Raw genomic sequence first — 126,200 nt, 5'->3', positions numbered from 1 at the left:
TTAGGGCACCCCAAATGTAGTTTTACACAAGGTTTCTATAGCTATCAAATGTTCAGGTGCAGTGCAACTTGGCTACTCGCTAGCATCCATGCTACTGTTTACTAGTCAGAATAAAACTTCATAAAGCATCTAGTTTTCCAACATTCTAGTTGCTTGTATGTCCATCCAGATGTTGATGGAGTCACTCTGGTATAGTTCCTTATCTCTGATTCCAGACAATGCTGAGAGAGTTTCCAAGACACTTCAGAGGGTGAGGATGATGGCACTATCTTGGTTGTCCAGGGTATCCTTTATCCTTCACTGGCAGCTCTAGGTTTCCAAGAAGCAAAGTCTTTTTATTTCTAGGGCCAGGCTGTCCCTTAGCTTGTTTTACTTAGGCATGAACAATACCAAAGTCTCCAGTAAAATTCTACTAGCTCATTACATTACATGATGTGAACTAATATACACTAACAAACTTAATTAACCTTCATGCTATAAAGACTGACTGGTAGTTAGGGAAGGGGATTTTCTTAACAGGACTCACAGGTTTCTTCCACTACAACAGAGAATTTTTAACTGATCACCTCTTACCAGAAAGGAATGGCCCAAACGTTCCCAGCAGCACAGCTGGGGCAGCAGGTACCCAGCTGAACCTTCTGCTTTCCAAGTGATTTCTTGCAAAGAATAGGTGCAGGATTAAAGACAGCTCTACCTCAGAGAGGCTGTAGGAATCCAGAAATGCCCACGTGGGTTTGGCTCTTGTTAAACTAACAGAGACCTTTGAAGCACAAGAAAGGCAGAGCTTAGCCCAGGATTCATGCCAAGCCCGATTTCCACAGCACTTCTGACCCCACTTTGGCTCCCCACAATATGGCTTGGGCTCACACTGGAAACACTCCTGTCTCTGACAGGAAAGCAAAAGGGGAGGCTAGGGAAAAGTACCTTGAAAAGAGACATAATGTAAAGTGGGGGTGACAGAGAAAAAAAGAGGGATTCCCCTGAAAGAAGGCAGGGAAAGACATTCCTTTGGCAGCAACTGAAGATAAATCAAAAAATGCAGCCAACATGAAAGCAGTAAGAACACCAAGCAGGCAGAGTCACTTTAAACCACAGTACCACAGTTTCTCCTTCCTCCCTCCCCTGATCAGGGAAGGAACCAGGCAGGATCTGGACCCCAGCAGCTGTCCTTTGACCTTGACCTGTGCCGTGGGGCCAGCTCCAGCAGCACAGAAACAGACATTTATTTCTTTATCTTGGCACATTTCAAACATAAAGCTTAGCTGATGTGAGGACACTGAGGACTGCTGACAGCCCCTTTGCAGTTGCGGGGTGACAAACAGCCATGCCCACAGCACTGGCATCACACAGCCCTGCTTCTCACATGGGGACAGTGTCGACCCTGAGCAGGGCTGATGCCAGATGGGTAAACTGTGGGTAAAGACACATCTGAGCTCTACAGCCATGGCCAGACTGTGCATGTGCAGCCTCTCCTCATGCGAGCTGGGGGAAAAAATGAGAGTGCAGAGTACAATCAAACCCAAGCCAAATATTTCACAGCCTCACATAAAGGCTCTTACACACGAGCCAGCCCCAGCTAGGTGACACTGTCAGCGTGCCGAAGGATAACAGGGCTGGTCTGAAGGGGGATATATGTTTTTCTCCCTGCACTGACTTGGCTCATTACATGACAGGACCATTGTTCCACTATAGGCAAACATGCCCAGGAGGATAAAAGCACCTTATTTTTCACCCTGGGAGCTATTTGGCACTTATCCATCTGATTAAATAAAGATGTATGACTACATTTGCACTCTCCCAAAGGCAAGGAGGCAGAGAAGAAAGCAGGGCTGCCACTGAAACCAGGAGACATTTTTTAATGTAAAACCTCTGTGAGGAGCAGCACTCTGCCTGGCACACTAGCAAATGCCCACTCAGCTCTTGCTTATGGCAAGAAGAGTAAAGCTGCAAAAACAGGTGGAGCATGAAAAGACCCCCTCACACTGAAGCTCCAAAACTGCAGCCTGTGTTTTATTTCAGCAAACAAGCATTTAGTCCCAGCCCTACGATTTCATTTCTGCTGTGTATTACGAACGCACCTTCTGCCAACAGATCAGAGTAAAATCTGCCCAGTGCTCAAAAGCAATAAATTAGACAAAGGCCCTAATTCCCCTCTTGATTTTTAATCCTGGGAAAGGGAAAAGTGGGAGGAGCAGTAAATCATCTGCTCAAATGACTCAGGATTCACACTGAAACAGGGGCTCCATTTGCATATTTCAAACCCAGTGCTTACCTTCCTAACTGGTCACTTGTCTGTGACAGGTTAGACAGGGGGGTTTCTGCCCCTTCCCCACCCTGTAGTGTGTCTAAATTGGAGCACACTTCAGAAAAGCCTCTTCCTCTCACTGGAGATGGGTCTGTGTGTCACCATTGCCCCCTGCTCAAGACAAGCCCTGAGGACAAAACCATCTTTCTTGCTCCTGACCCGGGAGCAGCACATGTGTTTCACTGCACAGTATTACGTCACGGCTGGTGCACAAAGGAGGCTGTACAACACTGGGATGGAGAAAACCCCTCCAGGACGGGCTGGCTCTGCTAAAAAGCTGAAATGCCTATTGCTGCCAGCACAGACAGGTGGCTGGGGACAGCACGTGCTAGAGACCCAAAGCAGATGGCTGGCACTCAGGGCATCTGTTGGCCCAGCAAAGTTGAGGACAGGGGTGCTTTTGTGCTGCTTCCAAACCCACTGCAAAGAGAGCAATGGGGAAACACTGCTCTCCCAGGCCTTTCCAACCTGTGCTGGGTCTACACAGCTGGGAACAGACAAGGTGGTACAGAGCAGCAGCTCAAGTGCTGATGGAGGGAGGGGAGAGGACATGCAGTGCTCAGGAGCTTATCAGCCACCCTACATGGAAGGCAAAGTGACATAGGTTCTGCCTGCAAACACAAATCGTGTAGAGTGACTGAGCTAAACACCATTTACAGCCCATTTATATGGGCTTAGTACCCAGTCATGCCTGTAGCTTAATCAGCCCAAGGAAAGAAGAGTGGCAGAGTTTCGTTCACACCTCCATTTCATCTCCTCTCTGGGTGGAAAGGAAAGCAGCAGCAGGCAAAGCATGAAGTGGGTCGGTCCTTCTTATTTTTTTTCTTTTCTTTGATTTCTCATCTTTCCTTAAAAAGAAGTGATCTGTTAGTGGCTGCCACATCCTGAAGAGGGGCAGGATGCCCCAGAAAACTCAGCAGGGAGGACAGAGTGGTGTAATTTCTCTCCCAAAATGCATAACATTCTTCAGGAACTTCATCTGGGTAATTGGGTAGGAACTGGTGCCCAGCGAGCAGGTGATGTCCCTCCCTAGCAGGCATCCGTAGCAACCTCTGTCTATTTTGTGCAGTAATAAGATTATTCCAGGACAAAATTTTCAAAATCATTAATTTTATGAAACATTAATGCATGCTGGTTCTCACCCTCCCACATATATGCTGGAGTTGAACTTCAAATATTTATTTTGAAGTAAGCTACACATACATTCAAAGTGCCAACCACAACTACATCATTCAGATTCCCAAACCACAGGGGATTTCACTTCCCCTCCCGACCTGCAAAAGGCAGCTTGTGTGCTGAAGGCTTCCTTGGCTGCTGGGGCATTCCATGCCATAAATTTTATATTCAGGTCATTAAAGATATAGGAGGGATCTTGTTAGGCTAAACCAATATGAGTCATATCACATTGCACAAACACAATTTTCTCGCTCCTTTTCTAACTTTCCAACAGCCTGACACCCAGAGACCAAGGAGCGGCAGAGACAGGCATGTAAGAATTGCTGCTGCTGCTCAAGGTTCCTGAGCTCTGAAAGGCAGAAGGAAGAGGGCGCTGCGCTTCTTCACATCGGGTCCTATGGCACTCCAGAAGGAACTGCACAGAAATAAGAGAGAGCCCGTCGTTGCTCCCTGAAAGGCAGGGGGCTGACCCCGAAGATTAGTAGAGGGCAGCCAGGGGACACAGGCTTCCAGATGAGTCCTACAACGAAAGAGATCACATTTACAACCAAGCAGTGTGGTTGGGATGTCCTGGCTCCTCTGAGAGTCAGTGGAAGACACGCAATATCTAGACTGCCACTATAAAAAAACACCCTGCTTCCTGTTAGACAAGGTGATTACCTCCAGGGTTCTCTTCCCTACAGCCCCCTGTCTTCATCAGCATGAAATGAACACTGGCTCCAGGATAAAAGTTGTGCCAGGGAAGTGACCGAGGCCAGAGTCTCGGTGCTCTGCCCTCACTATGCAATGACAGGACCCAAATCATTGCTGAAACTTGAACTGAGGATGAGTGTAAACAAAGAAGGCCTGAGCAGGAACAAGGTAAGAAAAGTATGACAGCTTATACAGCAGAACGGGTCTTTTAAACCTTGACTTGGGCAACAAGTTAGCCAGCACTAAAATGTCCAGGCACAGTGAAGCAGAGGTATTTGAAAGCTCCCTGCCACAGGGGGGAACTCTTGGTCCTTAAAGGAGTTTTCAAGTCCTTTAAAAACTTTCTCTGCTTTTTTCCTCACTTTCTAGGTAGAGAATGTTCCTCTGCCAAAGTATAAATCTGCTGCAAAGGCACTTCTCATTCCAGGTGCTTCAGAGTAGTGTGGTTGCTGAATAGCAGTACCTGGGGAGAGGGAGGGAGAAATTCCTCAGGAAAGCTCTGTGAAATTTACCTCCTGATGAACACAAATCTCAGAATATAAATTACAACCAAGCAATAAAATTATCACTTTGTTTCTGGACCAGGACTAGTACAGGTCTGCACTGAAACAGTATTGCCTTTTGAAAGGTTCCTGTGTGGCATGCTCAGTTTACCAGGTGATGGTGACAAAAATGACAGAGTATCTCCAGTGGCAAAGTAAGCAAGTTGAACAGAATTGGAATTTCCAAGCCCTGAGGTGCTTGCTTCAACTTGTGCCAGTGCAGGATTCACCAAGGGACAACACTCCTACTATAACAGATTGATTGTGAACCTCTTTTGCCTCTACCAGTTAGAGAAACATTCATAGAGAGATTTCATTTGACATATTTCTACCTTCTCATGGAGCTCAGATCCAAGACAGCTTTGTGCCCCTCCTGCAGATGAAAGGCAGAATGTGTATGTGTGGGGTGGTCCTGCAGAGGAAAGGTTTACAAATATACCAACAGTCAATGGACTCAGGATTTGAATGCTTTAGATTTTCTTATTTTTATTAATAACAATAATAAACCAACAACAAAACAAAAACCAGCTTCAAGGATTAAACCAAATGCATCTATACATTTTTATTTTGGAACTCTTAAGTAAATAAAAATTTGAGCCTAAGATATTTCACAGTATCCATTGAAGATAAAAATATGATTTACACCAGCATTAGAGAGGTCACCACAGTGGCAGTCAAACACAGGATCTCTCACCTCTGTGGAGCTCTCACATTTAGTTTATGAAGCCAAAACTCCAACACTCTCAAGAGCTGCAAGGGTAAGTGAGCCACCATTGTATGCCCCTCCACACAGCACATACGAAACTGCAGCAGCTCATAACAGCTGAGATTTAGTGAGACACATCACTGGATACTCAGTGCTAATATTTGCTAAGGCACAGAATCATCAACAGTACTTCAATGTAACTCTCCTAACACAGAGGTTGTGTGTGCCATGTTGTGGTTTAGTTAAATATCTCCACCTTCAAGTCTGGTCAACTGAAAGATACTTCAACTCACAGTATGTCTGAAAAGCAAGGCAACTGTCCCAGGAGAGCAAGAGCATGTGCACTGCAGGTATGAACCATGAGACACACAGTGCTATTGATTACCTGTGCACTTTGAGGTGTTTCTGCTCTGCCTTGGGTAGAATTCTCCACAAGATCATCGGTCCAGCCACTGATAGGGGTCCGAGGTGAGCAACTTCCTCTGAAACAATGGAGGGAATTGTAGCTGATTATACACACAGTTTTATTGAATCCATTACTGCCATCTATTAAGAACAGAGTCACAAGAGGAATAGGGTTAGGCAGAGTGCCAGATTAACTCACTGTTCTCAGAAGTGAAGAACAGCAACTGAAGATATTAATTCACAGCCCATTTCCCCCACCTTACTTTGGGGTTTATTCTGCCTAGAAAGGAAAAACTTGCAATGTGCACATTTCTTCAGTAGTAACATGGAAAAGTGGGTGGAAGAGTTTTGACTGATGGTCAGAATTCAGTTTAGAAGACGATCTCCTCCCACAGCAATCTGAAGAGCTAGTAGTACCTGGCCCAGCAGCACAGCTCTTCCTAGGCTCCACATTTGCATTTGCAAAAACAGAAGAATGCAAAATTTAAGGTCACTTACAAAACCATGTCCTCTTCACAGGAGGCTGATCAGAAGCAGGGGTTGAGAGCAAGAGCTGCTAAACAAAGAAAACCTGAATTGCGTATTTTGACTACTGGTGCTAATGCTCTCAGAAAAGCTGTTTGGAGCTTCTGTCACAGCTACCTCAAGAACATTTCACTCCTTGGTGTTTGTGCCCTTCAGAGTGTTGCCAGTGGACTGGAAGGACTCCTTCAGATTTCATGAAAGCTGATGAAGCCACCCAAAACAGCAAAAAGTTTTTCCTCATGTGCATTCACACATCTCTGCAGGAAGACAGAAACACACCATGAGCTGCTGTGCTAACCAATCCCCCAGATTTCAGGCCCCCTGCTACAGATCACCTAACCCAAACCCTCTCACCGTTTGGCAGCATGGGTTTTAACAGCTTTTTCTGATTTCTACGTGCTGCCCTCTCGTGGGGAGCCTCCTGATGATACCTGCTGCCTTGGCACAGCCCTGAGCCCTGTGGCAGAGCCAGCATAAACAGGGCAAGGGTACAGGGAGCTGTCGTCTGCCAATATCTTCAGGAAATGCCGTCTCACGTAGGCCACCACAACCTATTCCTCATTATCACACCTCTCCAAATCCTCAAAAACTGCCTTATTTAGGTCCCTCCACAAAATGCCAGGCAAGAATGGACCCTGAGAGATGTCTGAGGGAGGCTCTAGCATCTTATGTAAAGGTGTGTCAGAGCATGTGCTCTCAGCATCCCTAAAGCCAGACCTTCAGATTTGACTTCTCCATTACTGCATGTAGAAATACATCCTGCTGGGGCAGAGAGCTATGGGCCTTCCTTATCCACTCCAAGAGCAAATAAGGACAAGTTGGAGATGTGTTCTGTATGGAGCTGGGATAGTTATTTGCAGCATGCTTATTTCAGTACTGCTGTGCCGCCTCAGGCACTGGCTGAGGGGCTTTCTGGACTAGCCCAGGAAGACAGCAATGCCTGCAGTGTGAAGCATTCAGCTCCTGGAGCTAAGCTTCCTACTTCCAGTGAATGCAGCTGCTGTTCTCAGCATGGATGAGCCTTTTCAAGGTTTTATTTTTGTAAGTTTGCTGAGAGAATTAGCACCTACAGGAGCTGGGGCGCAGTAGTTAAGCTGTGTAAGCCAGACAAGCCCCCTGAGCGCTTTTTTGCTAGCACTGTTTTAATAACTGGTACCTCTCAGCTTTTCCACACAGCCCCTCACATCAGCACTGCACCAGTAAGAGCAAGCTGGGGGCCACCCAAATTAATGAGTAGGGTTGTGTCACAGACAAGCTTGATTGCTGGACACAGAGATGCTGAATCCTTGTGTTCTGGAGTGTTTTCTTAATTTCTACATTAAACTCCTGAGAAGTCATGATCCCCTCTTTTACCCTAAACTGCTGGGTATTTGTTTGCTGGTTTTATTCCAGCCAGCACCTCCAGAAGCCAGTTGAGCTGGTGTTTTGCAACAGGTCTTTCAACCACCAGTGGGCCATGCATAGTTACAGAGTCTGGTCACACAGAAGACGGTGCTAACACAGTGACAAACAACAACTCACCTCTGGCTTTAAATCCAGAGGCTGCCTTGCTGAGGTGAACCCCTTTATCACTGCCCTGCAGGTGGCTGCTCTCAAAAAGGGACAGGGGAGGCCTGGGCAGTCACAGAAGGAACCAGAGAGAGTGCCTCCATCAAACACTGCATGTCACCAGGTACTGACAGGTAGAGTCCAGTGTGCACACCCTGCTCAGCATCCCACTCCTCACCAGTTCACATCCTGGGCCAGCTTGCTGGGTTTTCTAAACTTCCAGTCATTTTTTCTGCTCAGGAACTGTACTTTTTGCATTCCCCTTTCATGACAGCCATTGCAAACATGGCTACCTTGCTGTCAAATGCATGCATAACATACACATACACATGTGTGCATTTAACGTGCCTCTACATTTCTCCATCTCCTGAACTTATTTCCAGATAGAGATTCAGAGCAACAGCTGCACAAACATACATAAACTGAGAAACAGCTATTTTTTAAAAGTCTTTTTAATAAAGTTATTTAAGAGAGCAACATGCAGAAAGTCATAGATAATTTGCATTGACTTGGAGAGAAACTAGCTGAACTTACTTTCTGAGAGTGGAATCTGTTTCCTGAATATTCTAACTCATTCTGGTTTCCCCACAGATGCTATATTTGCATCACTGCTCATGCATGGTCTACAGGAACAGCAGGACATAGGCTGTGGAAAGCAGAGCTCCACAACAGAGATTGAAAATCTGCCTATCAGCAAAAGGGTTGTTCAAAGGAAATGGGCAGTAGCAAGGTGTGTTGGAGGTTGGTACTCGGGATGCCTAGAAACAAACCTACTTGTAGCAACCCTAAATTTTGCTCAAATTCTTTAAGTACTTGTTTGTCTGCTCTAGCAGCCTTGCACACAGACAGTTGGGATGGAGCAGGATTCAAGGGAAGATAGGAAGCGTACACACATTTTAGTTGAGACAGGTTTTACATTCAGCATCCATTGCATTAACAGGATGTCATCTATGTGCCTGGTAGATAAAAAAGCATTTGCATTTAAGTTAATTTAATCCAGAAATGTTTGCAGACCACTATCCTTGCATTCTGTTCCCAAAGATTATCCTTTCTGCTTACCTGCATCAGACCTCTTCTGATTCCTTGGATTTAAATAAGCTTCATGTCTTGCTCTCTCTATTCTCCTATTACTTGTTTCCGTTATGTAAACACCCAAAGGCTCTGAGTCAGAATTTCAGCTCCCATTGTTCCATGAGTTCACAAGGTAGCCTCCAGGACGGGGAATGTCAATAGGAACTGTCCGAGTGCTCACGTGTCCATTACTGCAATCTAGCTGCTGGCAGCACGCACAACATCAGGAAGAATATTTGAATAACAGTTTTCTGCTGCGAGTAGGCTGCAGTCACCACACTTTTCCACAACCTCTACTCCTGTCATGTACTTCGCTGTCTTTTCCATACAGAACAATTGTCAGCTTTCTACAGATAATAGCTGAACTATACCTTCCAAAACTGCGCCAAATGAACCCCAATGGATGTGTCCACTTTAATGCAAATCAGTCCTTGCCACTTGAAAGGAAGATGGAAGGAAGTTGAGGGTCAAACAAAGAACTGAATAAATTAAAGAGAAGATATGGGGATTATCTTGTACAAGTTTGGTAGATTGATTACAACTAATAATTTCAACATAACATCACAAAACCAATACAGAAAACCAGAATGAACTAATTTATCATTTCCTATGGCCTAATTCCGTTTGCATTTTTAATTCCAAGAAATTAGTCAATGGATTTAATAAAAAGCTCTGATGAATCTGTGGTGTGGTCATAAAAATATTCTGGGAACTTGGTTTGTTTTAAACAAAGGGGTTTGGGATTTTATGAATGAAAAATTAAAATCAGATTAATCTACAAAGTAATAAAATACTTGGGAGTTACATTAAGTAGTTTATTCAGTCTTCATACAGCTGGTTAAAACAGGTCAGCTGAGCCCAGCTCATCATATAGGAGACATTTTTAGCATCATTATTAGACTTAATACCAGGGTAATTCTGGTATTATACTAGCCAGAAATATGTGCACCATTAAGTATACAGAGAATTGCATCTTTATGGGTACAAATTCAGGCTATTAATATATTGTATGAAACAGAATGCTATGGTCTACAGTAAGCAGATGTTCCCAGGACAGCCTATCTGATGTGCAACAACTTGCTACATAACCATCAGTTTTGTCCTAAAACTATTATTCAGCACAGCAAGGACAAGGAAAAAACATTACCCAAAGTTTTCATGCAACTAAAAGTTCACTGGTTTATTTCTCTTATCAAGAACAACAGGCTGAAACATTTTACACTAGTTTACAATCATGAAAAAGAACCTGGTGTTTATCTCATGTAGCTGGCAACAGTCATCCAGTCAATGCTAATTATTATTTCCAAAGTTAAATCCTGTTTTGTTAAGTTAAACGTTTTCTTGAATCATTTTTTGCCAAAAAAAAGCAACATCAGTCCACAACCACAAAGAAAGTAGAAATGTTAATTTCTACTGAGCCACTATTGCTGCAATGAAGATAACAGTGCTGAGTGTTACAACATTCTGCAACAGTTATCACTTCTCCCAACATTTAAGAATGTAAAAATTCCCTCTCCCCTTTCACTGCACACACAGGATCTACGGGAAAAGGGCAAACTTCGGTTCATATCATTAGATGGAGGCCAACAGAAGTGCTTTGGAGTCATTCACTTTTTACATAGAAAATGAGCAGGGCTGTGAAACAAAACCAATTCTTCAAGAAAGGGCAGCTTTTCTTCCTCATCCTCAGACCATACACAAAACTGGCACACTCCTCTCCTTCCAGAGACAGCAGTGAAAACAGCCTGTGCACACGAGGGCAACAGAAGAGCAGAGCTGAGATCCACTGAACAGACCAAAGGTGAGATGCTGGTCCCAGAACAGCTGTGCAGAGCTGGAACAGTGCCTGCAAGATGAGGTGCAGGGCAGCAATTGCAGAGTTCAAGTCAGTAATTCAAGCACAGAGCAAGAAAGGCCAATTTCACCAATTACAAATATTTGGATGTTCCACAACTTTTGTTCCTTGAACCTTTGTTAAAAGCAATCATTCTGATTTGTGTCACTCAGCAACACAAATGTGAAGATCTGTAGCCTTCCTGGGAGGGAATACAGCAAGAACTGGCTTACTTCCCTTGGAAGGGGAACATATAGACCACAGCAAAGCCACTCTGCTGGGCTCGGCCCAGAAACTGGCACACCATAGCCTTCTCCTCCCAGTGCCCCACCAGCAGGCCTCTAATCCACCCACACACTTAGAGAAGAATGGCAGCTTTTCAGCCATCTCCAAGCATTGCATTGACACATGGAGATGGTTGGTGGGTCATTACAACTCAATAACCCACCACATCTGGCATGGGAAGCCACCAACAGTAAAGAGGTAGGGGTTGTGCAGCCAGGGGGAAAATATCTTGAAATACCTTCCTGAGATCTCGCCACAACAGTACACTTGGCAAATTTAGCAAGCCTTTCTCACCACCCTTCCTCTTGCTTTGGCATCCCTTAGCCATTCTTCTCACCTATCACACTGCCTCATACTTTCTTCCACATAACCCCTGTTCTCCCTCCCCACTAAGGCAGCAGTGACCCTGTTTGGGCTGAAGCACATAGCCAGGATTGCACAAGGACCTGGGTTCTTTCCCCTTTGTTCTGCTAATTCACCACCTGCCTCCCTTTGCCCCTCTGAGACTGTTTGCTCCCCTTTGCTGCAGGCCTGGCAGCCCTGTTCCTGGAGTGGAACCACCCTGCCAGGAAAACCCACAAGCAGCTCTTCATCTGGAGTAGGAGCCCCAGTGCAGCCAGCTAGGGCACAGTTCTCCCTCTTGGCAGCAACACAAAGCCACTTCCTTCCTCCACCCAGACCATGGCAATTCTTTCAGGGCACCAGCAAGAGGAACACAGCACTGCATTGCCCCCATCCTGAGAGGCTCTTCTTCCCACCTGTGGTCTAAGGCCACTGTACCTTCCCATCATACCATGACCAAGATGTGTCCTTACCACATGACAGGCTGCACTGCCTCACATGCCACAGAACAGGGCTGCTATGGCACAACAGTTCAGCAAGGCTGCATTTGGTAGTATTTTTTTTGCTCCTAACTGAGATTCAGACTGAGGCTCTTGATGAGAGTTTCATCTCTCACACTGGACATGGTATTACTCACATACAACAGTTAAATACCACATCTCAGTACCACAAAACCCAAGGAGATTTGACTTCATACCCTAGGGAATAGAGCATTTGCCCTGGCTACACCATGAAATTTCAGTACCTTTCCTAAGTGGCACACAGAGGAAGTTTGGCACACGCTGCACCACTTCGCACTGCAGTGACCAAAAGATAGAGGTCCTAAGTCCATCTCCAAACAAGTAGGACTGTGGCCATCTCCTGTCAAGGCAGAAGGCCCAGAAGGAAACAGCTTGCACAGCAGAGGACAGTAATGTGGACAGAAAAGCTCTGAGAAAACATTTTGATCAATAAGTTCAGGCCCTTTCAGAGTAGCCTTCTCTCATAAAAAACACAGCCTCAGGAAAATGACACAGAGTTTGGGAATCTTGAGCAACATTTCACCATAGATGACTTTTGCAGCCACAGTCTCTTTGAGAGTCTTTATACATTTACTTTTCTCCAGCAAGACAAGGAAAGCAGCCCTTCCGTTAAACAAGGTCATTGCAAGGTGCTCAGACAAGATAAGCAATACAAGGATTGAGGCTCATCTAAGAATCTTATACAGGTTTAAACAGTGATGTACAGGAGCATAATCTATGTAAAGCCTGAATTTAAAACGGGGTTTATGTCTTCAACTACAGATGCTCAAAGGACAGAATGTGATACTGCTTGGCAGAGCCAGTATCTCATGCTGCCCCTGGCCTATGCAGAGCGAGAATGCTGGGATTCAACAAAGAATCTGCTCTGTTGTAACCTCTGCAGCCAGCCCCAAACACAAGTGCCCATCAGGTCAGGATCTGTTTTCCATTACTGTAGTGCTCTGGTTTTATTCTGGTATCACTCCATCTAAACCAATAGGTCATTATCATGAAGAGAGTGCCAACCAGACCCAGAGCATTCAAGATAACATTCAAGCCCTTACTTATTCCTCTGTATGCCTCACACAACGTATAGTTCAGAGCAAAATTACACCTTGTGCAATTCTGGGACTCAAACTATTTCAGTCCTAGCTCTGAATTTTCTGCATAGCAAAAGTTAAGCAAGACATCAATCTTGTCCTCACTTTCAGCAAGACCAAACACAAACCCAGCTTTGTTGAGGTAACAATGCATTAATGGCAGCCTGGAGCTCATACCAAGCCACACTACTTTGCCTGTCTGTCCACATTAGTTTTTAGAGTTACTGATGAAGCAACAGGGCAGAGTTCTGCAAAAGAGCTCTACAAACTTCTGCGTGGCACCATTTGGTTACAGAAATTATGGGTAGTCTCTAATTCAGAGACTCATTAAGTATCTTTGGTACCCAAAAGGCATTATCTGGAAAGGAATCAAAATTCTGTTCACCAAAATATTTATGTTAGCTGAGAAAGCCAAACTCTGCCAAGAATGGAGCTGGCGAGCTTCCCTGAAGTTTCTTTGCCAGTGTGTAAAACACAGAAAGCAGCCCCACCTACCACAACCCCTTTGTGCATGACCAGGGCTGGTTAGTTTTTTAAGTACAGTGCCAAACTATTTGTAAGGTCTCAAAAATCTGGAAACTTTAGAGCGCAGCAGCCGAATGAAGGATCTTGGGAACATCTCTCTTGACTCTTGGGCCGTGTACTTGAAGTAGTTCTGTGGATGTGCCAACACATCAAACAGTGCTTTTATCAGCTTCTTGTCCTAGAAAAAGGAAAGCAGATCTTGCATTCATTCTACAGAGGAGTTAAGGTCAGTATTACCAGAGCTTAATAACTGATTAACTCACAAAAGATTATGGGCACTTTCCTCTCAATTACTAAGGTTTCAGGGCCTCAAAGTAGCAGAGTAAGGCTGACATTCAGGCCCCAGGGAAGTCACTAGAGTTTCACATTTATCATCATTACCACCAGGATTTCCCCCTTCCTTGTACTTCCAAGAACAGCAAACAAACAAACAAAAAATCCAGACACCGAAACACAAAACAAATGAACACTGGATCTGATATCTGGCAACAGACAGGTTTACTTGGGGGGACATCCTCCCAGCTTGCCCATGTAGCTATCCCCTAGCCAAGTTCAGAGTAGTAAAATCCAGGGAGAAGAAGTCCTTGCTTATCCACAGGCTACAAGTAGCAGCATTAAGTGCTTTTCCAAGAGATTATATCCCATGTCCCTCAGTTTGCTCCACCAATTCCTTCCAGCACGGCTTATGTGAGGCACAAGGGACAATTTTCACCATACATTTCCCTATTAGATCTGCTCCACCTTTAATCCCCCTCAGCAAAGGGTCTTTCATCCATTGATCGGCACAATCAGGATGTGCTGATTCACCCCACTTCCCTAAAGTAGCACACATCTCACGCACCAAGGAACAAACAGATCTCATGCAGAGCAAGAGGCAACCTCACCAGCACCGAGAAGTGTCATTGTCAATCAAAACCAACATGTCTTGTGGAAGGGAAATACCTTAAGTATTTCTTGATGATTTTCAGATGCATAAAGTCTTCCATCTCGAACAATGTCTTCTATTAGTTCTTGGTAATCCTCTATGGGGAATGCACAAGACAGTAATTTGCAGGTTCACTTCTCTTACATGCTCTATACTTCCCTTGCTTGCGTATGAAAGCCCTACCACAAAAGAACCAGTAGTACTTGGCCCTCATATCAGCAGTCTGAAAATATTCCAAATGCTCTTCTCTAAAGAAACTACAAATACTGTTTACTATGGAACCAGTGTTCCCTGGTGAGCTGCTCAACATAAACCTGTCAAAACCAAAAAGGATCACAATGCACCTAGGATTGTAGTGCATAGTATAACCAAGCAGTCTGCTTCAAACCAACTGTCCTGCAGGAATTTACCTGTAAATAACCACAACATGTTATTGACATCTTTCTACAGTTAAAATGAGGGGGGGGGGAGGAAGAGGAAGCTTTCTAAAAAGGCAAAAAGGCAAACTCCCTTGTTAATCAAAACTTGAAATGCTTCAAAAAGAGTAGGCTTCCCTGAAAAATTATTTGCTGTTAATGAAACTGCAGATCACAGCAAGGACAACTCCTTCACAATCATTCCAGTGTGAACAGAAGTGTGCCATGTTATTTTCACACCACTTACACTGAAATGCAGAGCCTCAGCTTCAGTCTCACTCCTGGCGGCTGACAAGGACAGGATGAAACTCTTACTACTCAAGCTTTTTCTCAATATATTTTGCTGTCTGATACTAGATTACAAGTGGTAGCAGCAACATGGTAAATCAGAGGCCCTTAAGCTTTGTTCTGAACTGGGGGCACTCTGCTGCCATCTGAAGCAACTCTGAACTTGGAAGGCACAAAAATACATAAAATAGATTCTGGCTCTAAGCTCTGCATTTTGCAACTTGGAACCTAGTTCTGTGGAAGTCTGGCAATAAAATGGCACTTAAGACTGCAGTTCAATGCAAAAATTCCCTAAACTAGCTTTAAATGCAAACAGCTACCGGAAGTAGTCTCAAAGTGGCACTGCTGGGAGCACTGGGTTACCCAGGTGCTTCACAGGGTCAAGGAGCCCACAAGGAGCTCTGCACTGCCACAGCTGCACCTGTCCACACAGGCTGAGTTAACTCGCACCTGCTTACCGTCATATGTTACATAAGGAACTTGGAATCCTTTGGCACTGTTCCCTTCATTAGACTTGAATTGGATCCACAACTTCTTAGACCTAGAAGTGAAAGCTATAGGGCGCTCGTAGGTCTGGCAGGTTTCATATGTGGTCACTGAGTTGGAAGAAGCTTTTGAAGAAAACACACAATAGGCAGTTATCTGACAGTGCTTCATACTGATGAACAATTAGAAAACAGATCAAGCTCCCATGGCAAGAAATGCAGCAGGCTAACAATGAGTAACTTTTGTCAAGGAATATTTTCTCTTCCCAAAAAACAAGGTCTGCTTTCTGAAGGATGTGCCTATACTAGAAACTGAGGCTGTTTATTTACACATCAAGCTCCTGCAGGGACTAGCAATCACCTTCTCTTTACTAACCCAGGCTAGAATTGCTTAGCATAATTCATGCCTAGTTAGCTTGAACCATCTGCCTCTTCTTAACAATATTTCTCTCAGAGTTCACTGACACATCTTAGCCTTGCACCCTTGTTTCTCCTGAATCTATGAAGCAGCACTTCCAAACAGGATTTCTCAACTTGTCATTTTGAGAAATTTCTACTTTTAAGTAGAGGACAGGCAGGGTACATTTAATCTATGTAAACAACAATGCACATGAGAAACCTGTGCTGCACACTGAGGTAAATACCATATGCTGCAGTAGGTATTTCAGACTTACAGCTTTTTCTCATCACCAGGTAGTCTCCACACTCATCTTCTATTGGGAGAAATATTTCTGGAACCACAATCAGAATACGGCGCTTTGGTGGTGGATTAATATTCCAAGTGCACTCAGTGTTTGCAGGATAGTCCCCAGGATAGTTTGGTGATTCAATATACCCAGTGTAGTCACCCAGCTCACCTCCACAATGCCTATCTGAAAAAGCAACACAGTATGGAAGATTAGGCAAAGCCTGCAGAAATGGTCTCTCGTGGATCCCAGCAAGCCATGTGTGACGAGATGCAGGCTGGCAGCAGAAGAGGAGCAACACCACTGCCTTCCCTCCAAGCTCCCCAGAGCAAAGCTAAATTTTGCCCTTAGGGTCACTCTGAATATTAATGTCCCAGTCTTTTTATTTCAGGAGATCACCAAAACTATCTTGCTATACTTACTTTTGCACTGTGTTATATTTGTTGACCCATCAAAATCAGTAGTGGTGTTTCCAGGGCATGAAATGCAATAATTTTGTCCAAACTCAGGCTGGTATGTCCCAACTGCGCAGCGAATACACCGATGAGTTGTGGTGTTATAGAAATGGCCAGGTGAACACTGAACTGGAGAGTCAGTAAATATGCAGCATGGTTAAAAAGAAAAAAGGCAGCAGCACATCAGAATGTGATTTTAAGCATTTGTGTAGGATCTGGTAGCATTTCAATAACTGAAAATGCCACATTCATAAACTACGAGGATAATAAACCACATCGCTTTGTGCAAAAGACCCAAACACCACGCTACAGAGTAGTTCTGTGTGGAAGCAGGAATAAAAAGATATGCAGGAGTGAGTATAACCACCACAATTTTGCAAGCAGGACACCAATTAGAACAGTGTTACCAAATAGTCTATCCACTGATATTTGACTTGGAAGATAAACTGTATGTGGAAATACTAACTAATCCTTGCTTGTCAGCTTATGCCAAACAGCATGTGCACAGCTGCTGCATCCCAGCATACTCCTGTGATCAGCTCACCACAGGCAGAGGTGAAAGACTTTGGCCCTCTACAAGTGGCACTCCGCATCTAAACTAATATATTGCTGCCTTCTTTCCAGATCACACTGTCTTGATACAGCAGGCCACAACTCAGGGTACAGGGTACAGATCTGCTGCTACTTTATTTCATCACATCATGTGAATCATCATGTTAGCTACACACATAAGTTAAAGCCCTCAAGGGGCTTGCTGAAAGTACCTCCTGCATCACCACAAGAAGATCCCATTCTGACATACAAACTCTTTTGTAAGTGTAACAGATATTACAGAAGTTTTAAACCTGAGATAGACAAGCAGACATGCAACATTTTTCTAGTTCCCTGCATGCAGACAGGAGGATTTTCTTCTCTTGTTGCAATCTGAGAATAGAGGACCCCAAATACCTTATCTCTAATGCTGCATTTAATTTGATTTTTGCTTAGCAATCTGCATCCACACCCACGATCATTTGTAGTGAAACCTGACAAAAAGCACTGAAGAGCATCAGCCATATATATTATCTTTGCTTTTAACTCCATCACCACTTTATTTCTCTTTTCCTTGCCCTTTGTGGGATTTAAAAACAAAACATCTTTTCCTATTCCTGTTTACCTCTCTGCTGAACATCAAAATAATTTACTACCTTGCCTTTCAAATGCAGTTTTCTGTGCTGCACAGTCCCTTTTTCCTGTTCAAGCTCTGCTGGCTCCCAGATAACTCTAGTTTTCTTGACCTCTGTAAGCCAGCTCAGCCTGGAGTGCTTCCCTACATGTTCCACCCCCTAGTCCAAATGCTTCAGACAAGTTCCAAATAGTTCTTGCATCTGTAATTCCATGCCTCATGTGACCTCTTCCACATGCAAATCCTGGAGCTCTTCATTCTAGTTAATAAATACAAATCCTTTAATCTCCACTCTCATTTGAAAACTGAACTTCATTTATAGACCTGGCTTTGTTTATGTTAAACAAAATTGAAATCAGTTCTTCTTATCTTCATCCAAGGCTTTTAACACATTCTTTAGTGTTAACTTCTCGAAATCAAGTACAAAACAAGAGCATTTGGGGGTCCAGTGACTCTTCACTGAAAAAAAAGGTTAAAAAAATAAATCTATTAGCTACCATATTATTAGCAGTAATATTAATTCTTCAACCATACTGCAATTCTCAGTGGTAAACATATCTTAACTGACACTAGAGAGATCTCTTAATCCAAACCACTACTAAACGTTTGCATCAGGACCGTACTTCTATCCCTTATTTCTACTCTCCAGCAGTAGGCTTTCTACTAACACTTTTTTCTTCAGGTGACTTTGATATAAGTGATGGTTTTGCCCATGCTTTAAGACACTGAGTAAACCATTATACTGATGACATTTCTCTCCATGGATGCATATTTTTATCAACATTTTCAAAGACAACTTCATAGCTGTCTTTCAGCTTTTCATATTTCAGATAACCAAGATACTAACAAATTACTTCATTTTTAAAGATATGACCCTTAATTGTTTTTCACTCCTGTGAGCTCCTTGGGAGACCACTGCATGCCAGCTCCACTGTCATCAAATTTAGAGGGCTGTCTGAGGTACTGTAGGGGTAAGCTGAATGCTAGCTTTTCAGGTATATGCCAAGGTATCCAAGCCAGTTTCTTTTTACAGACATGAAGAAACAGGACTGCAGTTCTCTCCCCTTCACATTCTCATGTTGCTGCTGTGCTCAAACCCAAAATGTCAGTAAGACATCTTGTCTTGATATTTTTCTTGAGACTTCTTTTTCTCCCTGCTGGTTCTTTGTATGAGTCTTCACAAATCAATGACTTCATTGACCAACTTCCCAGTATCTCCCAAGCCCTTCTCAAGGCTTGTATAAAAATGAGTTACAAAAACAATTGAGGCTTTATTGAATTTCCTTGCAGCCAGGCCAGGTCAGCCAACTATGAGACCTCTGATCTCATAGGAGAGATCCTTGAAAACAGAATAATGCTTCTTTGAATGTTTCACCTTGTAGCACCAACAGTTCCTTTTGCCTCAGAGCAACACAGTGCGTCAAATAAATCTTCACCTTACCTTTGGTCTCACAGTCCTGAAACAAGGACACACCACTATGTCTCGTTGTTAGACCTCCTCCACAGGGAAAGCAGGACACTCTCCCAGCTTCAGGCTGATACGTTCCAAGGGGACATGGCAGACAAGGTTTGAAGCCATCAGGAGAATATTCACCTGGTGAGCACTGATCTAGAAGAGAAGGAACACACTTCAATCTGTACATTATAGGTGCAGATAAGTTAGTGAACCTGCACTGGACCTGAAACCCCACAGTGAAGCCCCTCTCCTTGTTTGGGAAACACAAGCCAGAGTTTCAGAACTCAGCGTTAGCAACAGACAGAACTTAATACACACAATACACCCTGTAAAACTATGACACTGGTAATCTCTGGTGCTGGGGAGTTCTTTTTCAAGCTGGAATGGATTTCATGCTTTGTTGCAAGGCTACACTGGACATTTGCTATTTAATCTGTCCAGTGCAATTATGTAGTAATCATCTCTTTTTTCTAGCTAAAAAAACTCTTGTATTCCTCCAAGATGACATAATTTAGTACTGCACCTGAGATGTCAAAAATGTACTTCCAGATTTCTGTATTTTAATCTTGATACTATTGTATGCTAACACTCTAGCCATTGATGTTACCAAATCGTGTGAAACTCTCAAGCACAACAAGCAATTGTGAAGATTTGCTAAACTAAACATGTGTGCCTCAGATTTTTAAAGCAGAAATATTCCTGCCATTCCTCTGATACTGGATCTTGGATAATGATTATCTGTGCTCTAGACTGTTATGTTTTGTATGCATAGATAGCACTCACACAACCAGACTGATTTTACTTAAATACACCTCTCAATATTAGCTACCAAGCCCTGCAATATTTATGAGTACCTTTGCAAAATTCGGGGTTTCAAACTTTTCACAAAAGAACTGGCTTCAGTGACAGAATTCAATAATTACCCTGCTGTGGAAAGGCACAAAACACTGTTGCAGTTGTTCAGCTGTGCTGAAAAATTCTGTCCTTTTAAAGACCTGTTACGATAATAAACTGTTAGTTTTAGTTTATAGCTCCAATAAATCACTCAGTGAATAGCTGTTTTGTTAGGAAGTTAAATTGGCCTTGGCTTCATTTCAGGATGTATGACTAACAACAAACAGGGCATTAACGACCGGTCATGACCAATGATGAAGAGTTTTGTTTATGGCTGATACATGGAGTGGAATAGTGAGTGTCCCTTCTGAACTTAAAAATAAAATACAGCAGGTTAAGAAATGCTCTGTAGCTTATCAGTGAAGGCTAGTGAGGAAGTCTCAGCTCTTCATTCTAACTTTCTTCACAGCACATCACTTCTGCTCTCATAAGGACATACATTCATTTGCCCCCACACTTTTCAAGCCTTTCTTCATTTTATAAACATTCCTCCAGAACACTCATCTCTGTGCTCTTTGTGCAACTCAACAAACATGAATGAATTAAGGCTTTCATTGCAGCACTCCTAATAGGGTAAGGAAAGAGCAATATTTACAATTCTGTGACAAGGAAAGACAACCAAGGTTAGTAAAGATGACTTTGAGAAGTGGCTACTGACTTCAGAAACCCAGAAGAAATAGAAAGACCAACACAAGTTTCCATCCCTCAAAAAACTCTATGTTTCTATGAGAAATCAATGCTTTGAGTGGCCTCACTAAAGACTATTTGCTCTTTGCTCTTTCCCCTCAACCTGTCTTTTTCCCTTCATTTTAACTATGTGTCAAGTTTGGGGTGGGTTTTTTTCTGTGTGGGCTTTTGTTTGTTGGTTTGTGGTTTTTTGCATTGGGATGTGTGTGTGGTTTTGTTTTGGGTTTGTTCTGAACAAAAGGCTACTTCACAGTGACACTTGTAAAACCATACAAATTCAACCTTCAAACTGGTCTTCAGGTTTCTTGAACTTGCTCAGGGTCCAGCCTAAGTCACCTAACAGAGCTCAAAGGAAGCCTGCCCCAGGCAAGAACCAAACCCTGCACTCACATGGAAATGTTACCTGTAAGAACTTATCCCATCAGGTCTCCCTTGTCAACTCTATCATCTGTATCTTACTTGCCTTTAAACAGCAGGTTGCAAATTGCAGAACTCCCTGTGAAATAAAGCTGAGTTTACTGAACAATCCTGGCAGATTTAGATAAAGCCTCCATTTTTTTTTTCTAAAATTTGCATTGAGGAAGTAAACCTAAAAAGATCTCCTTGGACATCACCAAGAGCCTCAACATGGGGAATGTTCTGAAAGTAAACAAAAAAAGATGGAGCAGAAGCATCAGGTGTTCTATTTCTGTACCAAGAAACGTTTCTAAGAGTTCACATTTTTCCTGTCATTTGTCTGAATGAAACAAAAACAAAGTTTATGAGATTCTTTTCACAAAACTAGAAACTGCACGGTCCCACCTGACATATGGGAAATACCCAGCTGAAACAAGCACAGAAGATTTGCAAATAATGACATTAAGTTAGAATTTCACTGGCTGGCTTTACCCTTTTTTCCCAGAAACCTGATTGTTTTTCTCCAAATGAACAAAAGAGGCAATCGCCTCTAGTAGACTTCATTTCTGCAGCCACTGTCTTTGTTTGGCTTCAATGCCCATTTAAAACCTGGTCTTGAGTCTCATGCAGCTGTTTTAAAGAAGGAAAAAAAAAAAAAAAGTGAAAGCTTTTCTGATGCAAAAAGGGGAGGGGGGAGAGGGGCCCACAGGGAACCGGGATTAACAGTTACAAAGACATTTAAAGGCTTTTCCCCTCTTTTCAACCCATTAGCTTTTGAGCATTTGCTCCAGTAGACAAATGCCAATATCTCACTGGCTGAGAAGGTGAACCTCATAAAGGAGGTCACGATCCACCAATTCACCATTTTCTTAAGAATGATGCCTTGACTTTATAAGGAAAATCACCAACAACTGATGCAAATTGATTCTGCAGCGGCATCCTTTTAGTTATTGTGTTTTAGCGGTTCACACACTTAGGTCACATGACATGGTTACACATTCCATTCTAAGGATTCACGTCTTAAATCTAGGACTGTCAGAGCAAGCAGTTAGCAGAAAACTAGTGGTCTTTCTACCATTTGATAATTTATTTCCTCTTGTCAGATTTTTATAAAGTGGTAGGAACAAACCTGAGAGTTGTGGCAAAGGCAAGCAGCGCCTCGCTTCTCTCTTGAAATATTTCTCATGCTTCTCCAATGCCAGCATCATACCACATCTAAATTCTGAGATGTGGTTCATGATGTATGAAACATTAATATTTTATATGCATCTTCTGAACAGAACTGATGAATGCTGAGCAGTGAAATGCATCAACAGCTCCCACAGAAGATAAAGGTGCTCAGCGTTTATGTCAGAGCAGTGCCTATACCAGTCAGTGCTGCTCACACTTGCCCTCCTCTGAAGCGACAGCTCTTTGGATGAATCCACTTATGACTGCAAGGGCATGCTCACCTGTCCTTTTACATAGCAATTTCAGGAAATGGTAGTTTTCATTGCCTCCTTTCTTCTTAAAGTATTCATGTATCCAGCACAAAAACACCAAATAGAACAGGCAATGTGTGCACTCAACTCTAAAGTATGAGAAAATCCCTGAAAAAACTGTATGTTAAACAAAATTGAAACAAAGGCCACTCTGGACCATCAGTGAATTCCCTTTTACCATCAACAGCTGTTTAAAGAACAGCAGCCACACATGTGCAACTATTCAGCATGTTAAGAGTGATTAAATACCTTGGAAATTACATCTATTCTATTCTTGGTGCCTTTCTGGAGCTTTCATTCTCTACCATGTCCCACTGCAAACAGTGGGAATTAAGACAGGGAAATGAGGAAAAGAATTTCATCAGAACTGCAGAACCAAATGAAGTTCAGCTTGCTGCTGCAACAGCAAGCCAGTTAGCTAAGACAAAAGCTGTCAGAGTAGGAGCTGGATTTTTCCCTCTTACATTGCTAAATGCAACTAATGTTTCAGAGTGCTGTGTTAGGAGAAGTCTACAACAGGAAGAGGACCAATACAAAACTATCTGAATCCATAACTCTGAATCTAACCTAGTCATACTCCAGGTACTTGGAAACAATTAACTGAAACCTACACTTCACTCACTTGTAACTATAATTTCTAAGTCCCTAGGCTTACTTTGTTCCCTCATTGCTTCCTGCTCCTCTGGTCAGATTGAGCAGTATCCCTCTGATATTAAGTACTCTGCCTGTCCAGAGTCCACATCCACCACCTGCACTGAATCTATCCTCTGATCTGGTTTCTCCTGCTATGGAGTCACTTTCTCCACAGAGTCATTAGCACATCTAGATAATCTGGGCCCCAAGCCTGTCCAGAAGGTCTCAGTAGCTCTGCAAAACAATGAGATCAAAACAAACCAAAAGCCCCAGACTCCTCCATGCGTATCCCTGAGTTAGCTTCTTCCTCTTCTTCCCACTCCATTCTCTTCTTCCCAGTCTACTTTTTAGCTCCTCCTGACTGGCAGTCAAAGCAGCAGCAGCAGCCGCCCAGGGCTCCCTTTACCTTACACAGCAGGACAATCAGCTTTTTCTGAGCAAATGAGGCGTGTGTAACAACACTGCCTCTCTGTGTACTTTTATGTCTCCTCAGCAACTAGTCGACTTTCTGTCAAACTTCCAGCAATCTGACAAAGGATGCAGAGAGGTTTCAAAGATACTAAGTTTCTGTATGCTTAATATAAATAAGTGGGGAGCATGCAAGTGAAAAGGGGATACCCTTCACAGCATCCATGCAAGTAAAAGGCTGTGGTGCCAGTTCCATCTCCTGTTCGGTCACTGCAAATGTACACAGAGATATGGTCTGAATATTTCAGCCGACGAAAGGTAGATTCATTTAGTGATTTCACAGGGCATCTTAATAGTTCCACTGATCAAATCAGATTACTTAAGATCAAGGTGTCCAGAGCAAACTGTGGCACCAATTCAGCAACATTTACATGTTGTTCTTCAAAATGCTTGTCTTTACAGGTACAGTGCTTCTGCATTAACCATAGACAAGTTATTTGTGCTCACCATACTAAAGATCCTCCTCAGCTTTCTCCAAAAGCTCCCTTTCTGTCTAAACTAGCACAGAAATGCCATGTAAGCTTCTCACTTGTAAGGAAAAATCAGACCAGTTCTGTAGCTACCTAAAAATTCCAATTTCTTTGTTGTTCCAATTCCTTACTGTAACTCATGTTGCCTCCTCCACCTGCAGTAGTTGTAGCTTGATTGCTACTTTTTCCAGACTGAGTCACAAATGGCTTGAAAGCTGTACTGTGCTCTGTACAAGGAACTGAAACAGTTTTTCAAAGCCTTCCTCCAGCATTCAACACAATAGCTGGAAAACATCTAGGTAAGCTCATCTTGGTGAGCTTTCCAAAGTTTTTCAGACTTATTACAATGTTAAAAAACAAACAAACCAACCCAAACAACAAGAAAAAGTTACAGCTTTTTCCAACAGATATCTTGGGCAATTCCCTAGTTTGTTGCTTACACAGATGTTTTAAACAACATAAATGAATTTTTCTATTCAATGCACCAGAGTTAGCAAAACTAAATTGGAAAAAAATCTACTCTCAGGCCAAATGAGTTGCTGCTGGGTGACATGCTAATTCAATCTGACAAGCATTTTAAAGCTTTGCTGATTCACAAAACCACCTACATGCTGCCTACTCTGTGCAGTCTGAATTAGCTGTCATGGTTGTTAGGCCTCTGTTAAGATAACATCTGACCCCTCTCCTTAACATTTGTGCTTCGGAAGCATTTATTATAGGCTGCATTATCCAGTGCCACGATAATTAAGATTTTTTTCAGTATTGGCCTGTTCTCCATGAATTTGTAACTCTGCCATGAAGGTTCTCTGGGACTCTGGCTTAGTCAGCAAAGAGAACGTGACTGTATCAAATTCTGCTCAGTCTTTTCTTTGGAACAAGGACGAAATGAAACACAAGTTCAGAACACAGCGATGCGTTGGATATTTAATGTAGTCTTAAAAACAACACTGGTGATGTCAAGGCCATTGGCACCTGATGTTACTCCCATGCTTTCTGCCTTTGAGCTTACTGTGTGCATTAACTGTAACAACCTGTAATGTATTGAGCCCTTGTTCTACTCTGTAACACAGCCATTGCCAACAATAAATATATAGAGAAGCACATCCTAGCAGCACAATGACCCCTACTTCTTCACACACAACCATTCTCACTACTAGACTAGCATCCTGTGATGCCTCCAAGCTCGCCAGACCCAAGTAAAACACATTTGGTGGTTTGTTCCTTATTTACATTTACTTACCACATCTGCTACCCACATGCATCTGTCCTACACCACAAGATTGTTGTGGATCTGATATCTTGAGAGACTTTCTGGCCACTTCATGGTCCGCACCAGGGACGCGGATGCGGAACTGGTCCCTGCTGACTGTTTTCCGTAGGGTTCGAATGGTTTTACGGAACCTCTTCTCAGTCTTCTTCCGTGCACAGCGCACATCACATGTGTCTGAAAAGTATCAAGGATAAAAGCTGCTACAAGTGACCATGAACATAAGTCAATCCAATTCAAAAGACCAAACAATGCAAATCACCGAGGAAGCAACTTCCGTGAAATTCTTAAGGACAACAGCATCAGGCTAGAAGAAAACTAATTGGACCACACGACTTTAACCTACGGGCAGTTCTTTGATCTTTGAAACTAGTCCCATCCCTCACTCTTTTTGAAGCAGTACAATTCATGTTCAAAACAGGAGATACTTTTTATTATCATTTGGCATACAGAGAGAAGTGAAAAATACAGAAATTAAGGAGCAAATGGCAAGAAGCTTCAAACCGCACCTTGAATTATTTTCCAACCAACCTGTCACCTCCTTTCGGCTTGTTTCAAGCTCAAAGTCCGCAGTGATAAAAATTTCTCTAGTTGCTGTCAGTCTACTGAGGGCTCCATGAACTTTCTTGCCAGTGCTGCACGTTAGGTTTACATATTGGAAGCTCTCCATTACTGAATTATGTGTCTCTGCATGAACAAAATTAAAGGAAGCAAAAGCTTGGCCAGCTTTGTTACTGCACGTTTACTAGTGCTCAGGGCATATGTTGTCATGAAGAGTTGAACAGGAGCAAATCATCAACTCCACATAGCAGTAAGCAATCAGTCTGACCAGTTTCTCAACTGGTACATTCTCACACAGAATCACAAATCTAGCACACTTACAGATGCAGTGTCAGGCCACAATTCTGGCACTGCAGTGGGTCCAAGGCATGATTCACCACTAGGATGAGAGCTTGGCTCTAGTGCCCAGCCCACTTCCCCTGGGTTCTGCTAGCAGCATATTGCCTTTCCACTATGCAAGGCATCTTAACACCATGACACTGCCTGCATCAGGCAGGTTACTCAAGTTTAAAATGGTGTTTAAATTAGTGGCTGCACATGCAGGACATTAGGAGACAATTTTCAAAGTTTCAATGAGGAAATGAGATTTAGTTAAAGAGAACACCCAGAACAAGCTTTACTTCTGGAGCATACAACTTTTCAGTGAGCACTCAGCATAGTTTCTCAGTTATTCTTCCTAAGGACAAACAAACTGACACACTGATTCATCACGTTGTTTAGTGACTTCTTCCCCTAGCTTCTTTAAAAAAAAAATATATATACACACACACACACATACTCCTCCTTATTTTCTGCTGACTGTGAATTCCTAGGCTATACTTTCTGCCTTAGCACAGATGGAAGAGCTGACCCATCCGGGACTGCTGAAGTATAGAATGCAGACCCTTTGGCAATAGAGTCAGACTAGGAGATTCTGCACTGAGGCATCAGACAGTACAGAGCAGGTGAGAAAGAAAAGAACAGAAAGATTCAAAAGAATTTAAAAGAAGGGTTGACTTTACTGAGAATTTATTAACAATGGTACAAACAAAGAAGGGATTTCCTAGCAAGACTGTTAAGGTTGTCACAGGAATGTCCTATGATCTGAAACAATCACTGCAAGAATCATGGCTAGAAAGAAGTGTGATTCATGAGGTCAGTGAAAAGCAAAAGATTTTCAGTCCCCTGTGCTTTCCTTATGGTGTACTTCATATCTGGAAAACAACTGAGCTATCTCTCTAACCTACTTATCTACATTTTTATATTCATACCTGGCATCACCTGTTCCAGACCTTCTTGAAACATCTCAGTCTTTTTCAGACTACATTTTCCTTCATTTAATTTAAAGGTTACACTTATCTTGATGGCTGAAGTATCTTCAGGAAGAAACAACGACATGTTATTTTTAAAAGAGTAACAGAAAATGTAAATAACCCTAATGTTGTATCACAATGACAACATCAAAAAATAAGATGCCATAAAGTGAGAAAGTGATCATCACAGAAAACCTGAAAAGATGCCAGCTTCCTCCTGCTGTGAAGCTGGTTCACAACTGGAAAAAAAAATACAAGAAAAGAAGAACAACGAAGTCAAGTCCAGAACTGCTACTGGGTAAGTCAAATAAAGGTTAGCTGAAGTCAAAGAAGATACTGCAAGCCAGTTCAGAAAGTCGTTTATAGCTATATAAAACAGCACTTCTCATCTGGTTAGCTTTAAATGTTTTCTAAACTTTAGTGTCCAACAGCTCAAACTAAACACATTGTATGGTGCCAACACTGTCCAGTTTGGGTGTCTCAAAAGAAGCATGACACTCCTGGCATATCAGTTTATTTCACTACTGATATTCTTGTTCCTTATTTGTAAGTTTTAGTTTGAGAGATGCTGATGAAGCAGTACAAGGTGAACTTCCTGCTGCAACCATGAATGGAAAGAAAGTCAACAGAAACACCCTTATTTCACAGTTATCTATTAAAAGAAATCAGTCAAATCATGCAACAGTACATCTAGTGATTACCCAGCCAGCTGGATGTGTTTGTGTTTTGCTGCTTTTTCTTAAGTTGAGATGACCTGCCACAGGTGAGAGTGTAGGCATCTTGTGCTCCTAACAAACAAACCATACAGACAGTCAGGAATGACAGACTGAAGGCTTCTGCAGTCTAAAATGCATTTTTAAATGTTTTGAGTGGCAACATTATCTTCACCTTTTTCAACAACGTTGTTCATAAAACACTCTACATTAGAGCTTGTCTTTTCCTAAGTAATTTGAAGCATTCAGGGAGAAAAGCAGCACCTCTCCCACGAGCAGCAGCCGAGTCTGCATGCTGTGTCCTGTGGGGTGGAGGGGCTGTGCGGGCAAAATCTCAGACCCCACGCAGGGCTGGAATGCCTTCGCCCCATTCAGCACTGGCTCTCAGGGCCAATTAAGGAATGGCCCAGGGAGCACAGAGAATTCTGCCCTGTCGTCCCCAGCTTCAAACAGACAGTTGTCATGAGAAGGGAATCTGAGGGTAGAGCAGTTATAAAAGACAGGGTAAAGAGGGGCTTTCTTGGGACACTGGCAGGGATATAGCCCTTTATTATCTATAGTGAAAGAGGAAAGGTCCCTGTTAATTGTCTACTTCTGGGGGCTCCCATGAGAATTAGGAGGTTTGTTACTCTTACACTCTCTACAGAATCATATGCTTGCTTTTGAGGCATTCAACTTACCAGACACCTGGACATCTGAAGAGCAGCTTAAGAAGCATCTATCACTCCCACCACTCTTAATGCAGTGCAGCAATACCTTGGGTGACATATTATCAGGCAATGGACCCTTTGTCTCTAAATAGGCTAAACATCCATGCACAGTCTACTAACATATTGACACGCAGCTGCTTTTATAACTGGTACCTGAGAGTACCCATGCAATTAATATGCTGTTTAGACAAAAAAAATCAAAGCAAAAGAAAATCAGTGGAAGATCCCACCACACAAGTAATTTCCTTCCAGATAAAACTATGATCAGCAAGCTTTCTCATGCAGAGAAACAAAAGGAAATAGAAGAATGAGGCAGATAAAAGCACAGGAAAGAAAGCATCAAAATCCCTCAAAGTATCTCCTGTTTTTCTTTCTTATTTTTTTTTTGGGGGGGGGAGGGTGTTGCTTGTTTTTACCAGTTTCAACACCAGTACCATCATGCCTCACCAAAAAAGTAAAGTGAAATACCAAGAACTCATGTCACTTAACTGGACAGATCAAGATTTTCAGATTTGACTATAACCACATGACCATCAGACACATCAGGAGTACAAATGCATTTACCAGGCACCTTACCAACACAATCCTTTTTATTCCAGTGCAATTTGTAGTTGGAGTGGCACAGGCACTCATAGCCTCCTTGCGTGTTCACGCATAGCTGTTGGCAACCTCCATTGTTGACACTGCATTCATTAATATCTACAGAGGAAAGGTAAGGATACTTTTAGAAAGTTACTCCTGCTATATTTCTGTGCCTCAACTCCACTAGGCATGAGTATACAAATACTGCTCACTAGTGTTTGGAAAAGGTTTTATGAATGCTGTGTGGACACCCACCTTGAAAAAGTTTTGTTTTCATGGAAATCCTCTGATAAATGTCAAAACTCATCAAATATTGTGGGAGGGGAGATATTAGGTACATCCACAAGCTACACAAAAAATATCCAGCCTTAGAATACGGTTATTAAATTCACTGAAGGAGACCAAACCAAGACTGCATTGCACTGTGCCTGATTAATTAATATTTCTAATTTGGAATAAAGACAGACAACATGGACAGGATTCATACTGACCAATGCTTTCAGACAGATACAACTGCATTGGAATGCTATTTGACTCTGCAGGAGCTGTTAATGCCATTGTATCACCATTATCCCTTTTGGCCAATTATCCAATTTCAGGGCCTTGCCCTGCTAAATAAATGCCAATAGGAGGAGAAAGTACTGACAACACAACACGCTGCCTTGGGTGCAAACTTGCATGCTGATGCTCAATATACCATTCACCAGTGGTGTATCCCAGGGGTCAGTACTGGGGCCAATACTATTTATCTTCTTCATTAAACCTGGATGATGGGACAAGAGTTCACCCTTGACAAGTTTGCAGATGATACAAAACTAGGAGGAGTGGCTGATACACCAGATGGTTGTGCCACTATTCAGAGGGATCTTGACTGGCTGGAGAAATGGGATGACAGGAATCTCATGAATTTCAACAAAGGGAAATGTAAAATTCTATGTCTCTGTTTCTCAAATCCCCCCAACAACTGCTTCACTTGTCTCCAGCAGCTTTACAGCAATTACACATAAACCTAGCCGGCAGTCATCAAATCTCTTGAGAGCCCAGAAAGCGTGCAATTGCAAGTCGCTATTTCTTCATACACTTTTCTTAATGGAAATAACAAAATTCATGTCACTGCTCTCCCCTTTCTAGATCAGTAACAATTTGCTAGAGAATACTGTGAAACAGATTACAAAACTGATTTCTGGGGAAAAATATGCTACTGACATAAATGAGACAGCACAGGTAGGAAACTAGCAGCAGAGGAATAATGTAAAAAGAAGAGAACATCTTAAATTGCTATTTCTGCTTCAGACACCATAAAATTGGTCCATATCTTTCATTTTCATTGACCTTTTTGTAAGGATGCTGCAGGTAATGGTAACCTATTATCTCCAGCACTTAATGACCTCTTCTTTATAGGTCAGAAGGTGCATATGCAGAATCCCTACCAGTTTCAGCACAGCCTGCAATTACCAGTAAATTGAAGACTTAATATGCCACAAAGATTGATATTTCCTACACAGAATTATGATATAAAGAGGGCACTTAGCAGCCAACAGCAAAATTACAGGTCCTTTACTTCATCAGTAGGGAAAAGAACTTGGATTAATGCAGAGGAATTAATAATGAGAACAGACTTGTTTTAGCAAGTCAAACACACAGTGTTAATCCCCATCCAGACAGGATATAATGGATATAATGCAGCCCTGTAATCTTCTCTGCAGTCAAGAAGCAGAGGTTAGAGAGAGATCTCTGAATTGTTATCTCTAAGTTCAGGTGTGCTCATTCTACCTCAGAAATAAATAGATCTTATTCAGAATTCAGTAAACAGATGGAGTCAGTAAGGTCTTGCCTAGAGCTTACACAAAACAGGTTTAATTCCACTTAGTATTCAGCTACTTGTTTTTCCTCATGTTCCTTCTGGGAGTTTGTCACATAAATATTCACACGTGCCATACATTGAGGGTCTGTGAACACCATTCTTTCCTTGAACTATCCTTGTAGGAAAGATATAAAATATTTAGACTCTTAATCTTGGCCTATGTAAATCAGTGGTACTACATCAGCTAAATTCCAATCTACATCATATAAAGATCTGACATATGCACAAGGGCAACCTGCAAACCCGTAATTTTCTAACTCATCCAGAGCTTCCCATTCTTTAAGTCCTATTCCACTGACTTTTCACTGAAGTCAATGAGTTCTGTGTGTGAAATTCTATCAAATTATGGCTTTCATATCCAGGTGCAAAAAGTATCAGTTTGCTCCCATAGTCAGAGGTGCTTTCTTGATGCAGGGTGGGAAAGGAAAAATCATTTAAGCAAAGACAAAAATGAGCAGGATTAGTTTCTACTTTTGCTATGTCTCCTTATCATGGCAAAGAGTAAAATTTCCTCTGTACGCCTACTGCATAGACATAGGCTTGTGTCTTGCACAGACACTTGTCAGACCTGTGGCAACTGCACTCTATCGGCATAGCCTGTAGTATCTTTTTAGAACTCACCTCCACAATGTGTGAAGCCATAGAGAGCATATCCTTTGTTACAAGTGCACTCAAAGGTGCCTGGATGATTGATGCACGTGTGGTCGCATGTCCGTTCAAAAGAGCATTCATCAATGTCTGCAAGTTGTAAAGGGATACATCAGTATTGCTCAGCCTGACAAGGGAGCACTGATGAGCTTTGGACACAGATGTGCACATTTATGCAAACTAAGCAAATTATGTAACATACTGAAATGACAGCTTTGAAAAGACAGTACATTTGCCAAACAGGCTTTGTCTTGGCAATCACAAAAACTGCTGCTACATTTTTAACAACCTGGTCTATCAGGAGGCATCCCTGCCTATGGCATGGGGTAGGAACTAAATGACCTCTAAGGTCCCTACCAACCCCCATTTTATGACTCTATGATTATGCATGCCACATAAGCACATTGCAAGATAAAAATGCTCACATCACCATCACTGACACACTAGAGTGTTCTCTTTTCTTTGGCTTCAAGATACCGCTTTTGAAACAACAGAGGGACAAAATGGAGATGCCAGTCTTTAAAATATATTCATCAACAGATTCCATTTAAAAACAGCCCCACAAACTCTTTTAGAAAATCATGTATATTTGTAGCAATCTTGCTCCACATCAATAGTTATCCTCCTTTGTCTGATTAAAAAAAACACACCAACAACCCAGGTGAAAATGATTTTCTGTTGGTGAGTTTGGCTTTCTCCAATTCATCATTAACGTCAGCTGGATGACTAGGAAATAGCTTTACACTGTTTCATGCTGTGGCGTTCCCAAGACCACAGACCATTTTGATCGTTACATTTGTATGTATTCAAACAGCTTAATCGGGATTGCTAACTCTACACACAAACCATTACAGAGAAAAGCTAATATGCTTTGTAAATCTCACAGGAGAAATCTATGTCATCCCCAACATCACACACTCCATGTTTTAGAGAACAGCGATCCTGGCCTGTCTGCAGGCCTCTAATTTCATAGACCACCTTATAATTTTTTATCTCTGAATAACGAACTCATGGCATCTGAATGTCCCATTTAAAAAAAACAAACAAAAAAAGCAATTCCACTGCAAATGATGCCTGTAAATTATTCTAAGATCATTAATAGAAGGGGGTGTGGAGGAAGCATTATCCTCATAAAGAGCTTTTTTATACGATGCTATGTCTGCAGCTTCCAGATAGCAGTTCACGGTGCCATTTAAGCATACCTCCTGCAATAGTATCAAGCCAAATGTATTAACTCCACAGCTGTTTCAGAAAGAAAACAAAACAGAACAAAACACAAAAAAAGCCCCAAAGCTGATGCATGGAAATTATTCTGGAGTCCATTATCACTTCATCATTGTAGTAGATGTCCAAGTCACTCTGATTTGTTCGACTTTATTGCCGCTCCAGTGTACATACCTTGACATGATTTCTCATCTGTTAATAATTTAAATCCTTTTCTGCAGCTGCAATCAAAACTGCCAACAGTGTTTTTACAGAAATGATCACAGCCTCCATTATTGGACTGGCATTCATCAATATCTGTAACAAAAAAGTGCTTCAACAAATAAACACAGCACATTCAACACACTTCCTCTGCCAGATCCAGAAGACAGTCACGTCCAATTGGTTAGACAAGCCTGGTAATAAAATCTAGACGGACTACTACAAATTAAGGAAGATCAGTCCAGCTCTTAGGAATGATCTGGCCTGGTCAGCCCCACGGCTGTTTTTTGCTTCTATTTAACATATTGCCATCAGTTACATGTATTCACAAAAGGCCACTTTCCTAAGTTCTGTCTGGAAACATTTTGACTTAAATGCTTTCTAACGTTTTAGCTTTTTGATCATTATTTCCATTTCCTTTTCTTAAGCTCTGCAGAAATCTCAGACAGGGAAGACTTCCTGACCTAACCTGTCTTTTCCATGCCAATACTCGAATGAGCTCTTTATCGAGTATTAATTGACTCAGGCATGGGGATTCCATCATTTTTGCCTAGCAGAACAGTCTTAGCATCTAATTATTGGAAAATGTATTCTAAAACATAGCCTAAATGTCCCTTTGCTCCTGTCCAGTAATCTCGTTAGAGCTGCTTGGACTGGTATAAGTAATTCTACTCACACATCCCTGTTTACACAATGATATTTGCTTACAAACTGCTCTAACATCCAGGCTGACTGCGGGTAAAATAGCAGACTGTTGGACTGCGTGCCTGTAAGAACCTACGTGCCTACATTTCCTAGTACTGACCTCTCCTTACCACAGACCTGTATTATCTCCTACCAAACCTCATCTGAGAAGAACAAGGCCACCTTGTCAGGAAGGGTGGAAGTGGTGAGGGGGAAGACAGAGCAGCAAAGATTCTCTGCACACCATACACCTGATGTAATGGAAGCAGTGCATGGCCCCTGGGCTGCAGTCCCTTCTTAGGTCAGATTGCACATACTGGCTTTCCTTAGGACACTGGATTACTTTCACATGGAGACTGATACCTTACAGCAAGACATTGGTACGCAGGTGTCCACAAGTACAAAACTCACCTTTACATGTCTTCCCATCAAACTGGAGCGTGAATCCAACAGGACAGCTGCAGTGAACTCCAGTAGATGTATCTTTACACGTCCGATCACAGCCACCGTTGTTCACTGCACATGTTTCTAGCCAACAGGATAAAGCTGAAGTTTGCTCATGGATATTATAAGGGCAACAGAAACATTGTGCGGCACAAGGCCTGATTCCAAGCACACTACTGTTCAACTACATTTACTCCAGTATACACAAGAGACTACTAAACACATCAGTTGGCAAAATCCCTGCCTCATACATGTCCAGGTTTTTGTGGAGACTCTACAAACTAAGATTTTGCCTCTGGATAGTCTCATCCTTAAACACAAATCCCCACTCCATGTTGATGGATCTGTTCCTGTCAGTCTGTCTCCTTATGGCCACACTCAGTCCTGGCTGATCCTCTCACACTTCCCAACAACATTCAGGTGTCTGGCTACACTCAGCACTTACTACACCTGTTTTCTTAAATCCTTGCCAATACACCTTCACATAATACCTGTGCTCCCAGTCATTATACCCACACTGAGCATTCCTTCAGACATGTAACCCAGGTGCCATCTCAACCTGATGTACCTCTAATTTCCCCCTATGCAAACCATGTCTAAATCTCACCAAGCCCTTCTAGTGAAGGTGTCTAAAATACAGTTCTTTACATCCAGCTACACAGAAATAACTCACAGTTTGGCATTTATCCTCTCGTAGTCAAACCACATCATTCAGTCTAACAACCTTTTTACTGACTGGACAAATGCAATTTTATCCAGCACAGACTGACACAGAATGCTGCAGAGACCATTTTCTGTATCTCTTTTTTTTAAATCCTCTCTTTCTAGCTCTGACTCTTAGTTTGCTGCAGCATCAAGCACAAGTTACTTATTCTGAAGTTTTGACACTTTAACTGGTTTATTCTTTCTCAGGCCCTCAGCCCATGTGGGAGGCTGTGTCCATCTTCCACATGAAGACAGAGCACCTTTTCTTTTTTCCTCTTTCCATGGATTTTTTTTTTGTTTGTTAAATGAGTCTATTTATTTAGATGTCTAAATATGGATTCTGGATTTCAGAGCTTTGCTACTTTGGTAGTTTATTCCTCAGCCACTGTGCTCCATGCCACCTCTGTGGCAAACGCCACTAAGCAGAAAAAATCACCCCAACTGCCAAGAGAAGGAGCTTTTGAGAGGTAGCAATACACTGATCCACCTGCCCTGAGACCACAGTGGTCATTTCTCATGTCAGTGCCTTCCCAGTACAGATGGAGACTCAGAAGCTGGTATTCTGGGCCAGATGTGAACATCTCTAGGAAGAATAAGATGGCCTTGTATCCTAACATGTCATTCTAGATGCAATTCACTACCAGGCCCAAATCTCTTCCATGCAGAACTGTGCTTTCAACTGAAGAAAAGGAGGTAGAACACAGCTTCCTCCATGACCACTTGGTTAAAACTGTACCACAACAGGGGCTGCACTGCATTCTTGTGATGAATTAGAACCATGGTGACACACGTTGCTCCAAGGGCAAATTCCTGACACCCCCTACTGACCATCACAAGCAATGTACATAGCTTCTTATACATGATGGAATGATATTGTTTCTTTAAAAGGGAGTGGAGCACCTCAGGAAGAATTCAGTGCAGAGTTATGATGGTTACAATTTTAAAAAATAAAAACAAAAAAAATCTCCAATCTAAATGTTTTCAGCAAACAGCAAAATTATTTTGGATAAGCACTTTTACCCATAAGCAACCGTCGCTTCACCCTCTTGTCCACATCAGCTCCTGCTGTAGTGTTTCCCTCAGGAATTTCAACAGCAGCCTCTTCCCTCTCTGTAAGGAACATGGAAAAAGAAAAAAAAAAAAAAAAGGCAAATGAATAAAGTTGCCTCACAAATGCAAACAGCTGCATCACATGCTGAATTATCAGAGACAGAACGGACTAGACAGAAAATATCTTCTTAAAAAAGAAATTAAGAATGAAAATCATTAATACTTTTCAGCTGAAACCATGAGAGTACTTGGCTTTTGATGCTTCCTTACAACTCATGTTTCTTCAGTACTCTTAACAAAACAGAAGATGTGCTATGGGTGTAAAGATGAAAGAACTGATTGAACTGTCATGAGCATTTCTATTAAGAGCACACTGTCATCATCTATCATGGACTAATACAGGCACCAGCCAGTTATGTCTGAGCATTTTATTTCAGTCAACAAACAAACTCTTCCAGAGACTGGCAGAGTTTATAAATCTTCAGTGCTTTCTTTACTGGATAACTGCCTTGCAAAAACTGTACTTTAATTAAATTCAGAGTTCTAGTTTTAACAGATGTACTGGTTGGTTACACCCTCTGGCTCACGCTACACAAGAAAGCGAACATAAAATATCCTAGGGGGCGAAGGGAACCTTCTTTGGTGAGTGACAGGCCTATTGCTTCAGATGGATCATTGAAAATTACAGGCTACAGAGGTATTAGGTAGCTACTTATACAGGGAAGCATAAGTTGCCTGGACCCAGCCAACTCACTCATGCACTAACAGGTTTCTTAGTTTTGGATTCCTTGGCATTTTCTAGCCATACTATTATGAAGATCATTAACCATACACACACAGCAATGCCACACCAGTCTAGGATTAGTCATCAACAGAAAACTACTTCCCTCCACTGTATACTGACCCAGGCAGGTTTTCCCATCCACATGCATGATGTACTTGGGGTGACATCCACAAATAGGCCCATTATCAGCATCATCACATGTATGTTGACAGCCACCATTTCCATGATTACATGTTACTAAGAAAAAAATATATATTACATCTCACAAGTACTTCCAGCACCTTTAGAAGGCAGTGTGCCATTTTGTCTCCATTTGACTGTCCAGTGTGCATTTCTCACATGCCCCTTTCCTTTCTCTGTAAAGCCCTGCAGAGCTCTCTTTTGATGCTGAGCTTCCCCTTGCTATGAATGATGGCACAACTCTCAAACTACAGATACTGCAGCAACCTGTGGGATAGCATCCAGCAAAGCCATTGACCCTAGTTTAATGCAAATGCATAGAATTTAGGCATGTCATCCCAGTTTGCCTATAACATACCAAATCCCATATCACTGCAAACAGAACACTATTTGTTCACTTTGGGAAACCATAAGTATATGCAGAATGTTGCATACAAATGCAGCTCCTCTGGTTCTTGGACAGTTCAAATCCTGGTCGGCATTCACAGGCAACTCCTCCTTTGGGTGTTTCTCTGCAGATGTGGGCACAACCATGATCTTTATTCATGCAGCTCATGCCTTCTGCAAAACAGGACAAGTGCAGGGGCATCAGCAATAAAAACCATCCACACAAACAAACCCCACAAACAGCAGTTGGCTGAGTTATTAAATTGGATCATTAAACCACATTAAAAGAATAGCTTTTCTACTAGCATTACACCACAGATTTTTGCTGAAGTCTCCTGTAATGACACAAAATTAAGACAACTGAATGCTTTCCTCAGGTATACAGAGAGTATACATCTGTCATCAAAATCTCTGCCTTGGTGCATCCAACTTTTATATGACAAATCACACCAAAAGGCTCTTCCTTCTTGGTGACAACACTTGGTTTGAGAGGAGTAAGTGGAGCATACTTTGGCTAGAAGGGTTTATCCCACTCTACCCTCAGCGAACTCTACGGAGCTGAGCAGATGCCCAATCAGAGAGAGAATTAAAAAGGGTGATCATGCTGCTAAAAAGGGATTGTTTGAACAGTTCCACACCCTACATATTTTTTTATATACTTGCACAGCTCTTTTTTGCAGTCTTATTACTAAATGAAACAAAACCATTCTATTGGGAAGCAGAGGTCAGTTCATCACCATTATTCCACTACACTTAATTAGGTCCTTCCTCTGCACACGACTGTTCTTGTCATCTGAAGCACAAGCTACACTACCCTTTCTCTATTAAGACAGCTTTAAGCAACAAAAGAATGGATATTGCAGAGCCTAGATTATTCTGCTCTACTGGCTTTTTGATTCCTTTCCCACAGTGAGGACTCTGTAGAAGTCTCACAAGACAATGAGATTTCAAACCCTGCAGCACACAGACACAGCCCAAGTAGCCCACATGAAAGCTGTCATCCATTATTGTGCTGCCACTCAAGAAGGAGACAACCTATGAGGCCACAAATTAGTCTCATTAACTCTTGTGTTTTTGTGACACTGCTGTTCTTAAGCATGCTGCATGATTTGGTCTGTTAGCTCAGGGGTATTAAGAGAATTAGCAGCTTAGTTTCTGTTAGCAAAGTTATTCTTTTTGTCTCTATTGAGCTACCAAAGGGGAAACTGTTCAAGCAGGTACTTCAAAGTTCACTAAATGGTTTAAAGCTCCTAAGAGCATTCCTGTGCTTCAGACCAACACCATCATACCAGATGAAACCAATTTTAATTATCAAACTCTCCTCAGATAGCTACCTGACTTGAGTACCATGTCACAGTAGGCGAGAGAGAACCCAGAGGATAATTGCAGAGACTTGGGTGGGCAGATGTCTTAGGCTCCCATTAGACTGGTCATCATGATGAATACAATAGCCCTAAGCCACTCCATTTCTCCTATCTGAACTCCAGTTCACTCTTTTTCTGCATACAGCAAGGTCTCTCAAGCACTAATGTATGCACTCAACTGGGCTAGGAGACAGGGAAGGACACACTCCCTTATAGTTGTGACCGTTTATTTCTGTATATTGTGTATATATCCATCTGCATTTCGTACTGCTTGTAAATATAGCTTATATTCATTTCTGCTTCTCCAACTGAGTTAGCCGTGGTTTCTTTGCATGTGTGGGGGGGAGAACTGAACTTTCTCTCACCACCACAATAGTACAGATAAAAAAATGAACAGGTGGCAGCAGGTGGGCCCTACTGTTTGACCAATGCTGTGAGGTCTCAGAACTAATTAGGTGTATATATATAATGAAAGATGCATACATAAGGCAGAGAATAGGGTAGGTAGTGATGAGCAGAAGAGCAGAGAAGAAAGTGAGGTGAAAGATGAAGCAATGAGATTTGGCTTGCAACAGATCTGCCCCCCTCCAAGAGGGGGGAAAAAAAAAAGGCAAAAATATAAAAAGGAAGTGGGAATCTTATGGAGCCCTTCTTCACAGTAATGGGAGAAGGCAGGAGGGAAACAGTCACAACACAATAGCCTGAAAAATGGCTTTTAAAGAAAGACAACAAACACTTCTGTATTTCAGTAAGAAGAAAACCAATGTTTCAGGCAAAAATAGTAAGGGTGTTTTTCTTAAGACTTGTTTCCATGAAAATATATTATATTTAGTAGTTTTCAGGAAAATGCATCTTTTTTTCCTCCTGCTTTTCTTTTACAAAGAGGAAAAACACAAAACAAAACACACAAAACCTAAACCCCAACCAAACAGAAAAACAAACTAGGAAAAAAAGAGAAAGGAAAAAAAAAAAACCCACACCACAACAAGAAAACAACCAACCACCAAACAGCAACAACCAAAAAAAAAACCAGCCCACCAACTAAATTAAGTGGAAATTTGGTATTATGGGAAAAAGGCTCTTTTGGCCAAAAAGTTGAAAGAAATTAACGGCATCTTTAAAATAAGAGAGGCAGAATTCCAAAAGCACAGTTTAGGGAACAAATGCTAATGACAGGAAATGCTGCTGTTAGTTCAGGATTGTAGAATGTACTTGAGCAACAGCAAGTACGAAGAGTTGGATGTCTTTCCTCCCTTGGCAATAGACAAGACAAAGGAGTTCAAGCAACTGATTTTCATCTTCAGATGCATCACCCATGCGCACACACAAATGCACATCACTACTACCAAAGCAACATACAGGTAAATGCCTTGCTCCACCACTGCAGCCCCCCTGCTTGTCCTTGCTCCTGGCTCATCTCCTGCAGTTGCAAGTTACGCAATGGCCTCAGAAATCACCACACATCAGCGGATCCCAGCAAGACCAATCCCAGTACCAGAGAAACTGAGAATACTAATTCTTAGTTCAAACAAAAGATTGATTCAGCTACATCAGATGACAGTCACCTCAGTGCACTCAGCTGTGGATAGCTATATATGTCTATAAATTTTATCTCTTCACTATGGGGCTTTTTAAAGTGAGATTTGTTTATTCATGTTCATATTCCTCTTATAGTCATGCCAACGATAAGCCATAGATTAAAGAAAGCTTTGCAGCTTTAAATACCTCTTAGAAGATATTCACTGTACAGTTCAATGGACAACTCCCTGATCTGAGCAACCACTTTAAAGTAGTCCCTAAGGGCATCCAAAATAATTTTGTTCAATTCAATGTCTAATTAGATAGTCAAGGCTCTCTGATCTCCCAAAGGTCGCTTCATGAAGGTTTTACTCAAAACAGAGAATACGATTTGAATACCTTCGGGGCTGACAAACAATATAGCTTTTAGCTGAAACCTAAGCACAGTACAGGGAATCTAAAAGGTACCTGAAGGTAATCCAGGTATAGTCCTGCAACTACAGCCAATAGAAATGGTCAGAACTCGCTGTCCTTCAATTTGTTGCCCCTCCCCGGATCAGGACACATCTTAGCAGTACAACAGAATATGAAGTACACCGGAAGCACAGCAGCACAGCCTTTAACAAGCACAACAGTGCAGACATACAGGTGGGATGAAAGGAGCAGAAGGGATGTGAAGAGTCTTCAAAGTCACTTAGATTCTGACACACTGTTCCTTTTAAAAGAAGTAAAGACTTCAAGACACTTCACAGCTTTGAAAAACTCAACCTAAAAACACTTTTGAAGCTGCTTTAAAGATTCTGCAGTTAGCTCCTGTCAAAGACTCCTGCGTGGTGTCTGGAGGGAAGCAGCCAGTACCTTCTGAGCGGTGGATACACGTATGCTGGTTATCACTGAGAAAGAACCCTTCCTTACAACGGCATTCATAGCTGCCTACAGTGTTGACGCAAACATGCTGGCAACCACCATTGTTGAACATGCATTCATCTGTATCTGAAAGAGAAAGAGAGAGATCAGCTTTGTACTAACACAAACACACTCATATTGGCAGGGCAGCTCAGTGTGCAGCACAGACACTCGGCATATAACCAGCCAGGCAGTTTAGACATCCCAGGCTAGCCTGCTATTGCTGCTGTTGTGATGTTGCCCTTTGGAAAGCCTATGTCTGCTGCTGCTCTTCCCTGCTCACAGCTTGCCCAGCCATAGGGTTCCCAAGAAATGCTGGCCAACTAACCAGAGTTACTGGTTAACAACCAAGGCAGAGCACCCTGGTGGAGGTAGAAGTAGGGCTTTACACTCCACCTATGTGAACATACTCGGCCTCTCAGTGCAGCTGGACAGTGCTACAGCTCAGCAGCCTAGCACACTTACATCTAGGCTGAACATCCACATACGCTTTTGCTTGGCTCAGCAGGACACAACTTTGGCTCCAAGCCCTTCCAAGCTATAAAAGGTGTTTTTCCAGAAAGCTCTCCATTTTGAAGCAAAAGTGGAAGAAGGGGAGAATTAAAAAAAAATCTCAGGATAAATTCAGCTTAAAACCTATCCCCTGCTCCTTATCTTCACTCTTGCTAGAATTCACACATCACATCTGTTCTGATGCTTAGTTTTACTTACTATCCTCCTCCCTTAATTCTAGGTCATCACCATCAAGGCTGAATGCAGTCAAGGACATGAGCAGAAGTTCTGGAAATAGTTTTAATGTTGATTTTGCAATACTCAGAGCTTCAACAATACCAGAGAATACAGAAAGGCTCTGCTTGCAAGATAACCAAGTGAAACAAAGAGTAGAAGAACGTCATCTAAGCTTCTGAAAAACCAGATGCTTATCCCAACCTCCAGGTCTTTGGATTTTGCCCCTTAATAAGTGTAGGTTTTTGTAAACACTACCAGCAAATAATTTTCCTACACTAATTCTCAGAAATGCTATTTTGGACAGGAAGCAAAATTGCTGAGTCCCTTAAAAAACAGGACAAAGCACTGCTGAGGCAAAGCTCTGGTCTCATTTGTAAATTCATATGAAACATCGTTTGCTCCCTGTTCTGTTCATTGTTCTTGTGCTAACAGCACAATGTTTTTAATTTAACATTGTAGCATTTCTGGCATAAACCAGCTGTCTTCTGAAAAAATGAGAAAGAGAAAGGCTTTTAGTAAGGAGCATTACATAGTATTACAACAGATTTAATTTCTACTGAAGGCAATGAATAAGCCAATTGGATGCAAAAGAATGTGACCTGCTGGAGCAAAAAGAGTGGCTGACATATCTCCATCACAGAGAAGCTGAGTATTTCAGAGTTCTGCAGTGATGTGAATGTGCAAACAATCGTGAATAAACAGCCACCATGAGTCTTTAGTACTACAGATTTGAACTCCAGCAGATGTTTCTGTCTTACAGACCTTGGAAAGCTTTCAAAAAAATCATCTCTTTCCAACAAGTAATTGTCTATTTGGCTTAAACCCAGGCACACAGCCGAGATCTTCAGAACTGAGGGTGAGAGGAGGGCAATCCTGGCATGAACAAAGTAAATAAATGGATTAAGAGAAGATGTGATCCAATTTGCTACATGCCAAAACATTTATTTAATGTTTACATCACATCCCAAAATTTGCAGGTCAGTGGTCAACACTTTGCTGAATGCCAGTGACATTTTTTTTGATTTTAAAAAGCTTGCCATGCCATACTGAGCAGCTTCCTGGCAAAACAGCAGGTGGTAGATTTTGGTCTAGGTTATGTCTAGGTCTTGCTGATGACAAACAAGGCAGCTGAAGTATGCTCCAGAGGTGCTACTGGATACAAAGAGAACATACCTTCTGGTGGCATTGCAAGAAGCAATCTGTCCGCTCATACTCAGCCCTCCATGGTAACCTCAACTGAACTTCACTGTGTGTTTACACAAATAACAGCAGATATTTTGCTTCCCTCTCTACTTCAGTGAGATATTTAGAACAAAATTACTTCATCAGCAGGACAGCTTCATCAACATGAGGCTCTATCCCAGGGAAATAACACTGGCAAGCATATACCATGCTGCCAACAGGCTGGCAGCTCATGCATTTCTGTAGACTGCTGCACTGTGTGCTGGAAAATACCACCACAGCCTAACCACAAGGTCTTGTTACCCACTTTTAAAGATTTCACCTGCTAGCACACAAAAAGAAGGAAACTATGAAGTTCTTAAATAAGAGAAACAGTGGAGTGTGTGCATATAGGGTCAAGGAAGTGTTGCCAGGATTGAATAAGTTTCCAGAGTAGTGTACTTTGCTTCACAACCACCCAGGGAAACTCCAAATATTTCACTTATTCCTTCAATACTTCAATGGCCTCTGTCATACACAGCTACTGCACACTCCTCCATGTCCTTTCCTTACAGCTGCATGTCAGGAAGTACTCTGACACAGTAAGAGTGAGAAGCCCAAATGTTATCTGAGGGAGAAGATTTCTAAGTCTGGAAACACACCTGTAAACTGATTCTAAACTGACTTTGAAACAGAAAAGATAAGGATAGCACATGTTCTTTTACATAAACTCACTTAGTCTAATAATAGATGGCACTTGGCACACTTTAAACCAAAGCACTTAACCAAAATATAGCACAGCCACCCTCATTTACAGAAGGGAAAATAGCTGCACTGACAGGGTACATCAGCAATGGCAATTCCTTAGTCATGTATGTAATATTCTTCTCTAGCTGAGCTGATTCAGCCTAACATATCACCATGCACTTCCCAGGGACACAGTCAAAAGTTTATGTTAGCATCACCACTCATAATATTCATGAACACATTTCTCACCCAAACAGTTGTGGCCATCATGGGCCAACATAAAGCCATCGTAGCAAGTGCAGCGGTAATTTCCTGGAATGTTGAAACACTCGTGGACACAACCACCATTGAAGTCATTATCACATTCATCAATGTCTAAGGAATAAAGCAGAAGTCACTATGATGGATGCTTGCTTGAGCATTATAGACAGTTAGAGATGCTACTGTGTAAATGTGAGCAGCAACTGCTGTCCAAAATCATCACTGTCTTACAAACAGACCATACTTAACACATGACTTGCTGAAGGTTTTTAGAGAGTGACAAAATGCTCTCAGATCCCCATGTAGCTTTACCTTACAGTTTTTCAGGCTGTTGGTTAAACAACAAACTATTATTAGATGGAGTGATATTATGAGATGAAAATCCACGCAATCTGCTTGCCTTTGATTTGTAAACACAAAGTAAAACAGGTGAAGAAACAATTACTATTTTAATTTTAAATCATCCTCCATATTCTCAGTCATTATTTTTAATGGCTCTGTCTTCTTAGAAATACCTCATGCTGATACAGGCAGAGCATAGTGCTACCATCACTTTACCTTCACACTTCTTCCCTTCACCAGTGTAACCCACTTTGCACATGCACTTGTACAGCTTCGGGGTGTTTTGACAGATAGCATCTGGGTGGCAGTCATCAAGCCCCAGGGCACATTCATCCACATCTGTGAAAAGGCAAGATTCAGAAAGGATGTCAGAAGGTGAAGAACAGGGCACATCTCCAGTACACATCACTGGTTGACATAAGGATGAGTGCCTGTTCGTGCTATACACATTTGATATGTCTTTGTGAGTCAGGAGACAGAAACATGCAGATTCTGTATCTGAACTTAACTTTGTATAATGCTTTACCTGCACAAAGATGCAATTTTTACATGCAACTCAGATAAGCTTGTGTTAAGCTATTGTACCCACTTATAAATAGATCAAATATAACCTGTTCCGGGCTAGATTTCTCATGAGATTTAGATGTCGGGTTTACAGAGATTCATTAGAGACTGTTGATCTTTCTGGTTAACAAAAATCAGTTATTGAAAGAGCTCATCACATCTGTGACATGATTTTTAAACTGACAAGGGGAGTTCACAGGAATGTACTTTCAAAGTCAAACCCAACAAGTTAAAAGACTGACTTACCATTAAACAGATGTATCATTTATAAATAATGCCAACTTTAAAAATACAACAATAGTTTCTGTTGAGCAGCACCACCAAATCACCTGGCCAGCCATCACAAAGCACACCATACTGAAGCAAAATGTCCAGGTGGAAACTTCAGAGCAGAGGAAATGAGAAGAAAGGGGAAAACCAACAGGAGGAAGTCCTGGAGATGAGGAGACGTAGACAGAAGAAGAGGAGGAAAAGTTATGGGCAGTAGAAGGCATGAGCAGAAGTTTTTCATACAGCAGAAGAATACTCAAACATGGAAACAGTAAGATTTCCAGCAACTGGCTAAAGGGAAGAACTGCAGAAACAGCACCTCACAAAGGTACAGAAAGTGACTCCTAAAATAACAGGATGAATTGCAGGAGTATCAGCAGAAAACGACCACTTAAATATTCAGTCACTTTTAACAGTTTGGATCACTTTCTAATGGGAAGTTTCAGCCAGCACCTCTGCCATTTACAATTATAGCATTCATCTCTTTATACTCCCCCCCCCCCCCCCCGCCCCATCCCCCCAATCACAAAATATGCCTCTAGGTACTGCAGCAGTTGCCAACTTTAGAAAGTATTCACACAGTTTTAACTCCTAATGACATTTGGCAGCAAGAAACAAGGCAAACAGCCAGTGCTACAGCAGTGCTCTCCTGGCTCTCAGGTGTATACAGGACAGATAACAGCCATGGAGTGCTCAGATACCCCTTCCAGAAAGTGAGGTGAGGGTGGAAAAAAGCCAGAGACAGCAGCAAAATCCATCTTCCTCTCAGAGAAGAAAAATCAGTCCTTTATAAATAAGGGGAAGCAGGGAACTGAGTGAGCGAGTCACACAAGGAGGGTTGCTAGAAATTGCTGGGAGGCCTCCAGCTGGTGGAATTCAGGTAGATGGAGAAGGATGAAAAGAGAAAGGATGAGTAGGAAAAGAAAGTGGGCAGAACGAAGCATTAGCAGCATGTGTACCCCCTGCACAGCAAGGTCTCCCCTTCCCAGCCTGGGCCAGGGGAACACACTTGCCTCGACAAGGTAGGCCCCAGCAAACATACAGCAGGGAGAGGGTCTTCTCACACAGCAACGGCACAGGGACGTCAGCTACATCCCACACCAAAGGCACAACGGCCGCTCTAATGGTTTATTTTTACACTACCCTCTGTGGTCTGCGGCACGCAGGGAAGAACAGCGGCAAAACTCCAGCGTTAATGCATACAGAAGCATGGAAAAGAGGAAAAGAAATCACTAGGCGCAGGGAGCGAGATTTCCTCGTGTCGTGACAGCCGCTCAAGCTGAAGGGACCCTGGAGGAGGAAGCCTGTGAGCAAACATCCCAGCCTTCAACTTGGCATGGACGGGCGCGGAGGAGGCTGCAGCTAGAGTTACTGGGCGACCAAGGGCAGATAAAGCCGCAGGACACGCAGAATTTACTCCCCCCCTCCCCCCCGGCAAAGGTGAGACGTTAACCGGGAGCCTCACCCCGGGCCAGCCCTGCTCCCAGACGGGATCGCCAAGACCCCAGAGTTGAGAACCGCCAGTGCTGCCTGCATCGCCCCGCAAGCAGCCAACCACCCGCCCGCCATCCCTCCTCGGGAAAGGCTGCACTCGCCTCAGTGGCCACCCCTCGCCCCAGAAACGACAGCCGCTTGCCGGCGGCTTCCCTCCGCCTCCCGCCCGTCCCAGGTGCTCGTCCAGACAGTGACGGCCCGGGCCCCAAGGGGAACGCCGCGGCTGGCAGGTACCCCGCGAGGAAGCCGCTGTCCGGGGCTGAGGGCGAGCCGGCGGCGCGGCACTCACCGGGCAGGGGCAGCGCGGCGGGGCCGGCCGGCGCGGGCAGCAGCAGGAGCAGCAGCGGCAGCGCCCGAGCCCCCGCCGCGCCGCGGCAGCCGCCGGACCCCATCGTTAGCGCTGCGGCTGCTGCTGCCGCCGCCGGGCGGGAGGAGGCGGCGGGAGGGAGGGAGGGAAAGAAGGAGGGAAGGGGGGAGGCGTCTGCGGGCGGGGGCCCGCCTCGCACTGACAGCGGGCGCGGGGCGGCGGAGCGAGGGCTGGGCGGGCCTCCCCCAGTGCCGGGCAGAGCGGCAGCACACAAGGGCGACGAGCGCACCCGCTGCGCGCCAGCCGCTCCGTCCCACATGAAACCCTGCCGTGCACCGCACCGGCGCAGCCACCCGCGGCACCGGCCCTCAAACACCTGTGTGTGTCCCTAAACACAGGTGTCCCGGAGAGGCGATGCTGCCGGAAGGTGCAGCAGATACCTCACACGCAGCCTGCGGGTGCCAGCGGCAAGTGCATTTGAAGCGGTGCGCTCCCCGTTCCGCAGCACCCCGTGAAACGGTCCCTTCCTAGTGGAGACAAGCCCGTGCAATGATCTCGTATGCCTGCACCCTGCCACGGCCCCGCACGATTGCCATGGCCCACACGAGCACCATGCGCTCCAGCCTTCCACGGGCTCCTGCAAAACCACAAGATTACGGTTTCTACCAAGTTTTACTGCAACACGTGAAGTCCCTTCTGAAGGATGTACCCGAACCCACACATCAAACCACGACCTCGCAGCTCCATCCCGCCTCCTTTCCCAGCCAGGGATTTCTCACATCTGTCCGTCCTTTGGCAGGTAAAAGTGGCTTATCCATTATTCACTGAAATTACAATTTCCTAAACGTTTTTTGACCTCTCAAGGGTGTCTTTTCCACCCCTCCCTCTCATCCCTGTTTCACTGCTTTTTCTCTTTTGTTTTGGTCTGTGACAAATACCAAGCTATTTCTACTTGTAAGGGTGGTTTATACACATTAGTAAATCTTCACTGAAACTTTCCCTCGGTCTTTGTCTTTGTTTCCTTAATGGGAGCTATAAATTACCACTTTCCTTTCTCACTGGAGCATCAGGCTTCATTGCTTTTGAACTGATCAAAGTTATTCTCTCTTAAACTCCAATGAGAAACAACCTATTGTATCTCCTGGACAGTTTCAGTTTTCATCAAACTCATCTATAAATGCATAAAGCTGTTCCTTAAACATGCCAGGGATTCTCCAGCCCCACATCATATCCCAAAGCTCCTATTACCAACAGAAAGTAATACATCAATGAAGACTTCCTCAACAGTTTCCATGATTTCATGAATAAACCATTGTACTTACGATGGGAATGTGCACGTCCACACACCTCTCATCTAGGATTATTTGTCAAGGTGTCTCCAGTCAAACAGTTCTCCCAAATGCACATGACAACAGGCTATCTTACAGAAAAGCCATTATGTGTTTTAGGCACTTCCCAGTCAAGGTTCCTCAATGAACTTGACCAGTATTAATTTAATTAAAATTCATCATAAGATCTGGTGGAGGACAGAAAATCTACACAAGAAGAGCATAGCAAGAAAGAATAGAGACACTGAAGAGCCACAAAACCAAACAACTAAAGCTTTCCAAGACACAGTGAAAGCAAAGCATCTTACTTCCTTCTGTAAATTGAAATGTAGAACAACATAAATATTTGGGAAGGATTGAGTTAGCTCAAAAGATCTCAACACGTCTTGGAGAACAAACAGGAACAATATTAAACTCAGTTAATTAAACTATTCCACTTGTATAAAAAAAAAAAAGGCACTTGATGAAGGATCTTAGCTATTATTTCACACATAATACTCACTTGTTTATGATGAATTTACATTCAAATCTCTCTTTAAAGACAAAAGCAGGCAGAAGCTCAGCCCTCAACACAGACATCTTTCCAAAGCCTTAACTATTTCTATTCAGCTACATAGTCACTGTGACAGATGACCATACTGCCACACTCAGCTCTTCAGTGGGAGAGAGAAGCTAGAAAAAAAATCTTAAGACTCAGTTCAACAGGAAGAGACCCCAAACAGCACTGTTTGTTTTTTTCCCCCAGCAATTAAAACAAAATCGTGAAGCTTTAGGGATGAAAATAGCTGCTTGTAAGTATCTGCAAGCAATGTAGGCAAACAGGCTATTTTCATGGTTTTAAAACCCATCTTGCCTATCTAGATACTATATAGCATTTTAGACTTCACCTAAATTTTTTCAGTTTTGCATGGACCATTCTGGGACTGCGGTGTTTCAGGAGAAAGAGAGGGGTTTAGCCAGTTTTACATTTGAAGACAGGCTGCACATCAGAAAGCCTGTCTGCTTTTTCCAGTTGTACCAATGTGTTGCAACCTTAGAGCCCTGCAAAACTTAGAACTTCTTCCCACTAATATTATCTGATCTTTTCAGACTGCCAGGACTACAACATTGCTATGAACACTGTCTGCGGGCTCCAAATAAACTCTTCCATACAGGTAAGATCCCAAATTCCCCTGTCCTCCAATTTAAGGATCACTTAAAGTTGCCTCATACTAAGAGATTAAGACTCAGCTGCCATAGAGCAGCTGGATGTAAAAACCGTGCCAGAAATTATGCATCTGATTTCCTGAGTAGAGTTGAATTTGGGATTAAAACTGTTTTATAATGCTTCTCAAGTTCTATTGCCTAATGATAAGAAAAGAAGACATCTAGATTTCCATTTCATTTGTAGGTTAATGTAGTGAGAAGTAGTGGTTCTGGTGGGCAGGGCAACAGTGTATGATGTTGACCCAAAATTTAACACCACTCAGTGAGCATGAGGACTGCTTGTGACAGGAGCTGAACACAAACGTTTGGTGGTGGAAGAAGATGTCAGAACAAAAAAGGGCAAGGGGCAGACAGACAAGAAATAAGTTTTTCACAGAATGTCTCAGAGCTGCAGTTGCAAGTCTTACTCATCTCTGTACGTATACAGGGTTTCAAACAATTGTTCTCCTTTGAAATTAATCACTCAAACTTTTGCTCTTAGACTTTCCATCTTACTATCCAAGGGCTTCACAAGCTACCAGGTAGATTGTTGAGTTCTGCTGAAAATGACATCTTTAGCATTCAGATTTGCAATTTAACAGTGGCCTTCCTTGGAGCAGGACCTGCACACAGCTTATCTCAGACATGAAAACTGGGGTTAACTCTGGTCACAGGTATTCTAAAAGACCCTCTCACAATTTATACTTCTTGTCCAAGTTCTTTTATGCCTCTAGGAAAAAAACATGCCTGAAAGAAACACCAGATCCACCAGTGACATTTTAAATGTTGTAAGATCTGCATCTTAAAATGCCACCGTCACTGAAATGAAGAACAGTTCCTGTTTATTGCAGGACTGAATGTAGTGTGTTCTATTAATGAGTACACATCTTTGAGTTAATAGTGAAAAAAGGAGACTTTTTCTGCTATGTGATATAACTCTTAAGACAAAGACCTACTTGGTGCAGCTCTTAGACATTTGTGGGTTTTTGTGAGAACTAAACAAACTATAAGTACATTTCTAGACCCATGTGTTCGGAGTAGTTATTCAACAATCATTGCCTAGCACTCAAACTCTCCTCTTCAACAGATGTCAGTAAGCACCAGCACCCAGTAATTCCTCCTCTGGGACTATCTGTCAATTCAGATACATCCTGGGCAAAGATGGAGTGAAAAAAGGCAACAAATGGGCAATACAGGCAAGAATGCTTGGGTACGCACGTCACAGATGTCTGAATCTCAGACACCTGGAGGACACTGCTTCTTTCTCACTTATCCTTATACTTGAGGCATCAGATAGTTACATTTCCAATAATTCCTTCATCTCTGTATGAATCCTCTCACACAGAAAGGTTGAGCACATGGTACATAGGTCATGGAGTCACCATCCCTGGAGGTGTTCAAAAAACATCCAGTTATGGCATTCTGGACATCGTGTAATGGCCATGGTGGTGTTAGGTCAACTGCTGGACTCAATAATCTTAGAGGTCTTTTCCAACCCAAACAATTATGTGATCCATAGGGGTGACCAATTGTATTTTTCAGAACATAAAATTTGGAGACCTCTACCGAATTTGGTTATTAGGATCAGAAATTGCTCTAAAATAGGGAAAAAAGCTAATAAAAATGGCAGCACATCTATGTGAGTGTACTTACAGATACTTTGCAAGATTTGCTTTAGTCCCTTCGCTTTCCTGTTCCTGTACTCCCCACTCCTTGATTACTGAGTAGGCATTGCTTGCACTGTTGGCCATCTGACCAACAACTGCTTGCAAGAAGGCTACACTGGTGCTGGGAGGTAGGCACATAGTAAACTGTTCCAAAAATAGCTCCTGAAATCAGACACCAAAATGTCACACGTACCTGCAGTCAGGTGAAGAAGAACAGATGATTAGCCAGATTATAACAAGGTTTTTGAAAATAGCACATTGCTATTTTTCATGTTAAAAGACAAATTTTATTGCAATTGAGCAAATGAGCTACACCTGTAAAACTGTTTTGTATATCCAATTCACATTTAATGTCCAATGGATTGAAATGTCACAGGAAAAAATAAAAAAGGACAACAGTACCTGGTTTTGCCATTATAATGTAAACTTCAACACCTACCCATTAAAAAACCAAGCCAGAGATTTCCCCTTGTACTAAAATATATAGTTTATAAGGTATTGATGCTTCATCTTAGTTTAACAGCCATCCTCTAGGTATAAAATAAAGAGCTACAAAGATGTGAAGTACGTGTACAGTATCTTCAAGTATTTTCAAGTATCCTATGGTAACTTGCACTACAGACAAAAATCATTTGACAATATACAGAAAAAGTTAACTCTGAATAGCTTCACTGCAGAAATCTTAACATAGTCATGAATTCAAAACACATTAAAAATAATGGATCATCCAGCTAGTAGGTTTCATTTGAACAAGCTGAAAAACAGTCTTCATAATGGAAAAAGTTGTGGAATAGTCTGCAGTCCGTAAGTATGTTTTCAGCCACAGAATGACAGATGGTTAGGTTTATGGCAGGTAAAGGTGCTTTTTTAATATAAACTTATCATCATAGTGTTTCATTATAATTTAACCAAGTTGTATTAATTTGCAATTTCTTTTTGTATAAAGTACCATTGTACGAACTCTTGACAGCATTATCAGAAGTGCCTAAAGAGTTGGCAGGTGATAGCCTGGGTTGTTTCCTCAAATCAGGTTATCAGCCCATAAAAGTTTGGCCAATTTAGCACTATATAATTGCTGTATTGTCAGCTACTTAATTTTTGTCATTTTATTTCTCTCTACAGAATGTGTGTGTGCTGTTAAATAAAATCTCTTTTCCCATTAACTGTTACCAAAAAAAAAACCAAAACCAACAAAACAGCAGAGCCACATTAACCTGCACCTCCCAAACCTGCTCCCATCTTTAGAAAAGTGACAGGAAAAATAGGTTACAATTGCATTATTCTTTGGTTCATTTCTGAACTGCAAATGCAATGCAAGTTTTAAAAAGGGAGAAGGATTTTACAAAGCTCTAGTTAGAGTGCAAGACGACGACTACACCATTTGTTTTTATGCAGAACCATTCAGTTCAGCAGACAGGCAGGGAAGGAGCAAATGCTGGATCCCAACACTACTCTATGGAACTGATCCTACATCAGTGAAAGAAGTAGGTCAGTTTGTGGTAATACTGAAGAGTAGTAGGGATTATGGCTGCTACTACAGATTGAATTGTCCTTTGAAATGCCAGCCAAGTATCTCCCCAAAATCTTAGCATAGGCTATGATATAGCTATATTAAATATCTGTCTTCCATGGTGGCCTTTGGGTCCAATAAAGTCAAGACCTTTTCTGCTCCATTTCAGAACCTTCCACTGCTGCTTCAGTAGAGCAAACCCCTCCAGACTTGAAAATCCATAGCAAAAAGTACTTTGAAACATAATAGGATTAAGTAGAGACCCCTTGAGAAACAAGGAGGAAGGGTCCACCACAAAGTGGTCTTGCCTGTGAAATTCAAGTAACTGAGGAGCTGGGAAGATGACCTCTATAGCTTCCTTCTGCACCTGGACAGATAGCACACAGGATGCCGTCAGTAATGGACAGATTCACTCTCAAGTTTTAGGCAAAGAACCCACCACTTGAGAATAAGCAAATGCCAGCCTACATTCATCCCAGGTATCACCAATTGCCATGAAGCCAGAAAGATCCACACCAAAGCAAGCCATTAAACCAATGGTATCGTGCCACACTAGGTGAACTTGTGTAATCCTGCTTTCTTACACAGATGTATTCCTTGTGAAATCCACAGGCCTAGTAAAGTCATCTTAAATATAGCTGAAAGCATTGTAAAACTTTTTCTTTCTTGCTATTATTAATATATAAACAAGCAATTTGGGGTAAGCATATAAAGATTATTCCATCATATTAAGTAGAATACATGAAATTCTTAGAATGAAAGTACATCTGTTTTATTTTTCCCCTTCCAAAGCTGGAAAGAAAACAACAAAACCAAACCTGCACCCACAAAATCATTTTGTGAAATGCTCTTGTACACTCCAGACTGGGAAAGAATTCACATCCATGCAGCATGAGGAGTGGCTTGGACATTGCCCTTGCACCTTCCTAATGCTACTGTGAAATCAAGAAAGAATCTTGCTCTGATAAGTAGTGACAAAGGAACTTCTCAGTTTAATAATGAAATAAATAGGACAAAAGTAAAAATAGTCAAAAATTTAATACATGTGCTACACTTAAATTATGGAAATCAAACTGTAAGATGTGACTAAGTTGTAGGTAAAGAAAAGGTGCTACAACATTGTATGAACTGAAAAACTTGGACTCTGCTTCTCAACAGAAGACAATACTGAGAAAGTTTATACAGTGGAGACCTCTTAAATACATAGCCCTGAATTCTGTACAGTAATTTGTGATGCTGGTAAATTAGCCTGTTCTTCAGTCACATATTCATTTCAAGGAGATTTTTATCAGAGGATTCAAATGAACAGAGGTGCCATTAGGCATCTGCCAAGTTCTAGATCTCTAATAAATTAGGCTTTCAAAATGTTTGTATTTTATTGCTGAAGAAGACTAAAGCTTTCTCTGCCAAAAACAAAAGCACTCCAAATGAGGCAGTCCGTGGCAACAGGATCCAAGTCATATTAATTCAGAAGGAAAAGAGGAAAAAGACCCTTACTACTCACTGTCTTTTCAGCAAAATTAAGAAATGCCAGTATTTGTTAGTAAGGTATACCATTATTATTTTGTGGGGATATAACCATTTTTGCTTAGTTATCTGGCTCTTGGGGAAATCATGTCCCTCCATTAGTAGTTAAATAGAATTACCAGCAGCTACCATACACCTAACTTCAAAAGGCTGGTTCAGATGTAAAACATTTTGGTGTCATGAACAATTATTCCAGGTTTTTCCATTTAAGTGGGCTGCACTGTAAATTCTGAATTGCAACATAATATAGCCAGTCCTATGATAGAAGAGGTTGTGTTTTTTGAAAGGCAACTTAAGAAACCACAACAATAGGTTAAATAAATAAGAAACATCAGTTAAAAAAACCACGCTTCATTTCTCCTGTGCAATTACGTACCAATATGAAAAATATTACTTCGATCTCTGCACATTTCATGGTTCAGTCTCCTGGAGTTCACTACAAATAACACTGACAACAAAAATAAAGGAAAAAAAAAAAATAATTTGTTGACAAATCAGTGCTTTGGAGCTCTTAGAAAAGAAAAAAAAAAGCACACGTCGGATTTGTAGTTCCCTTGCAGCAAAACATGACCCATCACGTTAAAAATCAAACCTTGGTAATAATGTTAATATATAAAATATTAGTTTAAAAACTATAGAATGACCTTGTCAGCAGAAATGGAGTGTATACACTGGGGTCTATGACATACAGCATATCTGAAGGCAAGTTCACAGAATGCTGAAAGGCTCACTGCACATTTTCTATGGCAAGGAAATACTGCAGCTTTAAAATAAGCTGCACAATACTCATCTCTATTTCTTTCACATGAAAGTGTGTAAAAAGCAAATCAGCAAATAAACTCTAAAATAGATTTATACCAAAATCCTCTTTTTTACATTGAGTTTACAGCTTCTATCCATTTGCCTGTACTATTTTTTGGAGTTTCCTTCAAGAAAAGTCGAAGTTGCATTTTAGGGCCATGAACAAGTTCACAATACAGTGTACTGGCAGACAGAACGTTTGCATACTAAAGAGATCCATTCCTTGTTGCTTTTTTCTTTCATTTTTTTTGTGTTTTTCTTTTTTTTTTCAATAAGATAGTTTTTTTTCTGTGGGACAAGAGGTCAAATATCGATTCCTTTGACAAGAGATGCCTCCAGCGTGATGTTGAACTCCTGCAAGGTCTGCAGCACTCGAATCAAAGAATTCACAAGAGTATGATCCTTAATCAGTGCTACATCTTCATACATCTGTGCTGTGATCGGGCAGTCGGCAAGCAGGGCGATCCAGTGATGCAAAAGGTGGTCTCTGACAAAGTAGACATTTGTAAATAAAGACAAAACCAAGTTAATTTCTTGTTTTCACTGACATGATTTTTATTCTTTGACTTCTAAACAGGCCTACCATTTTCTTTGTATATAAGACAGGGAAGAGAGAGTGACTGTCTGGAATTTGTTTAGGTAGGGAGCATTTGAGAGAGACACATTTCCATGCCTTCCACCCCTTCACACCAAAAGATAGTTCCTGGGAGGCCTGGCAGTCCCAAGCAGGCCCAAAGTCACTAGCCTGCTCCACTGCCTTTGTGTCAAGAGGCTTCTAAGATGGTCTCAGCTTCCCTCCTATCCAGCTCCTACAATAAATAGGTGGAGAGTAGGGAATCACCCAAGCCATTAACTGGAGAGGTCTCACTGACAGATGATTTTCTGGTTTTATCTTCCAACCTTGCTAGCTGTACATGAGAGGGAGGCTGTTCACACCAGCCTACTACCTTTACAGAATCACCGAATATATCTGGTTGGAAAAGATCTCAAAGATCATCCAGTCCAACCTTCAACCAAGTACTGAAGGGTCAACACTCAACCCTGATCCTGAGCACCAGGTCCACACACAGCTTAAACACCTCCAAGATGGTGATTCCACCACTGCCCTGGGCAGACAATTCTAATGGTTGACAACCCTTTTAGGGAAGAAGTATTTCCTAAACATCCCCTGGCACAGCTTGTAACTATTTCCTCTAATCCTGTTGCCTGTCATCAAGGAGAAGAGGCTGGCCCCTCCTCACTTCAACCTCCCTTCAGGTAGTTGTAGAAAGTGATGAGGTCTCCCCTCAGCCTCCTCTTCTCCAGACTCTTTTGATTCACCTGATTGGTTCCTTGGGATACTCAATTTTGCATCTTAGAATTCCCACTCTGCACACCCCTAACAACTCAGCCATGCTCTGACTCACTTTATCCTTCCCTTAGTTACATCAAAGAACTTAATAAGTAACAACCTGGCAATTGTGTGGCTTTGTCTTGCTAACATGCAAAGGCCTTTGCATTTTATTAAAATATCAGTAATATTAATAAAGAAATTTTTTTTCTGTACCTGGCTCCAAGACACACTAGCATCTGAAACTTGCCATCCTTCCCAATGTTTCTAGGAGTGTTGTTGATAGCAGTGATAAAGCGACAGAAATTCCTGGCCCTTGTCTGCCAGTTCTCTTCTGGGACCATCTCGTTCTGCTCAAGGGTCTCGTAGTATGTTTGTGCTTTTTCTTAAAAGAATGGTGGGAGATAATGAAGTTTCATCAGTGCATAGCACAGGCCTAAAACACCTGAAATGTCATTCTGTGCTTGGAACATAACCATTAGGTACTATGATCTTCAAATTCAGATGATTACGTTTAGTACCACCTCAGTGTAATGCTTTTCCCATAAGAATGGTTAGAAATCCAAAAGCTGTCCAATGCTCATGCTGGACTGTTGGCGAATCAGCATGAATGGAAAGGGCAATTAAAGCTGGAAAGTCTAGATTCAGAGCTCATCCATACATTTTGTGGATGATTATGTTTAGGCACTATTTTCTCAATCGATTTAGTCCTCTGTTCCACGTGTGTTAAACTGGGATTCCACCTCATTCCCTCTGAAAAATACTGAGGAGGAAAGTGATGCCTAAGGACCTATTCAAAACACTGAAACACTGTTACAAATAATTCCTTCTCTAAAAGTTGTTCGTGTACTCAGTTGATTTTCAGATAAATATCAAAGGATCCAGACCATCATGTGAAGAAGCATATGTTTGTGAGCCCTTTATTACAACATCCAGTAAGTACCACTGGCACTAGATCCACCTGTTGCACTTTGTAAGGCAACTCAACCTCTTCAAAATGTGACTTACTGCTTTCAATGCACTCAGTTAAGAACAAGGTTACTATATGTCAATTCACCAACTCACAAGAAAATTTGTTTTACACTATTACTGCTAGAAGGCTAAAGTCCAGCTGCTGTATTAAGTACAGCATCAGCTTCGGCAGAAGATGGATGAGCCTCTCAACAGTATGAGGAGATAGGAGCTCTTGCAGCAATTCAACTGCCTCCAAGCAATATGCTGTTCACACCAGCTGAGACACTGGCCATGATAAGGAACATGGATGAGAATATTTCAAGCAAATGGGTTTTGGTATGTCTTTGTCCCACTTACCTAAAAAGTCCCAAATAAAGACGTTTTTGAACAGTCTGGGTGATTTAAATCCATGCTGAAACACTTGCTCAAGAGCTGAAACAAGTCCACTTTCTCCACACAGCAACAGCGTCAGACTGCCTCTCTGTCAAGCACACACAGAAAGCACACACACTGTATCAGTTTGGGATACAAGAATGTCATGCATCTATTAACTGAAACCAGTTTCTAAACAACCAATGCCCAAAGTTACTCTCTCCTGTCAACTGCGGCCCTTGACAGGATGGTCTGGTTCTTGAAAGTACTGAGCACTCAAACATTTATTGACCTCTCTAAGAATGAGGGTGAAGAAAGAAGTTTCAGAGCCCTGTCATCATTAAATGAGGCAAAGAGATCATGAGCAGATTTTACCTGCAATAATGACCAACTTTACCAAAAAATTAAGAAAATATTTTCTTTTACTAAGTAAGAAAGACCATTGTAGCAGGGGCCTCAGAATGTTTTACTTACTAACAAAAACAACACTTACTGCCATTTTTAAACCTAAAAAACCAACCAACCAAACAGAAAACCAACCCACATTTTTCTTTAGAACACAATGGTAAAATCTATTTTGCAAAACCAGTGCATGACCACCTGAGACTGTGTAAATGCAATCACCTAGCTGGTAGTTACCAGACAGGATTATACTGTATATTAATTTGTCATGCTGTGACAGTTAATCCAGAACAAACTAAACAGGAGGCAATACTCTTGGTAGAATTTTAGTATTTAACAGAATGCTCCAGTTAACAGCAAAACTGAGATACTTGAGGATGTACTGTTTTAACAGTGTAGTCTCAATATCTCATTTTTGCTCTGCTTCAGTAAATTTCAAACAAATGGCTGTTCATTGAGTTATCTCTGTTATCTATTCTCCAATGCTCATTAATAGGAGTTTTAAGAGAGGAACTACACAGACAACAGCTTCTCACCTCCTTCTCTGGTTTGTGGAAATGCTTGACAATACCATTGACAGCTTCACCAATAGCTTCTTGTATTTGACCAGTATTTAACTCTGTAAAATAAAAAAAATATATCCACTCACTCAGTAACAGCTTTAGAAACAGTACCTGTGCATGAGAGAGAAAGCATACCACAAATACACAAAAAATGGAGCATGAACCAGTATAGCTCATGATGGTACTGAAAAGGTGCTGGACTGTGGGCAACAGAAATCCAATTCTATGTTTATTCACTGTGGAGGAGGTAGAAACTGAGATATTTTGGGTTGGTATCAAAGTTAACATTCTAGTGTTTCAACACACCAGGTGGAAAGGGTTTTCACATGTTACGTAAATTTTCAGACCAGGGCCCACAGCTAAAAAGAGCTGTGCTTTGATTAGGACCACCAAACCTGAGCATCCTGGAAATACTGCCTTTGATAGTTTCACTGTAAGCCCAAGCATGCTTGGGAACAAAGTAACCACCTGATTTATCAAGAGTAAGAAAGTCCAAATACACTGATCTAGAGTGAAGTCTGAAGTCCATGAACAGAAACCACTAGCAAGCTTTTTCATCCATGTGTGATAGATACAGCCAGGGCAGCAAATTTCTACCTTCCCCCATAGCATTCATTCCACAATTGAAGGACAATAACACAGAAAACACCACTAGGGCAAATAAGACCTGGACTAGGAGTCCAGAGGTATCTTTATTCCATCTTTGGAGATTTTTAAAACTTGAAGAACAGGTTGCTCAGGATAGCAATTCAGAAATGAGCTGGACTTTTGAGTGGGGGGTTGGGCTGAGTTTCACAGGTCCTCTCCAAGCTACTATTCTAAAATATAAGGAAAACTACAGTTCTGTTTGCAAGCAGCTTTCCTCATGCAATGAAGCATAACAATACAAGTCAAAACATCCTACATCACTCACTTGGCTTATTGTTTGGTGAAATAGTGACAAATCTTCTGATCATGCTTGGTGACTGCTGCAAAGGAGGTGTTCGGCACTGCCGCTCATCCGCCTCAGTGTGGGAAGTCAGCAACTCTCCGACCAGGATCCTCTCTAAGCTACCATCATCCATTCCCTTTCCAAGCCACCTACCACAGGGAAACCTAAGAACATAAAGGAGATACCTTGATCAGGTCCTTCAATCCACATTCAATTCCATGCCAAAGAGTTCCAACTACAGTTGCATAAAGCTCAAATTCTTCTAGTAGAGTTCTTAGAAATACTTCACTTATCCAGCAACAAACAGCAAAGTCCTGGCGTTAGCTTCTGCCAGCAGAGGGAGCAAAAAGCAAAATAGCTTTTCAGTTCTAGATTTGTGCCTAATACTGCACTAGATGATCTCCAAAGCAGTGGCAGATTTTGTCTTGTCCTGCCTGTAACAGATGATTTAAGAGCTGCCGGGGAAGACCCACAACACTCTGGATGGGTGGTGAAATACACCTTTGTCTTCACTGAATAGGTTAAGTAGTAGGCCAGTCACAAAATAAAAACAAAACACAAAACCCTAAACATACACTGAAATTCCAAAGCACCAATACCTCTCTTGAAACCCAGATATTACATCAGACACTAGAAAGCACACGTGCTCATTTGCTCATTATCGCTTTCTATGAATCAATGCTGATGTCAGCTTAATCAGCTTAATCAGAAAGATGAACAGCATCCAAAAATAGAATCTTGCCCTTTCATTTAATTACAAACTGGTATGGAAAACTGAGTGGACTCACCTGCCAATTTGTCACCAACATGCACCTACCAGTTTCTCTAAACAAAAGACAGGGCAAACTATGCTGTAACTAACATAAATAAATTGAACTCTTACTGTAAGTTTCATTTCTTTACCTTCACTATGCAAACACAGGCTTCTAGCACTCATAAGCCCTTATGTTCCAACTTGTGTCTAATGGTCCCTCTATAACACCTAGAGTATTCAGGCTTAATATAAAATACCACTCATATGTGGTAAGTAGCAAACTCTAACTTGCTATTTCTTCCTTGGGCTCACAGCAGGTTCTTTTTAAGATGCACAGTTCATCTCTCTACCCATGTTTTGAGGCCAGACACAAGCATTTGCAAACTGAAAATTCTGTTTAATTTTGTAAGAATCACAATGTGTTTCATGCCAGAAGCCAAATGGTATTTTTATGCCTTCAGGTAGCAGCAGCTGTTGAGTCCCAGAAGATAAGACCTTTCTAATCAAACAAGCCCTACCGTGCCAGCTCCTCACAGAAATTCTACTTACCCAACATGAAATGTCAGGATGATACTTACTTGTAAGTATGCCCTGTTATTTCATTTCTGACCATAACATATTCCACTAGCCACTTGGCATACAGCCCTGAATTATCATGTCCTATTTGCACTGTGGTCAGTTTTCCCAGGTTCTGGCACTGCAAATTAAAGAAAGAGTTTGTCAGAGTAAATAGAAAGATAGCAGCATGTGAGAGGAGTAAACTATTAGAGAACACGCTCAGACAGGGGAATCAGAAACGTGATTCTCCTTTTCTGACCATATGATGGATTCTGGGCTTGCTTTGTTTTGTTAAATACCATTTTAATCAGCAGGGAGAACATCAGTTGCACTAGATTGCTTGATTACATTTTACCCAGTGAGTGTGCACACACAAAAATCAGAGCAGAATCATTTTCTTGTTTGCAACAGAAGACACCTCCCAGCACTACAGCAAAAAGCTGTAACATAGAGTCTTGTCCATCCTTGCACTAAGGCTTTGTCAGTCATTTTACTCTGCACGTTGTTAAATATAGATTACATTTGTATAGGCACAGGAAATACTTGTGACTATCCACATAAAGATATTAAATGTATGGCAAGGTGGTAGAGCGAGTGGAGAAATTAAGACTGAACACACAAAGCACTTTTTGTATCAAGCAATACAAACCTCAAAAGTCATTTCTAATATATTCCTGGGAACCTGCAGGACTCCTGTTTCACCCAGTTCACCCGAGATACAGATCCAAGGATTGGCTGTAAACATTGAGCCACCAAGTTTCTTGCTAGGAACAATCAATATATGGTATGGTATCACTGCAAACACAAAAAGAAATAACACTTCAAAACTGAAGGATAAAGAGGAGAACCTCTTTAAAGAAGAGAGAGGAAAAGACAGTCATAAAACAATACTGCAGTCCCATGAAATGTTAACATCAGAGCTGCTATTTAACCATGCTAACACTTGCACATTAAGCACTGATTGACAGTCAGGAAGCATACACATAGCTGCCATCAAGAAGCAGAGCTGGTAGCAAAACGCTGTGAAGTGAAAAAATGAGTGGCATAATGCCTTCACATGGGTATGGTAACTTCATTTACCAGCCTCAAAACACATCATTAAGACAGTTACTTGCCCCCACCTTAGAAACAAGGCAGCAAAGAGAATACCCACGTTATCCAGGACTGCATTGTAACTCAGCATGCAGCTCAATGCTCAGCTCCTAACTGCCTGCTTCCTGTGTGCATGTACGCACGCTACACAAGCAACATCAATTCCTGTTCAATTACTAATGGAAGTCTTTGCTTGCAGCAGCATCTACCACTGTGGATGAACAGATGCAGTGCAAATACATTATAGTGCTGCAAAGTTCTGCATACCACGCTGCTCTTAGTTATGCTAACTGTAAGACTCCTTGACTTTAAAAAGAACAATCAACCTTTTCCTCTCTTTAACTTGCACCACTCATGCTCAAACACTTTCTGGTCTCTCAGCTTACCAGTGACTAATTCAACATAGTAGCACCTGAATCACAACCCCTTCTCTGACTCACGAAGCATGTGCTCCTGAGGAAACGCATCTGCTCTTCAATTGCCTGGCATTTTATGCATGGCCCCCTATTATCCAAACTTTTATAACAAAATCCAATTAGCTGAATGGTCCTTGTGCTTCTTGGCGGTCTGCCCTTCTTTTATAGGGCATAAATGGATTATAGTTAGGGCTTTTCAGCTAAAGCATTTAATACATTTCTTCCTCAACGTCTCCTCAGCTGTCCATGCCCTCAAGAAAGCATTTGGAGGTTGGATTTTCTTAAAAGCTTGATGATTGCAGCATTTAAAAATGAATTAAAATGTTTGACCTTTTTATTTTCCGTGCTGATAATCTTAAAGTACGTGACAACTTAACTGCACCCAGCAAGCCAGATTTTATCATTGTCCAGAACTTGCCCACAAGAAGACCAAAACTTTGCTTTGTCTTTCATACACACAAACGTACTCTCGTCATCATACCATCAAGGGTAGCTCCTACCCTGGGCCCAACGGGGTCCTTTCACACACCACCCCCAGTTTTATAAGCTTTGCTAAAATCTCCCCTTGTTCTGCCATCCTAGTGAGGTCCTGTGGTTGCAGGCACACAAAATGCATGAAAACTCTTAACACATTTAAGCATCACAAACACCAGGTAAAACGTTTTTCTAGGATATCTTTTTTGTTAAAAAAAAAGTGGAAGGGGGAAGTACTTCAATGTGGTGCAGAGTGTTGATGCAGTCTTCAAGGGACTTTTCATTGTTACCCCAAACTCCAACATAGGCGTGTGGCAAAGTAGGTTGAGCATATAAAGAGTAAAGGTTTTTTGTTTTCCTTTAAATTCCTAGCATATGTTAATATTCTTACCTTGACAATGAACAGCCTGTACTGTTCTTGCTAGTATGATGCAAACAAGGCCACTACAAAACATTGAGAACTCTCTCCCAACTAAAAGGATTAAAGCTAGTGACACAAAGATGGACACTACTGCCCACCAGAGAGGATCACGGCATGCAGGGAAGGGTATCAGGAAGAAAGCAGAACAAGAACAGTCAGGCATGTTGCTCAGAGCTGTTTAGAATTTTGGATAAGACTCAACAAAATCTGGAGATCAGCATTCCAGGGAAAGTAAATACTTACAGATTGTTGTGAAAACGTTGGTAAAGCAAAAGTAATCAACAGCATTGAAGGACAGGAGATGATACAAGAATTGTTCCTTCTCATCATCACAGCGGAGGAATGCGTAACGCTTGTAGAGCTTTCTGAGAAAGCAAAACAAATAATCTCTCATAGCAACAAGATGCTATCAGTGAAGGGTTTTCTATTGTGCATAGCTATTTGGTAGACTATAAAGAATGTGCAAGCAATTACAAATGATAAGTGCTATTGGCAGAGCCAACAGTATTTAATGTGCCAAGGTATGTTGAAAATCTGCAAGTCTGAGGTCTCCCAAGTACATCAGTCCAATACTTCATTTTATTTTCCACCCCTTGAAATCAAGGTTTGGGGTGATTTGAGAGTCTCCTCCTACCCAAAAATATCCTAAAAGAATTCCCTAGAAAAAATTCTCTGACTTCTTTTGGCCATGTAAAATAACAGAACTGAAGTAAAGAATGCTGACACAGCCATGGATAGCTTGCTCCTGCCAGGAGGGCATCCTGACAACTCCCCTCAATTTCAGATATCAATTACAAACAAGTCAGCAAGTGACTCATAAGCCAGAAATTTGTGAAACAAATCAATAATGACTAACACACAAATATACTCTCAACTTACACAATAAACATAACACTAGGGATTGACAGGAAACGTTCAATGGAAATAAAGATACTGAGCCTTAAATTAACATAACCTGCCCATAGCCACAAGAGCAGCAAACCCACAAGGGTCTCACAGGTGACCATGTCCAAATTTCATTTGAACAAATGTAAACCACATATTTATAGACAGTCTGTCCACAAGGGTATATGCTGTCCTGCCTTTCCAATGCTTAATATTTCTGTTTACTTATGCACATAGAGGTCTCAGGGGAGTGAAATCTATGTGATTTCCTTCCATTCCCTAATGTGAGTCCTTTTGCAGACTAGAAAGAAACCAAACATGTTTCTGGCTTTTATTTCTTAGCAAATACCAAGTAAAGAGAATAGGTTAATTAAAATATCTAACAGATGCTTTAAAAAAGTACAACACACCATCATGTTAACCCTAAAATGGCACAAACTGCACAATTACTTGTAGTACCTCACTGGACTTGTTTAAACCCATACTGCCTAGAACACCCTTCTTCAAGTCAGGTATCTAAATATGCAGCACAAAACACAGAGGGTCACTTTCATTTAAAACATATTTTTCCTGCTCTCTCACTCTGAAAGAATCACAATCTGTCTGATAGTGCATTGGTCAGTGTTAAGAGAGTTGGTTTTTTTACCTTCTTTTGGTTGTGGGTGTGGGGTGGAGTGCTGTGCTGTGTGGAAAGTCCTATCACAGCATTTGTTCTGCATAGGACAAGCAGTGCTAAATTTAACCTGATCTGGACTGTTGACTTCACTGGAGAAGCTTAACCTTAATTTAGAGGTACAGGTAGATTTATTAGCTGTCCTCACTCTGTCCTTCAGATGATTTCCCTTGCTCACTGTTGAAAGGCCACAGCTTCATCAGAAAGTCCAACATAATTCACTACAAGTCAAATCTCAAATAATTAGCAGATATTTGACTATTACAAAAGCAATTCACTGTACATTCCTAATCAGACTATAAATGTAAAACCTTTACTGCATAGGAGAGGACAAACAAAGTTGAGACACTGTCAGTTTGATCTAGAGATGTGGACAATCACACTCTGAAACATTTAGATGAAAAATTTCAAAGCATTACCAGATCTCATCTTGTGCTTATTGCCCCAAAATGAGGTGCAAGAACTGATCATCACAGCCTTCCTATCCACCATCAAGATACTGCATGGACACCATTCACCCACTCTCTTCAAAATCAACTTCCGGTGTGGTTTAGCTACATTATTTTACACAATACTGGAAGGAGTTACAAGAATGGCTCAAATTTGGAGACAGAAACACATCTGGAGGCACCTCAAAGTCGCAGACAGTCTATGCTGATAGAACTCATTCTATATCTGAAGGATACCAGCATTGACTCATACCCAAACAGCTCATACACAGCTAGAGAGACACACTTGGAAGGCTAGCTTGTTCTATTCCTTTTGCACACTGTTAAGAAGAGGGAAGAAGAGGCAATTCCAAGTTTTTTTTTAAATCAAACAACTGAAGAGGTTAAATTTTTTTTAAATTTTGCCCAAGATAAACCATCTTACTTTGTGAGCTCATGATCTGAAAGTAGCTGTTTTAGATGCCTAGAAAGCAACTTCTTTTCCATAGAGAGACGAACCCAGGCTCTGGCCTTGCCAACATCTGTTTTGATCTCACTAATGTTCTGGATATGCCTGGAGAAAAGAAAAGAAAAAGAAAAAAAAAAGAGTGAGAGTTCTTTTGAACCAAGAGCTAGGCTGAAGAAGAAATTCTGCCAAGAATGCAAAACATCAGGCAACCTACTCGAAAAAAGACATAATCACCTTAATATTCATCACTACTTAAATTCCTTCATATCTAGCTCAAAAAGACTACAACTCTGAAACGGAAGTATCTGCAAAGCAGTGCCCTATTTACCAAATTCCAAACCAGGCCCATTGCCTCACATGACTTCAGAATCATTCTGTACCTTAACACTGCAATATTTATGGCTTAGTTGTTTGGAAAATTAAATACTGTCTCTGCATGCTCACTAGTAGTTTGGGGGTTTTTGCATGTAAGACACAAACAATATCTTTTTAAAGGATAAGTTTGTCCCTTGAAAACCCTTCATTCACTCCTCCCTATTGGAAAAAAAATAATAGATATTAGCAGGAAAAAGGAGTGAAGAAAAATCCTTTCAGAATTAACTTAGAAATTCTGCATACTGGGTTTTTTTATGTCATGAAAAGGAAGTATTGAGTGGAAGTTAGTTTTATTCAAACTACAGTACTCAATATCAGAATCTAACTCATTAGATCAGACAAGTTCTTTAAACTGCTTTCTTCACAGAGAAGCAAGAATAAGCTCAGAGCTACACAGCCACCTTTGCAATGACTGGCAAAACACTAGCCACACACCTTCCTGCGGAAATAAAATGGTACAGAATACTTTAAAAAGATTAAAACTGTGTCAGGGTATTTTATAAGCTAATAGCTGTGACAAAATAAAATCTCCTCAGTATGAAACACGCTTTTCGAAAGGTCGGTGAAAAGCTTGGTTTTAATAGTTTAAACTCACCTCATATCCTGGACGAGAGAGATTCTAAGAGGTGACATAGCTGGACTGGTATCAGACTTTCTCCTTTCTGAATCAAGAAGTATTCCTAGATTCAGAAGAACAGAATCTCTTGTTAGTAGAAATCCATATAAAGATTTTAAAAATCAATATTAAAAGGTGAATTAGCACCAGCTTGCACTCTGTGTTATTGATGACACACTGCTGTGTGAAGATATTCTGACCTATTTACAAATGAAATGACATGAAAATCTAATGTGCTACACAGGTGGTTATGCACAGCAGCAAACTCTGAGCATTACCATGTTTATGAGCTTACATTCATCTGAAATTGCTATGACACCAAATGCCTTAATACTTGATTTGTGTAGGTCTTATTTTCTAAAGACTACACTATTTTTTTCCTAGGTAGTAAAACTGGCACTGTCGACACCAGAAAACAGCGTTGGATGTGTTTCTCAGTACACCACACATCATATGATTAACTAATCTATCACTCTGCATGCTCTTGTAACACTGTGTTTAAAACCAGCACATTTTGGATTTTTTTAAGCAATATTATTACTCTCTCAAATTTTACTCCAGAATTACGTTGTACATTAGATCACTTCCTGCCCCTCAATCTCAAGTTAGAAAGCACAAAAATGATGGTAACTCCTATCTGATATGCAAAAACACTATAAACCAAGTGGCACTCATGAGACCTTAGTATTTTACAAATCTTTGGTTTTGATTGCTTGCAGGTCCTTGTGCTTGTATATAAAAAAAGCAAAAACAAAAGGCCACACACTGCCTCCCTCAAATCCACTGTTCTCTCCAAAGGCCCCCATCTACACAAGAAATAGAGCTTAAATATCACATTAATAACCTTAGAAACAGATTAGTTGTCAAATACTACATCCAAACAAGTTTATTTTTCACAATACACCAGACAGAATACTTGATTCAGTCATGCTGAGTAAAGACTCTTTCCAAGTAAACAATTTCTGTATGGTGCAAACCTGCAGGCAGCTCTTACTCAGTCTTTTTTATCATCTTCTTCCAGTGAAAGCCAATCTCACCTGAGGTACTGAAGCTGCCTGATGTAGTTTTTCTCTGTCTGTTTTCTAGGTAGTGTAAGAGATGAGACCACAAAGCAGACTTTCCCTAAAAATAAAAACAAATAGTTAAAGAAATCACCATCAGCTAAAAAAAAAAAGTGTAAATCATCACTGAAAGTATCAGCCATAACAAAAACTTGCTTTAAACTATGTTTCTCCCTACAAAGTCATTGGTAAAAACGAAAATGAGACACAAACTGAAGGTGCTTGGGAGCTGTAAAGACGTTGAGAAAGTAAAGCAAGAATCAAACTACCGTGATCTAACGATTCTGGTAACAGGAAAAAAGTCACTTAAAGTTTATTTCTCATAGTTCATTAACATGACAGTAAAACATTTGAAAGCCTGTGAAACACTATGTCTGGGCTGTAATCTGTAACTAGCTGTCTTCCCTCCCCACCTCTCCAGCAGTGAAATGGTAAGAGACTACAGAGTCAGCTTGAGTAAACCATCTTATAAACCAAGATCAAGTCTTCCACACCTGTTCCCTTCAGGGTAATTTAGGGCAACCAGATGCATGCTGTCAATTTTTAGAACTTCAAAAGATCTCCTTCAGTTTCATCAGGCAAAGGACTTGAATAATCACCAACACGGTCAGACAACCCCAAACACAAGCAGGACAATGAAAGCTTATCTGCAAGAATACTCCAGCTCTACAGATTATAAAACCAACTTAAAGTAGTATTTAGGCCAAGACAGAGCTATCAGATGATGTTGAAAAGGTGCACCTTGCTAATTATGTTGCTTTCTTAAACTTTTGGTGGCTTAAAGTAGAGTGTGAGGAAATATTTTGCTGGCAAACCCAAAAGATTCTTGTATTTATGCCAAAATATTTTGCATGATAAACCAAAATATTACAAAGCCACAGAAAGGTAGCAGTCGTTGAACAGGGTCTCTTCACTACATAATTGGAATTATTTACAGAAGGAATTCATTATCATTACTTATCATCTTCCTAAATTATTGTATTAACTTGAAACCCCAGTAAAGATTTACCAATTCTGCATTTCAGAAAAGCAGTCCTATTATAAACCCATATTTTTATTTGCAGCTTTGGGCAGAAACAAACCACGACCGTAATGCAACCATTGTCAGTTCAGGACTATCAGTGTCATCTTCCTAGAGGTACAGTAATTATGGTTCAATTCTGAAACTGTTTTGTTTGGTTTTATAAAAAATCACTTCAAAATCTCTAAACACTTCAGTCCTACAGCTCACTACAGCCAACACAAAGAACTAATGACCATGAGTGATTATTCCAGAAGTGGCATGCCTTCAGAAGATAAAACAGTGTCTGTAACATCCGTGTTGAGAGAGATTAAAAATATGCATTCAGTGGTGAAGATATAAAAAAGTCCAGAGAAGCCCAGTGCCTCATGTATGCACCTGACCAATCCAACAAGAAAAACCAAAATTGCAAGTCTTACAAAAACACAGAAAGAGAGAATGAAAAACAGCAACCAGGGAACAGTTACATCTGAAGTAGCATTTCTCTCAAACACACACATGCACACACAGTCTACTGTTCAGCAACCAGCTGCGGTGGCAAGGAGAACTGCCATGGATCATAAAAAGCAGCAAAGAAAGGATCCTGCAGCAAATAGATGTCAACAAACATGATGAATGTAAGAACTCATGCAGTATAGATCTTCCCACTTCGTTTACTCTCCTTTAACTTCACCAAATAGCAATGATGGCGCAAGCTATATCTACAAAGGAAAGCAAGACAGCCTAAGGAAAGCAGTGGGACAGAGAACAGGCAAGGGAATAACCAAGGGCTTCTGAAAGTTCTAACTATTTCAGTCATTACACCCTACATCCCACAGCTCTCCTGCATTGCTCTGTGGGCAAAAGAAGGTCTGGATTCACTTTACATGTGGTAGCTAATATAGGACTATCAGGGTTCATTAGCAGGGAGGAGGTAAAAGCAGGGATTGGTGGAAGGAAAGCCATCCTCATTACTATGGTCAATTGAGAAAGAAGAGTATTCCTTGGCTCATTATTGAAACATAAAATAAAATCAATGTATAAACCAGCAAGCTTTTACATATTTAATAAAGGCCAGAGTACACAGAGAATTGCTAGGGCTGGCCTTTTTTTCCCTTTTTGTTTCTTTGAAGCTGTGGATCATAATATGAGAGGCACTGTACTTCCTCCATCAGGCCTCTATTATATTCCACCACTCTATTTATTCCACCATTCAGCACTGTTTGCCAGCATCTGCAATCAATCCAAAGCATTAACCTTATGTAGGGTTGGCCGTCTGGTGGTCTGAAAGGCCCAAATCTGAGTTGAAGCAGAGTATACTGATGCTCTGTCTTCTAAGATGAAAGCAGTACAGCTTCTATCCTAAGTGATATACAAGAGGGAAGGGAGAGAATCACATGATAAATCTTCACATAGAGAACTGCTATATAGTTTGAGGAGAGCAGATGTACACGCTGATGCTTGGGTGCTGGGAACAAAGACACTGAATTACAGTTGTCTGGATTGCATACAATTATTCTGCACATTCTTTCAAAAAGAGAGCTCTAATTCTCACTGTCCTCACTATTCCTTTATACAAAGGAGAAGGAAATTATAAAAGCCTTCCAAATTCCATCTAGTCCCACAGCTGAGTCCAAACAATTATTAATTCCATACGAAAACCAACAACTCTAACTATTGATCGTTTCCGTGTCACTCAACTCTCCCTACATCATTCAGGAAGAATCAAAATAGCAAGAGTTTTACTCTTAAAAACTAGATTATCCTTCATGAAAACCCATACCATATCCCACTGACAGCACCTTTTGTATATGCTGCCTTACAGACTATGCAACTTCATTAACAGAAGTATTAAGAATACAGAAATAGTGTTACTTACCATCCTATTTAAAAAACACCACAACCAAAAACCAAAACAAAATCCCAGTTTAAACTAAAAGAAAGTTTTCCAAGAAGTCATCTGTGGAACACATCTACACATGCACTTGCTAATACCCCAGAGCAAAAAGTGGAGACAGACAGGGGAGCAGTAATTGACATGAAAAAGGCCAGGGTACACACACAAGTATTTAAACTGTATACACACACGGAGTATCCTCTGAAAGCAGAGAGGAAGAGCATAACTCTTATAGTGTGCCCTGCAACATAGAGGAATATGTGTTGCTCACCTGTTTGACTTGCAGGCCATGACTCCATATCCTTTCTAAGAGGTCACATAGGCTGGCTATCAGGGTATTCTCTTCCACACCTGTGATATTCACTTCACCATGACCTAGCTCCACAGCTTCTCGACCCATCTTTTCAACCAACATCCTCTTGGTCTCAAAAAAGACAAGGCAAGAGAGAATTAATTCTTTCCACAGAAACTTCTAAGATCACTTACACTTTCTGAATACCCAACAAGGAACACATGACAGCAATGGTCTGGCAGGATAACTGTGTGGATGTAGTATTTCTGAAGCTAGTCCACTGCATTTCTGTTATCCCTGTTTTGCAAGCCATGACAGCACATGGATCACTTTGCAGCCTCTTCTGTCTTTCTAACTTGGAACTTGGGTTTCTCCACACAGAAACCCCAAAGACAAGGGCAAGACACATACTGACAACCTAGAGGCATAGCAGCAAAGCCCTGCAACACAGGTCGTGGGTGCTTTTGAAACCTGGCGAGTGCCAGATGGGGAGCAGTACGCTATGTTTACTGCCTCCCCAGGGGCATGAATGTGTACAAGTGCTTCTGAGCAGCAGGGGGATAGATCATTCCTGTAAGACTCTGTCCTGTCAGACAGGTATTTGCATTTAAACCAAACCCATTATGGAGTGCATCCCTTGAGTTTTCTGATGAACTACACCATCCTAACATGTGCACAATTTCATACTGATCAACAAAGCTCTCACCAACTCTTAAAGTACAGTCTTCCAGTCACATTATATTCATCACAGAGCTATTTGGAGGGAAAAATTACTAGGGAATCACTTCTGTCCATCAATTACATATTTTTTCATCTTGTTGCTATTCTAGAGTAGTTCTCAAATGAGCAATACTCCCTTAGGCACCTTACTGCAATCTTAATTGAGATGAAGAACTACAGGTTAGTCTCCAGTTTATTCTCCTCCTCACCTGGTCTGGTAATTGCTCTAACTGCACTCTCTAGAGCTGAACATGCATAGTGAAATTCTAAATATATTATCTCTTCCTGAAATTCTCATTACCATGCAAAAACCTTTATGTGGACAAAACGGAAATAGGTAGCAGAACAGGGGAATTCAAACGCATTTGCCACAAAATGGTCCATAAAAGATGGATAAGAGGTGCAAGAGAACAGAATTCTTCTCTGGATTACCTTATTTCGGCATTCCTTCAACAAGCCTTCTACAAACTTCCAGTTTGTTTGTGCAATTACGGATGGAGAGAGGTTAGACAGCTTGGGCTGCCGAATAGTGCTGCCCAGATTTCTGGCTTCTTGTATATACTTCTATATTGGGGTAGAAAAGTGACACACACAGATAAAAGTGTGAGATCATTTTGCCAAGCAAAAAGGGTAAATTTCCTCTTTATAACCCACCCCTGTGCAAGATGGAGGAAGGGATCACATCCTCTCTCAAAAAAAGCATCTAGCATTATACTGGACTGAGACACTTCAGGTACTATTTCACTGGAGGTCAAACCTCCAGTTACATTGTCTGTCTAGAATTAGAACACACTTTGCTGAATAATGAAAACAGGGTTATTTAGATGGCTAGAGATACAATTACTCGCACTGCCACTGAGGATTGTCCTGTTATATTTTCATATAAAATGTACATCTGTCATGATTAACTAGACCAAGACTACTCAAATGGCAGATTGGTTAACATGGGAACTACAAAAAACCTCAATTTGACAACATCTGACATCTGTGCTATGCCCTGCATTCCTGCACATCTCCTTTTTCTTACCCACCCTCCCAGTCTCTCAGCAAGCAGCTGCAAAATGCTGCAACTCTCGCTTGTGAGCCATCTCTTTCAAGTATAATCTTGATCAAAAATGCAGCTTTTCTGCTCCTGTTACTGCCATGAAGGAGTCATAAGAATAACGTGACAAACATTTTGACAGCCAAGTGATCACAGATTGGTTAGGGTACAGCTAACTGTTAGTGATAAAGTCCTGTACAAGCATTGACAGAACACTCAGAATTAGTACCTATTTTAGGCTATCAGGTAACTTCCCTATCTTACACTGAAATAAGGACCAACTGGAAAGTCAGTGAATAGACAGATTTGTTAAATGTGATATGATCTTAGCAAAGAAGGGAAACCACACCTCCTCCCTCAGCCTTGCACTAAAGAGGTATGACACAGACATTTAATTATGCATCTTTATCCAGAACTATGATTACAGTTTAATTGTGCATTGGACATACCAGATAATGCTCTGACACAGATTTTATAGAGGGCATGAAGGGCCAATCATGCTGGTCCCAGTCTAAACATAACTGCAACTGAAGCTCTGACATGGAAAAATCCAGGTGCTGGCAGGACAAGTTGGTAGCAAAAAGCCAAGCAGATCATGTAAAGTGAAAGTGGTAAGCACACATGAAGTAATAAAAGCAAGCATGCAAAACAGAAAAGGGAAAGAGTGAAGACATAATACAATGCAGAACTCCCAAGCATTCAACATAAATTCACAAGTAATGAAACTGAAAGTAAAAAAAAGAAAAGATGGTGTTCGATCCTTGAACTGGTGTAAACTCAGAAATTATTTGCCTTATGTGACAGAATAACTGCTACAGGATAATAAACTTGTGAAGAGTCAGTTAAAAAAAGAAAAGAAAAAAGCAAACAAATAGCCCCAGAGACCAGAGACAGAATTTTGCATTTGTAATTACCTCCCTGATTTCTCAGCTGTTTACATGTGCCAAATATAATTGTTAAAAGGTTACAAATCAACTATTCTTCACTTCTGCCACTTCTAAGTAAAAAGCATTTCAGAGTTATCTGAGCAGATGGAACATGTCAGAGCCCAAAATTACTCCTAGGTGCTTTTATTACATAGACATTCTCCTGTTACATGGTTATGGATGACATAGAAGACACTATTACACCTGAACTAAATTTTACAAACCACTATGAAAATTCTGGAAATGAGGACACTGGAAAAGCAACTAAACTTATCCCCACCATAAAAGAATGAACTGGATAAAGATACTTGAACATGACAACACTATCCTAACAAACGGAAGAATACTTCAAAATTCCAAATGAAGCCTTTCTGAAGGTATTTAACAAGCAAGAGAGTATTGTCTCCAACAAACAACACACCTTTAAACAAAAGTAAAGGTTTGGGTTTACTAAATAAATAAAAAAATAATTCTGACACTTAAAAACAGACTATTCTTGGAATTACTCATAAATCAACAGTTGATGTAACAGGTTGCTGTCTGTAGCATATGAATCACAACTGTACTGTAAATAGTTCACATCACCCAGATCTTTCAAAATCCCTTCACTACAAAGAGTAACTGCCAGCTGTAGAAGCACTGTGAGAGAAGATTAGTTCAGAAGGTGGGTAAATCAGCATCAGAGTGTGCTGTGTAAAAACAAGCAGACACAAACCTGACAATATGGGTGGGGCTCACCCACTTTATCAGGAGGTTGTTATTTTGCCACCTTAAGACCTCTTTTATGGTCTACAGAAGAAAAATAGGCAACTCCAAAAGGCAACGCTCCTGATCTTAGGATGAAAATAATCATTCTTTAGAGGCAGTTATCTTTTCTTCATCAAATATACAAAAGAAATACAGTGTGACTAAGTTATTTAGAGATAGGAAATAGATGGCTAAAAATGTTTCAGATTAATTCCCCACAAATACACAAATACACCCCCTGTTGTTTTTTGTTAAAAAAAAAACAAACCACAACACACTTTAAAAAGTGTGAGATGACATTTTCAGGGAACTCTCCTATACATGGGATAAAACATTTTTGTCCTGAGAGGAGGCAAAAATGGCATAATTCCTGGAATAAGCAAACCAAGTGTCTTGGGTCTGCAACGGACCAGGAACTTCATTTGTATTAAATACACATAAGGAAGAGCAGAGTTGAATGACAAGTAACTGTCTAGACATTTCACAGGGGTTATAGAGAATAATTTAGGTAATTAGCTAAAAGTAATCATCAGATCTCTATAGTTGAACTACTTTCACCTCTCTCTGATCATTGTCAAGACGCAGGTGCTCTGTATGTTGCTTCTGTCTGTCCTTCCGCCTCCACTGTGCAGGAGCATTTCTCTTTGTCCACCTACAGACAGGGGAATATTACTAAGCAAATGTCAAGAGTCAGGTGAAGAGCAGAAGCAATGGGGGAAATAAGGAGATTCTTCTTATTGTCTACTGAACACACTGATATCAATTACATCTGACAAAGTGCAGAAGGAAACACACACAAATAATCTATGTAGAAGAATCCAACACATTTGCTTTGTGTTTTTCCATTCTTTTGTGATATCCAGTAACAACTGAAACTCTTTGCCTGTTTCTCTGAAGTTTTTGTAAAAAGATATCCTAAAACATTTGGTAGCTCTTAACTGAGACCCAATAAGGAGATCTGCTGTTGCCCAGAAGTACATCACTGTAAAAGTAACACCTCAAATGTAAGAAGGCGTTCTTAAGTCAATTTGCTTCTGGAAATCGATTTTAAAAAGGGGGGAAAAGTCACAAGAAAAACACTCCACATGCAACCCACATCACCTGATTTGTTCTCACTTTAAAAAACGAGATACTGAAACTGCTTTCTAATATCTCTGCTTTAGTACCATTCTATAGATGCTGCCAAGATCCAGTACCTGTTGTCCTAGCTTATACTCACTTGTTGCTTGCTGGTCCAGTGGATAAAACATCAGACTGAAGTCTGGGAAAAAATCCAAGCTCGTACTTCCCTTGTCCAATTTTCATGTCCAGCAAGTGTGGGTGGACTGCAGTGTGATCTATTTTTGCTAGCCTTAATTCAATAGATTTCTCTGAAATAAACAACAAAACAACTTTCTTGCTGTTTGTTTTTGTGGGTTTTTTTAAGATGTCTATGAATCTATAATCACACACCCTTAGCTGAAAGGGGATCTCAAATTTAAGAGCCTTACTGAACCCAACAGGTACACTAATACAAGAGTGTATTAAACTTGAAAGAGCTACCACCAAAATATCTTAAGCTCAAGCATTTTTCACACAAAGTATGCAGGAAAATATTTGAGTTTGATTAAACATTGCATGACTGGCATCTCACATGTCAGTTTCCCACATATCATTTAGTTCCTCACTTAAGCTTTACACCTCAGGTTTTTTGGATTATTTCTTTGGAGTTTCAAGGCATGAATCATTACTTAACTTTAACATTATGTTTACTACACACAGCTCTAACCAGTTGTCTTAATTGTCAAGAAAGTGGCTTATTACTCTTACCAGCTTCATCAATAGTTGTGCACTTTTGATACATAGATGTGCGCAGAGTCGGCGTCCTAACATTTAGCAGCCTGATTTTATCCACTCTAGAATCAAATACTCTCAAAACAGGGTCTTTATCATCATCATCATGACACATAATCTTATTGTCAATAAAAGACGCAAACATCTGGGTCTCCAGGAATCTTGAGAGGAAAGGCAAGTAAGGTTCAGGCTGGTCCGACAAGAAAGATGCCTAACAGACAAGGAGGGGTAAGAGTGTTAGTAAGTCTGCAGCTAGAGACACTGCCAGTTTCATGACAGTCACCTACTAGATAGCACAATAATTATTAAAGTGTGATTTTTATCATTTCCTTAAGGTTCTAAAAATTTCAACAGAATCCCATCAAACCATGCTGACAGTACTGCAGGTGTGGGTATTATGTACTCCTGGCAGGGCTCAAAGGTTATGAAGGTGATGAGAATCTTTTCGTAACATTTGGTAGGAATCAGATCAGCATTTCAGCAGGCAGTGCTGCCACATAATCTTCATCCACACGAACTATCCTGGTCATAAAACTCTAGTCTCCAGTAGAATTTTAAGAACTGGGTCTTGTGTCTCCCTAGAAAGCTAGGAGTACATTTGATACACATGTATGTGTTATGTGGGTCATGGTTTTATTCCTTAACAAATTCAGTAATTCCTTAGGTTTAAAAACAAAAGCATCAAATTATTTTCACTGGTAATATTCAACTTTAATGCACAAGTTAGCCATTTGAGGCTTTCTAAGCTATTTTGCTACAGCAAGCTGTATTTTTCTACTGTATAATTAATGGGATTCCTTTGGGGAACATTGACATTTAAGGAACCAATTGCAATTCTGGCAATACTGGTTTCCATTTTAGGACCCAATAAACAATGTCTCAGGTTTGAATACTATTTTTACATTGACATATCTTATTATTACAACTTACTTTATCAAAGTTTTGCATTTGTTCTCTGTTTGTAAACCAAGATTCCTTGTCCTGACTAGGCTGAATTACAAATACTTCGTAATCTGCAAACATTTGTGTGAAACGGTTGGCAAAAACTTCACGGATTTGAATGTTCAGCTGGTAAATCTTGAATTCTTCTTCATCACATTGAATTTTAAGATCCTTTTTACTGCTGGTCTCCTCTCGCACCTCCAACTGAGAAAGTAAAGGAACACACAAAAAATGGCATTATTGCTTTGTCAGATATTCTAGGTAACTTTCTGCAGTATTGGTTGCACTTGATACACCTTAGGCTAAAAAAAGGGTAAATAACAGCCATATACATGCCCATGTATGTCACATACTTAATTTGCTTACTTTTATCCTTTAATCATCTGCAAAGGCTTTTTTAGGGGGTTTTACTACCCCTGCATATTAGGCAAATATGTATTTCTGTCTGGTGTAATACAAGCCCTGGTTTAGTACTGTCACAGCTCTCAAAATGCAACAGAAATGCCCAGTAAAAAGCAGCTTTGGACCATGACTTCAGACCACCTGCTACTGCAGGTCCAGAGAGCACACAATTTCACAGCTTACCTTTTCTAGACTCACACCTGTTCTTTTAACAAGTGCTTGGAGCCTTGCAATAGTCTCGTTTTCCTTTAGCAGCTCATAGGAATTCAAAGGTGATCCTGCTATGTTCCCGTTTCTTTTATCAGAAACCAGGTCACATGCTCTGAGGCTCTTCATCTTGGAGGCACTTTCACTGCAGTGAAGGTTTCCCTCGGGTGGAATTCCAAAAGCCATCAGAATCTCTGAAACTTCCTGAATGAACTCAAGTTTATTTGGGAACTGGGGTAAGTCTTCTGGCAGCTCAATGAAATGGTTGTCTACATCCACAAAGCAAAGGTTAGCCTGGGATTGAATTCAGAACAGGAAATCATTACAATATCTCTAAGCACAAGGATCATCTTTCATTCATCTTTGGAGTTTGTGCTTATTAAAAGATTCTAATACATTTGCATTTGTTTGATTTTATAAAACAGACTTGCACCAACCATAATTGAACTGGTTGGTTGGTTTTGAAGAAAGCAGCACAAAGCCTGCATTTCCAGATCTTTTAAGGAGGTAACTAAGAATGAAGATTCATTTTAAAGTTGTTTACTAGGTATAAAAGAGACTGTAGCATGTATTAGGTACAGATGTGTGAATATTTTCATACACAGAGCTAGATTTTGACTACAGGATATTTGCAATACTATTTTGTACACATGCATATGTGAGCAAGTGACTGCCTGTTCTCAGATTATCAGTCCACTTTCCAAGAGAGGTGGTGAATTCTACTCGAAAAAGGTGTACTGATATTGCAGAAGCTACAAAAGAATCCTAGGTCAATAAATAGAATGAAGATCTTGAATCTGCAACAGCTTCTAGTACCCTCTAGAAAAAGTTCTTAATTTTTTTTTTTTCAATAGAGTGTCATTGTTTAGATTCCCCTAGCAGCAACACTGCTCAAACTCAGCAGGGTTGTGTGTGCATACCTAGCAAGGCAGCTTCAGAGGTAGGCTGAGGATCCAGGCAGAGTGCTCAAACATTTGGCATGAAGGCACAGAATGTACACAAGAACTCTTATGTTTTGAGTAACCACCTGAATTTAGGAACTTCAAGATGCCCACTATATACATGGTTCTGTGATGATTAGAAGTCAAGTCAGATAATATTTATCAGGAATGGTGTAAGCACTTCAAGACAGGAGGGAAAAGAAAGCCTGGGAACTAGGCACAATGCCTACAAATCAGTGATGAGGGAAAAACACAAAACATTTTATTTGCCACAAGCTGACTGCAAAACGGCAAGACAGACTAATTAAGAAACTCTTCAGACAGATTAATTATATTACTTCCTTTTAAAACTCTCTTAAATTGATGCCATTCAATTATTCCCTCCTTTTCGGATTATCTTACATAGCACAGATTCTGCAGAAGGTACCTAAAAAGTGCTTGGTCAAGGAGTAAGCAAATGTTAACCTTATCAATGAGGAGATTCTAGTCTTCACACCAACAATTAACTCCTTGCCAATGAATAAAAAGCAAAATTTAATGCTTGCTAAGATTGCTTATAAGTATCTGGGATCAGCTAGCTAATTCTCCCAACAGTTAAACATCCCTTCTGCAGAGCTTATCCTTAAGAGCCATACACATAGTTTAAACACTCTAAGCCACTAATGATGATTGCTCATCAGGCAATTTACTATCACATTTCTCAGAACTTGCCCTAGATAGTAGCATTAAAAAAAAAAAAAAAAAAAAGTAGTGTGTTAGTGCACAACAATACTCTAAAGAGTGTAAAAACATCAGGGGGGATATTCTACACTTTAGTACCTGGTTAATAACCGTAAGATAGAGGACTGCCTAAAGTAGCATATTCAAGCAGATTCAGTCGATGGAGGGAGACTGAGGTCACCCTCAAGAACTGCATAAGCACTTCTGAAAGGGCCATGTTCCCCAGGGAACAGAAATTACAAAGATAAGCCCTTCAAGAGGTATCAAACCAACATTTTTCTTTAAAAAGGAGATCCCAATTAAATAAACCAGCAGTAACAGACAAAAAAACCAAGAAGTCTCACAATGGTGCCACACAGCAGCTCCAGTAGAATGGAACACTGGTGAGGACAGAGGGATCCCCTCCCTTAAAAAGCATGTTTGTTTGGTTTTTTTAATTAAATCATGGCCATACAAAATGCATTTTGATCAAAAAGTCTTAGTTATTTTGGTTCTGGAGGCAGCACAGTTGAGTGAGCTGTGAATAGCTGACAGCTCTATATGTAAACCTCTGTGGATACATTGATCATCATTTTACACATAAAACATTAAAATGGTTAAGATACTTAGCAACATGTGTAAGTAGAGATATAATTGAAAAAGCATGCTTAGAAGGTCTCCCCTGTGCCTCCTGTCCTCCAGGCTCAACAAACCCTGTTCCCTCAGCCACTCCTCATAACACTTGTACTAATTTAAAAGCTTGCCTTTCCCGCAAATTTTTGTCACCACAAGTAACAAGGTGGCCAGGTGAAAGTCTTACACACCTTAGAAATGCAGATGCAAATAAATCAGTGTTCACATATCTGATGCCAAAGCCTGGCTCCCTGAGGAGCCAACTTTCAACAACAGCACAACTTTCCATTGGCTCACTGTGGTCTGGACTACACCCATCAATTCCAAAGCTAGAGGACAATTGCAATTCTTTAGTATGACCTCAAGTACAATAAGGGCCAAACCCCTGGACAGAGCTAGCAAAACTTGCATCAAGCCCACATCCTTCCTTTCAGTTCTGTTCAAAAATAAAGAAGGAAATCATTTAGGTCCTGCCAAAAGGATGTCTAAGGAGGAACTAACATTCACTAATAATGAGTAAGCTCCCCACCCTACTGACAAGCTAAAGAGAGAACATGCTTTATTTAGAGAATCAGAGTCACAGAATCAGAGAATCAATAAGGTTGGAAAAGACCTCAAGGATCATCAAGTCCAACCTATCACCCAACACATCCTCAACTAAACCATGGCACCAAGTGCCACGTCCAACCCCCTCTTGAACACCTCCAGGGATTTATTAACATTAATAAATAATTGACAAGTATGCAAACAGATGCCTACAGCAATTTAGGACAGTTCTCATAGCACCATCACCACAACTTGAATTCTCTGTACAGCCCAGCTATTCAAAGTATAGGTCACATAGAGGTTTTCACATTCCTTCCTACATAGGTTGAAACACAATTCTGAATTAAGGCTTCTGCTTAAACACAGCATTGAAAAACATGTATCACCTTTGTGCTTCAGGTCTCAGCCCTGCAGATTACCACCTACTTCACTTAACACCCAGAAAACATAGATATGCAAATTTATACATACATGACTGGCTTGCATTTTGTTTACAGTGGTCCTAAACTCTAAAGGATGCTCTTGTGCCGTTGTTGCAAGCAAACAGTTACCTTCTGCATGTATTTTACTGTCCACCTAGACATTTCTCATCTCTATAAGATACTAACAAAAATCTTCTTCTCCACCTTCATAAAAAGGCAGATCTAAAAATAGATCAAATACCTTATTTTAAACCTCCAAACAAAGCTGATAAAGCTCTTCAAAACCATTTACCTTTTAAATAACTGAAATATCTACCTGAAATGTAAGTAAATTTATTGGAAGTAGAGTAGTGATTTTAAAATAAGGAAATTCTTTACAGAAGTAGGACAGTCTCTTAGAGCCTGTTCTAATAGTGAAAACATCCTTGGTACATATATTATCATGCACATCCATGCATGTATTTTACTTCACTAGCTATTTTCTCTGAAAAAGTGTACAACTCATGTTCATTAGGCCTGTCAGTACACCCAACATTTTGTAGAAGTGTAGCAAACCAAAGCAATAGACTGTTTTCATGGCAAGAACATACATTAATCTGTTACTGATTATGGCAGTGTGGAAAAGAGAGAGGAAAGGAGAAGAGAAACAAATCGAGAGATTAAATCCTTTAGTTTTCATAGAAAAAAACAACCAAAACAGCACAGTTTGAAGAGAAATTTTCCTTCTAACTTGCCAGGAAAAACAAATTAAAACTATCAGCATATGGATTTGAGAAAAAGAGCAATGTTGGCATGGTGACCAGACTGGAAGTTCACAAAAATATCTTGCCTTTAATTTCACACAGCTTTTTTAAGACTTTTTTTGTGTGTGTCAAGCTATGTTGCCTGATAATGAAAGTTCAAAAACACCACCACAAAACCTTCTGCCTGCCACACTTCTGCTTTCACGTTGATGTAAATGACAATAGAGGAAAACAGACAACCAGAGAAAATGCCACTAGATTAGAGAATCCTACCAGTGCCTTTAAGTAGTGGTCTTACCCATTCCCTGTAAAGGCAAGCCTACAAGTAAGCAGACTCTAGCTGGGGACAGAGATGTGGTGCTGTGCAGCTGGTAACTCCGCAAGCACCTCCCACAGGGCTACCCGATAGAGGTGTCCAGCTTCTGGGCAACAGCCAGCCAGGGCATACTGTAACATTCAGCATTTTCTATATACAAGAGCAAATAAAGTATTCAATGGCACTTGATGAGAAAAGTCAGATGACTGACAGGACTGCCTCCTGGCATACTTCCCATGGGTGCTTACTGGCTCCTGAAGACGTTTCTTTTGCCACCTGAGCGAGTGCTCTACCACCCTTGGTTTCTTCTTTCTCACAACTCCTCTGGACAGTGGGATAATGTAAATAAAAACAACCTCTAAGCAGTCTGAAGGTAGTCCTAGCTTCATGTATGAGCTGCAGAATCTTCACAGACTGTTCACTCCTCCTTTACACAGTGGCTGGCACTGACACAGCCTCGCTACAAGGGAGGACTTCCTGTGCACTAACCCAATAAGCACCAGTTTGCTCAAGTATATACTGGCACTTTGCTGCAGATTGAAATTTATCTATTTCACCAGATTTCCTACAGCACCACCAAAAATAAAGTAAGTGCCATCCCAAACCAGAGCCAGCAACAACTTCATAATGTCTGTTACAGCTATTATTAGTGCTTTGGCTCATTTCTCACTTCCCTCACAATCATGTATAGTATTTAATCAATTGAGACAAGCTCCTCTCACCTCTTGAGGAAGTTCCAGTTTAGACCTGTCATCCATCCCATTAGAGTGCAAACCCATGAGGTAAGGGACAGGAGCATCAAGAAAATGAAGAAGGGAAGCTGGAAGGATAGGAACATACACATGCTGCCACTGAAATGGAAACATTAGTGCTGTGATGGTCTCTGCCACAGTCATCAGTCTCTGATAATCTGAAAAATATCAAGAAAAGAAAAATTCTTTCACAAACATTTTAAATGAAGTTAAAGAAATGAGAGTTTGCTTTAAAACAGAAACCACAAAACCACCATTAGCTGAGCAGCATATTAATGAAAGCCCTGACTTGTACACCCAAGCACATTTTGCTCAAACAACAAAGAGAGCTCAGCTGAAAGTAGGTCATTCTACAAGTCATATGGAAATGAGCAAACTGAGTCTTACCATCCATTAAGTCACCTTCTGCTACCTATACCAGTGTTACCAGGAACACCAGTTTGAGCATGGAAGCACTACTGTAACAGGCTAAGCAAAAGATACAAAAGGATTCCTTTTCCCTGTGCTTATGGCTTTCTGTAGAAGCCTTGGATGAAACCCAAGGCATCTGGTATCTCTCAGAGCAACATTTTTTAAGAGAGTGTTTACATTTCTGTAAAGTATGCTGTATGCCAGCCCAACAGTGCAGCTGAAATTACTGTGCAGAAAATAAAGATCAGCTTCCTTTATCCTTTGCCATGTATGACCAAAATCTCAGTTTCACGTAAAAACAAGTCATCTCTTCCTAGAATTTAACAGCAGTGCCAAGTGCACCTGTGCAACATGCATTCAAGCAGCTGTGGCTAGAGCAGTTCACACTGCAGTATATGCAGTGTATTTACTCATCTTTAATGGGGTTTGATATTTATGCACCATAAAGGAGGTGACAACATCAGATAACTTAGAGCATATGATCTAATACAACTGCTGAAACATTCAGACTGCTTTCAAGTTGCCACATTGGAAAGAGTACAAAACAAGCTCACAAGACTAAGACATTTCCTACCTTCAGTCAAGCTATAGATATATATATAGTACAAACTTGAAACAGGATGACTTTTTCATGATACTGCAACAACATCCAATCCCAGCCAGGAAAGGGAGAGGGGAAGGGAGAAGCAGGGGAAAAAGGAGAAGGAATAATAACTTAAAAGATTCAGTATCACTCGTATGTGTGCAAGGTGTGGGGTATACATGTCGTCTCCTAGCACAGTCATAAAACTACAGTATGAATTGGGAACAAAACCTTACATGCACAGGTTCAAGTGTTCAGGTTTCTGAAGCTGTTTCACACAGTTGCAGAGTGCAGATGAAAACTGCAAAAATAAAGTTTGTCCTAAACAAACGCTCTAGGGGAAAATTAGCTTAACAGTGGACTTTCCAAGGTTATGGCTTAGCCACCCTCCACTCAGACTTCAGATAGCGTAAGACAGAGGGACAAGAAATTCAACTCTTGGCATTCATGATTAATTTCGTGTGAAGACAAAGTTGCCCAGTTTGTGGTCTGCAAAGAGTCCCATAATCCTAGACTGACTCAGCACAGGTTTTGCTAGCATCAGTCATAATGCTGCGATCTAGGCTTGTTTTCCTTTCAGATCAAGCCTTGCTTGTGATTACTGCACAGAGCTCCTTGTCACTGCCTCACAGTAGATCTACTGTGACTGAAGCAGTCTTCAATCGAAACAATTGAGAATAGCTGAAACAGTTCTAAGTTTTTGTCAAATGCTTACTTGGACTGAAAGATATTAGGGAACAATCAACGAGTATCACCAGCAGCACTCCCCTATTCTGCCTGGACACCAGTTTCCACCTACACAAGTACTTACCAGTTTGCAGCCTTAATCACAGCCTGACTGCAAAGAAGTGATAAATTAATGATAAGCCTTGGTAAGAATAATAATCCATTCCATACCCTATTTTGTTCATCTTTAAAAGGAACTTTAATTGTAGCCACAGATATACAAACATTCCAGCTGATTCCTATTCAACTTGTTTATTTGAAAGAACAAGTCTCAGAATAGAAACAGTGTTTTCCTACTACACAAAACCCCCTGTCTAATTTAAATACAACTTCTTCCTCTGTCATTAAGCTAACTTTAGCATTAGCCTTTCAAATTAATTACAAAGTAACATTAATAATTCAGGATTTCTATCCACTCAGCAGCTACTTCCTGTAACCAAGTTATCTGATGTGTCTCTCTGATCCTGGATATCCACATGGCTTAAGCCATTCCCAACTATTTGGCCTGGACAGTTGCAGCCTGCAAGTAACAGTGACTGCGTTCTGCAGGCTTTATGAATGATAGTAGATGTTAGCAAAAGGCAAGGACAAAGCTAAGAGGTAACTCAGCAACAGTCTTGCTCATTTTTGAAACAGGCTTATTCTGGTGCAAATGACAAGAGAGTACTTTGACATTATATTGTACAAGGGCATTGGTAAGGAAAAAGTGACATACGACTAGTGTACTATTAGTTTGGGAAGCACTTAACTGATCACTATGCAAGGAAAAGAAAATTCACTACCTTTTATGTTAAAAGGCCACTTAAGAACACAGAAAAAGGTTGATTCAGTCTTCTAAACAGTTTCTGTAGACAAAATACGTTATCCCTTAAAGCACGTTTAACAAGCTATTTACGCCAGTATTTATCTCCAGGGATGGGGTGCCAACCCCACCTAGATGTTATTGTTGATCTGGAAAAAGCAAGTAAATCAATGAAAAAGAGGAATTGAGAGGTCTTGGGTCTGAAAAGAGAGGACAGGATGGGAAGAAGGTGGCAGCTGTAAGAACCTGTCCATTCTCACATTCTACCAGAGAGGTCTATCGAGTTCCTACAGAAATTGTCTGACTTTGCAGTTTTTTTAAACCATTACATGATCACATTCTGGAATATTTTTTTTTCCTTCTAATCTTCCTGTTTTATGGATGACAAATAAATATGTTGTACTTGTCAAGTAATTTCCATTCTATGCAACTCCCATACTGCTGCTTGAAAGCAGCAAGTGCTGCACCGTTGCTGCAGATGAGTTTAGATATCTTCAGAAAATATATTGTAAACCAGAAAGATGAGCTACTTGCCAAGATTAAGTTTCTCTCTAATCTGAAGGGGAACAGAAGGGGGGGGAAAATGTATACACAGTCCCTATGGGACAGGCCGCATGCAATGTAGTTGAGCCACCAGAACAAAGCCTTGCCCGGAGAATTTGCTTTAGGCATGTTTGTTCATAGCAGAAAGCATGGCATAAACAAAAGTATTTTTCAACAAATTCTTCTGAGCACAGGTATTCAGTTATGTCAGACTCATTAGACACAATGAAACACACATTTCCTTAACTGGCCCTTTTATTTAAACCCTGTAACTGCAGTAAGATCAAACTGTGGTTAGAAGCAGCACAAAGTACTTTCTATTCCTGTTCACTTCTGCCTGACAGGCTGATTCAAGATGCCTGCACCGAGCAGTACATTTCCTAAATCACTGGAGGCATAAGAAGAAAACGTCCTATGTAAGAAATTAGAGTTGGGCAAAACAGGACTAATACTGCAAAGAAATAAAATTAATACTTTTAATCTCCAGAGTGAACATCAAGTGAAACAAAGATGGGAAGAAGCGATTCAAAAGCAAAGCAGAAACAGAGCCTTCATTTGTATTTAAAAACAGCAGACAGCAAATATCCAGACAATAAAAACTGTTCAAGATCACAGTCTCTGGCAGTGGTGCATTACAGTTCTCCTTTTATTGTTTTTAGCCATTCAGAAAATTGCCTCCAAGGAGATTTCACAGCTGTCTTAATTCAGTGCATACTTTTCAAATGAGCTCTAGGTGCTGTAGAGAGATAAGGAATAAGTCTATTTCACAGATAAAAGAGCAACATAAATTATGGGAATGCAAAGCAGCTCCCACAGAACACTCTGGTGAGGGCATTGCTGAAGGCCTCCAGCACTACCGTCTGTTTGCCACAGTTCCTCGGCACTCACTCAGCACTAGGAACAGCTTCAGAGGCACCTGCACTACTCTAACACTTCCAAGTGGGAGACAACTCTCACAAGAGGACAATCGAATGTATTGGTTCCCTACATTTGGTTTACATTGCTCCAAAACATACAGGCTGTGCCAATATCATGGGACAACATAAGAATTTCCAGAAGCACAGTCAGGAATGTGTTAAAGCAAAACACATTCACTGCCAAGTGAAGTTACTCCTATTCCAAGGACTGACTGCAACTTAAGATGCTAAATAATTCAAACAGGATTGCCTTGGGCAGCAAAGTCCTCCAAGAGTTTGGGGTTGTCTGGTAGGGTTTTTTCATGGGGTTTTTTGGGGGTTTGTTGTTGTTGCTGCTGCTGGGGCCTTGTGTTTTAAAACAAGTAAATCTTACAAGTAAACCCCTTGATCCTTACAGGGACTGTTCAACATATAAATCAATCCAGTGAGTACTGCAATCTCATCTGACCTAATCAAATGAGAAATTCTTCCAACCACTTCACCTGTCACAGGTTTGAGCACCAAGAGATTTAACAAACACAAAGGGCACTAAAAAAGTTAATTTAAGATTTACATTTTGAGGAACAACCTAGACCTCACACTGCTACATGTGCAATGATGTGAGCAAGCCCTCACAAAATTTCAAATTTCACTTAGAACTGAATGCACCATCACCTGTATCTCCATTCAACATTCCCTGTTTTACACAAAGCAAAATGTCAAGCATACCGAAGAAAGAGCAGAATGTGTTAGGAGCATATTCCTTTTTCTAACAAAACAAACAAACAAACAAACAACCCAAACACCAACAAACAAACAAAAGTAACAAAACCTCCACAAAAAAACTTCATACACCAAAACAAAGCAAAAGAAGAAAATTGGTAAGTAAAGGTAAATGGATGATCAGAACCTCCTCCAGAAGTTCCATTTTCCTACTGACATCAACCTTCTCAGCAAAGCTACTGCTTCACTAAGATGATTTTCTAATGCACTGTCATTTAGCAGAAAACAGAATACCATGGTTAGGAAAGTCAGAAATTACAGAAAGAAGAAGGTTATTTCCTAGAACTTAAAAATACTTCACACTCCCATTTCAAGTAATATGAAAACAAAGTGCATGTGTATCAGAAGGACAGAAAACGTGGCTGTTGGCAATGCCAGCAGTATGCAATAGTTTCTGTTACAAATACACCAGGAGCTTTGAAAGTATTCTGAGTAAGCATTAGCAAACTGCACCAAAGGGCTTTTTAAGAAAAAATGGCAGGGAGATAAAAAAAACAACAACCAAGCAAGTTTTAGAGACTGGATCCTTCAGAAAGTACTTAAGAGAACCTACAATTCAAAAACCATGGCGACTATTGCTGAGAAGGTCCTGTCACAGCTAGTTCACTGAGGATAAACATTCAGCAAACAAATGACTAAGATTCTTTTTCTACCAAAAGAAGACTTTTCAGCCAGAAACTCGACAGAGGCAAGAACTCAGTAGAGACAAGACATGTGCATAAGGTGCGTCACAGCCTAACTCAGCCAAAGCTTGAGGTGAAGCAGAGGAACGATGGACAGAAACTGTTGTGAACTGTCAGGCCAAAAGCCTCCAGCTGCATGGATCCCTTCAAATTCTGTATCTCTCATGTCCGCAGGAGAACAAGAAACTCAAATGTTCAAGAGCTATTTTAAACCACTGATCAGACATTTGGAAAGTGTCCAAGAAAAGAAGTTGAACCTATAAATACAACTTTGAAAGGGAACCCAGAATACAGAAGACTAGTCCAGAAGTGAGGTAAGTTCCAGCCCAGGAGCAAAGACTGCTTTTAAAGCCATGGCCTGAAGATAGATCAAAGAACACTGCTCCCATACGATGATACATGCATTGCTTTCCCTGAGGTGTTTCCAACCAACCAAGCAAACATACTTCTGCCACAGGTGTCGTCCAGCACTACTGCATGCCAACTGGACTGCATTCTGTTTCAGGTGGAGGAGATGGTCTTAAACTTTCCTCTGGTGGGACACAGATGTCCCCCTAAACAAACTCTTCCTAAATCTCAAACATAAATGCCTAATCCATTTCTGGTGAAGGCACAAAAGAAGTCTGCTTGCTAGACAAGTATTTCTAGATTTTCTATGAATAATTAGCAAAACAACTTGTTTTTTAAATCCAAGAGAGTAACCACTATTGAGTAAGTTTTTTTTGGCTGCATTTGAATTGCTCTATATTTTTTCTCTGGAAGTTGAGAGCATTTATACAATGCAACAACTGTGACTCAACACTCTGCTGCCGTTACACACTTTTAATCACCTTGACTGCACCAAGTTGATCTTTGGCTTTAGCCTACAAACAAATCTCAACACATAAACATCTACATTTCATTTCCATATAAGAATATTGCTAATAACTGTAGGTTCTATTTTATAAACAGTTACCATTTGTATTCTACATATATTTCAGTGGTGGTTCCACGGAAATAAAGATCAAATCCACACTTCGGTAACACCATGGACTATCTTGGATTTGTCTTGGGGTTTTCTAGGCTTCTTTACAATTAGTATAAAGCAGTGTTCAAAATGCAGTCTAGCTACTTTAAACAACACCATTATGGGTAGGTGAGCCTGAATTAATGTTAACCAGTCGGAGGGAGGTGCGCGGCGGAATCTTTTGGCATAAGCCTACGCACACTGCGTTATAGCAACAGGATGCAGAGTAAGAAGCATTCATATTCACAGATTACAACATACATTACCACATAACTTATTAATTGATAAACAGATGCTATGTCAGCTTGGTTGCTCCCTATCCTCTTCAAAATAAGCTTTATCTATACTACTTCAGCAGTAATTGTTTCAAGGCTGTAACAAAGATTTGGGATTTAAATTCAGTCAAATAAAACTCTTCTCAGGTCATTTTATTTCAAAGTAAACACTGAAATGTGACTTTGATGCTCAAAAAGAAAATTATATTTGCATCATTAATTCTTCCTCAGAACCACACATAATTTACTATGCATTTTCTCAAAATGTATGGATTACTGGGCAGAGATAAGAGGGAATTCAGCTAAGCAGCTGGAGAGGAATATAGAAGAAGGCATGCTACGCTATTCAACTGCACAACATTTCCAGAGACAGTAAGGGAACAGTCAGTCTGTGACTACAGGAGATTATATAAATGCCCAAAGTTTTAAGTTTAGGTGTCTAAACAGAGGAACTAATGCAATGCTTTCTTTGCAAATCCAGTCCTTTTCTTTATATTAAAATGTGCACATGAATCAGCCTGACTGCATTAGCATGCTAATGCCACTTCAACACAGCTATCTATTTGGGGTGTTTTTAAATTCAAGAAACAAAAAGACTTTGTGCCAGTACAACAAGATAAGAAAACAACAAATGAGTACTCACGCTGTGAATAAAGCAGTATCTGAAATTCCAGCAGGGCACAGGTAAAGAGCTGAACCACGTTTTCTACTCCAAGCAATTCAAAAACTTCTTTAACTGGAAAATCAAATAATGGTAGTTCACTGGTGCTTGGCCTTTGGCAGATAATTGGTCCATAAACACCCGAAAATTTCAATGACCTTCCTGCTGGAGGAAGAGGAACTTCATAAAGAATATTGTAGATGTAGCTTTCTAAAGGTAGAGGTGGTGGCTGAGGTGAAGTCACTGCTTGGTGAAGTTGTTCTAGTACTTTCTTACAAGCCTTCATAAAAGACATTGGAGTAATCAGACAAATGCACTTTGAGACATAGAGTGTGTCTCTGCTGATGTCATAGGAGTTAAAACGCTGTAGCTTTGAAACAGAAGTGCCATTGCAGTCTCCTGTGCTGCTGCAGCTATCTTTGTCATTTGTGGGTGGAGTATGAAGAATGTCATATTCAGCATTGTGCATATGATACAACGTCTGCATTGCACTGCAGATCTGTTTGCTAGTAACTTCCTCAAAAAACGTAAGAGAAAATCCAAATGTCCGTGAGCCATCTTCACGAGTAATAATAAAAGAGTGGAACTGAGGTTCTCTGGAATCTGCTTGTGTCTTGAAAGCAAGCCCTTTAGGCATACATAGCTATAAAAAGAAGGGGAGATATCCATTAAAACACATGTTTTTCTCTTCCTGCCTCCACAAGCATTGGTGAAAACAGGACTTAGAATCCACTGCCATCATATTTCACTTTAAATTCCAGTATTTCTTACACCTCTGAACAGTAGCAACCTGCATCTAAATCAGAAAAACCAAACGGTTGCAAGCAGTTTTTATTGAAATTCACAACCATTTTGCTGTCAATCTCAATGGGACTTAAATAACAGAATTCAAATGCAGATAAAGGAAAGTATTTTGGTCATGAAGCCTGGAAACCTGACAGAGAAAAGGACTGCATTTTATATGAATTAGGAAACCACACTGCGTTACATTAATGGGAAATATCTTACGCAAAGATTAATTAATTGCAGACTAATTTTTCTCTCTACCAATTCTCTACAACGTAAAAGAAAAAAGAAGTTGTTAAGAGATCAAAAAAAAACTCTCCTAGGAACTTATCACTTAAGTTTTAAGTTAATTTCCTTTTAAAAATATCCCAATTAAATGAAAAGGCCTCTTGAGCCTGCACAACTTAGAGAGATTAATAGCACATTTTTTTCAAAGGGATGTCTTCCGTTGTTAAGGTAGATTTTTGTCTTAAAACCAAAAGCCTTTAATTGATACTGACCATCCCCACTGCATCCTGGTCAAAGGGGTTCCATTCAACATTCTCAGGATAGCGAGCAAGAACTTTGGATTTAAATGTGCGTCTTAACGGAGTTTGTTCAAAATTTTCCCCTGCAGATGAAAGAAAAACACAGAAGTAAATATTTAATTCACTTTTCAAGCTCCAACGTGGCCAAAAAGTAGGACATCAGCAGGTAGATGTGAGGATAAGTGAATTAAGCACACACTCCTTTTAAGAGAAACAGAAAATGCAAGACAGTTAGTTAGCATATCATCAGACGGCAGATATTAGCAAGAATTAGCACCGTAACATCTCCATGTCATTGAGTATCTGTGCTTTTCTTCATGTGCATCTTGAGATTATGATCATGACAGCAATTCTCCAAACTGTTCTTCAGATTATTTCAGATTCTTGTTAAAGCACAACTAATGATTCAGTTTCTGTGGAATTCTGACACTGAAGAAAAGCACAGATAGACAAGATGCAAAGACAATGCAAATTTAAGATAGAGATACAAGAGGCATCACTTAATTTCTTCTTTAAGACTTAGGAAAAAAGGGTATCCATAAGAAGTTAGCTGTGAAGAGAATCTCTCTCAAAAGATTGAGAATCACACAGAAGACAGAGTATCAGGTGAACAAAAAATGGTGTGCTTTTTTCCCCACGCCTTTTCCTTTACCTTCTGTTGCACTTGAAATGAAACGGCTGGCACCATCTCGGGTTTTAGAGGCCTGTATATACTGGCATAAAGCTATATAACAAATAAAAACAACACTGCATTACACATTTCATACTGTCGACTGTAATTAAGTAGCTAACACATACCATTAAAACTACAACTATTCTCTACAGAATTAACATGCATGATAGATAGTCTACTCCCCTAAGACATTTTTCGCACAACTTCAATTTTTTCATTGTAGGTACACAGTTCTTGAAGGAGATGATCAGGATGTAACAGAAGTTCATAGTTCCTCTATGAACAACCAGAATACTGGAATACTGATGAAGCAATGGGAGTTAATTGTAATGAAATATTTACATGTTAAACAACAACATACTCCCAAAGAGAAGATGATGAAACTAACCACAAGGACAAGACCATCTCAAGGCCTTTAGAACTACATGAATTTAAGTGGCTAGGTTCAACTTTTCACAGATGATACCCACACACTAGACTGGCTGATACAATCTTGTTTACAAGCTCTAAAATTTCCTCTAGAGCAATGACTATTCATTGTGATAGCACAGAACTCTCTGCAATAAATCTTCACAATGTATGTAGTTGTTTAAAAGAACCCAAACACTGTGGACAATGGCACATCTTCAAATAAGCTTCACTGTCTTACTAGAATGCAATTAGCTAAATAAGCATGCAGCTGTTGACAGCTGCACTAACAAACAGGCCCAATTGCATGAAATCATATACTTCAAATAAATCAAACTATTTCAGCAACACCTGCAAAACACAAAACACATTTCAACTTTTCACTTGTTTTCTTACATGCGGCAATTACATGGCAATACAAACTGATTTCAGAATTGGTTGGGTTTGTTCTGCACTTTTACAGTAATATTTAAAGTTCAATTCCTAAGCCAAACTAGAATCTTTATTTCATATATTTACTTCCACAGCATAGCCACACAGACAGTCATAAAGCTGCCTCTAGACAACAGCGAACCTAACAAAAGTGTTACACCAAAAGAAACTTTGTTGCTATGGAATGCTTAGGAAGTCCTTAAACAGTTGAGAAGTCGAGTAGCTCTGGATTTTGTTTGAACCAAGTCTTAAACCCTCCCTCAAACTGGAAATTTATCCTGGATCAGGACCTAGGACAGGTCTCACAATACCACAAATATGCACATCTCTTGCTAATCCTCTGATTTTTACCACTTCTAGGTTTTAGAAAGTGACTGAAGTGTTGCAAATTATGCAAGACGAGGACCTGTACAGGATCTTCTCCCTGCATGCTAGCTAGAAGAAAGCCTTTGAGCATCTATTTCAAGAGGTAGAGATTAGCTCTAATTTTCCCTCTATGACAATAACGAGCAGGTCAGAAGAAGCTACCCTAGATATAAGGGGGGCAAAAAATATCTGATAAAAGACCTATATGGTCATGCAACACTGATTTTAAAGAACTGCTAATACCACCACCTTCATTCATCCACTGAGTCCACTGATCTGGACTAATAACAAAACAAAGACATCCAGAAAGCTAGACTGATTAAGAAGTTTGTGGCTTTTGCACTGCCAAGCAGCTTCTTTCTTTAAATTCTTGTGATACAGTCTGTTATTCCATTCCTTCAGTCATGGTGTACACTTATTGTATATGTGACATCATCAAATAAAAATCCTTACATAGCATGCAATCAAAACATTAACTTTGTATTTTCCACATAAGGACACTCTTACAGGAATCTTTTAGCATACAGAGACTGTATATGCAATTTCTGTTGGCACTAAAATGAATGTCTTCCTGAAATAAATATAAAACAGCTTCAACATGAAACAGTCATATTGCTGTAACTAAACAAATTAGTAAGAAAAATGTGAGTCCGTACCCGCAACGGAATGTAGGAGCCATACGCTTAGCACAGCTTTCCTTGTAGCATGCAGCATGCTGAGCTTAGGGTTCAGAAGACCCTATAATCATACCCTTTACCTTTACACTCTCTACATCCCAGTTCAAAGAATCTTGTAATGGTGGCAATCACCCCAACTCCTCAAGTAGAGCTGCACATATTTCTCATTAGAGAGGACTCCCTTCCCCAGCAAACATCTTCCTTCCTTTCATATTAAATAAATAAAAATCTCCTTCCCTTTGAGCCTGAAACACATAAACTCTGTTCTACACTTCTATCCCCCCTTCCCCTGCTGGTAAGACCACCTGACATAGTGCAAGATGAAGTGATGGTTAGATCAGTTAATTTGGTGCTGGGATCGGGGACTGAATAGTGGATCAGGTTATCCATTTGAGAAAAACTCCAGGATCACTTTGGTTTCACTGCAACACACTCCTGTTTAAGCAACTGGAATACAAAGTTTCCTCTAATGAATCAGGAGTTTCTATCACAGTCTCTAGCAGCTGTCATTCCATTGCATTTGTAACAGATTTTCACATCTGGGACCTCCTCTAAAAACTTCTCTATGCAAGTTACTGTTCCGCTTCCTCTGACAAAAGCGCTCAAAAGGCAAAGCAAGTCCACTGTTTGCATTTCTAAAACAACGGTGCAAGTATCTATTATGGACACACTTCTCTCTACTTAGGTATCCATCTTAAGTGCAACTGAAATATATATTGGTTTGAGTGCCATCCTTCATCTACAGAAGTTGAAGGACTTCAGATGAAGTAAGGAGAAGAGGAAGAAAATAACCAGTGGTAAAAGGCTCGGTTTTGGTGTTGGGTTTTGGGGTTTTTTTTCAGCCTGTTTGGCATCTAAGAAGCCCAAACTTGCTCCTTATCCCAGCCCCATGAGAACATGCTCCTTCCAGCATACTATGCATTTCAACAATCAGTGGACAAATCAATTCTTCCTATTGCAGTCCCTAAAAAAGGTGAAGACAAAGAGACAAATTAATTCCAATCTGTCAGCTGTAAAAGTTGATGCTCTTTCCCCATTCTCTTTTGCTTTCCAGAACTGAAGTGTAAAAAATAGATACAAATAACCTCTTCATCATCTATTGCTTCAACAGCATACATTTTTCCACACCCTCTATGGCAAACAAGAATTTAGGCGTTAATAAGCATCCATTCATCATTTAAGTTTCGGTATTCATCTAGCTGGTAACAAAACATAGTGCCACACACACTCTGGAACAGTTTCAAATGCTGCAACAATGAATGTAAAGCACCACAGAGCAACAGCCGAGGACATCTGCACGCTGTGATTGTAAGGTCAGGAAACCAAACGCTTTTGTTTTCATTTTTCTGGTAGTTTTTCAAGGAAGGGAGGAAGAGGTGGGACAGAACTGGCAGAAGAAACCATCAAGAATCTAAGACAGCTTTGTAAAAAAAAAACAAACAAGAATACCCCCAAAAAAAGTCCTGAGTTTGCACATTTTCAAGTATCCTAAAACTTTGTTTCCTATTTTTACTGCTTTGCACGTAACACAGGAAAGCAGATGGGCCATCTGGTAAAACATTTCAAGGATACATTCTTAAAAAAATAGAATTGTTTTAGTAAACAACTTTTCTGCTTCAGCCACAGCAAAAACAACTTACAGAGAGAGATTTAGGTCTGCTTCCAATTAAATAACAGGAGCAGCACTCAAAATTAAAATGACAGGCATGTTCTCAGCCATGGAGGTTGGAGGGCTGGTGGCATTTCCATCACACAGTACATCTGAAATATGTGCAACAGAAGACACTAAGAAAGGAAAAGGGTGGCTTATCTTCAGACTAGAATATAATTCTTCTATGTGTACTAGAAATATAAAACAGAAGTAGAGACAAGCATATTTTAAGTATATTTAATATAGAAATCAGCTGTTCTCCTTATGCCCATCTAAGATTGACAGACTGAGTGAGACTGCTTCAGGAGAGCCTGAGAAAACAAAAGCAGAGACCATCTTGGCCAGCCTCCTGAACCACTGTGGATCTCCTTTTACAGTGACATGTCCCATCCAGTTAAACTTCCCTAAGTTTTGTGTTCCCACTGCCCTCCAGCCTTGAGGACTGATGGAAACACATCTGTGTATTAGCACAAGTACCAAATGTTACCAAAGCATGTGTTCAGTCCTTTAACCAGGTATTTCTATTCTTCTGAAATAGTTGCTTGATTGTTTTTTTTTTTTGGGGGGGGGGGGGGATGGGACACTGGGATGATGATGCTGTTTGCCTTTTTTAAATAGAATTGATTTCTAAAACCAAATATTAAACAGCTGTGCTGACACTTTGGTCAACTGCTATGATACAACAAACACTGAAGTTTATCTTAGTTGTGACTATATGCTTACTTATCTCACCAGCCACTTCTCTCGAGCTTTCTTCCTTTTGTATGTACTATATCAAGCTTACCTTTCTTCTTCATAAGGCATGATTCATGTTTAGTAAAAACAAGATTTTCAATATGAAAATCTGAATAGAACAGGAAGAACAAAGTCTAGTGCTTGTATTCCATCCTGAGAGTAAAAGTGACAGGTCCAAGGTAACAACTTGTAAGTGCCTATCATCCCTTTGTTTAAATTCATAAACATAGATGATGGCTCACAGTACCACAGAACCAAGATTCTGAGTTAAATTCTTCCCCTGGTCAAGTTTAAGGAAAACAAAACATTATTTACATATACTTTTATCTGTGGAAGATCATATGAAGGAAAGTTTAAAAAAAAAAGGCACAAATAAAAATACCAAATATACCCTAGACATATGTCACACAAGCACTTGCCAGAGCACACTTTGTCACTTTCCAACAGATTCAGGGCTACTCAGAGAATGAATTAGCAAAAGAATCCTCAATTCATCTCATTCAATGGATAAATCCAGATTCCTTCCCCTTCCAAACTGAGATTGAGCCCTGTTCATAAGGCCTCTCAAGGCTGCTAACGCATATAAGGGCAGCCCTTAGCAGTCAGATCAGCGTTCTGTGTATCATTCACATGGATTTCAGCCTAAAGAACTTGCAGAAGATAGCCCCCAAAGGAGATGTGCTTCAGGGTGCACATGCCAGTTTAATCAATGGCTGCACATTACCAGCCTCCTTCCTATTGCAAGGGCTGGTGCTCCCCAGAATCTGCTTGAAGCAGCAAGGCACAGATCAGTACACTGCAGCAACCTCGAGATCTCTGACACATATTCCTGCAACAGGCAATTATAGACACCACCAGCAACAACTACAATTGCAAAAAGAACTTTTCCAAAGTCACCTTAATTCACGCAGAAAGAAAATCTGTTTCTTTAAACCCCATCTTTTTTACCTCACCCAAACACTGAAATGTTGCTATACCTGTAAGTGAAGAGATTGTTTATGACTGGCTTGTTATCTGTCTACAGATCACTTATGAAATGTGAATGAACTCTCTCTCAAGATACTTCAGTATCAATACATAAATACCAGGTGCACACATTGTACCTGATCTTGGCTGATCTTACAGCCAATGAAAAAAACAAAACAAATTAACCAGCCAACCAATAGCAATACCCTACAGTTCTAGAGCAAAGTTTGAAACTAAATGTCTGCTGCCCATTATACCATAAGCCATGAAGTGTTTTCCTTGAAAGACCAAGAAACAAGTCTTAAGCAGAAGCACTCCAAGTAAAGTTTTCATCATTCATCAGTTTGTGCAGGAATGCTTGATAACTTCTCCTCTGTGCAATAACATTTTAAGCCTCCCAGGGTCCATGTTCCAGTTCGCTACAAACTGGACTACAAACCACAAATCTGAAAGGGCTGTCAAGAAATTCAGAGAGAATTACTGCACAAACACACATCAGTAAGCAATTGCTTCTGACATGGTCACTTACTTCATGTGCATTATTTCTGTTACATGAGCTTGCAGGTTAGAGGGAATTCAAAAGGTAAGTATGAGGAGTCACTACCAAGAACACTCAAGCAGGAGGATATCACTAAGTCAAAAGAATGATAAAGACAGTTGTAGCGGTTTGTAACTACAGAATCAATCACTTGAAGAAGTTGGGGGGGGGGAGGGAAGGGAGTGCTTTATTACTTGCAAATGTAATTAAGATGTTCTTGCAGAGCAGTTTCTCTCTTGGGGAAAAATAAAACAAACCAAAACACACACACACAAAAAAAAAAAAAAAAAAACCAAACCAACCAACAACCACAAAAAAAACCCACACCAAAAAACCCACAACACAAAATGTTCCAGAGGAACAAAAAGCCAAACCAACCCATCTTTGCATGCTTGCTTGTGTAAGGTTTAATTCCTACAGCTTTTACGAAGCCTTCAAAAGTCACACCTGTAAACTTTAATTCTTTAGACACTGTTTGAGCATCCTTAGTCTATACTCAAATCAAGAACCTGTAACCTTTCTCCTTCCCTACACCCTACCTAAGAGCCTTCAAATAAGCCAAATTTGTAACTGAATACTGAAGTATAGAAGAATGAAGAGTTTGGGGGGGTTGAGAGGCTGATACTATAAAGCACATAGCTCACTTAATTTTAAAATACAAATATGATAATCACGAGACAGAAACATCACCTAATAAACTGTAGTTCAGCAAAGCACAGCTGCTTCCCCTTTACATCAGCTCTCCCACTCTTTATTCTACATATCAGCTACCCTAGCACGTCTGCCTCAGTTCCCAAAGAGACAAAAGATCTTTTTGGCACTCAAACATGGCAAACAGCTCCAGCTTCTTAGGAAAAGATAGAGGGGGTAGGGAGGAGTGGAGTAAACTATTATCCAGATTAAAACATTTCACATGTGCCAGTGTAAAACCAGCCAAAAGTTGTTGCTATCTACTTCCCATCCAGAGTGACCTATGTGAAAACAGTGTGTGATTTCAGCCTTGTTGCTACTGGAGAGGCCCCCCACGAAGTTAACACCTTGGTTAGCAATCTCAGAGAAAAGGGGGCAGGGGGGGAACTCCCTTTCAGTCTCAGAGTGCCTCAAGGATATACCTCTCCAAATCCACATCCATGGGAAGAGGCATGCCAGTAAGGGAACTGTGGGAAGCTTTCACCAATACAATCTATATTATGGACAAAGAAAGGGAGAAGCAGGGGGGGAGGGGAATAAATCACCAAACCCCCAAAATCACAAAACGCTTCAGCCTTTGGAAAAAAGAAGCAATGGCTCCCACCAACGCAATTCACATCTGCAGCAACTGCAGAGAAACTTACTCACAGTTTACACAAGGAATAAACAGTATCACAGAAGAGCTTCATTGCAAGAATCACATTAAGCTCCAATTCCAAATGCCATGTCTTAATTCCAATACAAAAATGCCCAAACAAGGAAAATACAAAACAGGTCAAATGTCAGTCAGAAAACACAATCTTTAGTGAAAAAGAATGCAGAATGAGATCTCCAGCAGTTCCACAGAATTCAAGCATTTCCACCATCATTCAGGTGGCACCTAAGTAGCTCTAACTGGGTAAGATGAGAGATGGGATGAGGCACAAAGAGAATAGAGACTAACTCTTTCCAGTAATGCCAAATGACAGGACCAGAGGAAAGGGGCACAAATAGAAACACTGGAGGTTCCCTCTGAACAGCAGGAAACACTTTCGCTGTGAGGATAACTGAGCACTGGCACAGTCTGCCCAGATAGGCTGTGAATCTCCATCCTTGGGGATAGTAAAATGTCATCTGGACACAGCCCCTGGTAACTGGCCCTAGGGAGTTCTGCCTCAGCAGAGAGGTTGGACCAGATGACCTCCAGAGGTCATTTCCAACCTCAATTATTCTGTGATTTCCTCTATAAAGGAAACACGTTTGTAACAGACTTTTGCAGCGTACTTATGATTTCTGTTATCGTTTCTGGCACATCAACACCATCTGGAAATGTGGAAATGTGCCTCAGCTGCTTTCTTGTCCAGCTCAGCAACTGACAGTAGATGAAGCTTGAGCTTTGTCTGTTTGTTTTGTTTTACCATCAACTAGTAATTTTTTTCTTTATTCTATCACAGGTCACCCAGTGAGAACAAATCAAAATGAGAAAGGATGCCCAGACAACCAGATCACCTGACTTTGGGGATGAGAGCACCCTGGCAATAGAGAACATGCTCCCTTTAATCCATGCTAGCTACATTATATTAAAAGAAAACAAACATATATACATATACTGTTCATTTTCCATCAGACAGGCGACTCTTTCAGGAAAAAACTGTTACAGCTGTGCTATTCAGCAATCTTCCAGCATACAAAGGAAAAAGGCTATCAGAGGCGTTTCTGCAAGCAAAGTAACAGATTGAGCATCAATTCATGATCTTATGCTTCATTTAGAATACGCTGCATCATCGATATTGAGGTTGAATACCTGAAACACACAGTTTCATTAGCCTGGTCAGAACAAAGTCTGCCGGCAGCATCCCTGGAGGCCCTGGCAGCGACTGCCAGTCCCCTGCGGCGGTGGGGTAGCGATGACATCATGCCAAGCTGAGCTCCGGCAGCCCTGATGCAGGGAAGTCCTAGAGAGACCCGCTGTGCCCGGCTTCACTGCACTCCCTACCCCTGCACCCACCAGCTGAAGTGCCAGCACCTCTCTTCCAACAATGGACACTTATGAAGCAAATTGTTTCAACAGTACAAGGATTCAGAATCTATTTTTCAGCACAGAAATAGGAAGGAGGGGAAAAAAGCCAGTGAACAATAACCCTTTCATTCAAACAAGAAAGCCTTCCAGGAAGTACAAAGTATTTCAGAGCTTTATCCAAAACCCACTGAAATCAACACAGGGCCTTTCCATTTATATCAGTGGAGACTGGCAGAGGCCATAGCTTAAAACACAATTTGAAAGCATTATCAGTCACACGACGATGCATTATTAATAACACAACAAACTCAAGAAAACGCACCAGAATTCCAGCTAGCTCATATGCTGTGACGTTACCACAAATTCATCCTCCTTCCCCTTGTTTCCCTCCCTCTTTTTTTAAACCCTTTCCTCAAACCAGGCAAAAATCAGTCTTCTCCACAAAAACTAAAACCTATTCCCTCCCCACAAAACCCACACCTTGTCACAAGGAACACCATTACAGTATCGTGGTGGAATAGCAGAGTCTGAGATACATTGCACACTCCAGTTTTACATACTATAGATGTAGTCCTTGACTGGGAAAGCAAATACAGAAACAAATATCATGCTCCAGCTTTCAGACCTGCACACTCAGAATTATTTTTTTAAAGGCACTGATGTCTTTCAGTTTATTATTAGACAGCTAGCACAAAGTAATACACTGCCAGATTTAAATGTAATTATATGAGAGTTATTCACATTCTTATGACCATCACCGATTAATATTCATAAGAGTATTACTGAGTGAGCCTTGCACTACATTACACAAATAGATATATATTAAATGAATAATTAAATTAACATCAGAAACTGTTTTCAACCTACACATTTTGTTCTTGCATGATTTAATTAAGAAGAATCTGTGGAATTCCACATATGCTTCAGTGAAACTGTATTGCATTTTGTTCTCCTGGACTTCCTAAATTAAATTGATGCTGTAATTTAAACTGCCATTACAATGCAGACTTATGCTATATTCACTCTACAGCTATTTTAACATTAGACAAACATGAATTATTTTAGGATAATGTACTGCTCAGCTTGAGGGGCAGATGATAAATTTTGTTTGAATTCATTAAAAGAAAACAACAAGGAAAAGAAAGTTTTCATCATAGCCACAGTTACAGAGAACTCAATGCAATAAGTCAGTTCTTGTAACTCAAATTTCACTCTACAAGAAACAAGTGTTTATCTGGGGGGAAGGGGTGTTCAGTTTAAATACAATTATGTAAAGAAACAGTCATGGCATTTTACAAAAGCAAGGTAATAAAAAATAATTTTAAAAAAAGAGGGAAAAAAAAAAAAGGAAACATCACTACTCAAGTTCTGATGTCAAACACAAAATAAATAGTGAGGTTAGGTTTTCACCACTGCATTCCTGTGTCTTTCTGAACAGAGAGACACTAAGCAACAACCTAATTTAACCGAAGGCAGCACACTGAAACTAAAGCTGAAACCAGGTGCTGCTAGAACAAAGACAAAAATTCACTTTAAAACCACAGGTTTCACACAATGATGTGGGATAGACCAATATGGTTTAGCTGTGTATTTGGTGTGAACATTTGATCTAACAGAGTAATTAATTCCTAATTCAATTTCTTTTCAGATACCGCTGGAATTTTTATCCAATGCTACAACAAAACTTAATACAGAACAATCAAAAAGTCTTAATTTCCTCCCCCAAATCTGAGGCATTAAGATTTCCTGAGTGCTTCACTGTCCAGGAGCCTGACTAGAAGTTGATAAAGGCAACCAAGCTCCAAAAAGAGCGCAATAGATGTCTGTGAAGACAGTGAAGATCTACAGTAGCACGACCACACCACCTCCAGTTCCAAAGGCCATGTAACGAGATACTTGATTAGGATTTTTAGGAAGTTGGGTACCCTCCTGCAAACACACAGCCGGACGTTTCTGCCTGTCAGGCACACCGGCCCGAGGCGCCGGTGCGGGCGGCGCGGGGCACAAGCGCCGCTGCCCGGGGCCGACGGGCGCCGACGGCTCCCCCCGAGTACTCCCGCAGTGCCCCGGGGCCGGCCGAAACGGCGCCCGTGGTCCGCGGAGCGGGGAGGCGAAGAGGCTGGCTCCTGATTCCAGCGCTGCCGTCCCGCTGCCGCCAACCCAACCATTAACGACCGCCTCCCCCCGACCCCGCGGCCACTCACCGGAAAGCTCGTCCGGCTCCAGCCCTGTCTCAGTGTCCAACCCGCAGATGACGAAGTAATCGGCGAAGCGGCCGGGTGCCGAAGAGCCGCCCCCGCTACCGCCGCTCATGCTGGAGCCCGAGGGGTGCGCGGGGCTCAGGGGGTGCGGGGCCGGGCGGCGGCGGGTGGCGGGGCTGTGCCAGCTGCGCCAGCTGCGCCGGCCGCCTCCATGATGGAGCGCAGCGGGCAAAGCCGCACGGCATTGTGGGTACAGCCCCCAGCTGTTCCTGCGGGGGGGCGGCCGGGCGGGGGAGCCGCAGTGTTGCGCTTGCGTGCTGGCTCGCGCCATGACGTGATGCTGCTGCTCTGGAGGGGGGCTGAGGGCGCGGGTCCGCTCTGAGGGTACGTGGTGGGGCTGGCTGCCGTGGGAGGGCGGCCAGACCACCGCAGGGCAGTGGCTCTGCTCCATACCTCCTGGGCAGGAGCGCGTGTTTACAGCACCGACCTGAGCTTCGGGAGTGGCCGCTGGCTGCGGGGCTTCCCGTAGAGTCTTACTCTCCTCAGGCAGAGAGCGGCTCTGCCCGCCCATGCAGTTAGGGAGGACAAGAAGGCTTTAGCAGGGGTTACTCAGACAAGGCACGGTTTTGTCTTGGTAGCGCTTTGGAAGCATATCTGGACATGGGCCTTCCCCTATCACCTAGAGCTCTGTGAGGGTTGCTGTCCCAGTGACTACCATTTTCGCAGCTTTGGGGAAGCAGTCAGAGCCTGGAACTGGCTCAGGCCCCAGGGAGAGATGCTGAGTGCAGCTGAAGTACTTTTGTGATCGTTTGGGCTTAGATGTTGTTTATTTATTTTTGTTTATTTGGGTTTGGTTTAAATTTTAACATCACAGGCACCTCTGGGCTTGTACAGCAGAGGGAAATCTGCCCACAGGCAGTCTGGCCCAGAATGGGAAGAAAACCCCCGTGGAAGAGAACTGGAACGGCTCAAATCAAGCTGCTGAGGGACTAGTCACACATATCCATGCTCTGAGCTGAGAACACTTCACTCACCACAGAGGGGCCTTGCTACATTCAAATTTGATCGGTAAGCAGTTCCCCTTCCTCTTCTCAGTTCTGTAATTGTGCCTTTCACACCAGAATTCTTCCCTGACTCCTAGGGCTTATGAGAGCAGAAATCAAAACTTTTCCTTTAGAATTACTGTATAGGACTGTCATAGTTGAGGTTGCCTCTATAATGCTGAATTCCTCACCCACCAATCTAACAACATGCTCTCAAGCAAGTGAAACTTCAAGTATGATTATGTAAGAATCTTCTTTGTTTCCCCATTTCTACCTGTTGAGGTTGGTGCCCCAGCCTAAGGAAGCCAAGCCCTCCAAGGTAGAGTCAAATGGGAAGGCACTGACAGCCAAGGGTGCTATGGAACAAACCGGCACTCAAGCAGCACTCCTTGGGCAAGATTTGTTCAGTGTTAAACTTAGTTTGAATGGAGGAAGATGACTATATGGCATAATTCTGAGTCCTGTAGCTCCCACAAGTCCCAGAGTTACTACTCCACTGTAATTACTTACAAAAATGAGAGAAGGAAAAAATGTGACTGCAAACAGAAATGCAGTGCCTGCTTTGCTCCTTTTTACTGTGTTTGCAGTGCAAAACACTACAGGTATGAATTTCATCCTGTAGCAACAGCTCTTGCAAGGACTTCTATTTCACATAGTCCTTACATTTGTACAAATGTACCTGCAATAACTGCCTACTTGAGCCAATTCTGCTGGTTGTTCAGCTTAATCCAGAGGAAACTGTATGGTAGGAGGCAGGCAGCATGCTTCTACACAGTTCTGCAAAGCATGGCAATCTACAGTGTTTCAGTTATCATCACAAAACTAGGCTATCACAAACTATACAGGAACAACAAAACACACACAAAAATCTTCAGAGTTACCTAAAAACAAAAATCAGTGTTTTGACTTTGAATATCTAAAATATTTGAAAACTGTGCTGTTAGATACCTCCTTTTGACCTTTTGTCTTAACCTTCCTGCAAGTATTTAGTGTGAGTTTTCTATACAAGGCAAAAAAAATTTCTATAAACCAGATTGTATGAAAGGAATGTGAATGAAGCTCTAACAACTACTTTAGCACATGAGACTTCCATCAGGAATTAATTTTAAAAAGAGCCAATTATGCAAATAGTTCTGAGAACATAAAACAAATTAGACCCAATTGCCTTGCAGTGCAAATATAGAAACTTTTCAGAATTATTCTGTGAGGATTTGAGACAGAAAAGGAAGTCAAGTTCATCTATATTGTTCTGAAATAAAGGTAAAAATATAATGAATTTCAGCTACAGCTGTCATCAACACAGTTTAATTTTTTATCAGTCATTAAAAACACCATTTAAGAGCTCATCCCTATTAAACAGGTTAATAAAAAAATTAAGCTTAGTGGGAACTTCAGCATGCTTCATTGTACTCCAATACAATGTTTCATGTTTTATATAATAGCTTTATTATCAAATGGCAAGAAACATTTAGTAATGATGTCATGCAGGTATCACAAAAAATGCCAAAAGATAAAACAGCTCAAAATTCCTTGTAATTAATGAACAAAACTGCTGCTTCTTCCTGATTTCCTGTCTTTTTGTGGTCACTGGTGTCTCCTTGTCAAAAATGTTATGGCTCTCTCTCAAATCACACTGAATTCCCTAAAGGAGAGTAGGCTAGCACGGTATTCCACAGCACAGTGGGGTCTCTGCCCTTTTCACAAGGCCTTACTTACACTTCACAACATTCAGTAGTCCTCATGGGGTAGGAAGCCACCTGAGGCTGTTGGCAGCTGAAGACAGAAGGGACAGATTTGAAAAAAAACCAAAACCACAAACCTAAGGTTTTGCAAAAGGAGAGCAGCTTATTGTCAACCTTTTTAAGGTCTTAAGGCTTTTAGCCATTGTGATGGGATCCCAGTCTGTGGCTGAAACCTAAATGACTTTTCAGTAACGTAGCTTGATCTCATCTACACAGTGAAATCCAACTTAGTGAAAATGTCAAGCAACAGCAAGATTCTTATTAAACTGAAACACCATTCAGTTCCTTCTGCAGCATCAAGGCTTCACCAAAACATTGGCTTTATACAACACAGAGGGAATTTCACAACAGCATCTGTTATTGACCAGAAATGGAGGCAAGTTGTGAGAAAAGCCACTGGACAATAAGTAGTAGGTAATTTATTCTGAGAGTTCATCTGCATGAAAAAGTAACTATGCAAAAAACTAGGCTGTAAAACTACAGCAACTTCACACACAATAGCCTAGGGAAGCCTTGCTCACAACAACTAAATTCACAATCAAATTTACTATGGAATAAATCCCCTGGGTAGATGGAACCTCTCAGATTAGAAGTGCAGCAATAAAAGTAACAACTGGTCTGTTTTAAATGCCAATAAAATACCCTTTGAGTAAATTCTAAATAACAAAACAATTGCTGAACCTAAATGATCTTACAATAAACTTGCAAACAGAAGTGATATGAATTCCTTTATCTACCTATGTAAAAAATACCATTTACTGTGCAGCCCAGATTTAAATAAAAGACAAATAGTACATCAATAGTATTAACTATATATTTACATATAATGCTGTGATGAAACAAAGGAGAGTTAACATTGTGGTACAAAACCCAAAACCCTTTAAAGGTAAAAGTACCTTTCATATTGTCACATTTATGGAACTGTTTCTTACATGTCAATGATCAGTCATATGATGAGTTAACATGAGGATACAGACAAATAAACCCTTGAACTGGAGCATATGCTAGTGTGTCTACTCCCATTTCAGCAAGATATGTCAGGGAGCACCAATTTAAAGCATATAAGCAGCACTGGTTTCAGTAGGATAAAAATTAAGATGTGCACCCCAGTTCCTTGCTAATCAGGGCCTCATTTGATGGGATTCCACTCACAATACAAACTACAACAGTTACACGCATACAAGGGGAGGTATTATATACCTTACCGAGTGAATATACATACTTCTACTTAACAGTGAATTGTAGCTGGTTGCCCATGGGCAGTTACCAGACAATGAAATCATTCTTTCAATGTTATATACATTTACACAAGAGACTTCTGTTACACAATGCTTTGAACATCACGTGGAATTGGGTCTTTGTTAAGAGCCACAGCAGTATGTGTACCTGCCATTTCTTCTAGTTAATTGAGCTGCAATGGAAAACTTTTTTTGCTCTTTACATATTGGTTGAGAAATAGTAGTATTACAGTGCTTAAAGTTGAATACTTTAAAATCACTTGAGAAACTAGAGTTTCATGTAATTCTTTTAAATTGGCAGGATAAATCTAAGCAAGTGAAATAGTGGCAAAATAATCAACATTAAAAAATTAAAATGAGAACTTCAGCCAGCCATCATAGAAGTGCTAACCTGCTCTCCTCCTTTCTATATCCTCTTCCACAATAAACTTCACAGAGGGCAAGAGGGAATGATGTGACACATTACCTTTGTTAATCCAGTTAGTAAAGCAGACATAGGTTCAAGTATTTAAATGGACATAGCACTGGTAAATATAAATATAAGTAAACCATCAGGATGAGAATATTGTTGTAGTTAAAGTACTGCAAAACCCCTTTGAGTAAGCACCGTTGTTGTAGTATGCTATTATTGTGGAACTTCCAAAGGCAAAACCAGAAGAGAAATATTGTTGATGAGAGATGTACTCAGACTAGATCACATGCAAGTCTGCAGAGAATATTACAAAAATGGATTGAATAATTAAGGGGGTCTTCCTGCATTATCTCTAGGTCTTCTACATTTCAATGTTTGCTCTGCTTATAATCGTAGCAAAACATTACATCTGTGTTTTCACTTCCCTCACTCTGGGACACACCTTTCCCCACCCCCAAAAATAAAACACTGATGTTTCATTACAAAACTATAAGCAGTACATTTGTGAACACAGTTCCTTCCATTTTAGGCCATGTGTACATTTGAAGACATTCTTATCCATTACAAGCCTCTCCTTTAACTGGTTAAGATCCAATAGAAAGGCAAATATACAAATATCAGAAGTGCTGATCCTGAGATGAAATGAGAAACTCTGGTCCAGTTTGATCTTTATGCAAACTTCTGTTTCAGTTTCTTCTGGAAGACAGCTGGAAGGATGGAGAGGATGGCTAGAATCATGAGAACAAACACAGAGTTCCAGGAAACAGCTTCCCCTGCTGTTGTAAGTTGGTACAGCGTTGTTCCTGCCTTGATAGCTACAAAAGACGGTGGTGCCACACCTGGGGCAGGGAATTCGAGGGTAGGAGGGCAAAGGAAGGAAAAACAAACAGCTTGTTAAAAACAAATCATTAATTAATCAACCAACTTTGCATACCAAAATTTCAAAGAAGAAAACTCCTTATTAACTTGTTTTATGCCATTTTTAATGTTTTTATACCAATTCAAACACAGAATAAGAAAAAAAAAATCACTGTTCTTGAGACTGCACATTTCAAGTTCTCTCTCTATAAATGGATTTTAAGTTCATAAATGAAAAAATATGGATTGTTTCCTAACTGTATTTAAAAGTATTTGCAAAAATATGCCATTTGCAAGCAAAAAATATTTAGTACCACATTACTTAAATTGTTAATTCACTCCAAATGGAACAGGATGGGAAGAAACAATTCTTTAATTGCATACATCCTCAAACAATTATGCTAAGCTCAAAATAGAGGCGTCTGTTGGAGTTCACAGAGAATTATAGAGTAGAACAAAAAGTTATTAACAAAATGTTCATATAATGTATGTTTCCTTAAGCAAGTTGGCTGAACAGCTGGCTGAACATGAGCCAGCAGTGTGCCCAGGTGGCTAAAAAGGCCAATGGCATCCTGGCGTGTATCAGAAATGGTGTGGACAGCAGGAGCAGGGAAGTCATTGTGCCCCTGTACTCAGCACTTGTTAGGCCACACCTTGAGTCCTGTGTCCAGTTCTGGGCCCCTCAGTTTAAGGACATTGAGACTCTTGAACTTGTCCAGAGAAGGGCAACAAGGCTAGTGAGAAGCCTCAAGCACAAGCCCTACGAGGAGAGGCTAAGGGAGCTGGGATTGTTTAGCCTGGAGAAGAGGAGGCTCAGGGGCGACCTTATTGCTGTCTACAACTACCTGAAGGGTGGTTGGTAACCAGAAGGGGGTTGGTCTCTTCTCCCAGGCATCCAGCACCAGAACAAGAGGACACAGTCTCAAGCTGCGCCAGGGGAGGTTTAGGCTCGAGGTGAGGAAAAAGTTCTTCAGAGAGTTGTTAGCCATTGGAATGGGCTGCCCAGGGAGGTGGTGGAGTCACCATCCCTGGAGGTGTTCTTGCGTAACAGGTTGGACTTGATGATCTTTGAGGTCTCTTCCAACCTTATTGATTCTATTCTATGATTCTAAGTAATTAGCTTGGGATGATTACCTCTGGTCCAGCATATCAGAATAGCCCCAACTACTAAAAATCTCTTGGCATTATAAGCTCCACACATGAGAAAGTGCAACCCCAAAATTCTCATGCAATCTTTTATCTGCCCAGTAGATGGGGATCTCTAATGAACAAGGACTGCTCTTCACCAGCCAGAATTCTTACCTAGGAAAGTGCCAATGAAAAATACTTTCAACGGCACATTAATTACAGGAGATGTGATATTGATAAACCAATTGGGAAGAAATGGTGTTATTCTCAAAAATATTATGTAGTTAATGAGGTGTTCTCTGTGTCGTTCAACCTGCAAAAGAAAACAAACAAACAAAAATACTTAGTTAAAAAATCCCTGTCTTGATAACACACAATCATTTTACCAGTAGAGGTTTAGGGGAAGGGGGTAGCGGACAGGGACATGTATGTTTGGTAGAAATTTACAAGTTGTAAACATAAAAATCAGTGAAACACAGTGACTGAAGGAAGAATCATCAGTGATTCACCTGTTAAATAGTACTGCAGTTAGTCTGGATATACTAGTCTGTGGTAGAGTATGGCCTGAATCAGCCAATTTACACAGCAAGCAAGTGAATCAGCACAGCAAAGGACCTAATCCTGACTGCAGCCACCTCTGCCTGTGTTACTGTAGTCTAATCAACACAGCCAGCTTGTCACCCTGACCCTAAATCGAAATCATAACATTTGCCAGTCAGAAAAACCTCAACATTATACTGCCATACTAAGCTTTACTTGGGCCAAGATTCAAAATGCTAACTATATTATTTAATAAGGCAAATTGTGCAGGACAACTCTATTTTACCAAGCGGGAAACAGAAGCTTAAAATATTTTCATGCGATTCCGAAATTTTGAACTAAGTAGTTGTGATTCATACTTGCCAACCACCCCCCCACCAGGTATGTTTAAACATGTTTGAGTATTGAAGCAAGAGACATGATGTCTCTCGCTAATCACACAGTGATTTTGTATTGCAAAAACTGACTACATCTGCTGAATAACACTTGCTGAAACTGTTACCAGCTAAAGTTTCTAAGTGCTCCAATCACCATAACATCTTCAAATTAAGGTTTTGCAATCATACAGCTACTGTTTTTCCCCTATAAACACCACAAACCTATCTTTCATTACATCTGATGCTTAAAAAGCTATTAGTTTAAATTGAAACTGGAGAGGTTTCCTACTGGCATAAGCTAAATCAGAGGCTTATCACTTGCAAACTCTTCCTAGGTAAAAACAGCTTCCTCACAGGAAATATTATAAAAGTAGGAACACTTTCCACTGTTTAAAAAAAAATACTCAAAATAACTACACAGTGACAGAAAGGAGTCAGAATCCTTTCTTTTTAACTAGATGCATGGAGATCCCAAAGTTTTCCACACTATTCCACTATACATGTTTCATCATAAATTTCAGCATTTTTAGAAGCTTTACCTGTTCTGACCATTTTACTGCTTTTTCTGTTAAATATCTGTATATAACAGGACGTCCCACTAGGTATGAAAGCATATAGCAGAAGGATGCTCCAAGTCCTGAGCACTGGAAAAGAAAAAAACAAAAACAAACAACCACCAAACAAAAAAAATCAAAACCAGAACAAATGAACAGAAACTCTGAAGAATGAGCCTTATATCTGCATTAACACAGTGGCTAGGTAGAGCCTGCTTCTATGCAGTCCTTCATTGAGGCTGAAGGGCTTTTCGTCAGCAGTATCAAATACTAGGCATGTTATTGACCCAAGACTTCCTTTATTTTCAAGGCTTTTACATCAATCTTAACATTCAAAGCGGACAACGCTGACTACTTATTGCTTAATACTGAGTGTTTCTGAATTTATTCTATGATCTTGAACACAGAGCTTTGCAAATAAGGGGCACAATGGCATTGAAGAGATTCAAACTTGAAAATTCATCAGCTTGGTCCTCCATACTGACTCAATAACTTCATTCATACATGTTTGTGACATTTTTTTAAAGCTCTTCAACTGCATACATTTCATACCTTAAATTTCTTGAGCATTTAGGTCATTTAAAACCAGCCTTTTGCAGCATTATACTAAAACTGCAGTAATAGTGTTCTGAAATTAAAATCAGGTTCTGGTGCATGCCTGACAAATTTAAAGGAAGCACTGGCTGAATCACACTCAGATGCTTCTATTATTAAGAAAACTTGGGAGAAACAGCTTAGTCTTTTCAGTTATTACCCAATGCAACAGTGAATTTCATTTCGCAGAAACTAAAGCATACGCCTTCTTCGCTCAGGAAGTTGTTAAGATGCTTGGCTGTATTCCCAAATAGGTAGATGTACTCTCACAAGCTATTTTTCATACTTACCAGACAAACAAGAAATAAGGCCAGCGGAAAGGGATAAAGAAACCCTGACAGGATGCTGAGGAATATAGACCCAGGAATAGCAAATGTCTGTAAGCTGGAGGCATCTTAGTTAAGGAAAAAAATAAAATTAAAAACCTATGCAATTCTGAATTTTATAAGCAGTCAGGATTCATATTACAATTTGAGAAAGCATAAATAGACAGAGCTTCTAAAGATCTTCAAAATACATCTGCAAGAGTAGCACAAGCCCAAGCACAGAGAAACCAGGGGAATATTCACCATTGTACATAGAACAAGTCACTAAATAAAAGCTGTACAACGTTTTATCTGTGCTACATCTGACACTGGGCATTTATTATGACACAACAGGAAACATGCATTTGTGATTTTTTACACTGCTGAGTGGAGATATGCAGACTTGAGCCATTCTCTCTGATAAGTTCAGACCTGTCAAAGCCTATCGAGTTTCACAGAAGAGTGACTACTGCTTCTTTACAAATGGGCATGCTGCAGTCACTTAGATAACTAGGATAGATGACCACCAGCTTCAAGCAAACTTTTTCAAAAAGGCATAAGTTCCAGCAACATGAGCAGACAAACTGACTGTCAACAAAGTGCCAGAGCCACTTTTGGACAGAAATCATAAAGCAAAACAGATCTGCACACTATTTAACTGAGTTGAATGGACCAAAGTATCAAAAAGCCAAAGAATCTTCTTTTATAAAGTCCATTACAACTAGGACAGCTTTTTTCTAATCAAGTGTCAAGGTTCTGTGATAACTGCAACATGCTTGTTAGCTGATCCCTGTCTACCACTGAGAATGGATGTTGTCACATCAGCTGCTATAGTAGTCCAATAAACAGCCAATTCTGGTCTACTTGTTAATACATAAACTGCAACATTTTAATGTTCTTCACAATCTATTAGTTTGTGACCTACATTTAAAAACAACAAGCTAGAGGATAATTACTTATGGCACATTCAGTACTAATTCTTTCCCAAGTTATGAAAGCCTTCTGCATTAAAGTATGAAACAAACCTCTTATACAGCTTTTGAAAGTTATTAACCTTTAGTTAAGTGTTCCAGTAAGAATGTGTTTAATGATTAATTAATATATTCAGCACTCAGGACAAAAGTTAACACAGAACATAGAATAGCCTTTGTGACTCCCTAGGCAGAAAGGACTTCAGAAATTTAACACTCTCAGAGAAAACAGATTTGAGTTTTCAATGTGGGCACTGGAGAGATGAATAGAAGGCTCAAAATGTTTTCTGTGAGAAATGCTGTAATATTATTCTATAAATTACTTTTATACAGTAGTTTTGAATATCTCAAGAAAGAATAGTGTGGCAGTTTCAGTTTTCCTTTAGAATCAACAGCAATTACTAACTGGCAATTCAATTTGCAATTAAAAAAGTCAGTGTAACACCAAAATGAGACCAAGGCCAATATCAAAGCTAAAAGCCTTGTCCATAACAATCCAGATGAAGCTGCAGGCAAATCCACAGCACTTACACTATACACACATGCAATTTCCTTCCACACAATCCCTTCCTACAGACTAAGAAAAAACCATACTGAAACACAAAAAAAATGTTTTAACTTCAATAATTTGACAATATTTGTATCTTTCTGTGAACACACCTGGGTACATTAGCTTCCTTCACCCATGACCAAGAATTTATATATTTGTATTTTTCAATCAGATGTCCCTTCCACCCCCTACCATTCTACGATTGGGGTTTTTTTTTCAGAGAAACATGACTGCATCAAAACTGCCTTTTATTTCAGAAAAAGGATACAAAACATATGTTGCAAAATAAGCCACTAATACTTGAACATAAAATGTGTCCTTATATTTGGACAAGACTTTTCCCAAGGCCTTTGCATCATCCATATCTCTAGGAACCTTTATACATTCTCTTTCTTCTCTGGAAAAAGAACAAACAAACAGGCATAGTGGTAAATATAAACTACAACCCTCAGCAAACAAACTACATGCTTATTGTTGAGATAATGTTCTCAGATGAACACTTAGTAGTTACAGCATGTTCTGTATTAGAAAATCCTAAGTTTTAGATATTTGCTTTACTGCAAGCTGCTTCATTCCTAGGATTACTTTTTTTTCTTACCAAGTACTGATCAAAAAGAATTAATTACTTAAAACAAATTTCCACCAAACCCAACTGTAACTGCCTCAACACTGGGGTTCATAACATTTGAAGTGCAGCAAGAGTGGCAGAGTTTCACCTCGCAACAAACAGCTTTAAGAGCAAAATCTTCTTTCACTCCTTAAACTGATGCAATCGTGGGCAGCACAGTTGAGTGTCCTATCTTTCTCTATATTTGACTTAGTGATTGGTTCATTGAAAAATGAACTTGTTGAGCAAGTTTAACATATAGAATTCACTACTAAATTAAAAAGAAGGTGCCAGGCGAGCAGGTTTTCATCTTGTTAAATTATCTACCTTCCCAACATAAGTAGCTCTTGCAACAAAAATGAGAAAAAGAGAACACTAAGCTTATCCACAAAGGAAGGAGGTGCACCCTTTGGATGACAGCCTGCACAAGGAATTCTGAAATAAACCTAGCCCTAACCAAGCATGTTTTGGCTATCAACTGCTGAAGATTAAGAATATAGCTAGTTACCAATGTGTCAAGGGGTACCCATTCAAAACATGGTATCTCCACCATCCAACAGAAACCCTTAGTGAAGTATAACTCTTAACACAGATCCTAACAGTTTGCATTCAATATTAGACTTGGTGTTCTGCTGTTCTAGGCTCTACACTCAAATTCCCTTTTACAAAAATGAGGTTATATCTATAATTAACTTATGTCAGTTTAAAAATCACTTAACCTCATGTAGGCTCCTCCAGTTTGACACTGAGTGAAAAGCAAATAAATTTCTCTTTCCTGACATACTTACTCACTCAGTTGTGGGAAATTCTTATATACCAGGAACATAAGGAAAGCAGCTGATAAGAAGATGGAAACTAAAATAAGAAGTGATGTCCGAGCTGATCCACCTTCTGCCAGAGCTTTCCCTGAAATTAAATAGGAGCAAAGTTAAGAAAACAAAACCAATAACAATATAACCCACAAGCACATCTTACAACAGATTTAAAACTTGTACTTTAAGGAAATGTTAAGCTCTCTGTGGACATAATCGTCCCACCAATAACATGAAAGTCACTCATTCCCTGAAAGCTTTCAAACAAATCTGAAGTTCTTATGCTGGCAAGAATCTCAGAGAATCCAGTGTCCATGATCCACAATGATTTACACCTCAATTAATAAATAAAGCAAAACAAAGTAAGCCACACATTATTTTCCTCTTCAACAGAAATCTTCTGCCAGTCTAGCTAACTGGAGATTTAACATGAAGTTAAATCTTTGGTATGTACTCTGAAACAGGTTCTTCTTTTGTTTAATTTCTTTGGAAAGAATACCAAGCACAGCCACTAGCCAACTAGGTGATGTGCCCATCAGAATAAAAGATGTGAACACATACACACACCAGCCTGGGATATAAAAATGGCAGTTCTCAGATTCAGGAACTATATGTATTTTACATTCATATAAAAAGACTTCTCTTGGATATGTCTATGCAAGATTTTATTAGCCTTTAAATTCTTGTGAAAAGGAAGTAGGGGGAGTACAGTGACACAATCACAACTTGGGCCTGTCTTGTACTTTGGATTTTTACCAATATGACCATAAATACACAGTTCACTAATGGACACAAATGCAGATATGTGCATTAAGTATCTTAAACCAAAAAATAACCTTTAAAAACTCCATGCATCCACCCTAGAGAGTGCACATGTGCACGTATCCAAACGCTCTCCGCAGACCCTGCTGGAAGACCGCGCAGGAAGCAGAGTGAGCTGTGCTGGTCACCTGCACATCGCGGTCATGCTAGGGCTGCATTCCCATCCCCTGGTGGCATGACCACCGCAACACTGAAGCGTGTGGCGCTGCCAGCGCCCTGTTGTGAAACGCGGCAAAAGGCTGACGAAAGACACAGCGGGCGAAGAGCCGGGCCGCTGGGAGTTCCACCGGCGTTAGCGCCTCCTGCTTTGAGGTCAGCCTGACCCCACAGGTGTGTGCTGCCTCTGCTGAGGCCACCGGGGCAGAAGAGGGCATCCAGGCAGCAGTTACAAGCATGACCATCTCACCAGGGGCTGTTTAATAGCATTTTCTCCAGAAATTTAAATAATAAATGGGCAACTTACAGAACAACACACACCAAAAGAAAAAAAAAAAATACGGCGAACTGCACTTTCTGCCACTTTTTGCGCTACAGTCATGCCGGCAGTGGAGTAACACACACACACACACGGAAGCTAGGCGCCTTTCCTCACTACGCGGTGAGCCGGGCGACTTGCTCCCCGCTCCCAGCCCCCGGCCCTGCTGTCAGGGGCAGACCCCACCTCATCCCCCACATAGCGGCAGCGCTCCCGCCCGCTCCGCAGCGCGGGCAGATAGAGAGGTGGGCAGGGCCCAGCCCGCGCGGCTGCCCCTGACAGGACGAGGTCGCGCGCTCCCGCCGCCCCAGTCCCCGGCACCTTCTAGAAGCTGCCGCTGCTGCCTGGCGCTCTCCGCCTCCGTTTGGCAGGGCCCGCGCTCTGCCGCCCTCCGCTGCGCCATGGCTCCGCGCTACCCCGGGAGTCCGCCGGCGGCGAATCAAGACCGGGGCAGGCCTCGCCGGCACCGAGAGCCGCGGGAAAGAGGCGGGACTGGCCGCTCCTCCTCACCCCACCAGGTCGCACTCCCGTCACCTCATGACGCATGCGCTCCTCCGTGTGCCGTGTTTATGACGGGCATTACGGTTTTGCGCTTCTGTACCGCGATATACGGGAGCACGTGTTGTGTTTCACGTCGTGAAACGTGTTGGTGTGTTAGTAATGGTAAATACGGTAACGCCTCCTTTTGGGAACGTCCATGGGGGCACATACGGTAATCGGAGTGCGCTCAATAGGGGTGAATGCGGCGCGGGGTGTCCTCCTTCTCGGCCCAGGCTGGAAACAAAAGCCGATCGTGCCTATGGGAAGCAGCGTGAAATTCCTCTGTAGGCTTGGTACTGACATGTGGCGTGGGAGTGCCTTTATCTCTGTAATCAAGGCTGGGAGCTTCCTTCAAAGAGGGCGGCGGGTAGTTAGGCCTCGCTGGCGGCTCCGGCGAGGCGGCCCTGGGGCGGCGCGCCGCACCGCACCGCACCTCGGCAGCGCTAGTGGCCTCTGAGGAAAAAGGGGATCTGTATTTGGCTTTTACAGTGAGGTTTTCGAGCTGGTTTGTTTCTCTTTCGAGAAGAAAGCTTCAGCGCGCTGTTGCGAGTGAGCCGGGAATAAAGAAAACTCCGGGTGGCTCAGAGCGTTTTTACTTCCTGGCAGTAAGGTTTGAAATCCCTCAGAAAGTCTAGAGCATCGTGTCGTAGTGATCAGAGATTCCTTGGTATTCAAGCCGAATCTGACCTTGAAACACCTACTCCTCATAGTATCTTTCGGCAACAGGACATTTCTTAACCTTTCAGCTGTCCGTGCCAGCGAGAAACGTTCTCCAGAGAGGACGCTCTGAAACTGTACAGACAGCACACATTGCGTAAGCTTCTCTGCAGACTTGTTGGCTGAGGGAGACAGTGTGTCACCCTCTGTTCCGTTTTCCAGATGTATCGGCTTAAAATCCCTTCAGGGTCTTTTCCTAAAAAGGAAGCTCTCATGAGAGAGCTGATAAGATTTAACTTTAGCTTCCTCTATCTGAATGCTATCTGCAATTGACTATATCATGATTAAACATATCTGTTAAAATGCACAGGATACGACAGATGAGTAGTTTTATAATATTTTTACAAATGGTATTTCCTGTGGTCATAGATCTTTATGAAGCAATGAGGAAGATGCAGTTTAGCACACAGCAGACCTCTTAAAGGAGTTGCTTTATTGATAGAGTGTACAAAAAAAACATTTGATCCTTTAAGATCAGGGAGGTGGTGGAGTCGCCGTCATTGGAGGTGTTCAGGAGGAGACTTGATGGGGTACTTGGTGCCATGGGTTAGCTGTTTGGGTGGGTTGGATTGGTTGATGGGTTGGACGTGATGATCTTGAAGGTCTCTTCCAACCTGGTTTGGTTTATTCTAAATAAAGGTTTATGCTAAATAGTCTAACATACTATTACCCAAGTACAGTCCCTGCCAAATCCAGTGGGAGGAAATAATCCAAAATATAAATTGTGATCAGGTTGCAAATAAAGCTTCAACACGTGAGGCAGATTCCACATGAAGCTTTAATTTGCGCTGAATTAATTATGTTTAGAATCAAATTATTTAGAATTATTTCATTCAGCCATGTAATACAGTATTTTAATATTTGTAATTGATATTTCAGAAATGCTAGTGCCCTAAGGAGCCAGTCAGGTCTATGAACTTGTGGCTCTGGTCATTGGTGCCAGATGACAGAATCCTTTGTTTGTCAAAACCCTTTCACTATAAATTGTACATACTAGCAAGATAGGAATTGCTGACACTGTAGCAGATGACATTTTTTCTTGTACTGTAAATGCACATCATGTTTGTCTTCTCTCTTTGATTATCCCATTGCTTCTGGGACTATAGATAAAATTTTTCAAACACTAGGACTTCTTTTGTGTCTGGATAACTTCTGACAAAACATTACGTAGACACTAACGTGAAGTATATTGGAAGTAAAATTTTAAGTCAGGTAATACAGGAAAACACTTCTCAAGTCATCCTGAAACAGGGGAGAAAAAAGGCACATATTGAAAGAAGTAAATAAAAGATGTACCATGATCTAAAAGCTGTACATTCTAACTGCTGCAAGGGCTATCTCCTGTTTTGGTGTAGCAGTTTGTGCAGTGGGGCATCAATCCTAGTTTGAGATGTTATGCAATAATCACTCAGAGCCAAGGAGTCAGGCAAAGCCTACTTCAGTGGATGTCTGACTTCTCATTAACCTGCTTTGTATTGTGTAGCTTCACTGTGTTACCCAAATGCAGGTAACCTGACAACATAGGTTAGGCTAACGTCTGGTCTTGCTAAATTCTCTACAGTTCCCACTGTCCAAGACCACTGTAAGACATAGAATAAATCATTACAGCAATACAGATTTGTTCTGTGTTTGCTCTTCTGCTTAGTATGAGCACATGGCTTGCAGATGGTTCCCAGGACACTGATTTGGCAGCAAGCTTGCAGTGTAACGTCTCATTAAAAATAGAGAAGTTAACTCTAATCATCTCAGTGTTATGGAGTGACAACTTTCTGAATTGCTTCCAGAGTGAAATTTAAGGATTCATTACCAAGATCACATGAAGTTGAAATATACTGCATAAGTGGTATTTGTGAGGCGAGACTATCAAAAGACTCAGACCGGCTCATTTATGCTGTTCTTGGTCCCCCTTGGAGAGGACAATGCTGCTGTCAATATTCTGGATATTTTACTAAACTTTGGAACTGTCAGTGGTGTTTAGTGCTTATATTTTAAATAGTCACCTCCAAAGATGTGCACACCTGCAAAATACCAGCAGGACCTGTGCATTCACTCAGGGAGGGGAAAAAATAGATATGTCTAAGGAATGCTCCTTAGCACTCACTCTGTAAATTAAATTACCCAGAATCTCTGTTTAAAACATTAAAATTAGATTAATTTACTGGAAGTAAAGCAAAGCATGAAAAATACTACCATAAGCCACATCCTTTATGGTGTTCACAGGGAAAAGAGTTTTGGTAACTGGGACTGGGTGAGTGATCAAGGGAACTGTTGACACATGGTTGAGATCAGCACTGCCAGAAACAGTTTCACTCCACAGCATAGTGAGAATGATAGCTGTGGAGTGGACATGATTACTCTCTTTGTGTGTAAAGTATCCCCTGTACATAATGTACAACGTAGTAAAGACAAAATCTCCTCTTTGACACTTCTTTCTAAGTCACTCATCACATGAAACACATGCTGCACAATACTTTGTTCAGCAGAAAAAGGAGGATAGAATGCTCTGGTCTCCAGCTGAGTTTGATCAGTTGCTTTACCAGTAAGACCTCTGTACTTAGAGGTTACAGGCAAAGTGAGGCAAGTAGGCACAAGATTTATATGAATTGGGTTTTGGGAAGTATACCTTAAACACAGAATATAAGTTCTTTCAAATTATTTTGAACAAAAAGGAAAAATACTCTTTTGACCTGCTGGAAAAAACATACTGCCAATTACTAGGGTGGCAGCTAAGTGGTCAGCTGTATGAAGTCACTTCCTTCTGTGGGTGGTTGGATGGAACATTTTATTTTTATCAAACTGAAAAAGCTGTCTTCCCACAGCACTAAAAACTTGTATTTGCTGCTTTTTTAAATCACACTGGGATGGACCAATGAAGCACATGTCACATGGCTGAGTAATCCACGCTGACGATTCTTTGTAGGCTGAGTCATGCTAATTGTTAGCAAGAGAAAGGAGGAAAAGGCACTGAGACTGATCCTAATCCTGAGAGCTTCTAGCTAAACATTATCAAAAAGGGGGGCATCAATCAATAAGATCTAGTTTATTGATAAGTGCAGACTTAAAACCTTTTCTCCTGCTTTCCCCTATTATTCTTTGTGACCACCACTAGGAAAACTACATTGTTGTAACATTTTTGTGTGGCATAAAAATGGCCCAAAATTACTCTGCTCCACCTAACAGTTTAAACTTTAGACTAACACAGCTGGTTTTGCTTTACACAAAGTAAGGAGCTACTTTGCTGGTATCTCAGCTAGGCAGTAGCTTGCATAAAGGTGTTGTAACAACCTGAAAGGCAGATGACACCAGAGCTTACCTGCCTGCCTGAAACTATTCCCAGGAAAAGGATGGAGGGCCCAGCTGTAATACTTAGCTGGACAACCTGCCAGGTTCTGAGTGCCTGCTAACATCCATGCCCCCTTGTACACCATTGCAGAGCCTGAATGCAGTTCCAGCAGCAACATGCAAAGATAGCAAGACAGGTTAGACCATTCCATTTATCAAAAATGACTTTGCACAGGTACTACCTTCCTGATACTTCCTTCTGGCTTTGTTAGGGTTAGAGTGAATGAAGCCTGAAGTTTATGAGCACTCAGCATATCATCTCTGGTTGGTTTCGAGTCTGCTGTAGCTCAGTGATGGTGCCAAGTTGTCTCGGCATGGGTGTGGTGTTTTGAGGTGATGGTGACTTCACAAACACAATAGTAATTCCAATGAAGAAGAAAGTAAGCTACTTGAACCAGTTCAGAAAGGAGGGCCTCCAGAAGTCTTGTGCTTGGAGCACAGATGTGGAAAAAAGCTGGCAAGGGTGTGATACAGTCACTCTGAGGTAACAATAAGAGGTTTCTAGTACAGGGGTGCATACATGCAGTAGGAGGAGTCTGCTGGAGTAAGACTGCCTTTTCAAAATTGTGCTAGCTATATTTATTCTTGCTTTTAGTCTCTTTCTTCAAAGCTCTTTGCAGGGACCTGTAAGGCACAGCACAACCCACAGGTAATGGAGCACAGTGCTGTATGGGGAGCCCAACATAAGCAGCAGCCCAAACTGTGGACAGAGAGAAGGGAGGCAGCACAGGAGGAAAATGAGTGTGCAGAGCTACAAGCAAAGTACTTGCTTGGCTTAAAACCAGGTGTAGAACACTTCAGCCATGCAGCACTTGCCTGCAGTTGAGGTATTTATAATCTGGCATTTATTACTTGTGATAAGGATCATATTTGTCCATTTCCACGTAGAGAGTGTATGTGCCCCTGTTCTGATATACACCCATTACCTATGATTCATATTTAATACCAGGTTAGGATTCAATGTAATGATCTTGTATACCCTGCCTGCAGATGAGTTCATGCTAACATAACTGAAAATTCATATATTCCATCTAAGGAGGAATGTGTTCCTTCAAGTATTCCTTCTCATTTATAGCAACAGAACATAGCAGTGAGGACATACCAGTCTGTAGGGCAAGAGTTTCCAAACCTGAATTATTTCATGCTGATAAAACCTGTATCTTCAATCCAATTGAAGATCTGTTTTAATTTCTCTTTAGATGCCATTACATATTTTTTGCAGTTTCAGCTCAGTTAAAATGAGACTGCATATATATACTGGGGTGCTGGCAGGAGTTTCTGTCTTTTAGTTCTTGTTCTTTGACACAAATTCAAGGGGGCAGTGGGGTGAACAGTGAACCTGTACAGTGACCTTTTATCTCACTGAAAAATAACTCTTCCTGTGTTTCTTTTTGCCGATGTATTCTTTGTTTGACTAGTTCCTGAACTGCCTCACTGTACAGCCACAGAGTTCTTCAAAAGCAACACTGGGAATGGTACACTGGCAGAATATAACAATAGTGGGTTTCCAGTGTCCATTTAAACAGCCTGTGTCTGAGGTTTATTCTATCCAGTCTCCACCCCATCACTTGAACCTTCTTGTGGGCCACAACCCTGTTCCTGATGTAACCACATTGCAGTATCCAGCCATAATGGGCCCTTAATATGCCCTATCTGGAAATCTTTGGGTTCATGTGAAGGTAATTCACAGAGATCATTGGTCTGGGCAACCAGCTTCAGGGCCACCTTGCAGTATTGAACACATATCAGGGTGTGTAGCTTTGACAATGTCAAATCTGCTGGAGTAATGACAGAAAATGTTGCAGAATGCAGTCAGGTGTTTTTAAGCTGCTTTTTCCACTGTCCTCACAAAAGCCCAAGTGAAACCACCTACTAGAACATGCCAAAACCCGAGTGATTTCCTTTTGCTGCCAAGTTCTTAAAAAGCAGATCCATTATAACTGTTTAGTGACAGTTTCCTTTCTGCACTGTGCTTTCTCACTGTAAGCAGGCTAAGCAGGTTACACTATCATTATAGAAAGCTTCTTTTTATTCTGATCTGCCCTGAACTGAGGTCCTATCTCTGTCCCCTAATACTAAGAAAGAAGCTAGAAGAGAAAATGTGTTTATATAAAAATAATTGAAACTGATGAAAAAAATCCACAGAAGGTAAACACTGCAAAAGATAAAGAATCATAATGTTTTGAGATCCTAACAGAAACCAGTACAGCTTCTTCATTTATTTTACAGATCACTTGGAATGTAGTTTTTGCACAAGGTGCCACTAGGATGAATTTTTCTTCCTGCTATGATGTTTCACAATTCACAATTTAAGAATGTGTGGTCTAATCAGAATATGTCCCGTATTTAGTTCTGTTTCACTTTTTTCTGTGAGGCACAAAATGTCTACACTGAAATTGCCCAGTATTTCCCCTGTCTGACCTTTAAGATCCAAGTTCTTCCAGAAACTAACCATTCATAATGAGTGGGCCAGTAGCCAATTCACAAGGAACAAACCTCTCACCCTTGCCATATGAGTGTTTAAGAGATATATTTTTCACACACAGAGTTTTAAATAAATATACTCAGGTCATCATTAAATCATCATTCTGCAATGGAAAATAATTACAATTCAGGGCAATATCAAAGGGCTCAGAATGTGTTTAATTGAAGTATTTTAGAAAAGCTGCCAACATTCTGAGAAATTAATTCCTGTACATGTATTCCTATGGCAATTAAGTTAATTGAAAACACTCTGATAGGATTGATAGCACTTACTATCATACTGATTGAGCATCACAGAGGTGGTTGTTAATCAAGATTAGAGAGTAAATGGGGGCTGTCTGATAAATATAGACTGTTCTCACCTAAGGCAGCTCTCTTAATTTCAATCTTGAACATTATGCTCTTGGTCCTATACACATTTCTTGTCAAATGGCTTGGCTGAATGCAGAAATTCAGATGTATAAATACCTGTGGAAAATTTGCACTCATTTTTTACTGCACATAGTACTAGTTCCATTTTGCCTGTGGACAGCCCACAGGATCAGCTTTTTGGTCCGTTTCTCACAACAAAACAATCTAAAGCCAACGACTGCAGAAAAGATATGCCAGATGCTTGTCTAAGACATTGTTAATATGATGTAGTCATTTCTGCATATGCAAAGCTAGTACAGAGAAAATAAGAGGAATCTACAGGAAGACTGGTAAGTGGCTCTATATGAAGCATGATATGCCATTATTCTCTAGAAATCCTTCCTGTTGCTGAACCAGCATGTTTGCTTTTTTATGTGGAATTGCTTGCAGTACTGATGATATAATTTCATGCAAATACTTTAATAAACTTTCAGCTTGATTTAGCTGTAACAGTTCATTGTTTTATCTTGTTAGCCCAGCAGAAACATGAATGAAAATTTGTATCACACTCTGAAGGAAGGAATCTCACGCAGGAAAGGCCAAGAGTAGAGCAGCAAAATACTGACAAGCAGGAGCCAAGGTGTAGGAGGAGCACCCAGGGAGGATGCTGACACAGCTGTTTGTTATCCTGAGAATACAGTGTTGACCTGCACAGATAGTTCATCTGCCTTCAAAAGCTGAAAAGAGGGGCAAGTGATTTCCACTTTGTTACTTCACAAAACATATGGAAAAGACAGAGTCTTGTTCAGGCAAAATGGGCATTGGCATTACAGTTCTTGTGTTTCTATGCACATTTATTGCCTTGCTGTTGCAGGCACTGTAATTATCATATAGCAATCATGAGGTGTGTTTGTCCCACAGGCCAGGCTAACTGACCTAATTTTAATCTAGCTGATGGCTACCAAGAGCCTGGAAGCCACAGGAGTATGAATTTCTGGGCCAGCTCCATACTAACTTAGCTAGCCTCAGTGGAAGAGAATGCTAATACATCTGGGCTGCTGCTCACCCAGAAGCTAAGATAAAGCTGCATATCTGATGTGTTTGTATGTGACAGGCAGATACTCAGCTACAGCACAGACAACTCCCAGCTCAACCACCTGTTCAACCACCCGCTCTTCCACCGAAACAGACAGTGGTGCATCAATGGTCATCAAGAAACGCAGGCATATACCCACAGGTAGAGCAGACAGTTGAATACCAATTTTCTCACTTGTTTTAATATCTGTATTTCTTTAGCAACTCACACAGAGGTCAGAATGGGTCCTGTGCTCAACATTATAACTGCTTTTGTTAAATAAGAAAATATTTGTATTTAAAACAGTATAACCCAACAGAAGACACGTTCATCCCTTTTGGACAGCAAGACGTGTAAAGACTTGCAAAGAATAAACATTATGAGTCATCTAAGAAAAGTGCTAATCAGATAACATCTAAAATGCAAGAAAAGAAGGAAATTAAAAGAATTTGGTCTTATAACAATAGCAAAGTATTTTCATTGCACTCAGATTCTGATATTTATCTTTGCTCTATCTAGGAAATATACACCACCACACTTTTCAACCTTTTTAACAAAAGCAGTTATCTAAGGCATATGATCTATAGAGCTATTTCTAACAGAGAAGTAATTTGGGGAAAGAGTAAGGTACTCTTTTGAAATCCTGTTTATTTTAAAAATATGTATTAAAATATATGCTTCAGTTAGCATAGCATGAATCAGACAGGAAGGGATAGTACATCTTTTTTAGTACTTATAAGTAAAGTTTCCAGCTTATTTGCTGCTCATGAAGTCTATCTAATCTTAGTTTTTCTCCCAGTCAGCTGTGAGCACTCTCTGCCTGCCTCTGGTTATTGCTTTAATGCCTTTATTATGCTTTCTGTCAAACAGACAGAGAATTCACAAAGAACAGTCAGTCTCCTTTATTTGCAGTCAGACCCAAAGGAATACACTTGCCCTTGTGACTCCAATTCTTCACCTGCCCTGCATGGGGCATATAAAAAAATATTCATGGAGAACAAATTATCACAGTCAGTATTCTAAGGACATATTGTATTCACCTGCAGCAATTTCATGATCTTCAGCATGAGTTTTCATTATACAATAATATAGCACATTCCACTCAACAACTGTGATTGTACAATTAAATTAAAAACATGAGAAGTGCATAAACTGTTAGTGTCATCTTAGTGCTGCAAGTGCCAGTTTACTGTTTCCTGCTTATCTCTCCACCGTGTCACAGATCCACCATTTGCAGCTTTCTAAGTTTGACATTTTCCTTAAGGGCCATGAAATTCAAGGGATATGCTCACAGAATTCACCATTTGCTAGGGTCAGATGTTCATTGTCTGCACCTATTTGCCATCGAGGCTTATCTGAAACTGCCTCTTTG

The 126,200-nt window shown here is 40.9% G+C and overlaps 3 protein-coding genes and 1 long non-coding RNA gene across 5 annotated transcripts; 1 reads left to right on the top strand and 3 right to left on the bottom strand.

The window, feature by feature from the left end:
* Positions 1 to 8,345: 8,345 nt before the first annotated feature.
* SCUBE2 (signal peptide, CUB domain and EGF like domain containing 2) lies at positions 8,346 to 47,506 on the bottom strand. The gene is made up of 22 exons (XM_068148023.1): positions 47,404 to 47,506; positions 45,003 to 45,125; positions 44,433 to 44,558; positions 41,499 to 41,633; positions 37,807 to 37,932; positions 37,312 to 37,428; positions 36,378 to 36,467; positions 34,620 to 34,736; positions 33,498 to 33,620; positions 32,073 to 32,189; positions 29,582 to 29,704; positions 28,976 to 29,089; positions 28,284 to 28,370; positions 27,541 to 27,645; positions 26,261 to 26,416; positions 25,703 to 25,906; positions 19,419 to 19,586; positions 16,780 to 16,941; positions 16,346 to 16,543; positions 15,645 to 15,797; positions 14,500 to 14,579; positions 8,346 to 13,735 (listed from the first exon to the last, which is right to left on the bottom strand). Exons 1-22 carry the CDS (start codon positions 47,504 to 47,506, stop codon positions 13,583 to 13,585), a joined length of 2,880 nt encoding a protein of 959 aa, XP_068004124.1. The 3' UTR covers positions 8,346 to 13,582.
* Positions 47,507 to 51,865: 4,359 nt separating this feature from the next.
* On the bottom strand, positions 51,866 to 104,239 carry DENND5A (DENN domain containing 5A). The gene is made up of 26 exons (XM_068148021.1): positions 104,166 to 104,239; positions 103,295 to 103,418; positions 92,608 to 92,679; positions 91,929 to 92,038; positions 90,625 to 91,285; positions 83,244 to 83,431; positions 78,198 to 78,515; positions 77,601 to 77,816; positions 76,647 to 76,881; positions 76,057 to 76,207; positions 75,396 to 75,489; positions 73,614 to 73,721; positions 72,555 to 72,686; positions 71,382 to 71,534; positions 70,471 to 70,575; positions 68,190 to 68,274; positions 67,132 to 67,216; positions 66,138 to 66,266; positions 63,950 to 64,071; positions 61,953 to 62,098; positions 61,324 to 61,442; positions 59,974 to 60,155; positions 59,034 to 59,116; positions 58,081 to 58,204; positions 56,986 to 57,154; positions 51,866 to 55,926 (listed from the first exon to the last, which is right to left on the bottom strand). The coding sequence occupies exons 2-26, from the start codon at positions 103,401 to 103,403 to the stop codon at positions 55,743 to 55,745; spliced, it is 4,080 nt and encodes a 1,359-aa protein (XP_068004122.1). The 5' UTR covers positions 103,404 to 103,418; positions 104,166 to 104,239; the 3' UTR covers positions 51,866 to 55,742.
* On the top strand, positions 103,152 to 108,505 carry LOC137445887 (uncharacterized). 2 transcript variants are annotated; one of them, XR_010988525.1, is made up of 3 exons: positions 103,152 to 103,418; positions 104,166 to 104,359; positions 108,417 to 108,505. It is a non-coding gene; the product is annotated as an uncharacterized lncRNA (long non-coding RNA). The 2 variants fall into 2 exon arrangements; XR_010988524.1 differs by lacking the exon at positions 103,152 to 103,418 and adding an exon at positions 103,618 to 103,675.
* On the bottom strand, positions 105,624 to 116,847 carry TMEM41B (transmembrane protein 41B). The gene is made up of 7 exons (XM_068148024.1): positions 116,641 to 116,847; positions 114,999 to 115,116; positions 113,872 to 114,000; positions 112,068 to 112,161; positions 111,169 to 111,273; positions 109,887 to 110,025; positions 105,624 to 108,565 (listed from the first exon to the last, which is right to left on the bottom strand). The coding sequence occupies exons 1-7, from the start codon at positions 116,720 to 116,722 to the stop codon at positions 108,396 to 108,398; spliced, it is 837 nt and encodes a 278-aa protein (XP_068004125.1). The 5' UTR covers positions 116,723 to 116,847; the 3' UTR covers positions 105,624 to 108,395.
* Positions 116,848 to 126,200: the final 9,353 nt, after the last annotated feature.

The sequence above is a fragment of the Melanerpes formicivorus genome, unplaced genomic scaffold (genome assembly GCF_026170545.1).
Source record: "Melanerpes formicivorus ecotype bairdi unplaced genomic scaffold, bMelFor1.0.p_v2 SCAF_16, whole genome shotgun sequence".
Lineage (NCBI taxonomy): Eukaryota > Metazoa > Chordata > Aves > Piciformes > Picidae > Melanerpes > Melanerpes formicivorus.
Note: the sequence above shows the minus strand (reverse complement) of the source record. Positions and strands in the feature narration are given on the sequence as shown.

What these genes read in the sequence shown, in the direction of transcription:
- DENND5A (XM_068148021.1), bottom strand. Translation starts at nt 103,403, where the DNA reads ATGAGCGGCGGTAGCGGGGGCGGCTCTTCGGCACCCGGCCGCTTCGCC. An exon ending in CATTTCAAGTGCAACAGAAG is followed by an intron (nt 92,039 to 92,607) that starts GTAAAGGAAAAG and finishes TTTCATCTGCAG; the next exon opens with GGGAAAATTTTGAACAAACT. An exon ending in GATACTGCTTTATTCACAGC is followed by an intron (nt 83,432 to 90,624) that starts GTGAGTACTCAT and finishes GATATTTTTCAG; the next exon opens with ATTATCAGAGACTGATGACT.
- TMEM41B (XM_068148024.1), bottom strand. Translation starts at nt 116,722, where the DNA reads ATGGCGCAGCGGAGGGCGGCAGAGCGCGGGCCCTGCCAAACGGAGGCG. An exon ending in GCAGCGGCAGCTTCTAGAAG is followed by an intron (nt 115,117 to 116,640) that starts GTGCCGGGGACT and finishes ATTTAATTTCAG; the next exon opens with GGAAAGCTCTGGCAGAAGGT. An exon ending in TATTTTGCAACATATGTTTT is followed by an intron (nt 112,162 to 113,871) that starts GTATCCTTTTTC and finishes AGATGCCTCCAG; the next exon opens with CTTACAGACATTTGCTATTC.
- SCUBE2 (XM_068148023.1), bottom strand. Translation starts at nt 47,506, where the DNA reads ATGGGGTCCGGCGGCTGCCGCGGCGCGGCGGGGGCTCGGGCGCTGCCG. An exon ending in GAATAAAAAGGATTGTGTTG is followed by an intron (nt 29,090 to 29,581) that starts GTAAGGTGCCTG and finishes TAGCCTATTTAG; the next exon opens with AGACAAAGGGTCCATTGCCT. An exon ending in AAATATAACACAGTGCAAAA is followed by an intron (nt 16,544 to 16,779) that starts GTAAGTATAGCA and finishes TTGCTTTTTCAG; the next exon opens with ATAGGCATTGTGGAGGTGAG.